At 53.2% G+C, this 141,431-nt stretch overlaps 1 protein-coding gene and 2 pseudogenes across 1 annotated transcript; all 3 read left to right on the top strand.

The window, feature by feature from the left end:
* Positions 1-497: 497 nt before the first annotated feature.
* Positions 498-44,273, top strand: LOC130042697 (vacuolar protein sorting-associated protein 33A-like; annotated as a pseudogene).
* A 9,869-nt stretch (positions 44,274-54,142) lies between these two features.
* On the top strand, positions 54,143-92,586 carry LOC130042698 (CAP-Gly domain-containing linker protein 1-like). Its single transcript, XM_056134851.1, is given in 18 exon segments — positions 54,143-54,227; positions 54,961-55,502; positions 58,997-59,121; positions 62,151-62,373; positions 65,992-66,166; positions 66,169-66,188; positions 66,543-66,646; positions 67,656-67,710; positions 68,110-68,625; positions 68,627-68,812; positions 70,671-70,787; positions 72,647-72,859; positions 77,698-77,824; positions 78,369-78,474; positions 84,710-84,833; positions 85,048-85,198; positions 85,605-85,654; positions 92,380-92,586. Coding segments are annotated over 18 exon segments (3,126 nt in total).
* A 10,634-nt stretch (positions 92,587-103,220) lies between these two features.
* On the top strand, positions 103,221-119,164 carry LOC130042699 (vacuolar protein sorting-associated protein 33A-like; annotated as a pseudogene).
* The last annotated feature ends 22,267 nt before the right edge of the window (positions 119,165-141,431 follow it).

Here is a 141,431-nt window from a genome sequence, read left to right on the forward strand (position 1 = left end):
AGGTAGTACAGTACAAATCATTTCCTCCTAGTTTCTGGCTGCTAATCTGGCATGAATTTTTCACATCACATAGTCTTCGGGTGACCTATCTGCATACTTACCTGAAAAACTGTTTATGAGACCCAGGCTTCCCTTAAACAAGAGGTGCTTGTTTTCATGAGTTGATGAACGTTGGTGGTTTCATGAGAGAACCAACTGCCATTGGCTGAGGATTGTCTTTCTCTTTCCAGTGCCTAAAACGAGCTTGCTTCCAAGGCATTACTTAAATGAAATGAAGAACTGAAGAATAATAATTGATGCAGGACTGGAGCAATAGTACAGCGGGTAGGGCCTTTGCCTTGCATGTAGCCAAGCTGGGTTCAATCTCTGGCATCCCATATGGTCCCCTGAGCACTGCCAGGACTAATTCCTGAGTGCAGAGCCAGGAATAACCCCTGAGCACTGCCAGGTGTGACACCCCCCAAAATAATAATTGGTGCAACAAAATTGCCCCCACCATGGAGGTAACATTTGAACTCAGCTTTTGAAATGAAGACATCCATGAGAAGAGAAGCCCATAAATAACTAATAACCACTCTTAAAAGGCCTCGTCTCCAAACTGAGCTGTGACTGGATAGGAAAGGTATGACTAGATAGTGAAGCTGATAACTAGATAGTAAAGATATCTTTATTTCCTAATTCACATAGGGATAGGTCAAAGATATAAATGGAAGATATTATATAAAAGTATAACCTCAAAGCTGGTGATGTGGCTTAATGGTAAACTATAATATACCTTGCATGCAAAAGATCTGGGTTCAGTTCCTTGCACCAAAATTCATATACCCACATAGACGTGTGTGTGTAGAGTATTGAATGTATTACTGTATTTTTCCCTTATTATAGGTTAAGTTTCAGTTGGTTCTTCACAAAGCAAATGACAAATCATCAGTTGAAATTAACTCTATAAAATACTAAAAGGGAGTGCTTATTAGATGATACATAGAAAATAATTTCCTAGACTTATTTTAATGGTAAAAATTAAATGAAATAGCCATTCTTTGCCTTTAGTAGATAGCAAGTATCCATAAATGTGATAGATACAAGTAAATGTGGTTTGAATGAATAGGGAGTAGTTAAAATCACATTTTTATCAGGTAAATCTATTCACCTTATGTGTATAATCTTAGCAGGAGTTCACCTGACTCTGCCATAATAACAACTGAGAGCTTGAAATAACTGTTCTCTAGATTCTCTACTCTTTGCTGTCCATCCTGTGAGATCTTTCAAAAAGTTTCCACTCAGCTATTTTTGAAAGTCTCAGAACTTTATTGTTTTTCTGGTTCATTACCGCAAGTTTTCAAAGGGTAATCATGGTTCAGTGGTCAGCAGTCAGTGATCATTCCTCTCAGTGCTCAGGGGACCATGCTATATTGGGATGTAACCCAGGCCTCCTGCTTTCAAACCATGTGCTCATATTTAGAGCTGTGTCTCTGCCCTCAACGTTTTAAGTCATTTTTGTGGGGCTGGAGTGGTAGTACACCGGGTAGGGCATTGGCACGCAGCTGACCTGAATTGGATCTCCAACATCCTATATGGTCTCCCGAGAACCACCAAGAGTACCCCTCAGCATTTCCAGATGTGACCCCAAATGTCAAATAAATAAATAAATAATTTATATTATAAATAAACAACAAAGGATCCAGTGGCTTTCAATTTCTTTATCAGACTATTCTTTGAACTCAGAACAAGCCACTCATTGGATGCTTTCGCTGATAGCTCTCTTGAAAATAGGTCAAATTTATGCTCAAGCCAAAATGTGTGCATTCCTTCCAAAACCTGCCCTTTCCTACTCCCATCCAACCATTTGTTCTAGTGAAAATGTATGCACCCCGAAACCTATCTTTTTGAGTGGGTCGAGTAAAAGGACCTTTTAGCAACAGGCCTACAGATAGGAAGATACTGTACCTGTGGCCTAAAAGCAACAACCTTGTCTGCATGTGCACAAGAAGGAGTTTATAGGAAAAGAACAAGGATCAGCCTTGTTCAAGGTGAATGGCTTAACCTCTGCACTATTTCTCTGGCTATTTTAGATTCTCTTGAAGGTAAGGCTGTGGCTTATTTTTCTTTGTACCTTTATTTTTCTTTGTACTTTTGTCCAATATGGAACCTGAAATGTTTTATATATTGATTAAATTTTGGTTGAATATATAAGTTATTATATATTGGATTGAATGATATGGATTGAATATTTATTTAACACAGTTACTGAGCACCTGTCACATCTTAGTGTTGGGGATCCCAGCTCTCTGGCACACTAGAACAAATATATTATTTTATTATTTTTGGTTTGGGGTCATACTTGGCAGTGCTCAGGGGTTACTCGTAGCTCTGTGCTCAGGAAGTACTCCTGGTGTGCTCAGGAGTCTGTACGGGCTGCCAGAGATAGAACCTGGGTCGGTTGCATGAAAGCCAAATGCTCTCCCCACTGTACTATCACTCCAAACCCTTAGAACAAATATGTTAAAGAAAACAACGTATGTTCAAATTTAGTCAAAGATATTCCAATTATTAGCAGATGTACCAACTGATGTTTGTCTGTTAAGGAGATCAGCGGGACGATAGAGTAATGGAATGATGGTGCTGAGTTAGAAAATTCTCACATGGAAGATGTCATTGAAATCAATAATGTTTGAATGGTTAGGAAGATGACAAAAGTGAAAAAACTGTAAACTCGACCTGTTGGTTTGTTATGTAGGTATGCAACCAAGTTAACAGTGCTCTCTATGACAATAAGCTACACATTAGAAGACATGACATGGTGGTTATTTTTATGTTCTGTAGTGGCTCTGAGTTCAGATGAATAAAGTGATTACTTTTATTATTTTTTTAATTTATTTTGTGATTGAACATAATGTTAGACATGGGTTTCCTATAGGTGATGAACCTGAGGTCTGTTCCTTTATGACTGGCTTGTTGAGAGTTTTAGGTTTTTAATTTATTTATTAAATTGCCACGAGATAGTGACAGCTTTAATGTTAGAGCTTCAGTCACACAATGATCGAAAACCAATTCCTACACCAGTGTAGCTTTTCCACCACCAGTGTTGCCAATATGTCTCCCGCCACCCCCACTCCACCACACCCCTGCCTCTATGGCAGGTAGTTTCCTTCTTACTTTCTCTCTCTACTTTGGGATATGATGGTTTACAATACAATTCCTGAGAGGCCATTATGTTTGGTCCTTGGTCAGCTTTTGGCTCACATCGCCTATCCCAAGCGATCCTCCAACCATCACTGACTTGGTGGTCCCTTCTCTATTCCAGCTGCCTTCTCCCAGAGCACTTGAGGCAGGCTTCCAACGACGGACCAATCCTCCTGGCCCTTGTGTGTACTCTCAGTAGCTTGCCAGGCTCTCCGAGAGGGGCAGAGGAATCGAACTCGGGTCGGCCATGTCGGCCATGTGCAAGGCAAATGCCCTACCCGCTGTGCTATTGAGCAAGGCAATAGTGATATTTGTTAATCCTATTTGCAGTGCTGCTTTGTGAATAAAAATCATTTCACCTTATAGATGCCAACATATTAGTTGAGTATTTATCATTGGAGGGAAATAGATTTGCAGGTTCAGAAGTTGTTCTTTACTTACTGAAAGGGGGAAAGCATAAGCATTGAGGAGAAGACCAGCTGGGCCTGAATTATAGCAATATTTCTATCAACGTCTAAGTCCACCATCTTTTTTGTCTGTTTTTTGTTTGGGGCCATAACTGGCTATGCACTCAGGATTCACTGCTGACAGGCTGAGGTGTCCATCAAGGGTGCCAGGGATCAAACCTGGGTGAGCCACATGCAAGCATTTGCCCTACTTGATGTACTATCGCTCCAGCCCCTAAGTCTCCCAGGTTTTGTTTTCTGAATTGTACAAGGGAAAGTTGTGTTGTGGGTAGTTCTGTTCACTGTTGGAATGATAATCTTCCAAACAATGATCAAGTTAGGGCTAGAGCAATAGTATAGCAGGCAGGGAGTTTGCCTCGCACATGGCCAACCCAAGTTCGATCCGCAGCATCTCCTATGGTCCCCTGAGAACCACCAGGAATAATTTCGAGTGCAGAGCCAGGAATAGCTCCTGAGCAGCACCAGGTGTGACCCCAAAAGTAAAAATAATAATAATAACTGAAAAATAATTGTAAAAAACCCCAATGATGAATTTGGGAGTGAGAACTTAGGTTCATTCTTTAAAAAGCACTGAACATTGCTATTTGTCTTGAATTTTGGGTTGAGTTCATTTAATGAACTTGTTTATTATTTTTTAATATGTTTTTTTGGGCAGTCTCCGAAACTCAGGACCTACTCCCAGCCCATTACTTTAGGTTTCAATCCTGGTGATAATCTGAGGGTTGCAGTACTGGGGATTGAATCCAGAGTTACCTCATGCTTGAGCAGAGGAAACCTATACTATGTCTCTCTGACCCTCATTTGTTGTAAAAGTGTTAATACATACATGTAAAATATCTAAATAGTCACCGTACATAGAACACATTCTTTAAATTCTTCTGTTATTGGAAACTGTTACCATTTCTCAATTTATTTTTTCTTTCATCTGGGAAGAACTTCGGGGAGTCTGTAACTGTAAGTTCAGTGTTCTAGACCTCTTGGGTACAGGGTGAACCCAATAATAGTTACCACGTGAAGAGAAATAGCTGTGAAGAGCTGTATTCCTGAGTCCAAGCACAGCCCCATACTACACACTTGATTGATATTATCAGGAGTGTCCCCTGAGCATTGCTTGGGAGGCTTCTCCACCCCCAACCTCTCAATATGTAAAATAACATTCTTACCTTCAAGGAATGATTTTATCATTGGGGTAGTGATGTTTTACACACTTTTCACAATCATGGGTCTGCGCCAGATTATAATTTCTGCAAGTCAAGTGTTAGTTGAATGTGCACTTGGCAGACCTGTGTGAACCTTATGGAAATGGTGGTGCTTGAACTCTTTCCAGGGATTTAGATAAGGAGAGAAAAGATCCTTGAGAGCAATCATGGCCTCCTAAGCCAGGCAACTTCGCTTCACTACCACTGCCATCATCTCCATAAGCACTTCTCAGGACTGAACTGTGTGCCAAGAGCCCTGGCAGTTTACCTTTGGAAATTCATATACGTTTTATAATGACTTAAAAATGTAGGTATTGTTCTTCTCCATCTTGCAGGGGAGGAAACTGAGGTTGGGGTGCATCATCTTACTCACATAGTTAAGAGGAGAAGGAGCTAGAAATGGAGCCCAAAATCTTGACTACAGAGCCATCTCTCTCAAATTCTGGAGTAGCTCTATAGGAGTCAGAGAAGAGCAAGGCTCACGAGTAGCTATAAAGAGATAATGAGATGGGATGGGGTGAGGCTGCCTCTTCCCTCCCACAGCCCAAAGAGACCCCAGTTACCGCCCACAAATGGACCCTGTGGCTACTCAACAAACTGCTTTGGCCATGATACCAGAGACTCAGAAACAAATCTTGGAACCCAGCGGCTTTTGGCAGAAATCCCTCCAGATCTAATTGTTAAGATTTCAGAAATCCAAAATCGTTATTCATGATCAGCAATAGAAAACAAATTGCCTAATGTTGCCTTTTCCGCAGATGTAAGTACAATCCCAAATAATAATGGTGGGTCTGGTGTAGAAATATTGAATGTAATCAAAATAGAGAGAGAGAGAGTAATGAAGAAACCATCTGCCACACAGATAGGGGGAGGATGTGGGCTGGGGGGTATAGTGGGTGGGGGTTATGGTGGTGGTAAATTTGCACTGGTGAAGGGACGGGTGTTTCATCATTGTATGACCGAGACTTAAACCCAAGAGCTTTGTAACTGCTCTCATGATGAGTCAATAAATAACTTTAAAGAGAGAGAGAAATAATGAGATATTAAACAAATATAAAGTTACTGCGTGATTTGATTTTAGGAGTTCTGTCCATTCAGCATAATTGTAACATAAACAACAGAAATTATTCATCTTGGCCAATTGCAGCAGAAATGAATATTGCAAATGGAATGGAAACAAAGGAAGATTTTTTTTCCAAAGGAAGGCTTTTAATCAGATTTTGGAAAAGACAACACAGACCCAAGGATTGAGGAACTAAGAACTCAACAAAGTTTTCTCCAAGGCCTGAATATTAGAGAGGCTGCATTTTAGCTGCTCTCTGTGCGGAGTCCTCCATCATCCTTTGAAGATTCAGATTTCAATCAATCAGCTAAGATTGGCCTCTCTTGGGTCTTATGCCCACTCTTTGCCCAGCAGGCTTTGGAATGGTTAAACAAAGATTTTCATACTAACAAGGTTTCTATACTAATTTAACAAAGGGTCCTATATTAATAAAGGTATATTATAACAAGGGTTTCTATACTAATTTGACCTGTCGTCCCCTTTCAGAAAAAAGAAAAAAATTAATCCATTGCACCCCTGGGAGTACTTGGTAGAGCACGCAGGATCAGGGCCAGTCCAGAATGGCCAGCCAAGCTTCATAGTTTTTCAATTATTTTATTTTATTTTATTAAATCGCCATGAGATAGAGTTACAAGCTTTCATGTTTGCGTTACAATCATACAATGATCAAACACCCAACCCTCCACCAGTGCACATTCCCCACCACCAATCGCCCCAGTACATCCCCCCTTTCCCACCCTCCCCCTGCCTCCATGGCAGACCGTTTCCCCATACTCTCTCTCTACTTTGGGGCATTATGGTTTGCAATACAAATTCTGACAGGTTAGCATGTTTGGTCTTTTATCTACTTTCAGCACACATCTCACATCCCGACCAATCCCTCTAACCATCATTTTCTTAGTGATTCCTTCTCTATTCCAGCTGCCTTCCCCCTCCGTCTCCCCCCACCATGAGGCAGGCTTCCAACTGTGGAGCAATCTTCCTGGCCCTTGTGTCTACTGTCCTTGGGTGTCAGTCTCATGTTATCTTGTTTTATACTCCATAAATGAGTGCAGTCCTTCTATGTCGATACCATTCTTTCTGACTCATTTCACTTAGCATGATACTCTCCATGTCTATCCACTTGTAAGCAAATTTCATGACTTCAACTTCTCCTAACAGCTGCATAGTATTCCATTGTGTAGATGTACCAAAGTTTCTTTAACCAGTTGTCTGTTCTCGGGCATTCAGGTTGTTTCCAGATTTTGGCTATTGTGAACAGTGCTACAATGAACGTATAGGTGCGGATGTCATTACTACTGTGCTTTTTTGCACTCTCGGGATATATTCCCAGAAGTGGTATTGTGGAGTCATACGGAAGCTCAATTTCTAGTTTTTGAAAGAATGTTTGTACTGTTTTCCAGAAAGGCTGGAGCAGTCGGCATTCCCACCAACAGTGAAAGAGCGTCCCTTTTTCCCTACATCCATGCCAGCACTGGTTGCTTTTGCTGTTTAGAATCAAACCTCATCTTATTGCCCACTGTAATTTTCACCAAGTCCAGGAACTTGTTGTATTCTTCTGCCAGTTCATTGGCTTTAGTTACTTCTATTCTACCTATTTGTGAAACTATTCCTTAATTGTCTTTGACCTTCTTATGTATTTAGTTTACATAATCACCTCAAGTTCCATCTGCTTTGTCCCAAATGGCACAAATTCATTAGTTTGCCTTTGAGTATATCTAGCCCAGCTTCTTTATCCAACCACAGTCATTGGGAATTTAGGTGGAAAATGGGAGTGCTGTATGCTGTTCGACTATGAGGGGGTGCTTATAAAGGTCGCACTTTAGTGAATAGTGAGACTGAAAATCCTGGCTGTAAAATATGAAGAGAAAATGATAAGGAATAAGTCTGAGGCAGCAATTTGGAGAAAAATGGTAGTTTCTTTGCAGTTGCTTGCAAGGCTGAGGATTATACTTTTTTTGAAAGAGAAATTGAAATAAATTACAGCTTTCTAAGTATTTCCATCAAAATAGCAATTACTTCTATTGTCTCCAACATCATTTCCAGAAGCTTCACAACGAAATGAGTTAGCACGAAAAGTTAGTACAGAAGTGCAAAAACAGACAGGCTCTCTAGCATTAAATATTTTTCCTGCAATGGGATGATCTTTTTAAATAAGTCTAGGGCCAGGACAATAGCCCAAAGGTCTGGAGCACATATTTTGCATGTGGGAGACCGGGTACGATTCCCAGCACCCCATGTTCCCCTCAAGAACTCCTGGGACTGACTCCCAGAGCATCAAGCTGGTGGTAGCCCCTGAACATCAGGTATAATCCACAAACCAATCCACACAAGAAATAAAAGTACCAGTCCAAAATTGTGGAGTAATAAGGAGGAGGAAGCCTGGTGCATCACCTGGAGTGGCCCTCAAGAAAAGGAACAAACTAACCCTCAGATTCACGCCTCTTTAAAGTGCCCCTCCCCCTCCCCAGGACCCTGAGCTGCAGAAACAACCTTCACCCCTTCACCCCATTGGCTTTGCCGTGGGGCCCCAGGGCATGTGTTTGACACAAATGGGCTTTATTTATTGGAAAAGAGCCTCTGTTTGCAGCAATGGGGGAAGTGCGAGACATTCCTGAGTTTGTTCCCGGCACCTTGGGGTCAGGGAACATGGACCGTGGGGGTGTGAGTACCGATAACCCCGCCCACCGCCCCACGTGGTTTGATGTCTGGCATTGCAATCTACAAATTCATCTGCTCTTGAAACAGCCCCTGCGCTAAAACACTGCCAAGCAAAGCCTTTGGGCAATTGTACTGGAAGAGCAGAGGAGAAGAGAGTCAGCACAAAGGATGCCTAAAATGGGAATAAAAGTCTAATCCTGGGGCAGAACCCATGGCACTGCGGGGAGGGCCCAGCCTTGCCTGAGGCTGACCTGGGCTCAATCCCCGGCGTCCCATGTGGTTCCTAAGCTCTGGCAGGAGTAAGCGCTGAGCACAACTAGGTAGGACCCATAAACAGAAGCAAAAAAAAAATTATAAATCAAACATTATTTAGCAATACAGACTTTTGAACCCAGTGGCAGCAGTAGAATCTGCAGTCATATTACTTCAGTAAGAAGACCGTACGACCAACCAAAAAAGCGACGACCAAAAATTCTGCAGTGACCGGATCTGGAAGGGGAAGAAAATAACCACTTTTCTGTACTCAAATTTTTCTTTCTTTTTTTTTAATGACATGCTAGGGGCTGGAATGATAGCACAACGTACAACGGCTAGGGCGTTTGCACATTCAATCCCCAGCATCCCATATGGTCCCCCATGCACCAGCAGGAGTAATTCCTAAGTGCAGAGCCAGGCGTAACCCCTGAGCTTCGCCGGGTGTGAGCCAAAAAGCCAAAAATAAAATAAAATTAAAAAATGAGTAACGTGCTAGTGTTATTTTAATTAAAAACTACATATTCCCTTGCATGTAAAAACATTGTTGTTGTTGTTTTTCACTTTCATCACTCTATGGGGCTGGAGTGATATCACAGCGGGAAGGCTCTTGCCTTGCTTTTTGTCTGACTCAGGTGTGATTCCCGCACTCCGTATGGTCCCCCGAGCACCGCCAGGAGTGCTCTCTGAGCACAGAGCCAGGAGTAAGCCCCGAACACCGCCAAATTGCCACCAAATAAAAAGAACTATCTTGTTACAGATTCGTTTTCTGCATTTACTGTTACGACTCAGGAGAACAAAAACTTCAACCAGAGTACCAGGAGAAAAAGACATAGTTCCACAGGATGGAAAACATCTTGAACTGAGGTGGAGCAGAGAAGCCCAGAATTTGAACTTGCTGCAGAAATGCAAACGAAAGTCAGAATGAAAAGGACAAATAGGGGAGCTGCAGGATAGCACAGCGGGCAGGGAACTTGCCTTGTTTGAGGCCAACCCAGGGTCCATCTCCGGCATCCCAGGTGGATCCTCCCCCAGCCAGGAGTGATCCTTGAGCACAATGCCAGGAGTAAGCCCCTCACATCACCAGGTGTGGCCCCAAAACAAAAGAAAAGAAAGAGGCAGATGGGCCTAAGCATATCTGAGCTTTGCTCTGAAGTCTGGGGCCGCAGGGAGCACAGGCTTTGCAGGAGGCAGAGTTCCCTCCCTCCACCCAGGCCCCAGCAAGGAGCCAGGAGTATCCCCAAGGCCAGCCCACTGCCAGGCTGCTGAAGATGGAGGACACAAGGAAGGGAAATGCGTTTCCCATGAATTCTACTGTGCTGTAATTCCCTGTGACACAGCGCACCCGCCACCCCACCCCACTGTGAGTTCTGGTTGCGGGGAGACCCCCTCCTCTGTACTGTTGAGTGGCGATTGTCGGGGTCTGTTGCATGTCCATGGTTGCCGCCCATCTCAGCTCCTTCCATCTGCTCATCCTCCCAGCCCCCCAGTGCTGGTCCCAATTGGTCGGTTCATCCCTGGTGCTATTTGCAGGAGACAGCTCCCAAGTTGGGGGCACACAGACACCAGAGTCCCATCCTCCCCTGTGCTCCCCACAGCGCACATCCCCCCAGAATCATGACTGGTGCCCTGGCTTGAGGAGGCAACCATCCATCAGAAGGCGAAGCAGTTTTTTGTTTCATTTTGGTTTTGTTTTTTAAGACACTCGTCTTGGCATGCAACTTAGTGCTGGAGCGGTAGCACAGCGGGGTAGGGCGTTTGCCTTGCACGCGGCCGACCCGGGTTCGATTCCCTGCATCCCATATGGTCTCCTGAGCAGCACCAGGAGTAATTCCTTAGAGCAGAGCCAGGAGTAACCCCTGTGCGTCGCTGGGCGTGACCCCCGGCAAAAAAAAATACATACATTTTAAAAAATAAATGACCGATTTAACCACTTGTCCATTTCCCTCTGCTGTCTCATTGCCTCTGCTCCCTGCCCCCCACCCACACCCCGATGTCCCAGGAATGTTTATGCAGCCATCCATGGAAAGTCACTCTTTCAGGGGCCGGGGAAGTCCTAGAACTGGTATGATCTTGTCTTGTACAAAGCTGAGCTGGGTTCAATCCCTGGCACCCCATGTGGTACCGTGAGCCCAGAGCCAGGGTAAATCCTGAGCATGGCCAGGTGTGCACCCTTCCACCCCGAAGAAAAAAAACTTCCAGTGAATCTAAGGAACAAATGATGACTTTATTTTCTTTGTGCGTGGGAGTAAAAAAATTAAAACGTGGTCTCAAATATTGAACTGTTTCTTCTCCTTATTCATGGCAAGTTGTGTCTGATTTAGAAATCTGAAGACGACTCTATTGTAGCTAATCCCAGGATCTTAATCGCCAGGTAGAGATTGTAAAGGACTCAGATGTAGGTCTGAGTGTGATGGTAGATAAAGAGCTAAAAGGAATTTGCTCTGCTCTCAGGTTGAAAGCCCAGGAAGGGTCTAGGTCCAGTTTCTCTGGGTTCATGCAGAAACTGCTGCCTGCCCCCAAGGGCCTTGGTGGCGTCCAGTCCTGATGGCGGAGGCTCTCTCCATCCTGGGCTCCCACACGGAGGCGCAGAACTGCTGCCTCTGAGCGAGGAAGTTGGTTACACTCTCCCAGCCCCTGGGTTTGCTGCGGGTTTTCCCCAGACTGTTGTTATCTCCAGCTTAGCTGCACGTGATGTGTGCCAAAGGTGTGTCTCTGCACTTTGTGAAAGTCAGCGTTTCTCTTGGGAGCTTGTCTCCAAGTTAGGTTTTCAGACAGGTTCAAAACAGGTCCAGCTGCGGAAGACAGGGCCAGTCCTCCCCTGCTCAGACCACTGCTAAAGCCAGAGCGGACGGGGTGGGGGGGTGGTCCTGTTCTGCATCCCCCACTTCCCTGAAGGCCAAGGACAGATACCAGAACCAGAATGTCAGGCGCGGCCTTTGGTCAGGAGCTCTGCAGGCCGGGAGGCAGTCTCCGCGGTCCTGAGCTCACTGTGGGTGCTGATGTCTGGCTGTCTCCGTGCTCGCTCGCTGCCGTGCTCACCTCACCCTCTCCTTTCCCTCCCACTCCTGCTTCCTTTGCTCTTTGTATGTCTTTGATGGTAAGACTAAAGAAAGTCTATCCACGTTATAATAAATAAATTTCATATATATTTTTTAGTAAACCAAGTCGTTGTATATATATTTTTTGGCTGCCTTCGTCCCTCTGTGTCTTGCATTTGTTTCGCAAAATACTCTCGACAACACACACAACACACATTCACACACACACAAGCACGCACCCTTTAAGATCAAGCCACAGCAAAGAACTTCAGTGCCAATTTAGTTCTCCTGGCTGTATTTGCATTTCTCTTCCTGTTTCTAATATTTGGTTCTTGTTATTTGCATTTTGAAAGGTTGCCCAGTAACACTTTAAGGTGTTTGCATCATGACTGATTTATTTCTTATGTAAGTCGTAAGGGAAGAATCTGGATAGTGTGATCCCTGGGGAAAGTTTTCTGGCCCCGGAGACTCCCTTCCGGCTCTCCTCCCTCTGCTGTTGCTCAGGACACCAACTCTAAAGTGTGTGGCTTTAAAGGGGCCCATGCATTTGTGACCCGGGCATCGGTAAAGAGGCCCGATGTCCTCTAGCCACTTGTGGCTTGCACGGTAGAAGTCAGAGCTGAGAGGAGACCAAGGGAATTAGCCGTGAGGACTGGTCAGCAGGAGCAGCTGCCGGGGTCTGTTTGGCCGTGTCCATGTAGGGGTCGCCACACATGCCCTGTCATGGACAGCCGGCCGGGGGATTGTGCAATGTTCCAGGCTTGTGTCAGGAACACGCCAAGGAAGCTGCCCTCTCCTCCTGCCTCAGAGCTCATGGCTCAGGCAAGTTGGATAGTCCTGACCAAAGAATGGGGATCTGGGACTGGAGCGACATTCCAGTGTGGAGAGCAGTTGCCTTGCACACGGCCAACTGGGTTCGATCCTCGGCATCACATATGGTCCCCCTGAGCACTTCCAGGAGTAATTCCTGAGTGCAGAACCAGGAGGAACCCCTGAGATCTCCCGGTATAACCCCCCTTCCCCCCAAAAAATCAGAATCTGCTCATCTTCCTTAAACCCCCTCACTTTGAATAAACATTCAAAATCAGATTTTCTAAGTGTGTGTTAGATTTAGAGCAAGGAACTCTTAAAATAATCTTATGGTGGCATCAGTTACCAAATAAGTTTGTTTTGCTTTGCGTTGGGGACGCAGTGCTCTGCAGTCATTCCCGCCTCCAGAGACCATGCAGTGCTGGGGACCAACCCAGCTCTCCTGTCTGTGAAGTGTAGACCCCAGCCCAGCCCCCAAACACATGCCGTAGGAAAGTCAAGATTCCTGACCCACGGGGTTGCATCAGAGATTTCCTTTCCTCTAAAACCCTCTTTTTTCCACCTAAACAAGATCCTATTTCCTAGCGAGGTGTTACTCATGTAATAGCTTAACTGCACCACCCTTTCTGGTGTACGTCCAGCCCTTGGGGTTGAATTCAAGAGATCTCTGTTAGTCTCAGATTCTTTTCTTACTACTTAATGATCTGGAGTGTAAGTGTGAGCCACACACTGAGATAAATACACAGTTCTCTTTTCATCTCTGTGAGAATTTCAGTTTGCCGTAAACCCATGAGAATTCTGTAATGTGTGTGCGGATATCTTGGGTCTCACTAACCAGACATACATTCTGCCATTTCTAACGTGGGCCTCAGTCTCCGATTCCTCCTGTCAGTTTTTGGAGGGATCCGACCCTCGGAACATGCTCCTCGTTCACCCACTCACCCGGGGACCAGGGAGACTCAGCTTGTTGCTGTAAGTTATGCCTCCTTCACTGTGTCACCTGCCCGCATCACTGGTGCTATGGCCCAGTGCATGTGATGTAAACATGCATGACCCAGTGCCGCAAGGTGAATGGAGGGAGTGACCATTGGCCCTCCCGACTTCTCCTAGGGCTGCACATTCCCTCCGTCCCCAAGGCACACAGATTTGAACCAGTGAGTAAGACACGAACATCCACAGCTGTCCTGGACCCCAGACTTTAATGAGATTCCCCACTTCACACGCACCTCTGTCTCTCTCCAAATATGCATCCCAGGAGCCACACTTCTGTCCCCTCTCATGTCCTTTCCAGGCTGTGGCATTGCCCAGTCTTGACTGGCCGTCCGTCCCCGCCCTGTGCTCCCCCACACACGTCCTTTTGTGGTGTAAATGCTCTCTCTCTCTCTTTCTCACACATACACACACAGCCACACACACACCCGTTTGGTTGTATCTATTGTGTCTTTGTTCCTTCTCTGTTTTGCCGCCCTCTCTCCCCAGGCCAGGTCCTCCATCTCCTCCTCTGCAAGCCAGCCTTGAGGCGAGGCTGGCCGAGGGTGTGAGGCCACCCACCCTGTATGTCCCGAGCTCTCATCCTCTACCGGAAACCATGTTCATCTTTCTGTTCTGGCCTTTTGCGAATTGCCTTTTTGTTTAAGAGCAACTCACTTTGGTCCTCTCCAGAGTCTGGATGAAAATCATTCTCTGTTGGATTAGTCGGAACAATCTTTGCCCCTGTTCTGGCTCAGAAAGGTTTCAAAAACACATTCTCCGAACTTGCTGAAAGTTACTGAACTGAGTGATACCCAATGGATACTCCCAGCATAAAGCCGCTCTGCAAGACATTCGTATAATTGCTTTGCATGTGTGTGTTTTCATTGTTGTCATTGCTTGGTAATAATTTATTCCAGAAATAGCACTTCAACCTGGGATTAGGTGTTTAAAAGAATTCTTTTTTTTGGGGGGGGGTGGTGCAACAAGTCCTTTTTTTCTTTTTTCTTTCTGTTCTCCATCTCCCAAAGTTATTAACTTGTTTCTTTAAATTCACATGGACACAATGATACGCAGGTTCTGGCATGTATACATAGGCAACCTTTTTCTCCCTCACAGTCAGTAAAATTTCACTAAACTTCTGCAAGCATCAAAGCCTCGGCCCCTCCCCCTGCAACAGTCCTGGGAGCCGTTGAGCCTCGGTTCTAGGGCAGTTGTGCACTGGCCTCTCTCTGGGTTGATTTCTGGCATTTTGAACTCTTTGGTCTTTTAGAGAATCCGAGTTCATAAGAGACCCCGATGAAAAGAAAGCTTCCCTGCAGAAATCCATCAGTACTAGGAGTGCTTTGCTCACGGAGAGCAGAGCTGGAGAAGCTGAGAAATGAGGTCGATCCCCGGCCCCGCCCACTTGGACCCGAGCCACGCCCATCTCTGCCCGGGCCACGCCTCCCTGGGCCGAGCCACGCCCATCTCTCTGAACCACGCCCACATTGGCCTGAGCCACACCCACCCCTAGGGCCGGGGGTGGGATAGTCGGGGCTGGGCGGAACCAAGAGGCGGAACCCCAGACCCGGAAGAGGCACGGGGTCCCCGGCCGCTTCCGGCTTCCGGCGGAGGCGTGACGTCACGACGTTCACGTGACCCGAGCGTCACGTGGCGGCTGGGCTGGGCGGCGCCGAGGCCACACCTGTCCTTCCTGCGGGAAAACCTGGACTCCCTGCGCGATTCCCGGGCGAGTGCGCGGGCAGCGAGGCGAGGGCCGGGGCGGGCGGCGGCGGCTGGAGCCGGGGGCGCCCCCAGTGCAGCCCGAGCGAGGGGGCGTTGCGCTCCCGCCCTGTGGCCGGGCCCGGGGAGGGAAAACGGGGCGACTCGAGTCCGTCTGGCAGGCCGAGCGCAGCCCCGCGTCCAGGCCCTCCCCGCTGTCCCGCGTGCGGGTGTCGCCACCTGCGACCCTGGAGCCACTTTCCCAGCTGCCTGCTCCTCCAGGGTCTCCTTGGCAGTTCACCCGCAGGGTTCATGACCCCAGTCTGACCCCAGGACCCTGCAGACACACTCTTTGTGGAGGACAGTGACTGTGCGTCCGTGGCCAGTCGCGCCCCTTGCCCTGATGCTGTTTTTCTTCAGGCCACGGAATATGAGTGTGTCAGCTGTTGCTCACTGCAAGCTTTGTTTGTCCGGAGTTTGCAAATGACTGTTGTTTGCTGCTGGCCGTTATTGAAATTCCTTTCACTCAAATAACGGGATGCTTCTCCCTCCCGCAGGCAGTAGTTTGGGATTAGTATCTCACAGGACCGTTTGACTTGCTTGCACAGTACTCACTTCTAAAGGTAAAAGGGTTTTGGTTATTATTATTTTTTTTGACACTGTCATTCTGGACTCTAGCAAGAGTAATGTGATGTTCCACTTCTGGAGTAACTGGTGTGCAGAGCTGTCTGGCTTTTAGAATCACTGACGCTGTTATGAGTGGTAAATGTTTTATCTTCTGTGGACCTTTTGTTTATTTATTTGAAGGAAAAAACCTTTTATTTGGTGACTTTTAGGAAGGGGACGAGCAGAGAGAGAGTAACATTTCAAGAGAGACCGTGGGCTTCTCCAAAGGCAGAGAGAGCCCCTACACACATCCCAAGATTAGACAGGAAAGCACAAAAGTCCCCATCTCAAGGAGAGCTGCGGGCACCGCATTGGCTCGGCTACATGGACACACGCAGCTCAGGGGCTCGGGCAGCATAGGAGCCTTCAGTGGACCTTTCAAGGGTGGGTGTACTCCCCCTCTTCTCCTCGATGGAGCGGCATGTCTTCTGATTGTTACGTAATGTGGCTCAAAGTTTTTCAGACACAGGATTGGTTGCTTCAGCCTGAATTTATACACCTGGCTTTGGGGAATCTAAATTTTTATACTAAAGTGGTTTTTTTATTTTACTGGGGGGCTCGTGCCAGGCAGTGCTCAGGCTTTGCACTCAGGATCACTCCTGGCAGTGCTCAGTGGACAGTATGGGGTGCTGGGGATAGAACCCAGGGTCAGCTGAGTGCAAAGCAAGCACCTTACACACTCTACTTTCTCCCTGGCCCCGGGTCTCCTGAGCACTGCCCCAGGGCACCTCCTGGTGGTGATTCTTAGCAGTTCGATGATGCTTGGTGCTGTGGTGGCAGGGATATCCCAGGCCACTCCAGTGGCCTCTCCAGGGATGCACATGGCAATGCTTGAGACCCTTGTGGTGCCAGGGGGCGAAGCTGGCAGTCATGTGTCAGGCATGTACCTTAACCCCTGCACTCTCCGACTCAACACTAAAGTATACTGTGCTTTGGAGTGGGAGTGTTACAACACCTGAGTTTTTGTTGTTGGTCTGTTTTGTTTGGGCCTCCCCTGGCAGTGCCCAGTCTTACCCCTGGCTCTGCACTCACGATTGACTCCTGGTGGTGTTTGGGGACGGTGTGGGAGACCAGCAGTCCAACCCAGGTTGGCTGCCTGCAGTGATGCCCAAGTTTGGGTCGGCTGGTAAGTTTTAGGGGTTCTGTTCACCATTTGTATGTGTGCTTTCCTAGGAACATGAGGTGGAGAAAATGTTCACACTCAAAGGAAACCTCTTGCCAGCAGCCGATGTCAAGAATATCAATTTTTTCGTCAGACCCCGGCTAGAACTGATGGATATAATGGCTGAAAATGTGCTTAGGTATCTCAGAGCTGATGCTGGGTCCATACGGAATCATTCCTCTAGTGGTTTGAGTGCTCATCAGGACACCTTTGCTTGCCAGCGCTTTGGGAAGTGGATCTTTGGACAGATGTGAGAGTGTGTCGGAGGAGAATGGGGGGTCAGGAGCAGGAAACTCTGCAGTCAGCCAAGGATAGATCCTCGGAACCCAGTGCGGTCCCCAAGTCTCCCGGGAGTGACTTCTGAGTGCATAGCCAGGAGTTATCCCTGAGCACCTGCCGGGGTGGCCCAAAAACTATAAATAGAGAATGGGAAACTTTGTGTATTGGGGCTTGGGGAGGCAGGGCAAACCACATAAACCCCCTGTCTCAGGACAGAAGAAAGCTCCGGCCTGTCTCAGTAGAAGGACCCACATTTCTTTATAAAAAGAAAAACAGCTAATGGTTCTTTTTCAAGTACTGAATACCATATGCTCAAACTTCATAAGCAAAGTCAGGAGAAGCTGATTAAAATTTAATGCTGCAGCATCTATGGAGGAAGTGCACCAGCCCAGTCTGCATTACATTTGATCGACGTGGCCCCTAAGGACTTAAAAGCATACGGGGTATTTGAGCAAAATCGGGCACGGTGTGGAGCAACCTTTTATTTTCCTAGAGACATCGCTTGATTAAATAGAAACATTTTTTTTCTGCAAGAAACAGATGTCTGTTGCTATAACCCTGAGAGGTTTTTTTTTTCCTCGTTTTGGGTGACACGTGGAAATGCACAGGGGTTACTCCTGGGTCTGTACTCAGGAATTACCTCCGGTGGTGCTCAAGGGACCATATGGGATGCTGGGACCTAGGAATCCAACCCGGGTCGGCCGAGTGCAAGGCAAACGCCCTACCTGCTGTGCTGTTGCTCCAGCCCCAACCCTGAGAGTTTTCATGTCCCATCAATGGCCCAAGAGAAAGTAACACTGCCCCTTGGCAGAGCACAGGTCAGCGGTTTCCAGAAAAAGCATCAAAATCAAGAGAGCAAGAAAACTAGACTCTTGGGCCGAGTCAGTGGTGGGGGGTAGCTCATAAGCGTCTCTTTAGGGCCCACTGTGTGTCAGGCACAGGTGGGGCCCTGGGGAGCAGTCCTCGCATCGGGGCCTCGGGCTAACACACGGTCCTTCTCTTGCAGTGAAGACAGACGTGGCCCCACAAGAGATTTTCACATCTTGTTTGTGCCTCGGCGTCGCCTGCTGTGTGAGCAGCGGCTGAAGGACCGGGGCGTCCTGGGCTCCTTCATCCACAGGGAGGAGTACAGCCTGGACCTCATTCCCTTCGACGGGGACCTTCTCTCCATGGAGTCGGAGGGAGCCTTCCGAGTAAGTTCAGTGTTTGCCCTTTGAACTTGACGCTCGTTTCTGCCTCGTTTGTGATGGTGACACTGACACTGGCATTTCAGTGATTCCTGGAAGCCTCCAGTTTCTTCCTTTTGGGGAGAGACGGGAGTTGGGCCACACCCAGCAGTGCTCAAGGTTTACTCCTGGTTCTGTGCTCAAGGATCACTCCTGCCCATGCTCGGGGAACATATGCGGTGCCAGGGACAGAACCCAGGTTGGCTGCGTGCAAGACCAGCGCCTTCCCCTGTGCTGTCTCTCGGGCCGCTGCTCCTCTTGCGTATGGAGACCCTCCTGTTTCAACGAATTCGCTTAAAATTGTTAATGCCCTTACTGAATTCTCAAAAATCAATTGTCCTTAAATGTGTTTATTTCTGGTGTTTCTCTGCTGCTGGTCGATGTTTGCCCTTGTGCCTGTCCCACCCTGACTTGACTGCCTGTGGAGGAAGCTTCGAGAGTGGAAGGCAGGGCCGCTCCAGCCAGAAATAGTCAAGTCTGTCACTGCGTTTTTCCAGTTAGCCATTTGTGAGGGATTTTGTTTTCGTGACCGCCTTTCCCCTTGATTGAGTCTTGGCAAGACCTGAAGACTCTAATCTTACATTCTCATTTTCTAGAAATACAATTGCCTACATTTTTCATTCAAACTCTTGAGGTTCTGCAGTGTGACCTCAGGGCTGGGTGCAGGGTGTGCGGGAAATTCTGTTTCTCCCACACGCCCGTCCCAGCCTGTTTCCTACTGGTTATTTTCAGCACATATTTATTTGTTTGCTTTGCTTTGGTTTTTGCTTGGGGCCTCACCTGGTGATGCTCAGGGATTACTCTTGGGGGTCCTCAGGGGTCCATATTTGACTCTTTGATGCCAGGGAAGCACCTTTGCACTGAACTACCTATCTGGCCCCCCGGAGTTTTTCTTTTTTAAATGTTGCCTTTTTCTGAAAAGTGGATTTTTGTTTGCAAATATGATTTTATATGTTTTGTGTAGTATCTTTATGACAGGGAGCACTTCTGAAAAAATTCTCTTTAAAAGTGTCAGCTTGGCTCTTAGGTGCGCCTGGGCCAGAACTCTGGCTCTTTCTTCTGTGGGGTGAGATTTCTCCATGTTTAGTCCCTTAAGAGAATCTGTAGACCCAAAAGCATTGATTTATGTGAGTTTTCAACTGTTGGAGTACACGGAGCTTAGGTTTATCAGGTTGCACCCATCACAGTGCTCCCGAGTCTCTCCCATTACTTTGTCCGTAACCACTTCTATGCTCTCTTCCCCAACCAATTTGTAAGGTCTCATCCTTCTTAGACACTGAAGCTGTACTGTAAGTTAATATTGCCTTTCTCCTCTCCTTATGTCTTTTGAGCAGTTTACTTTAATGCAGTATCCTTTTGTATAGATACAGGAAGACAATTAATTCATATTATGCTTTATAACTTAGAATTTAATTGGCTTTGGATATTATTTGCTCCCGGGCATCTGCTTTCTCAACTTAAGCCTCAGTTGCCCTCACTTCCTATTACCCCAAGGGCAGGGTCCCGAGGAGGGACTGGATGGAACCAGGGCAAGCCGGCAAGTTATGTGCTACCCTGGCATCGCGATGGGCCAGGCCAAGGTGCCACGGTTCTTAACTATAAGTTAAGAGTTTGATCATAGGCAAATGCTGTCATGATCCAAAAGTAACGACGAGACTAGGACCCTGCTGCTAGGAATAGGAAAGATATCTGGCCTGAGCACTGCAGTCTGAGATCGAGATGGCCCTAGGAGAGCAATTCTATAAGCTCACAGTATTTCTTACTGTGTCCATTCAAAATGATTAATATTATGTATGCTTATATGTTGGTTGGACAAGGAGAGGAGAAACAGGTCCTAGAAGCAGTTTTCCTGTGTGTCCTGACTAGCTTGGATGAGACTGAACTTTCTCCCCTTCAGACTGCCTTCAGTAAATGATTTCAGTATATTGAGGCAGTTTCCCTTATCTCACAGGAACCTAGCTGGCCTTAGGTATGCAGATCCCAGGTGCTAAGCCAGGCCTGATCTTTGGGATGTAGATGCCTGGCTCCAGGCAGGCTGATGTAGATTCCAAGCTCTAGGGCCTGGTCTTTGTTGTGCTAATCCAAGTGCTTGTAGCTTGTAAAAGGTGAGGCCAGGATTCCTGAAACAATGTGGATGTAAAGAAACAATGTATGGTTTGCTGCCTCAATGTTCTTTCTGTAACTCCTTTTGATGACATCACTATATTGCGCCCTTTAGAGGTACTGTGATCTATATAAGGGAGATTTAAGGGCTCTCTGGGGGGACATGTGCATCAGAGAACCTGGGAAGATGGGGCTGAGGACAGAAGCTGAGAGAACAAAGGAGCACATGCTTGAGAGATCCTGGGGCCTCCATGACATACATCTCTTCCCTGTAATAAACTGCTGCTAAGACCAACCAGCCTGGTCCCCGTTTCCTTCCTTCACCTGACCAATGCCATCCACCTCCCCGTAGTGGGGAAACAGCCTGAGACCACCGAACATGGGCTGTGGGAGAGATAGACCGCCGGCCCTTTGATTTTTTGTGTGTTTACACATTCAACCAGATGTTTTTCCTATGACATATTATTCACTGTAAATAGGGAAAATTGGGCATGGCTGGAGTTCTGGCAGGCCGAGTGAGACCCCCCCCCAAGTGGGTAACCAGCACCTAGAGTGTGCGACCCTCAGCCTCAGCGAGAAAGGGAGGGAAAGGGAAAAAAAGTACCGGAATGAAGGGGAAGATGCAAGGGGGAAACACATCAGCTTGATAATGTCCTCTAAAAACGGCGTACCAGGGCCAGAGAGATAGTAAGGTGGGTAGGGCACTTGCCTTGCCCCGGCCGACCCGGGTTCATTCCCGGGACCCCATATGGTCCTCCAAGCCTCGTCTGGTGTGACCCCCAGTACTAAGCCAGGGAGTCAGCCTGAAAACGTGCCCAGCCCCAATGCTCCCGGCGCCGCTCATAGAGGCGGGACTGAGTAAAAATGTGTGTATGTAGTATCAGTGGGTGTTAGGGCGCGGATCGTGATCTCCCTTTAACGACAAAGAAACTCCAGAGACTGCAAACAGCAAGCAAGGTTTATTGTAAGACTGGCTAGCCAGGGTCAAGCCGCCTACACAGACACGCAGGTCAGTTAGGTGAGGCAAGACCCCGAACTTCTTCAAAGGGGATCTTATATAGGCCTTCACTGGCCGTTACAGCAAAGCCCGCGCATTTCATAGCCAATAGATTTGTAACGACATATGCTTTCTTAACCAATCCATGTAGAAGTACATCACTCCTTAGCCTATAGATTCAAAGACCAGCATTTACGTACATAGGCATTGTGACTAGTGGGCATCAGGTAACTTGGACATTTGGTTATCACCTTGCTTCCTCTGATTCTCAGCCCTGCATTCCGGAGGTGGATAAGGGAAGAGTTCTTAAGGGAGGTAACGATAAGGAGGGCAGGAAAGGGAGAGTTAAAATTTATAGAGTTTTAACTCTGGAATCTCCCTCAGGGTCCCTAGGGACCTAACATTCCTCCCTTTCTCTACTTCATATTGAGGAATCTTCCTCAGTGGGCTCTTCATACAGAGGAGTAATTTCCTCAGTGGGCAGGGTCCAGTATTGTTACCCAGAATTAGGAGGATTTTCAAGACTCAAACCAATTCTCCCAGGCCTCCCTTTCTCTCCGACGTTGTTCAAGGCCCTCCCCGAGCTTGGCCGTGAAGTCTCAGACCATCCCTGTGTGATCAGTATAGAGTAGCAGCATTTTTCTCCCAACACCACACATAAATCCCCATTCTTCATTGCCTTGGGAGGGGGCCTTCCCTATCTACCTGCCTATATCCTATTGCCCCCCCTGCCCCAGAGATTCCACCACCTTGAATCTTTAAGGGAGAATGGCAGAAGGTCCATCTTCTGGAGCTGCTTCATGCTGACAATGGGGCGCTGGCCCTGCCTACACAAGGGGTGAAATCTCATGCTACCTCAGCTTTTTAGTGGCCCTTAGCAATGAATTGGTTGGGTTCCTGAAGTTATCTGAAAGAAAAGATCAGTTCGATTAGACTGAGGGATATCACTTTGAAATGGTTAGACCCTGGAGGAGTAGAAGTTCCTTTCTGACCCAGTAAGGACAGAGTTCTCTACCCACAGGTTTGGCTGATAGAAAAATGACTTCCTGTGTCCAGATTTTTCTACTGGACACAGAAACACCAAGCCATTCTCTGGCTTTCTCAGTGCAGATTGGAAAAGCTTCTGCCCATACACTGAAGCTATCAATAAGAACCAACAGATATTTATACCTTGAACATATGAGCATTTGATCATTTGCATAAAGCCAAGCTGCGATCCTCCTCTAAGTTCCTTGATGCTGAACAGGTGTTAGGAGAGAAGGATCAAGATTTCCACTAGGTTCATTAATGGCACAGAAAGCACAGTTCTGAGTTACTTCTACCTTACTTGCTATTGAGTCCCTTTAATAATATTCCACTGCATTGGTCCAGGAGTTAGCAACTTTCCTTGTTGGTAAATCATCCATCATCTTCCTTTTGGAAACCTCCAATGTCCGTCGTTCCTCTTCTGCAGAGCATTCTTGCTTAGAGGAAACATTCTCTGGTGTTAATCCCATGATGCAACAAAAATTAAGAGCTGTTAACATCCTTGTTCTCTCAAATGACTGTTCACAGAAAATGAGATGCAATACAGAAAGTATAGAAAGAAAATTCACAGTATTTTAGAACGAGCTATTAATCCATTCTAACTTAACCAGTTTATATGCCCTTTCTTGACACTTTGGCCAATTCACAGACTGGGGGAAATCAATTCTGCACTTTGGGATGAGCTTCACCCTAGTAAAGCTCTGATCGAACTAGTGACAGCATTCATTTCTCTCCACCTTCATTTTAAAACTTTGCAAGATAGCTTAACAAATCTAGCTTGTTCTTTTGCATAAACACAGTAAGATTAGAGAACTCTCCATTTGGGATACCCCATTATTTACTGAGAAGTCCTGGGGATCGGCTAAAGACAGGAGACACACCAATAGTGGCATTAATCTGATTTGGCACGTCAGAGCTACCCAGGCCTGGCCAGAAGATGTCCCACGACGAACTGGATGGCCTCGAGCCTTCGGGCCTCATTTTCCACAGAGATGTCCTGGCAGAAAGGAGTCCATCCCATCCCTTCTTCAGGGCTGGGAGAAATCCTGATTTCCAGGTTTTTCCTTGACGCTGAGAGTAGGCCCAGACTGAGATAGTCATTGCAGAGTCCTGGATTCCTCATTCTCCATAGCAGTGATGATTTCCGGTCTTTCCTTGAGCTGGCCTGCCTGTAGGGTCGCCCTGAGGTTTGTAGGGTACTTGAAACAGTACCCGTTAAATCCCTGCTCCTGTCATTTAGACAGATCCCCTGACTGTTCCCTGAAAGAGGGCTTTGGGGTCCCATAGTTGGTTTTTCCTGTCTGCATGAGGGGTAGACCCTATTACAGAGAGGAAAGACTTATCTGGATTTATGCAAACCAACATAGTGCCATGAAACATCAAAAAACATACTGAAGGTACAAAAGAAGAGAAAAGCAAGCATTTCACTTTACTCACAGAGATGTAATACACCCATTTGCTGTGGGTCCTAGTCAGAGAAGCTAAAATCTGTAGACATAAAGCATACCGTTTAACATGTTTTTCAATCCCACATGGAAAAACTTTAACTTCCCATTAATAAGAGCACTGTACCAGGAGTCCAGTGTACAGTTTAACATGTCTAATTCATTTAACCCCATGTCAAAAACCCTTGATGTCCTGCAACTTTTGAAAAATTCAATTATCTTAAGAGCACTATAACAGGAGTCCAGATAATCCGTCCAGTGTCTTTCCCGTAGATCTTACAAAAAGGTACTAGAACAATTCTGCATGTGATTTAAAGAGTTTCTTACAACAAAACAATTTGATCAGTTCCTTTTCTTTAAAACAACCTCAAACCTTCTACACATTCCTTTACATACATTCTGTAACTTTCATTCATTTAAAATCAACTTCACTTTAACAGAATTCCTTTCCTTTTTTCTCCACTGATGATATCTCCATCCATTATCTTTCTGATTTATGACATACATCTATAGTAGTACAATGTACAATGTGATCTCCCAAATTTAGACACAAGTTACCAACCATCTCACTTAACATGACAAAGTTGTACTCTGCATTGCTATTTCAGAAGCATTAGATCAGTTCTATAGATATTCAAAAAGCCTTTAAAATGCTCACAATTAAAGCTCTTACAAGGTATATTCACTGGGCAAAAGATCACTTTACATTAGAAATTAACCAGGAGACATCTTAAAATTCTGATTTACAGGAAAACACAAATACAAAAAGATTAAAACACTCATAGATTATCATGAAACAGAAAGCATTTCAAATTTAGGTACAAAGTTCTCAGGTCAGGACTAGGTTGATATCTGGAGACAAAGCTTGGCATGAAATAAAATTATCAAAATAATAGCATGCACTTTTAAGCAATAGACAGGCTGATAGTTAGTAAAATTTCCCACATTTTCCATGCAATTCTCCATTCTCAGAAACTATTACAGAAGGCTGACATCTGAGGTGAACCCATTTTATAACTCTTAGTAGTTCTAGAAATTTTAGTTAACCAAGAGTCTCAGAGATCATATAGAGCACTGGTAGGACAAACTTTGCAACCAATTTTATAACTCTAGAAACTCATGTTTAAACTAAACCATTACTTTTTGAACCTGTTTTCATGTGTCATTTTAACTCCTTCTATGTCAAATATTCTAATCCAATCCAGATACAAATATGTGCATTAACATAACAGCAAAAGACCTATAAACAATCAATTTTTATAGAACATGATAAAACTTTCTTTGGCTTAATTTCAATAGTTCTTGTACCTTAATTATTTAAAATCATGAGCTCTCTATACCAGACACTTTTAACAATTCCACAAAAATACAAACATGCTTTCAGACACAGAAAAAGCCCTTTGGATTTTTTTTTTTTTTTTTACCAAACTTTGATATCAGCATAAGAAAATATTTGAATTGCTGTGTGAGCACAAAAAGGATGGCAACAATCTATCTTTCCCACCGCCCGCGTTCGGTAGTTTCCCCCACTCCAGGGAGGTAGATGGAGATGGGCAAGAAAAGGAAGGAAATCTTATGGCCAGGCTGCTTGATCTTAGTTGCAGTTTATTCCAATCCTCTCTCCATTCACTCTCGTACATCTGCAGGCCAGTAATTTTGGCCTCCGAAAAGAAGATATAAAACCAAACTGAAACCTTTCCCAAAGACAAGTATCTGAGCTTTGCATCCCAAAGACTAGCCTGGCTAGAGCTGGGAATCTATGTCCTAAAGATCAGGCCTGGCTAGCACCTGAGATCTGCTCTGTGAGATAAGGGAAGCTGCCTCTTGCAGTATACTGAAATTATTTACTGAAGGCAGTTTGAAAGGGAAAAATGTTTAACCTCATCCAAACTAGTCAGGACATTCTTCTAGGACAGATTCTTAGCAGATCGACTCACAATTTACAATACAAGTTCAGTGTCCTGGAAGGATCTGGTCTTACAAAATAACAGATTCTGACTAGGGTGAAAGCTGATTAACTGGTTGGGGAGGAGAGCATAGAGAAGTGGTTACAGAAAAACAAAGGAATGGAAGTGACTCAGGAGCACTGTGATGGGTGTAACATGATAATCCTTAGCTCCTTGTGTCAAGGGAGAATGGACAGATCCAATTGTTATCCTATAAATTGCCACTGTTTAGGAAAATAAGGAAACTTCATTTTAATGGCTTCTGTACCTCTGTAGTTTGTAAAAGCGGCCTAATTTTTCATTAAAGTTAGCTGAGGCTGATAAGATAAGGTCTTGCTTTCTCTGAACTCTTATTTCACTTAAGTTTCAGGCTCTAGTTCCATAGCTCTTCTAGATAGTACAAGATTCTTAAGTTCAAATGGATTTCAACTGTTAATCACATAATCATTAACGTTCTTCTAATAAGAAATCAAGATTGAGAATTCTGCTTTCTCTGTAGGCTCAAACTTCTGATAAGAAATCTTCGTTTAAACCTTGTCTAGCAAGTTCCAAAAACAACTGCATTCCTTAAATCACTGAGTTGCATATCACTGACTTCTCTAGAATTTCTACTTCTGATTTCAGCCTGGTCCCAACACTCTAGCGTTTCACATAGAGAGACAGATAGACAGACACAGACAGACAGACAGACAAACAAGACAATGAACTGACTAAAACACCACACATACATGTGCACATATCTGTAGTTGATCGATCAATCTGACCCTTCAAAAAAATGGCAGGGAGAAACTGATGGACTGAGAAAGGAAGGGACTGTCCCCAGGGCGAAGAAACCTTATCGCTGATTGGGAACTCTGCTCCCCATTTCCCAGTCTCCCGCTTGTTAAAAATGGGTCAAGAAAGCGCTTTTGTTGATATAAGCCGGCAAAATAAACTATGACAAAGATGTTACCATATTTTGGCCAAGGCTAAATCTGAGGCAGGGAGCTAGTATCATGATCTTGCATTTTCCTGCCTCCTCTGCTTTGATAATCCTATTTCTTTTGTTACCTACGAAGATCTGACTGCAGAATGATCTGGTAATGCAAACTGCCATTCACTGTATATCCTTCCCAATATTCTAACATACTCAGGCCACGTGGTGTTACAGAGGTCAACAAGATATTCCTTATCTAAACTACCTACTTGGAAGCTCTTCTGGTGTTTTAACGAGCAACCCAAAGGAGAATATTTAGGTACTGATGTAGAATTTCCCATATCTCCTAAGTGTCAGCAATAACCTATGAAAGGGAGGGAAAAGAAAAATCTAGGGTAGGATAATTCCTTAGCAAGCTCTCCTCCTAATAGTTTCTAGTGTTGTGGTTCTAGAGAGAGCACGGACACGACCACAACTGCATGCCAGCCCATCAGAAAAATCTCTCTTTAAAGGATGTCTCCTTTAGAGATTTCTGAGTCACCCTAGGAATCCCTGGGTCCTGCCTCCCGAGCGTCCACACAACCATGGCTTGCACATGTGGAGCCATACCTAGAGTGCCATGGGTTTCCAAGAAGCCTATTAAGGGGAGAAGAGAAAAGTTCTGCCTTTCTTAGCTTGCCACATATTCCAATGTTCCCTGCTGACACTTTCTTCCACAAACTTCTTGTCTGTCTTTTTACCTTTTTTTTTTTCTCTGCTTCACTTTGCCTAGGGCTAAACCTGCTGACTGCCTCCATTAGCATTTGAATTGACCTCTAGCTGATTCTGCTGGTTAGAATGCTTAAGAAAGGGATTTCTAACTAGAAATTGATCTGCCTTAGTTTACCAGGATCTTCTCACTAGTGGGCTCTCCTCCCATTCCTCCCATAGTGGACGGTGATGTGAGACAGACAAAGGAGGGGTGCCTCTTTGCAGAGACCATTCAGATGCTTGCCTGGCCGGAGGAGAACTTAGCCTTAGTGGTTCAGCATTGTGACTTGCGACTGGCAACTATGCCAGTGCCACCATTGACCGTATGTTCTCCATGGAATCTCAGGCAGCCCACTCGAGCTCCGTGACTTTAGAGGGACTTTAAGAGTGCCAGGTCGTGGAGCTACAAAATCACGCCCGATAGGAGGACCTATCAGGGTGCTCAGACACACACACATTCACACAGAGGTTATCACATTCCTCCCCCAGTCCCCCTAGAGATTTCCAAGGGAGCATACCTTCACAGCAGATCTTCCACAGATTGCCTCCTTTATCCGAGCCACAAGGTTTGGAGAGAAGGAACCTCCTGGGGGCCAATCCACACCAAAGGAAGGCCATTCTGATGAACAGTAATTGTCAGACTTACCTTTCTTGATCATCAAGCCCAGATTCTGAGCTTTCCTGTGGATCTCAGAGAAGTGATCAAGAATTAAAGCTTTGGGGGTCGATTGATTCTGACCCATATTAAACAATCTCAATAAACAGAACTAAGAGAAGGATAATAAGACAAATACACACACTAAGGACACACGCACAGATCACACTCCTGCACTCGCTCGGACCGGTCCACTCTCTCACACGGGTGCGCACCACACTCACCAGTCACCCTGGGACTCCCGAATATGCCCAAAGGGCGTGCACGTGATTTTCACCTCCGGAGGGTTTAGTTCTTCCAGGTCTTCTCCCGGCGCCGGATTTTCCAGAACAGATGAGGCCTCCAGAACAGACAGACGAGGACCCGAGGAAACCCTATGTCCCCCCAAGTCCTCCCAGTCAGGGTTGGCCACTTCCCTGCCGCGGTCCAGAACAGACGAGGCCTCCAGAACAGACAGACGAGGACCTGAGGAAACCCTATGTCCCCCCAAGTCCTCACAGGGTTAGCTACTTCCCTGCCGCGGTCCAGAAGGGGACACCGTCCCCCCACAGAACAGACGGAATATTCCCCAGAAAATTTTTTTTTTTTTAAGGCCTTTTCAAAACCCGCTCTCTGGGCCCGTTTGCCGTCGGGAGATCTCACTGGGGCCTCCAAATGTTAGGGCGCGGATCGTGATCTCCCTTTAACGACAAAGAAACTCCAGAGACTGCAAACAGCAAGCAAGGTTTATTGTAAGACTGGCTAGCCAGGGTCAAGCCGCCTACACAGACACGCAGGTCAGTTAGGTGAGGCAAGACCCCGAACTTCTTCAAAGGGGATCTTATATAGGCCTTCACTGGCCGTTACAGCAAAGCCCGCGCATTTCATAGCCAATAGATTTGTAACAACATATGCTTTCTTAACCAATCCATGTAGAAGTACATCACTCCTTAGCCTATAGATTCAAAGACCAGCATTTACGTACATAGGCATTGTGACTAGTGGGCATCAGGTAACTTGGACATTTGGTTATCACCTTGCTTCCTCTGATTCTCAGCCCTGCATTCCGGAGGTGGATAAGGGAAGAGTTCTTAAGGGAGGTAACGATAAGGAGGGCAGGAAAGGGAGAGTTAAAATTTATAGAGTTTTAACTCTGGAATCTCCCTCAGGGTCCCTAGGGACCTAACAGTTATCACCTTGCTTCCTCTGATTCTCAGCCCTGCATTCCGGAGGTGGATAAGGGAAGAGTTCTTAAGGGAGGTAACGATAAGGAGGGCAGGAAAGGGAGAGTTAAAATTTATAGAGTTTTAACTCTGGAATCTCCCTCAGGGTCCCTAGGGACCTAACAGTGGGTTTAGCGCTGGGCCCTCGCAAATGGCCCTGGGGGCTGAACGGCCCTGTGAAATCCACTGAGAAGACTAGAACTCGGCTGATAATGCAAAGGTTCACCCCACTCCCAGTTACAGCAGAGCAGAGCATGCAGGGTAGACATGTATTGTTAACGTGTGTGTGTGTGTGTGTGTGTGTGTGTGTGTGAGTGACACATCTGGCGATGCTCAGAGGGTACTCCTGGCACTCTAGTAGCCTGGCATTGGTCACTATCGCTCTGGCCTCTGTTGTTAGCACTGTAGCACTGTCCTCCCATTGTTCATCGATTTGCTGGAACGGGCACCAGTAACGTCTCTATTCTGAGACTTGTTGTTACTGTTTTTGGCACATCGAATATGCCACAGGGAGCTTACCAGGCTCTGCCATGCGGGCAGGATACTCTCGGTAGCTTGCCGGGCTTTCCGAGAAGGACGGAGGAATCTAACCCGGGTAGGCCATGTGCAAGGCAAACGCCCTACCCGCTGTGCCATCAGCCCCTGTGGTTAACTTCAAAAAAAATTTTTTTAATACGGAATTATGGGTGGTGGGGATATAGCTTAGAGGGCTAGAGCCCCAGCATCACCTGGGGAGCCCCGGGTTCAGGACAGGAGGGACCCACACACCACCAGATATGGCCCTCGGGGCTTTTAAAGAGGAATTACAAGGGCTGGAGCAATATACATTGGGAGGGCATTTGCCTTGAACGCAGCTGACCCAGGTTCAATCCCCGGCATCCCATATGGCCCCCAAAGCACCACCAGAATAATTCCTGAGTGCAGAGCCAGGGGTATCCCCTGAGCCTCGCCGGGTGGGAGTTGTTTGAGGTGTCTCTGTAGTAATAAACCATTTTTTAAAATGAATGTTTTGTTTTTGTGCTCGGGGCTGGGCAGGGCCGGGCAGGAGCCGGCTTAGCTGTCTGCAGGCAGACACAGTTCCCACTCTGAACAGTCTCCTGGGCCCCTGAGCAGTTCGAAAGAGGCCCCCTAATGCTTCCCTTCCACTGAATCTTCCTCTCTGCTCTGCTCCAATGCGGAGTTTCTGGTCCTTTTCTGAGGACTCTTTGGACATCCCAACCAGGGTGTTCTGGACTGAAGTGTGAGGCTGCACCCCAGACTTGGCAGAGACATCCTATGGGACCTTTGGGGATACTGTTCTCACTCTGGGCCAGGCTCTCTGGGAGGTCTCCCTCTGCACCCCGCCCCCAGTCTGCACCCCTCGTCCTCACGCCTTTGGGGTGCACTCCCGCAGGCCGCTGCCTTAGACAGGGTCAAAGATTCCACGATGAGGGGCTGGAGCAAGAGCACAGCGGGTAGGGCGTTTGCCTTGCATGCGGCCGACCCGGGTTCGATTTCCAGCATCCCATATGGTCCCCCGAGCACCACTAGGAGTAGTCCCTGAGTGCATGAGCCAGGAGTAACCCCTGTGCATTGCCAGGTGTGACCCAAAAAGAAAAAAATAAAGAGAGTCCCGCGATGGGCACCAGCAGTGCCGCCCCATCAGGTGGAGTGCAGGTGAAGCGCGTTGCGTGGTTTCCCTCCTCTGCTCTCTGCACTTGCTGGATGAAGGGATTGAGGAGCAGGAGTGATCTTGAGGCCCCGCTGAGGACCGTGTGTGCTCTGTCAGCCCTGCTGAACCGCCCGGCTGGGGGCGCGTGCGTGCTCTTCCCTCTTTCTGGGCCAAAGATGTTTCTTTTTGTCTCTGTGTTAAATGGACCTTGTGGCCCTTCTCCGAGACCATGGCTGCCCTGCTCCTGTCCCCTGTGACACTCGCTGCTGTATGTGGGAGAGGCTGCCTGCCCTTCTGCAAGCCCAGCGTGTTGTGCTGTGTGGTCACGCGGGCATGCAGAGGCCAGCCTTGCCTCGCCCGCCCAGCGATGCTCGCCCCCAGTAGAGGCGCTGCCTTGGGGCCTCGGTGCTGACTCGCAGAGCCTGTGCCCACGCGCCCGGCCCTCTCCCACAGGAGTGCTACCTGGACAGCGACCAGACGAGACTGTACCACGCAGCCAAGGGCCTGATGACGCTGCAGGCCCTGTACGGGACCATCCCCCAGATCTTCGGCAAGGGCGAGTGTGCCAGGGTGAGCCAGGGCGGGGAGGGGGCCTCTCTCCTGCGGGTGGGGATTGGGGCTCCACCTCGCAGTGCTCTTGGCTCTGTGCTCGGGCCACCAAACGGAGGCTGTCTGCGTGCAAGGCGTGACCCCTGGCCCCTCTGCTGTCTCCCAGCCCTCTTTCCTTTTCTCTTTTCTGTTCTTTATCTTTTTTTTCCATCCCTACTCTCCCTCCCTCTCTCGCACTCTCCCTCCTCCCACCCTCTCCATACCCAGCAGTGCTCGGGGCTCACTCCTGGCAGGGTTTGAGGGATCGTATGTGGTGCCAGGAATTGAACCTCGGTCAGCCACCTGCAAGGCAAGCATCCTACCCACCATACTGTCTCAGGCCTGTCTTGTTTTATTTTATTGTTCGATTTTTTTCCGTCTTATTTTTAAATTTTGGATTGCCGGGCTCTTTTTAGCTTCATTTTAAAATCCGCCCATTGCTAAAAAGGCTCTGCCTGGTTCTGTACTTTGTTTCCAGCAAGTGGCCAATATGATGATCAGGATGAAGAGAGAGTTTACAGGAAGCCAGAATTCCATATTTCCTGTTTTTGATAACCTCTTGTTGCTTGATCGAAATGTGGATTTATTAACGCCCCTTGCGACTCAGCTGACATACGAGGGACTCATCGATGAAATTTATGGCATCCAGAACAGTAAGTGAAGTGACATCAGTTACTAATAGGTTAGCTGAGTAAAATCAATCTCAAAAGTGTCTGTTTTCGAAGGTGCGGCCTTCGTGTGTAAGTCAGAATACTTGAAAATGTCAGGCACTGACTTTCAGCCCAAGGTTAAAGTGAGCTCGAGCCAGGACACCATCGGGGAAACCGAGGCAGGCCTTGTGAAGAGGTCCATGCGGTGTGCAGCCCCGCTGCTCAGGCCGTCCAGGGAGGCGTGAGGAATAGAGCGTTTCTGAGGGGTGCCTGGGTCCGAGGTCAGGGGGGTTTGGCCCCGGATGTTAGATTCTGTAGCACTTCAGATCTGAGTGGGGGCCAGGAAAGCTCACGGGGCTAGTGCCAGGCGCACAGCCAGCGCTCGGTTCCATCTGCGCTCCTGCCTTGTCCGGTGAGCACTGAGCCAGGAGTAGCTCCTGCTGGGATACAGTCCGAGAAGTTTCCCACAGTCTGATTCGTGTCTTTTCTTCAGAACAGGGAGCCCCAGGCCGCAAGAGGGGTAACTCCGGCGCCTTCAGGAGTGGCCCTGGCCGGGAACAGCCCTGGGGATGGAGCCCCGGTCTGAAAGGACGGGGATGCAGCTAACTGCATGGGGTCTCTCTGGGGACACAGAGCCCTGCAGCTGCTGAGTGCTGGCCGAGTCCGGACAGTGCTGTCTGTCCAGTGTGCCAAGCTGGTTATCGCAGAGTGAATTGCGATGGCGTGTGTGTGTGTGTGTGTTCATGTGTGTTAGTGTGTATGTCACTGCAGTGGTGAATGCATGGCTCAGTGACAGCGGCCACGGAAGCAGAACAGGACCACACGTGGAGGCATTTCCACATAACAAAGTGTTTCCCTGCTCTTTAATAATTATGGAGGTGTTTCCGTTTTGTTTTTTACCAGTTGTTCCGAAGGATAACTTCTTAAGTTGTTTCCTTCTGTGGGGACACTCGTAAGCAGTGCCCAAGGGACTGTGGGGCTGATCTCGGTGATTTTCTGCTCTGTGGGGCCAGTCCGTGGCCCTGGGGCCACCGGGGCTGTGCCTGGCAGCGGCTGGGGGGTGATGCCACACACACAGCCCCTCCCCAGATTCCTGCTCCGAGCTGTCACTGGCACAGGAGCACCCCGGCGAGGGGTCCCCACCTCCTGGTGCTTCTGCAAGTCTCTTGGGGGATCTGGCAGAGGTGCTGGGGTTGGGGGTGCGGAGGTGTGAGAGATGGGGCTCGAGGGGTGCCTCCGGGAGGAAGGAGTTTCGGAAACTCACAGTCTCTTCACATCACACACTTCCTGCTGATCAAACATTTAATTAAGGGAGAGGGCTGGAGTGATAGCACAGCGGGTAGGGCGTTTGCCTTGCACGCGGCTCAGCCCGGGTTCTATTCCCAGTATCCCATATGGTCCCCTGAGCACCGCCAGGAGTAATTCCTGAGTGCAGAGCCAGGAGTAATTCCTGTGCATCGCTGGGTGTAACCCCCCCCCCCCACCAAAAGAAACCGTTAAGAGAAATCTGAAAAACAAGGGGAAATTGGGCTTCCCCATAACCCCCCAGCTCTGTGCCCGTGGCTGGACCGAGGGCGATGGCAGGCCCGTGCAGGAGCTGCGTGCCGGCTGCCTGGGCCAGCGGCTGCCCCTCAGCTTTGAGCTGGAATGCGAGGTCTTGCCGACCTCGTGTATCTCAGCATGTGCTCAGGCCCCGGGTCCCACGGCCACCGTGGCGTGCTGTCTCCAGACGCTGGCGCCCGGGCTGTTCGGAGCGGCTTAGGATTTGGAAAGCATCCGAGAAGTGTTTTTCTTCCGTCGGTCCCGTTCTCTCCCCACATTTTCCAGTGCAGGAGTTCTTGTTGTTGCTTTATGATTCTCAGCACCCACCCCACAGTGCTCAGGGCCCACACGGGGCAGTGCTCAGAGGAAGACAGCTGGACTTGAGCGTGAGCTGCCCCCGATGACCCGTCTCTCTGGACCCACAGCAGGGGAGCTGATGGTGTGTAGACACGTCGGGATTTGTGTTGAAACTGGAGGAGATGTTTTTTTAAAAGGAACCAACTTGGAGCTAGAGGCAGTGCAGCAATTAGGGTGAGTTTGGTCCCCAGGACTGCATGTGGTTCCCCCAGTCACTGCCAAGAATAAGCCCAGAGCACAGAGCCAGGAATAAGCCTTGAGCACTGACAGGTGTGGCCCAAATATCAGAGAAAGGAAAAAGAAAGGAAAGAAGCCTTCGGAGCTGTCTCCCGCCGTCATGCACACTTCCATGCTGAGGTGATTCCTGGGATCTTGTTTTTCTTTTTCTTTTTCGGAGAGTATCTTGCCCGCACGGCAAAGCCTGGCAAGCTACCCGTGACATGTTCGATATGCCAAACACAGTAACAAGTCTCAAAATGGAGACGTTACTGGGCCCGCTTGAGCAAAATCGATGAACAATGGGAGGACAGTGACAGGGGTCACACTCGGCAATGCACAGGGTTTACTCCTGGCGCTGCACTCAGGAGTTACTCCTGGCGGTGCTCAGGGGGCCATATGGGATGCTGGGACTCGAACCAGGGTCTGCCCAGTGCAAGGCAAACACCCTCCCTGCTGTGCTATCACTCCAGCCCCATCCTGGGCTCCTCTTGGCTTGTTGAGATGTCGGTGTAGACTGCATGCACTTGCACACGCCAGCAGGACAGGCATTGGGCCGCCCTGGGGCATGTTTCCTCGGGTGGCCCCATCCTGAGTTCGGTTCGGGCTGGCAGTGGCAGAAGGCGGCCCACGGGCCAGGCCAGGGAAGCCGTGCGTGAAAAGCGTGAGCGTCCTGCACTTGTGCGCAGCTAGTGACTCAAAGCCCAGTGCTCTCCCCTGAAAGGAAGTCTCTGGAGTCTCACTTGGGGTGTCCCCTCCCGTGCAGGTCATGTAAAGCTGCCGCCCGAGAAATTCGCCCCGAAGAGGCAGGGTGACGGGCAGGACCTGCCCACAGAGGCCAAGAAGCTGCCGCTGAACTCAGCCGAGGAGCTCTACGCCAAAATCCGAGACCGCAACTTCAACTCCGTGGGCGCCGTGCTCAGCAAGAAGGCCAAGGTCATCTCGGCCACCTTTGAGGTGACTGGGGCCTGGGGCCAGGTGGCAGGCGGGCTGCGGGCGCCTGGGGAAAGGTGGTGCCAGGCCCTTTCCTGGTATCAGGTCCTTTGCCAGTCACCGTCCGCACTCCCTGTCCCTCCCTCCTTCCTCCCAGCCGCTGGCGGTGGCGGCATCTCCACTAGCTCCTGCATCTAGGGAATCCGGGATCAGCCCGAACAGGCTGGGACGGCGGGTGATACTGAGAGCACAGTCCCCGGCCCCCAGCTTCCTTAGCACCTCGCGCCCTCCTGCTGCTCTTTATTCCGGGTTCAGCTCACTTTTGAAACCTGAATCAGTAAAATGATAGAAGCTGAATTTTTTAACTCTGGGGAAGTTTTTAAAAATCACTTTTTCCCTTGAAGGACGGATTTCCTGATTTCATCTTTTTTAGGAGTTATCTCCACTATGTCAGTATTTGTATTTCTTTGGGGTTTTTTGTTGTTGTTGTTGTTGTTTTTTAGGGGAGGCACACCCAGAGGTGCTCAGGGTAACTCCTGGCTCTGCGCTCAGGGATCACTTCTGGTGGGCTGAGGCAACCCCATGGGATGCTGGGGATCGAAACCAGTCTGGCCGCATACAAGGCAAGCACCTCGCCACTATTCTGTCACTCTGACCCCATGGTTGTTGTATTTCTGAAGTTGCTTTTGTCTCACTTGGGTTTTGTTCCTCAATTTTTTTATTTCCTCACCGTGACTTATAAAGCTATGGATAAGAAGTGTCGGGCATTCACTGTGCCAGCTCCGAGCTCGCCGTGGTGTCCAGTTCCCTCCTTTCCCGCTGCCAGTGCTCAGGGCTGGCTCCTGGCAGGCCTCGGGGTTCTGTGGGGAGGCCGGGGACTGAGCAAGCGCCTCCCCCACTGTATAGCTTGGACCCAGGAAACGTTTTACACTTGATTTGCTGTTGTTGAGGTCTCAGGCTATACGAGCGTTAGCTTTTGTGGCTTCAAGGCAGTTTGCTGAGCTCCACATCCCTGGCAGGGACCATGCATTGTCAGGTGTGGCCTGCGTGGGCCCTGGGCTCCCTCCCTGTCCACATGGTCTCCCAGTGCTGCAGGAAGTGGCTGTTGGAGTCCCTGGACCCACCAACCTGCCTTTTCTATTTTCGTGTGGCTGTGGGATCTGGTTATAGCCTAATTCGTTTTGTGTCCGTTTCTCACACTAAAAATTAATTTGGGGGAGCCGGAGGGATAGCACAACGGGCCAGGCGCTTACCTTGCATGCAGCTGACCTGGGTTCACTCCCCAGCATTCCATGTGGTCCCGGTGCAGGCCAGGAGTGATCCTTGAGCTCCAGGCCAGGAGGAAGCCCGGGGCACTGCCTTGCACGTGATTCAAACGTGCCCTGGGCAACCCAAAGACCTAAACTCTTAGAAATGCACTCTTGGCAGCCAGGGCTGGGGCTGAGGCACAGTGTGTGTGTGTGTGTGTGTGTGTGTGTGTGTGTGTGTGGCCTTGGGTACCTTCCCAGCACTGCTGTGGCTGTGACTGGGGCACGCCGTGTGTGTGTGTGTGTGTGTGTGTGTGTGTGTGTGTGTGTGTGTGTGCGGTACCTTCCCAGCACTGCTGTGGCTGTGACTGGGGCACGCCCTGTGTGTGTGTGTGTGTGTGTGTGTGTGTGTGTGTGTGCGCGAGGCCCTGAGTGCTGTCCCCAGTTCTGTCGTGACCTTCTCCCCTCCCTCAGGAAATGCACAACGCCAAGACGGCGGGCGAGATCAAGCAGTTCGTCTCCCAGCTACCCCACATGCAGGCGGCCCGGGGCTCCCTGGCCAACCACACCTCCATCGCCGAGCTCATCCAGGACATGACGAGTGAGTGCCCTGTCCCGGGCTCAGGCTCAGGGTGTGTCACTGGCTCCCTGCTACTTCTGGGGGCCCCGGCTACTGTTTCACTTGTGCATTGTTCCCTGTGCTAGCCGCTGGGTCCTCGCAGAGATGTTCCGAGTGTGACTGTTGGGTTCTGCGGGGTCAGGTGGTGCAGCAGGGCTCTCCCAGGCTCCGGGTGGCGCCAGCACTGCTTCGCCAGACCTGGCACTACTTGCTGAGGTTGGTTTCAGTCGGATGTTGCAAGGAGCTGGAGTTGGAGCGGTACTGCAGTGCCTGGCACACAGCCGGCCCGGGTTGGATCCCGGAGTCCCATATGGTCTCCGAAGCCTGCCAGGAGTGATCCCTGAGCACCACCGGGGGTGGCCCCCAAACGAACCAAAGTAAAATGCCCTTGGGAAATTGCTTTAATTAGTGTGAAGGGGGAGCTGCTAGGGCCCAGGCCCCGGGGCTCTGTGTCTAGGCGCACCTCGGGGCACAGGCTGTCAGCCTCACTGTTCTGGAAGGTGCCTTCCCGGTGATGACTTAAACTTGGTGCTTGCTTGCTACTTTGCATGCCTCTGGGAGAAATGAGCATTTCTCCCACTTCTGAAATGCTCGTGCGTTAATTATGTTTCAGCGTCTGAAGATTTCTTTGATCAGTTAACCGTGGAGCAGGAGTTTATGTCCGGAATAGACACTGATAAGGTACGTGAACAATAAAACCGTTTTAGCCGATAGTTAACCAGATTGGCAAACAGAACTCGAGGTAGGAAAGGAATCGCTTTGATTTCCGTGTCTGGCCTAAATACCTGCCAGGGCAGAGCAAAATGTGCGGAAAGAGATTCTGCCAAGGGATAGGTTTCTGTTGACCGGGGGTGGTGTGTGTGTGTGTGTGTGTGTGTGTGTGTGTGTGTGTGTGTGTTCCATTGCGTGTGTGTGTGCATGTGTTCCATTGCTGTTCGCTGTCCTCAGAGAAACAAGACCCAGCCCTGAAGCCCAAGACTATTGAAGCCCATCACGGATAATATAAGAGCGTGGGTTATATGATCGCTTTTCCTGTCTGCCCGTCAATAAATCCCGCATTCTCACTTGCAGCAAGCAAGCGCCCAAATTCCCCACAGTCCCTGCTACTTTACTGATGCTGCTGAGGTGTCGCTGACAAGTGGGACAGTTGCACCCGCCCGCAGCCCCTGGAGCTTAGGTTGTCCAGGGAGTGTGGGCAGGAGCGTGAGCCAGTCTCCAGCCTCTCCTTGATTGGGCCTCTCAGGGGCCCGGGAACTCCCAGGCCTGCAGGCCCAGACCCGGCGCTCACGCACAAACCTGCCATGACTCTAGGTCAACAGTTATATCGAGGACTGCATCGCCCAGAAGCATCCGCTCATCAAGGTGCTCAGGCTCATTTGCCTGCAGTCGGTGTGCAACAGTGGGGTCAAGCAGAAGGTTCTGGATTATTACAAAAGAGAAATTCTCCAGGTCAGTGTTTCTAAGTGACTCATTTGCCAAGGGAGAAACTTTTTAAAAAGGCAGTTGGCCTTGCACGTGGCCCTCCTAGGCTTGATCCCCGGCACCCATGTGAGTCCCCTGGGCCCCACCAGCACTTATCCCTGAGCACAGGAAGTGGGGGGGCAAAAGCAAACAAAACAAAGGAGACATCTGGAAAATAGCACGGCAGGAGGTGTGGTTGGCCTCCTTTTCTTACTCAGTTATTTGAGTACACTGTCATCTATCTTCCTTACCTTGGGCCCATGCATTCTGGCTTTAAAGTGAAAATGTGGGGTCCAAAGAGCTCGAAAGGGGCTGCAGCAATAGCACAGTGGGTAGGGCGTTTGCCTTGCACGCAGCCGACCCTGGTTCGATTCCCAGCATCCCATATGGTTTCCCGAGCACCTCCAGGAGTGATTCCTGAGTGCAAAGCCAGGAGTAACCCCTGAGCATCGCCGGGTGTGACCCGAAAAGAAAAAAAAACAAAAACAAACCAAGAGCTAGAAAGGGGTAAGGCACTTGTCTTCCATGCTGCCAGGTATGACTCAAAAACTGTAGTATCAAAATGAGAGTGAAAATGTTCGCTCCCTCTTCGGAAGTGGGAGATCTAGCAGGCTCCCCAACTTCTCTTGCAGACATACGGCTACGAGCACATCCTGACGTTACAGAACCTGGAGAAGGCCGGGCTGCTGCGGCCCCAGCAGGGGGGCAGGAACAGCTACCCCACCATCCGGAAGACCCTGCGCCTCTGGATGGACGATGTGAATGAGCAGGTGAGCCGAATCTTCGAGCACACGCAGTCACATGCACGCCACCTAATAGGCGAGCCGAGCCTTCACGCACATGCACGTGCGCCAACATACACACAGACACGTACATAGACACACACACACATTTCCCCAGTGGTGTGGCATCCTGCTGGTGGGAAGGCGCTGCCCTTGCAGAAGCCAGGACTGAGTGGGGCTTGTTGGGGGACACTTTTTGAAGATGGGGGCTGGGGATGGGAAGCGGGGGCCCTTGTCCACTTAGGCCTCAGGGCGGGGGAGGCTGGTCTGGGCTCAAGGAAGCCTCTGGTCAGCGAAAAGGCCAGCCTCAAGTAAGAGGATTGGGGACCAACACAACTGACTCACCGTGGGCAGTTGGGGCTGCTGGACTCAGAGTCACTGTGAGAGAGGGGGGGTTTCAGACTGGGGGTCACTGTGATGCTAGGGGCTGTCACTCTCACCCTTGGGAGATTTGGGCGTGGCTGTGCCCTGGGGCCTCGGCCCCTGGAAGAATGCCTGAGAGTAGCTTGGCTGGGCTTAGAGCTCTCCACATTCCCTCCCCGCAGTGGGCCAAGTTTCCATAGGAGAAGTTTCTCACCAAATCGATGAACAGTTTTTCTTCTGTGGGGGTCGGATGCAATCTTTCCCGGGCAGATCGTTGAATGTTCAGACCCAGCGGTGCTGGGGTTTGGCCACGCCCCTGCCCTCTGCATGGGCTGCCGGGCACTGGTACCTTCCAGCACACAGGGGCACCAAGCAGCTTTCTGAGATTGGTTTGAGACAGAAGGACTCAGGGCCAGGAGAGGTGAGGGCAGAGCCATGCGTCAGCTCTGCACCACCAGGTCTGATGCATAAAGCTGTAGGGGTGGGGGTGGGGGGGGAGAGAGAGGAGAGAAGAGAGAGATTGGGAATTGGGTAGAGGGTGGAGATGGCAGGGCTCAGCGGGGTAGGCTGGAGCACACTGTGTTCCTCCCCAAAGTCAAATCCAGGACGGCAGCGTGGAGGACATTTGCCTTTAATGCGGTCAACCCAGGTTGTGATCCCTGAGTGCAGCACCAGGAGGGAGCCCTGAGCACCACAGGGTATGGCCTCCACCAAAAAAAAAGATCCCATGGCCCATTAGGCAGAGAGGAGTTGGTTGACTCCAGGTGTCCCTCTCGAATCCTCCACAGAACCCGACGGACATCTCGGCTATGCCCCCCTCAGCATGCGGCTGGCCCAGCTGCTCTCCCGGCCTGGTTGGCGCAGAATCGAGGAAGTTCTGCACGTTCTCCCGGGCCCCCACTTCGAGGAGCGCAGCCGCTGCCCACGGGCCTGCAGAAGAAACGTAGGTTTGTGAGTGATTTTGTTTTCGTGACCCGCCTTTCCCCTTGATTGAGTCTTGGCAAGACCTGAAGCCTCTAATCTTACATTCTCATTTTCTAGAAATACAATTGCCTACATTTTTCATTCAAACTCTTGAGATTCTGCAGTGTGACCTCAGGGCTGGGTGCAGGGTGTGCGGGAAATTCTGTTTCTCCCACACGCCCGTCCCAGCCTGTTTCCTACTGGTTATTTTCAGCACATGTTTATTTCTTTGCTTTGCTTTGGTTTTTGCTTGGGGCCTCACCTGGTGATGCTCAGGGATTACTCTTGGGGGTCCTCAGGGGTCCATATTTGACTCTTTGATATCAGGGAAGCACCTTCGCACTGAACTGTCTATCTGGCCCCCCGGAGTTTTTCTTTTTTAAATGTTGTATTCTTCTAAAAGGTGGTTTTTTGTTTGCAAATATGATTTTATATGTTTTCTTTACTATCTTTATGTCAGGGAGCACTTCTGAAATATTTCTCTTTCAAAGTGTCAGCTTGGCTCTTAGGGGTGCCCGGGCCAGAACTCTGGCTCTTTCTTCTGTGCGGTGAGGTTTCTCCATGCTTAGTCCCTTAAGACAATCTCTGGACCCAAAAGCATTGATTTATGTGAGTTTTCAACCAGATGCTTTTCCTATGACGTACTTTTCACTGGAAATAGGGAAAAGTGGGCATGGCTGGAGCTCTGGCAGGCCGAGTGGAAACCTCCCCCCCCCCAAAGTGGGTAACCACCACCTAGAGTGTGCGACCCTCAGCCTCAGCGAGAAAGGGAGGGAAAGGGAAAATAAATACCGGAATGAAGGGGAAGATGCAAGGGGGAAACACATCAGCTTGATAATGTCCTCTAAAAACGGCGTACCAGGGCCAGAGAGATAGTAAGGTGGGTAGGGCACTTGCCTTGCCCCTGGCAGACCCGGGTTCGTTCCCTGGCACCCCATATGGTCCTCCAAGCCCCACCTGGTGTGACCCCCAGTGCCAAGCCAGGGAGTCAGCTTGAACCCGTGCATGGCCCCAGCGCTCCTGGTGCCTGTCTGCGCCCTCTGCCATTGGAAGCTTGTGCAGGTGTGTTTGAGACGCGATCGCATTTCCCTGCGTTCTTGGGCGTGTGAGTTGATTTGTGGTACTGGTACTGCTGGTCTCAAGACTTGACCTTTCGAGAACGCAGGTGCATCACCAGATTTCCAGGCCCCCTTTCCCTCAGCATGTTGGTCTCAGCAGCACCTTAAGAGAAAGAACCTGGGGCTCGCTTGGTTTCTGGGCTGCTGTCACCCAGCTCCCCGTGGGTTTGCTCACGTCTCTGGGCTTCGGCCTGTGGAATCCAGAACTTTCCTGGGCTCCCCCGATGGTCTCTCCCCACCCGAGTCTTGGAGCAGGGAAGGGCTTGCATGCCCTTGTGTGGTGACAGGACAAGGGCCTGCCCGACCCTGTGTGGTGACAGGACTTGGGGTTCACCTTCCACGCGAGTCATTGCATGTCTGGGAGCGGCCTCTCTGCTCCTTCTGTTCCCAGTCAGCAGTGCGGAAGCTTTGAGGAAGCGGCTTGGTCACCCCAGCTGAGGGTAGGGGCTGTCTCGGTCACACCCAGGGTCGTTCCTGGCCCTGTGCGGGCGGGGTGGGGCCATCCCAACAGGCAGACCCAACACAGGTCGGAACCAAGGGCCCCACATCCCCCCGTGGATGCTGCATTCACGTCTTCTCCCCGCCCTGAGCCACGATGGCCCCCAAGTCAGCATCCCGGCGGGGGTAGCCACGGCTCTGCTCACCTGAGCTGCTCGCAGTGGCCCTCACTCCGGGTATTCTGCTCGAGGGACCCCAGAACTTGGGCACCCTGGCGTGTGCCATGTGAGCAGTTAGATTGGGCTCAAGGCGCTGGGGGGCTCCCAAAGCACCACCAGAATAATTCCTGAGTGCAGAGCCTATCCCTGGAGCCTCGCCGGGTGGGAGTTGTTAGAGGTGTCTCTGTAGTAATACGCCGTTTTTAAGCATGAATGTTTTGTTTGGGTGCTCAGGGCTGGGCAGGGCCGGGCAGGAGCCGGCTTAGCTGTCCGCAGGCAGACACAGTTCCCGCTCTGAACAGTCACCTGGGCCCCTGAGCAGTTCGAAAGAGGCCCCCTAATGCTTTCCTTCCCCTGCATCATCCTCTGTGGTCTGCTCCAATGCAGAGTTTCTGGTTCTTTTCTGAGGACTCTTTGGACATCCTGACCAGGGTGGCTTAGACTCAAGTGTGAGGCTGCACCCCAGACCTGGCGGAGCCATCCTCCGGGGTCTTTGGGGATGTTATGCTCACTCTGGGCCAGGCTCTCTGGGAGGTCTCCCTCTGCACCCCGCCCCCAGTCTGCACACCTCCACGGTGTTATCTTTTTATTGTTAATTTTTGCACCCGGAGAGGCACGGGGGTTACTCCTGGCTGTGCACTCAGGATTTACTCCTGGCGGTGCTCAGGGGACCATATGGGATGCCGGGATTTGAACCCAGGTTGGCTGCATGCAAGGCAAATGCCCTCCCCGCTGCACTATCGTTCCAGCCCCGACACTAGAAGCTTCGACCTGGGGATCCTTGTTCCTTCAGGTCTTTTGCATGGAAGGGCGGGTGTGAGTCAGTACTCAGCGGCTGTGAGCGTTGGGGGGATTCCATGTCATGTGGGGTGTCCGTGAGTTTTCCGAGGCATGTGGGGTATCCCCTGGCGGGTTCTGCAGGGCAGCTGGGGCTGGGACCCGGGTTAGGCCAGAGACGACCGGCCTCACCTCCGGTCACCTTCTCTCAGTCCTGTTTGCCGGCTTGCTCTTCTCTTCGAGCTCTTGCTAACTCTGATTTTTCCCCCTGACACATAAAAATTTCCTCTATCTGGATATTTTGAAGTTGAATGCCAGCGTGAGGCGGGTGACGGGGCTCACTGATGACAGTGAATAGATGCCGTTTGCATATGTCCTGTGCCTTCAGGCTGTATATAGTCTTGAACTGTGTCTGCAGCTCCTGAAATTTTGTTTGGAACGGAAGACTGATTTTTATGTAACTTACTGATAGAATGTCGTGCGGTGCTGCCCGAGGGGTAAGGGGTCCTCGGAGTCCTAAGGGGGGAAAATGACCCAAATTGAGGTGCTTCCTGTGTGCCAGTGTCCCATCACGCCACACCTCCCAGGGCTGGTGTTTCCCTGTCCAGAAGACGCTCGACAGACGTGAGCCAGAGCTCTAGCAGGGAGGAAGCATTTGTGCTGCGGGATGAAACAGAACTGCCTTCGGAACCCCCAGCTTTGAGTCCAGCTGACATTTTCAAGAAATACAAAACAGACTTTTTTTCCCCCATTTTTAGTACCAGAGCAGATAATCCCCTAAGGTTATTTGCTTCCCTGAGAGATACTTAGCTTACCCTTTCAAGGTTCATTTAGAGCAGATCTTGGCGGTAGATCAGAGTTGGGTGCTAACCGAGTTCAGAGTGTTTGCCTATTTGCGGCCTTCTTTGTCTCTTAAGAGGAGCCGTAGTTACAGGCCTCCAGAGAAAACAAAACACAAGCACCCGCTTCCTCCAGGCTTGGTTCCCCTGTTCTCAACCCCTGGCCACTTGTCTATGCATCATCCCCAGATCAGGCGGGGGACAGAGGCAGAGAGGTTCTGAGCAGCCTCTGCATGGTGCTCACCGAGCAGTGCTCCCCATCTTTGTGGCTTCTGTTGAGGTTCTGAAGTGAGTCATCAGGTTCTAGTGACAAATGTCTCATGTATGGCGTGACACAAAGATGGAGTTTGTGCCATCAGTCCCCGGGGTGGGAGGAGGGAGCGTCGGGTTTTGGGGGTCAGTGGCAGGAGGATGTGACCCATAGCATGTCGGCTTTATCTCGGGTGGGGGAAAATGGATCGTTCGGGGAGGAGTGTGCTTGGAGTACAGATTTGCCGTGTTTTTCTGGATTTCTCTCTCTCTTTTTTTTTATTTAGGAGTACTGCTATTTATCCAGCCGCAGATTAGCTGATTGAATTGTGCATGAACTCCACCTAACTTTTTTTTTCATTTTTTATGATTTTATTTATTGAATCACCATGAGAGCAGTTACAAAGCTTTCAGGTCTAAGTCTCGGTCATACAATGAAACACCCGTACCTTCACCAGTGCCCATTCTCCACCAACAACAACCCCAATATATCCCCATCCCACACCCTCCCCCTACGTGTGGGGCAGATGATTTCCAAATTATTCTCTCTCGACTTTGATCACATTCAATATTTTGACACCAGACCCACCATTATTGTTTGAGATTTTACCTCAACACTCCGATCTGCTGAAAAGGCAACAGTAGAGAGTTTGTTTTCTATTGCTGGTTATGAATAACCTATGATGTTGTGTGGCTGCAGTAGTGGCCGCGCGATTTTGAAATTCCAAATTTGAACACTTCAATCTGGAGGGATTTGTGCCCAAACCTGCTGGGTTCCGAGATTTGCTCCTGAGTCTCTGGCATCCTGGTCATTAAGCAGCTTGATCAGGAGTCAGAGAGGCCGTTCATGGACGATGACTTGGGGTCTCGTTGGGACGGGGAGGACAGGACTGGCTCCACCCCCATCCTGTGAGGCCCAACAAGTTTTGTCACTGAGGGCCCAAGCCTGACTGTCCAGTGACCTCTGGAGGATGGCGGCCACCTGGCCGCCAGGGGGAAGAGGCCAAGGCATGAACCCATGGGCCCAGCACTGCAGGGACCAGACGCCTTTCTGCCAAAAGCCACTGGGTTTCGAGATTTGTTTCTGAGTCTCTGCGATCATGGCCATTAAGCAGTTCAATCAGGAACCAGAGAGGCCATGCCTCCAAAGATACAGCTGAGCCGGAGGTGGCTTGTGGGTGTGTCTCCCACATACCTAACTTTTGGCCGTTTACATTCTTGGTAAACTTTGCCCAAGTTTTTGGGGTCTGGCCAAAGGCACAGCAGCAATTTTGGGGTATCTGGAGTCTGAAGGTGCCATCAGGCTGCTGATGCACTCGCCTCACAAGTAGTGTTTTTCGTTTGTTTGTTTGTTTGCTTTTAATGTAGGAGTACTGCTATTTATTCAGCCACCGATTAGCTGATTGAATTGGGCTTGAACTCCACCTTACTTTTTTTTGTTTTTCATAATTTTATTTATTTATTATTTTTCTTCTTATATTTATTTATTGAATCACTGTGGGAAAAGTTACAAAGCTTTCAGATTTAAGTCTCGGTCATGCAATGATCAAACTCCTTTCCCTTCACCCTTCACCAGTGCTCATTTTCACCACCAAGAATCCCAATATACCCCACCTCCCACCCACCCAATGCCTGTGAGGTAGATGATTTCTCCTTAACTCTCCTCTACATTGATTACATTCATTATTTCAACAAAAGATGCACCATGATTGTTTAGAATTTACCCCCCAACAATCAGAATGGCTGAAAAGGCATTGTGAAATACGTTGTTTTCTATATAAAGTTTGGAGTTCCGGGGCTGGAGAGATAGCACAGCGGGTAGGGCGTTGTGCCTTTCACGTGGCCAACCCGGGTTCGAGTCCCAGCATCCATATGGTCCCCTGAGCACCGCCAGGAGTAAGTCCTGAGTGCAGAGCCAGGAGTAACCCCTGTGAGTGCAGAGCCAGGAATAACCCTTGTGCATCGCCAGGTGTGACCTAAAAAGTCAAAAAAAAAAAAGTTTGGTGTTCCTCCCCTCCAAACACAGGTGTGAGGTGCTGCGTTTTGCTGAGCAAGCAGAAGGACAGCAGAGAGCTCGGGCCCAGTGGTTGATGCAGATTGCTGGGCCGGGCCGTCGAGCAAGGGAAATTTGGGGGTCTCTGGGACCCGTCCTCGGGCCCAGTGCTCTCCGGGGCCCCTAGCTTGGTCATGTCCTACGAGTTGGGGGCGAGCCTGGCCTTTGTGCTTGCGTTGCGTTTGGACGGACAGGTGGGGTGTTCAGGGCCCAGCTGCTGACACCTGATCCCGCCCTGGCCAGGTGGGAGGACGGAGATTGGCGGCTGGCCCCAGAGATGCCCAAGGTAACCAGTCAAGGAGATAACCAGAGTCAGTCCCAGTCGAGTTGGGTGATAGGCTGAGATAACGCACCGAGCCGCTGAGGCATCTCAGGCCGGCCTGGCCTGGCGGGGGGCGGGAGCGAGTGGGCGCCAACCTCGGCGTTTCTGTGGCTCGGAGCTTCCGGGCCCTTCCGCTTGCTCTGCTGTTTTGTTTTTGGGTCACACCTGGACATGCTCCGGGGTCACTCCTGGCTCTGCACTCAGGACTTACTCCTCGAGGTGCTCTGGGGTCCCTATGGGATGCCGGGATTGAACCCGGGTCAGTTGTGTGCAAGGCAAATGCCCTCCCCGCTGTACTAGAGTTCTGGCCCCATGGCCCAAAACTTAAAGAAAAATCCTTGCTGGGGTTGCCCTGTCCCTGGCGCCCTGTCAGCCTCGTGGGTCTGCACACGGCTTCTGCGACTACCTCGAGTGGCCAGTGACAAGGGGCGCCCGCCTGGCCTCCTGCTCCCCAGGGCTGCTCTCTACCCGGTGCTCCCGGCCCTGCAGCCCTCAACTCCTGCCCTGTGTTTCCTCCTCTTTTCTGTGGTGTCCACCTCCTCTCTCGGTGGCCCTCCCCCTGGGGTCACCCCCCTTCCTGCGTGGTGCTGGGACAGCAGAGCTGCCGGGTGTGTGCCGGCTTTGTGCCAGGTGCACGTGTGACCCCGGGGGCTTGGACTCAGGACCTCATGCTTGTGAGGCAGTGCTCAAAACCCCCTCTCGGACATTCCTCCCCTCCAAGCTGAAGGAATGGACTTGACCCACGTTCAGGCTCACACCTCTGCTTCCTGCCGAATCACTGCCGGCCTCTAGCAGGCCAGGACCCGTGTGCCACGCCTGTGTGAAGCAGGGACGTTCTGGGGCGTGAGCTTGCTAGCGTCTTTGTCATGGACAAACGTGGTCCCATCACAGGATTTAGGGTCACGGTCCAAACACAGGAGCATGGGGGTGAGGGGGTCGGGGCTTGTTCAAGCCGGAGACTCTACTGGGCTCACACACGGCACTGAGTGCTCAAGTCTCAGGGAGACAGTGAGGCTCAAACACATTTTCTTTTTTTTCTTTTTTTTTTATAGTTTATTTCTTTATTGAATCACTGTGGGAAAAGTTACAGAGCTTTCAGGTTTAGGTCTCAGTCGTGTGAATATCAAACACATTTCCCTTTACCAATACTTATTTTTAACCGCGAACCCCAATAGAACCCCACCTCCCACCCCTCCCAATTCCTGTGAGGCAGATGAGTTCTAGTTAACACTCTGTCTACTTTGACTCGATTCATTGTTTCGATAAAAGATGCACCATTATTATTTAGAGTTTACAACGCCCCCCCCAAATCAGACATGCTGAAAAAGCGTTGTGAAATGATTTGCTTTCTACAGCTGGGTTTGGATATCTGCTATTTTACTTATTAACCCTGGAAGTATTTCTATTAAAAGTTAGATAATTAAGAGATTGGTTTCTGTGCTCTGGAGTCGTGGCCGTGCCAGAGAGCCGCTCGTGGGGGGCAACTGGCGACCTCGGTAGGGCATGAAGGACGGGCCGGAACGCCCCCTTCCCGTGAGGTTTTTGCTGCTCCCGACCCCCGGCTCAAACCTGCTGTCCACCAGGCTCCCGTGCGGCCGCCACCTTTCTTTCCAGAGAGGAGAGGGCGAAGGGGGCAACACCCTTTCCCCTCCGGTCAGTTATGATGGCGCGGTTTAACACATAGTCCATTTGCTTTTCTGCTCCAAGCTGCTGGTTCTCTGTGTTAAGTCCTTGTGCTTCTGGGACCGTGGCCGTACCGGAGAGCCGCTCGGTAGGGTGTGAAGCTCAAACACATTTTCTTTAGCACTGTTTTTTTCTTTTTTTTTTACTTTTTGGGTCACACTCAGGGATGCTCAGGAATTACTCCTGGCAGTGCTCAGGACTGGTGATCGAATCTTGGTCATCCGAGAGCAAGGCAAACCCCTCCCCACTGTGCTCTCACTTCAGCCCCTCCTTTTGCATCTTTTTGTGTTTTTTCAGAATTGATTGACTTTCTCGTAGCGTTTGATGGCCCTGACGTTCTCTGTAGAGTCCGTTGTTGCACACTGTGTTTCGTGGGCACCTTGGCATCAAGACTTGGCGCTTGCCTGGTGCATGGCTCACCCCATAGGTCCCCTGAGCACCGGCAGGAGTGACTCCCGAGTGCAGACCCAGGAGTAACCCTGAGCACTGCCGGGTGTCCCAAAAAACAAAAGGAAAGAAAGAAAATAGGTATCCTTTCCCGGAAGGGTAGCCCAGGGCCAAGGAGCCTGCCTTGCCTGTGGCTGACCCCACCCCACCCTGTACGTCACCCCCCCCCAGGTCCTGCCAGGATGAACCCCCATGACTGGATCAGAGTCGGCCCTGAGCACCGCCAGGTGTCCCGTCCAGGTGTCCCGTCCTGAGCCCCCAGGTTAGGTCACTCCGACCTCCCCATCTCCCCACCACTCCCCCGGTCCTGCTCACTCATCCTCGAGGGGACCCGCACTCATTCAGCTTGTGCTCCCATCCGAGCAGGCCAGGCCATACTCCTCCACCCCCCACCCCTCCCCGTCCCTGTGAGGCAGATGAATTCTAGTTAACACTCTATCTGCTTTGACTCGATTCATTGTTTCAATAAAAGATTCACCACTATTATTTAGAGTTTACCCCCCCCCCCCCAAATCAGACATGCTGAAAAAGCATTGTGAAGTGATTTGCTTTCTACAGCTGGGTTCAAGAATTAAATGTTGGTTTTGGATTTCTGATATTTTACCTATTGACCCTGGAAGTATTTCTACTGAAAGCCAGATAGTTAAGAAATTGGTTTCTGTGTTCTGGAGTCGTGGCCGTGCTGGAGAGCCGCTCGCGGGGGGCAACCGGTGGCCTCGGTAGGGCGTGAAGGGCGGAGCGAAACGCCCCCTTTCCCATGAGGTTTTAGTCGCCCCCACACTCCCGGCTCATACCTGCTGTCCACAAGGCTCCCATGTGGCCGCCATCTTTCTTTCCAGAGAGGAGAGGGCGAATGGGGCAACACCCTTTCCCCTCCGGCAGACTTGATGGGCTGGATCAACGCATAGTCCGTTCACTTTTCTGCTCCAAGCTGCTGGGTTCTGCATTAAGTCCTTGTGCTTCTGGGGCCATGGCCGTGCTGGAGAGCCACTCGTGGGGGGCAACTGGTGACCTCGGTAGGGCGTGAAGGACGGACTGGAACGCCCCCCTTCCCATGAGGTTTTAGTCGCCCCCACACCCCCGGCTCATACCTGCTGTCCACAAGGCTCCCATATGGCCGCCATCTTTCTTTCCAGAGGGAGGAGGGCGGAAGGGAGCAACACCCTTTCCCCTCTGGGCAGAAATGATTGCCTGGATTAACGCATAGTCCTTTCACTTTTCTGCTCCAAGCTGCTGGGTTCTGCATTAAGCCCTTGTGCTTCTGGGGCTGTGGCCGTGCTGGAGAGCCGCTCGTGGTGGGCAACTGGTGACCTCGGTAGGGCGTGAAGGACGGACAGGAACGCCCCCCTTCCCATGAGGTTTTAGTCGCCCCCACACCCCCGGCTCATACCTGCTGTCCACAAGGCTCCCATTCGGCAGCCATCCTTCTTTCCAGAGAAGAGAGGGCGTATGGGGCAACACCCTTTCCCCTCCGGCAGACTTGATGGCCTGGATTAACACATAGTCCTTTCACTTTTCTGCTCTAAGCTGCTGGGTTCTGCATTAAGTCCTTGTGTTTCTGGGGCTGTGGCCGTGCTCCAAACTTAACTCTGACTTTCAGGGAGAAAGATTCGCGCTGTTTTTTTCTTTTTTTTTGGCTTTTTGGGTCGCACTCAGTGATGCTCAGGAATTACTCCTGGCAGTGCTCAGGACTGGTGATCGAATCTTGGTCAGCTGAGAGCAAGGCAAACCCCTCCCCACTGTGCTCTCACTTCAGCCCCTCCTTTTGCATCTTTTTGTGTTTTTTCAGAATTGATTGACTTCCTCGTAGCGTTTGCTGGCCCTGACGTTCTCTGTAGAGTCCCTTGTTGCACACTGTGTTTCGTGGGCACCTTGGCATCAAGACTTGGCGCTTGCCTGGTGCATGGCTCACCCCATAGGTCCCCTGAGCACCGGCAGGAGTGACTCCCGAGTGCAGACCCAGGAGTAACCCTGAGCACTGCCGGGTGTCCCAAAAGACAAAAGGAAAGAAAGAAAATAGGTATCCTTGCCCAGAAGGGTAGCCCAGGACCAAGGAGCCTGCCTTGCCTGTGGCTGACCCCACCCCACCCTGTACGTCCCCCCCATCCCCCCCCGCCAGGTCCTGCCAGGATGAGCCCCGATGACTGCATCAGAGTCGGCCCTCAGCCCCTAGGTTAGGTCACTCCGCCCTCCCCTCCTCCCCACCACTCCCCCGTTCCTGCTCACTCATCCTCGAGGGGACCCGCACTCATTCAGCTTGTGCTCCCAATCAGAGCAGGCCAGGCCATTCGCCTCTGTACAGCTCTCAGGCCTTAGTGGGCTGGGCCACTCCCTGGCCACACGGTGCGGCAGGTGTTGCTCACAGCACTGGGGTCACAGAGAGCAGGGCTGTCAGGGTCGGGCTCAGGGCCTCTGCCCTGTCGCTCTGCCCCTCGCCCCCCCCCCCGCCCACAGATGTTATGGCCCGGCTCCTGAGGAGGGCCCTGGGCACGGTCACTGGGTCCAGGTCCCACTCGGGGGACGCCGAATGACCTCAGTTGGAGATCTATAACTGCCAAACATTTGTCAAACGTTTTCTGAAACCACTTTCTCAGGGCCCAGGGGTCCAGAACTGGGCCCCGCAGGAACCAGAGGCACATTGGCCAGCTAGTGCTGGCGTCTGCAGGGCAGCCCTCCGGAGCCTCAGCCGGACCCTGGCGTCACGAAGGGTGGCGCCTGCCCCTTTAAGAAGGGCCCATGATGCCCTCCTCCTTGCTGAATTCTCATTCTACCTTGGAACGTTCTAGACTCCAAGTGCCATTTTCAGTCTCTGCAGGAGACTGGCACGAGCCTGTTTGTCAGAGCTCAGTTCTCTAAGCTGCGAGTGCAGTGTGACACAGGTGAATCTGAGTTTCTGGGTTTTTTGCCCGCGTGCGGGCGGCTTTTTTCTCTAACAGTTCTTTAGTGTATGATAGTTTTTAATCTGTAGTTCGTTTAAGTTTTTTTAGTAGTTATATATATATTTTGGGGGGGTGGGGTGGGGGTTGGGTGGGGTGGGGTGGGGTGGCCATACCTGGCTGTGCCCAGGGGTCACCCTGGCCGGCTAACGTCCCTGTGCTGACGGAGATCGAGCCCAGGACAACTGGATAGAAGGCAAGTGCCCTCCCCACTGTCCTGCCTCTCTGCCCCCTCCGGACTTTTCTATTAAATATAGAATGACTCTGAAGTTAGTGGGCCCTCATGGGGGCTGATGAGAAGCAGAGGAGAAGATGTCACTCCCCCGGGACTGGTTGGAGCGCTGGCACTGATGAGCGTGACGAGCCCTGCCAGCCCCACGACGCCCACTAGGCCTTCCCGGGGTCTCGGGCCGGAGTGAGGGGTTGCCCTTTTCAGGGAAAGGGAGTCGATCCTCGACCTCCTCAGGCCCCCGGGCCTTTGTCCTTCTCGCAGAAAAGCATTTCAGGAGATGAGCATGAAGCAGGAACATTTTATTTGGAGGCTTTTAGGAAGGGGAAATGAGGGAGGGAGTAACAGGCTCGAGAGTGCGGCTTCTCCAGAGGCGCAGAAAGCCACTGAACACGTTAGGTTGCCTGGTTGCGTTCGGTTCGAAAGTCCACACCTCAGGAGGGGAGAAGCCCGTGACATGACCGACCTCGTAGGCAAGAGCAGTCCCTGGGCTCGGGCACACATGAGCGCCCTCCCTTGGTTCAAGGGGGCTAATCTCGGGTTTTCCCCAGGCTGCCCCTGGTGGGAGTTTCTAGCTACCTAGAGTCCGTTGCTAGGGTGGTTGCCAAGGGGGTAGGGTTGAGTGGTCCAAGGTCCTCTTAGAAATTCCTTTCCTGGCCTTTGTTCCTATTCCCTCGGGTGGATCAAGCCTGCTCTGGGCCTCCTAATGTGGGTTAATTTTGACCAGACCTTGGGTCCCGTGCCCTCAGGTGGTCTTTTGGTGGCCATGAAGCTTTTGTTGACTTCCTCGGAGTTCCATTGCCATGGCGACGCTTCCCCCATCCACATGTCTGCCTCAGTTCTGTGGGTTAAGAAATGGAGTTAATACTGGCTTGTGGTTATCAAACTTGGGCAGCGTCACAGGGAACGAAGGAAACACCAAAACCTCCTTCGCTCCCCTTTGGCGCAATTCTTTTTTCTTTCTGGGTCACACCTGGTGATGCACAGGATTTACTACTGGGTCTGCACTCGGGAATCAGTCCTGGCAGTGCTCAGGGGACCATATGGGATGCTGGGAATCGAACCTGGGTCGGCCGCGTGCAAGGCAAACGCCCTACCACTGTGCTATCGCTCTCCAGCCCCCCTTTGGCGCAGTCTTGCTGGGCCCTTTTCCCTGGCAGTTCTCAGCCCATAGAAAAAAGTGTGTGTGTTGCTTGCCTTAGCTTCTGTGTATAACCACGTGCCTCTCTCACACACACATACGCACACACGCACACACAAGACCAGCGATCACTGCTGAGTCGCCTCCCGGCTAGTCATTGTCTGGACGGGAAGGTGGTCAGTGACACTCACAGTGCACAGGGACGATTTCTGGCTCCTGAATGTGTTTGGGGGTGGGTGTGATGCCAGGGAGGGCGTGAGGGTCAGCTGCCCGCAGGGCAAGTACCTGTCCCCTCTGCCCTCTGGCCCCGAATCTGCAATTGTTTGCTTGTCTGTTTGGGATTGCGTTTTTGTGCAGGAATGACACTTGGTGGGCTCAGGGGGCTGTGCGGGAGGCTGGGAGTCGCACTCGGGGTGGCGAGTGTCAGACTGGCAGCTCTCTGGGCTCCGGAAGCTGCTGTGGTCGCTCCCCTGAGACAGACTCTCTCCTCTGCTCTTCAGAGATTTATCCCTGAGAACGAGTGTGCCTCAGAAGGCCCCACAGTGGGCTCGACGGTCAGGGCCCGGTAGTGGCCGCGGCAGCGTCTGACCACCTGACCATGAGTCTGCTGAGGCCCAGCGGGCTAAAGGCCCCCACTAAGATCCTCAAGCATGGGAGCTGGGCCCTGAAGGCGCCCTCGGCCGGTAAGTGCGCTCAGCCCGGGCCAGGGGAGACTCATTCCCACCCGGGAACCCCCTCCCGAGTCCTCGCCCGGGAAGGGCTCCCTGAGCTGTAGGCACGTTCGCGGCTCTGGGGACAGCTCTCACACACGAGTGTCACATTCTGTGACTTTAGTGTCACGGCAACTGGTGTCAGCTGAGGCGACCAACACGCTCCCTCCTAACTGCTAGCCCCCTCGCCCGGGCTTGGGGACAGGCTGAGGGAGGTGGACTCACCTGGACTAAAGGGCCTCATTGCCGGCCGTAGCCACAGGACAGTGGGGAGGGCAACCGGGACCCCATGGGACTCTCCAGCCTCAACCTCACATGAGTGACCCTGAGCGCAGAGCCAGAAATAGGCCCTGCGGACTGGCTGGGGTGCTCCCCCCCTAAAAGAAAAAGAAGATGGGCCAGTGGACACAGCAGAAATAAGACACTGGGTTGGAGCTTTCGCCTGGCTTGGTCCCTAGCATCACGGGATGTGTCCAAAGATTTCCCCTCAGCTGCCCAAATATGACTGTGGCCTGGGAAGCTGCAGTAGGTAGGCACGTCCCCTTCACGGCGGGCCCGGCCAGGCTTCGCCAAAAGCAGCCCCCGGCATTGGCTGGGAGAAGCCCCAAGCACTGCTGGGTGTCCCTCCCCCCCACCACACTTTAACTGGACCTGGACAGGCCCTTCCTGACCCTTCTGACCCTTCTGACCCTTTCTGCTGTTCCAGCGGCTGCTCCCGTTGAGAAGTCCGTGCCTGGGGAGAAAACCCCCAGCGCCCCCTCCTCGGAGACGCAGGAGGAGTTTGTGGACGACTTCCAGGTCGGGGAACGAGTCTGGGTGAAGGGGAACACGCCTGGATTCATCCAGTTCCTCGGGGAGACCCAGTTTGCCCCTGGTCAGTGGGCCGGGATCGTCTTGGACGAGCCCATCGGCAAGAACGACGGCTCGGTGGCGGGTGTGCGCTACTTCCAGTGCGAGCCGCTGAAGGGCATCTTCACCCGGCCGTCCAAGCTGAGCAGGAGCTTGCAGGCCGACGATGAGACCAACGGCCTGCAGCCAGCGCCTGCTGCCCGGGTCACACCGCCCCTGTCGGCCTCCCCGGCCCCTGCCGCCGCCCCGAAGGCGCCCCAGCCCTCCACAAAGGAGGCACCGGCCACCCCTCACATCAGCAACCTGACCAGGACGGCCAGCGAGTCCATCTCCAACCTCTCGGAGGCTGGCTCCCTCAAGAACGGGGAGCAGGAGCTGAAGCTCGGGGACCGGGTGCTGGTGAGTGCCGAGGGCAGCGGTCGCGGGTGGGTGTCCATTCACCTGTCTGGTCCATCAGGTTTTGCAGACTCGCGGTTTGGGTGGAAGGACGAGCAGCCGGGACGCCTGGTCCTGCAGTTTCCAGCGTGATGGATGCATGCGGGGATGCTGCCAGTTTTACCAGTTTAGCCAAAACAGGATGGAGGGGTCATGCCTTGGGTAGGCCGCGTGCTTTGCATGCCTCTGACCCGGGGTTTACGTCTTGGTCCCATGTACAGTCTCCCAAGCACATCCCGGAGTGATCCCTGAGCACCAAGCCAGAAGTAAGCCCTGAGCACTCAGACTGTGACTCAGAAAACAAACCAACGAACAAATTTGGAAATCGGTTCCATTTCTCTGGTTTGTGATGTTTGTGTTTGGGGCGTCACAGGGCTCACCCCGAGCCGCTCGGGCCATTCCGTGCCCGGCTGTGCGCAAGCCCTGAGCCGTCTCTCCAAACGTGTGTGGTTTGGTGTTTGGGCCACACCTGGCCGTGCTCAGGGCTTCCTCCTGGTGGTGAACTCAGGGATCACTCCTGGTAGGGCTCAGTGGACCATCTGGGGTGTCGGGGATGGACCCTGAGTAGGCCACGGGTCGGGACCCGTCTCCCGAACATTCTCAAGAGTATGTTTTGCTGTCTTGGTTGCTCGATCTTCAGACTCAGCACCTGCTCTTGGGTTTCTCTGAGCAGCAACTGGAAGGTGGGGGCGAGGGGGCACCCCCATGAGATGAGTTTCTGGTGGGGGTCACCAGGTCCCTGCACGTGGCATCCTCAGTCCACCCCAAGCCCATTCCTCTGCGCAGGTCCCCAAAGCAGAGGCGCTTGGCTGTAGACAACTGTTCTCCCCCAGCAGAAGCACTCAGTAACGCTTTCAGAACCCGTGGGAAGCGGCCGGGAAAAGTCCCCTCGGGGACGTCTGAGGCGGGCGGCTCTGGACAGACTGGGGGCTGGCCCGGAGCCAGTGGCTTCCCGGGGACCACAGGGATGGCCACCGCCAGGCCAGTGTCCGAGCTGTGGAGGCCGGAGAGGAGAGCAGTGAGGTGACCCGCCTGCAGGCGCAGGGTGGCCCTCGGAGAGTCCTGGAGGGTCACGGTCGGGGTTCGGGGATGGCCAAAGAGTAACACGGGGAGGGAATTGGAGCTGGAGGAGACTCACGGTTTAAAGACTGGGGGGCTGGAGCAGGAGTACAGCAGAGAGGGCGTTTGCCTTGCACTCAGCAAACCTGGGTTCCCCGGTATCCCATAGGGTCCCCCAAGCATCGTAGGAATGATTCCTGAGTGCAGAGCCAGAAGTCACCTCTGAGCATCGCCAGGTGTGAGCCAAAGACCCAAAGAAGAAAAAAGACTTTTTTTTTAACTTGCTTTCACAACCGTCCACACCCGGACACAGGGACACCAGTGTCGTTGGAACAAGGGAGCGGGGACACTGCCACTGGCTCTGCGGTGAATAACTCTGATCAGTTATTCATTTATTGGTGGTGGTGCTCAGGACTGAGTCCTGGCCCTGTGCTCAGGGACCACATCCGGGCAGGTGTGTGCAAGGCCAACGCCCTGCCCGCTGTGCTGTTCCATCGCTCCATACCTCAGCTAGAGCACGCCTTTCAAAAAAAAGTTTTTGAGGGTTTTTTGGGGGACCACAACCAGCATAATGGCTGTTTTCTGAAAGAAGAAGGGGGAAAAAGAAAATCCAAACACTTTCTTTGGTCTTTTTCCTAATTCAAGGAAGGTTTGCTTGGCGCTCCACGGCCTAACGGAGCCGTGGTCAGGAGGCCGTGGCGAGTGGGGGCTGGCCTCGGGGCACTGAGGCGAAGCTCCCGTGCAGGGCTGGCGCCCTCCCGGCTCTCCAAAGGGCCTCCTGCCCTTTGCCCAATTCTTCCCTGCGCACAGGAAGTCCAGGTTCTGCGCCAGCTGGCCCCGATGTTTACGGGACTGACCTCCGAGGAGCCCTTCGAAGGCTCTGACATGGCTGTTCCAGGCTTAGGCCTGTGGAAGACGGTCCCCTGCCCCTGGCACTCCCTGTCACTGGCAGTGGACAGTGGACATGCTTGTGCTACTTTGGTTCTCTCTGGAGACTCAGGGACCCTCAGTGGGGTCACTGGAAATGCCCAGCTCTGACCTCAAGTCCCGTCTGTGCTCGCAAGTAGGCAGGGGTCGCAGAGCGGGACAGTCAGTTGCTCTGGTCAGTCTTATGGTGTCTCAGAGCGGGAGGTCACTCTGTCCGTCCTGTGGCGTCTCAGAGTCCAACCGTGAAGAGCTTCTCCGGGCTGATGTGCGGTGGTTCTCCTGACCTTGGGAGATCACTTCCCTTCTCTCCAGCTGAGCTCTGACAGAATGTTCTGGAGACAGGCTTGCAGCAGTTTTGGGCAGATGATATTTCCAGGATATGACGCCAGGGTCTTGAGAGAATTGACTGGCTTCCAGTTGTCCTGTTAGAGGAGGCTGTTTCCGGGTCGGGGACGGCATGTTTTGTGCCAAATTCTTCGCCGATGACCAGCTGTGAGACAGGAACTTTGCAGCCTCTTCTCAGCCCAGGGCCGCCACCCCAGCCACCTGTCTCTTGTTCTTTTATTCCTTGTCACACTCACAGTGCCCAGGGCCCACGCCTGGCCACGGAGGCTGTGCCAGGGCCTTTGCAGATGGCACTTCAGGACTCGCAGAGACAGTCCTGGGTGACGCTGCTACCCCTCGTGCTGCGAGTGACCCCTGAGCACGTGAACCCAGTCCTACCCCAGACCCGAAAAAAGAAAACTGCGCTCTCGGGCATTATTAGTTGAGGTCTCTCTCTCTCTCTCTCTCTCTCTCTCTCTCTCTCTCTCTCTCTCTCTCTCTCTCTCCTTTCTGTTTTGACTTTTTGGTTTTGGGGTCACTCAGGCTTTGCACTCAGGAATCAGTCTTGGCGGGCTAGGCGGACCATCTTGGGTGCTGAGGATTGAACCCAGGGTGGCCGCACACAAAGCAAGTGCCCTTCCCCCAGTGCTCCAGCTCTATTTGTCAGCATTCCCGTCAGTGTCCAACGCTGTGATTCTGCTTTGCTCTGCGTCCCAGGGGCCAAGCGTGAAGCCAAGGCATAGTGAAGGAGAACTGGAAAATGGAAGTCCGCTAAGATATGAGAACAGTCATTTTTCTTTAGCTGGTTTCTGGCTTAATTGTTCTCCAGCATTGGGGTTGCCACGGCTCCGCTCCCACACCTGCGGGGCAGCGACCCCCTCGCCACACCAGGTGGCTGGCCTGGGTCAGAGATTCCTGGGGGTATGGTCAGCCAGGCCACCGGTGTCAGCGAGTGGGTGTGAACGCCGCTGCCTTGCATGGACACTGAGCAGCAGCGTCTGCTCACGCTGTAGGGGTTGCGGGGGGAAGTGGCACCTTCACCTTTGAGGTTTCTTAAGGAAATCCCTACTCTGAAGCCAGAATGTTCCTTTGCGGGGGTGGGGGCACTGTGCACAGTCCAGGGTGCCTGACCCGCGTCCCTCCGGCAGGTGGGAGGCGTGGAGGCCGGTGTGGTGCGCTTCCTCGGGGAGATGGACTTCGCCAAGGGGGATTGGTGTGGCGTGGAGCTGGACAAGCCGCTGGGCAAGAACGATGGCGCCGTGGCCGGAACGAGGTGGGTCCTCCTGCCCCCCCACACACACAGCCTGGGGCAATGCACGGTGCCCGGGAGGCGCTGAGGGGACTGCAGGCCACTTCACTTGCTTCTTAGGCGGGGCCACTTCCGGTGTCACTGGGGACCCTGCAGGGATGTGGGGACAGCCTGGGGCTCCCACATGCAGCTGTGCTCGGCCCGCAGGAACCCCCCGGGCCTGCTGTCGCCCTTCAGATTCTGGGGAGGCTGCTTGGAATCGCCCTTGGTTTGCGCGGTGCGGGTGGGAGGCGTGCGAGGGAGTGTGCGTGTGAACGTATGAATATGTGTGTGCTTCGGAGTGTGGATATGTATGTATGAGGGTGTGTGTATGTGAGCGTGTGAGTGTGGGGCTGTGAGAGTGTTGGTGAGGGCATGAGCATGTGAGTGTTGGTGGGGGTGTGAGCATGTTTGTGAGGGAATGAGAGCATGTCATTGTTGGTTTGAGAGCGTGCAAGTGTTGGTTGGGGTGTGCGTGTGTGTGACTGTGGGGCTGTGGGAGTGTGGGAGTGTTGGTTGGGGTGTGAGTGTGAGTGTATTTTTGTTGGGGTGTGAGTGTGGGGCTGAGGAAATGTGGGAGTATTTGTTGGGGTGTGGATATATATGTATGAGGGGTGTGTATATGAGTGTGTGACTGTGGGAGTGTGAGTGTGAGTGTGTTTTTTAGGGGGTGTGTTTGTGAGTGTGGGACATTGGGAGTGTGGGAGTGTTGGTTGGGGTGTGAGTGTGTGTGAGTGTGGGACTGTGGAAATGTGGGAGTGTTTGTTGTGGTGTGTGTGTTTGTTGGGGTGGGAGTGTGAGAGTTTCGGAGTGTTGGTTGGGGTGTGAGTGTGAGTGTGTTTTTTAGGGGGTGTGTTTGTGAGTGTGGGACATTGGGAATGTGGGAGTGTTGGTTGGGGTGTGAGTGTGTGTGAGTGTGGGACTGTGGAAATGTGGGAGTGTTTGTTGTGGTGTGTAGTGTTTGTTGGGTGTGAGTGTGAGAGTGTGGGAATGTTGGTTGGGTTGTGAGTGTGTGTGCTTCTTGGGGTGAGTGTGGGAGTGTTTGTTGGGGAGTGAGTGTGAGTGACTGGGGCTGTGGACATGTGGGAGTGTTTTTTGGGGTGTGAGTGTGTGTTTGTTTGGTGTGGGAGTGTGAGAGTTTGGGAGTGTTGGTTGGGGGCTGAGTGTGTACTTGTTGGGGTGTGAGTGTGTGAGAGTGTTGGTTGGGGTGTAAGTGTGAGTGTGTGTTGGTTGGGGTGTGAGTGTTTGGGAGTTTTGGTTGGGGGTGTGAGTGTGTGTGTTTGTTGGGTGAGAGTGTGTGTGAGTGTGGGGCTGTGGGAGGGTATGATGTTTGTTGGGGAGTGAGTATGTGTGAGTGTGGGGCTGTAGAAATGTGGGAGTGTTTGTTGTGGTGTGTGTGTTTGTTGGAGTGGGAGTGTGAGAGTGTGGGAATGTTGGTTGGGTTGTGAGTGTGTGTGTTTCTTGGGGTGAGTGTGGGAGTGTTTGTTGGGATGTGAGTGTGTGTTTGTTGGGGTGTGAGTGTGTGTTTGTTGGGGTTTGAGTGTGTGGGAGTGTTGGTTGGAGTATGAGTGTGAGTTTGTGTTGGTTGGGGTGTGAGTGTGTGTTTGTTGGGTGAGAGTGTGGGGGGGGCTGTGTGAGGGTATGATGTTTGTTGGGGAGTGAGTGTGTGTGAGTGTGATGCTGTGGAAATGTGGGAGTGTTGGTTGGGGTGTGAGTGTGTTTGTTGGGGTGAGTGGGAGTGTGAGAGTGTGGGAGTGTTGGTTGGGGTGTGCGTGTGTGTGACTGTGGGGCTGTGGGAGTGTGGGAGTGTTGGTTGGGGTGTGAGTGTGAGTGTATTTTTGTTGGGGTGTGAGTGTGGGGCTGAGGGAATGTGGGAGTATTTGTTGGGGTGTGGATATGTATGTATGAGGGGTGTGTATATGAGTGTGTGACTGTGGGAGTGTGGGAGTGTTGGTTGGGGTGTGAGTGTGAGTGTGTGTTTTAGGGGGTGTGTTTGTGAGTGTGGGACATTGGGAATGTGGGAGTGTTGGTTGGGGTGTGAGTGTGTGTGAGTGTGGGACTGTGGAAATGTGGGAGTGTTTGTTGTGGTGTGTGTGTTTGTTGGGGTGGGAGAGTGAGAGTGTGGGAATGTTGGTTGGGTTGTGAGTGTGTGTGCTTCTTGGGGTGAGTGTGGGAGTGTTTGTTGGGGAGTGAGTGTGAGTGACTGGGGCTGTGGACATGTGGGAGTGTTTTTTGGGGTGTGAGTGTGTTTTTTGGGGTGGGAGTGTGAGAGTTTGGGAGTGTTGGTTGGGGGCTGAGTGTGTACTTGTTGGGGTGTGAGTGTGTGAGAGTGTTGGTTGGGGTGTAAGTGTGAGTGTGTGTTGGTTGGGGTGTGAGTGTTTGGGAGTTTTGGTTGGGGGTGTGAGTGTGTGTGTTTGTTGGGGAGTGAGTATGTGTGAGTGTGGGGCTGTAGAAATGTGGGAGTGTTTGTTGTGGTGTGTGTGTTTGTTGGGGTGGGAGTGTGAGAGTGTGGGAATGTTGGTTGGGTTGTGAGTGTGTGTGTTTCTTGGGGTGAGTGTGGGAGTGTTTGTTGGGATGTGAGTGTGTGTTTGTTGGGGTGTGAGTGTGTGTTTGTTGGGGTGTGAGTGTGTGGGAGTGTTGGTTGGAGTATGAGTGTGAGTTTGTGTTGGTTGGGGTGTGAGTGTGTGTTTGTTGGGTGAGAGTGTGGGGGGGGCTGTGTGAGGGTATGATGTTTGTTGGGGAGTGAGTGTGTGTGAGTGTGGTGCTGTGGAAATGTGGGAGTGTTGGTTGGGGTGTGAGTGTGTTTGTTGGGGTGAGTGGGAGTGTGAGAGTGTGGGACTGCTGGTTGGGGTGTGAGAGTGTGGGACTGTTGGTTGGGCTGTGAGAGTGTGGGAGTGTTTGTTGGGGTGTGAGTGTGTGGGAGTGTGAGGCTGTGGGACTCAGTGGACGCCTCGGTCGGCGCCTGTCTCTCTTGCCAAAGGGGTCTTTTGTCCCCCCCCTCCTCGTTGTCGCAGGTACTTCCAGTGTCAGCCCAAGTATGGCTTGTTTGTTCGCATTCACAAAGTCACCAAGATCGGCTTCCCCTCCACGACGCTGGCCAAGGCCAAGGCGGCCCCCGTGAGGCGTGTGATGGCCACCACCCCCGCCAGCCTGAAGCGCCGCCCGTCGGCCTCCTCGCTCAGCTCTGTGAGCTCCGTGGCCTCATCCGTGAGCAGCAGGCCCAGCCACACGGAACTAGTAAGCAGCCCCCCTCCCCCGCCCTGTGCGATGCTCAGGCCCCCATGGACTCCCAAGGCCCCAGGGACGAGAGGCGGAGCAGGACCGGGTGGGCTGAGCAGCTCCGGGGGGGCAGGCGAGTGGCTTCCCAGCCACCACCGGTGACAGGAGCAGGGATGGGCCTTTCCTCGGGTGCTCAGGGCTCAGGCCGCCTTAGGGATGAAGTGGGGGAGCTGAAGGGGGCGTCGGAGGGTCAGAGCGGGACCCAGAGACTCTGGGGAATGCTTGGCGCTTGGCGTTGCTTGTTTGCTCTCTCCGTCCCTCCCTGCTCCCTCCTGTCCCTCTGCACCCCTGTCGACATGCAGAGGGGCCTCGACTTCTGTCCATTGCGGGGCCGCAAGTCAAAGCTGGGGCCTCGTGGCTTCTCCCCTCACGTCTCTCTGAGTCCTAAACACTAAAGTGTGTCCGAATATGCAAGGGTGTCCTGAGATATTGTCCACAGGGAAACGGGCCCACGATGGAGATGTGTCCCGGGGGCCTGGCTTTGCTGGGGGCTGCACTTCCTGCCGCCCCCTCTGCTCCCTGCATTGACCCTCGATGCGGAAGAGGAGGGAGTGAGTGTGTGTGCAACGGAAGATACAAAACAGACGACACGGGAACGGGAGCCAGGAGGCCGCGCGCCGTGGGCACAGGCCTGGGGCCAGTCCTGTCTTGCTCGACCACCACCAGGTTTCCCTGCCCTGCCTCCATCCTCACGTCCGACTCCTCCTTCCCCTCGACTCGCCATTCAGGAGGGGAGCAGACTCAGAAGCCCCTCTCCTTCCCTCGCGAGCCAGCCCATTTGTGGAATTTGGTTTTGTTTTTCTGCTTGACTGTGGGCCACACCCTGCAGTGGTTCAAGGGGCCGTTTGCAGTGCTGGGGTTGAGCCGGGCCTCCCACCTCCGAGCAAGAGCCCCACGCCTGAGCCGTATCTCCAGCCTCCCCCCGCTGTCTTGTTTTGTTCTGTTCTGGGGTCACACCTGGCAGAGCCCAGGGCTTTCTCCCGCCTCTGTGCTCGGGATTATTCCTGGCGGCCTCCGGGATTGAGCCTGGGCAGCGCTGGGGCTTCGCTCTCCAGCCCTTTGGCCCCTGCCTTGCATATCTTTACGCAGGGCGGAGCTCACTCCTACACTGCACATCACCGTTAGCACATATGACAGGAATATAGAATCATTCTGTGTGACTTCATGGAAGTATACCTCGACAATGTAATTCCATACATGCACACACAACCGTTCACACACTCACAGCCACTCATACATGTACACGTAGTGCATACCGTATATACACAGGCTTATGGGTGTGTACACACAGGCACGTACCTGCATAGACACAATGCGCGTGTGCACACAGGTGTGTGTAGACATGCCCAGAGGAACGTACGTGCATGCATACATACATGCACACAGGTCCGGGCGTGCCCTGTGGGAGCCTCCCGGTTCGCTTGTTGGCTGAGTTGCTCTCTGAGGTACCAGGCTCCCACAGAGGGTCTGGCCTTGCTGGCATGGAGCCTGGGGCCTCACACACCACGCGCAGGGCAGAGGCTTTGGCATCAACATCCTGAGTTCAGCTTGTGGCCCCGACCTTGCCCAGCCCCTCAGCACCGCCTCCCCCCATACCAGGGGTGCTGCTTTCTCCCTGCTTCGGCGCCTGAACTCACAGTCTCGTTCGTCTCCACGGTTGGCTGAAAGAAGCCGTTCGCTCCCGGGCTGGTTTCCTCAGGGAGCTGTCTCGGGCCCAGGAAGCGCGTGCGTGCCCCACCACTCAGGCCAGGAGGCTCAGGGAACACCGCCGCCCGCCTTTCCTAGTTTTTATTTTTGCTCTTTGGTACTGAGGGGCTCACCTGGCAGTGCTCAGGGACTCCAGGCGTGGTGCTTGGGGGCTGCTCCTGGTGGAGGGGGTTTGAGCCCAGGTCTTGTTGGAGACCCCCAAGGCTGTCAAGCTCTTCCCAGCCACCCTTTGAAATCAGAGTTGAGTGCACTTCCCGGCAGCACTGCACATGGCTGGGCCCGAGAGTTCGTGTGCTCCTAGAAATTTTATTTATTTATTATTTGGTTTTGGGGCCACACTCAGGGGTGCTCAGGGCTTATTCCTGGCTCTCTGCAGGGGGGTGGTGTCACTCCTGACGTTGCTGGATCTTGAACCTCTGAAAGTACCTTCCCCCACCCCCCCTACCCCACAATAGACTCTTTGGCCCTGGGGAGAGCATTTAGTAAGTAAAGCAAGTAAAGGCCCTCCCGTTGATCGTCGATTTGCTCTAGTGGCCCCAGTAACGTCTCCATTGGAAACTTTATTGTTACTGTGTCTGGCATATCGAATACTCTCGGTAGCTTGCCGGGCTTTTAATCTGACCAATATACTTTAAGTGTATTGGGAAGTCACGGCCAGATCCTTACGCAGAGGCAAGGATGAGCCGCTCCCCGGACAGAACCAGGTAGCTCGAGAGCTCCCAGCAGGCAAAGCAGCAGTGGACAGCCTGGGCCCTGCTGGGCCCGTCAGTCAGCAGGCAATTGGCAGCAGCTCAGATGACGCAGGGAAGCGGCAAGAGCAGGGCGATGGGTCAGGCGTGGCCGGGCAGAAGGAGCGGACGTCCTCGGCCACCCCCGCCCCAGCCCCCGCCACCGTGTGCCTGAAGAATGAAGACCACGTCCCGCTGTGTCCCCGCCTGCAGGGGCCGTTGTGCCGCAAGGAAACTGGGTCTGCAGAGCGACCATGAGCGACCACGAGCCCAGGACAGAACGGACAGGACCCCCGGTCCCCGCGGCCCTCCAGCCCACTCCCCTCCCCTCCTCGCTGTCTTTGCCTCTTCTCTCCTTCCCTTTGTGCTTGGTCTTCCCCTGAGCTGCCCTTGCGGTCCTGCTCGCTGGGCGTGAGCCCTCACACATGCTCACCCACCACTTGTTCCTTTTTTTCCTGGATTTTGGGCCACACCCCAGCAATGCTCAGGACTTCCTCCGGGCTCTGCACTCAGGACTCACTCCTGGTGGGCTCGGGACCCTATGGGGTGGGTACCTGGGATCCAGCTGGGGCAGCGGCGTGCAAGGCCAGCGCCTTCCCCGCAACTTTACCATTCTAGCCTCTCATCCCCCACTTTCAAAGGCAGATGGCACAGGGGTCTTTTATGGGGTCACACCTAGTGACCCTCAGGGGCACGAGGCCATTCCCAGAGACAAGAGTCTCTGGTTAGTGCTATTCAGGCCTGGGGCGGGTGCTGGGGAGAGCGAGGTGAGCTGGAAGGAAGAGGAAGAGAGAAGGGCCAGGCTGCCCTGGGAGACCCAGACGGACCTGCAAGGCTGAAGATGCTGGAGCCGGCCTCAAGCTCAAGCCAAGGGCTCAGCCTTAAGGAAGCTCAAGCCAGAGTGGGCTGTGGAGGGGGCTGCCTCCGGCTCTCCAGAAGAGTCTCTGGATTCCCACGAAGCCCGTCAGTGGAGCTCAGGTCCTGTCCAAGGATCTTCGGGAAGGTTTCAAGACGCTTCTGCTAAGAGTCGCTGGCCCATATGCACGGATGCAGCGCTGCTCCATCTGCTTTGCTGAGGATAGCCGTGTGCATGCCCGCGTCCGCCACCCCCACCCCCTTCACGTCTCTTTTTCCTTTGCAGTTGCCAGAAACCTCCTCTCGCTATGCCTGCAAGATCTCCAGCACCACCGCCCTCCAAGAGGCACTGAAGGAGAAGCAGCAGCACATTCAGCAGCTGCTGGCCCAGCGGGACCTGGAGAGGGTGGAAGTGGCCAAGGCCCCGAGCCATGTGGGGGTGATAGAGCAGGAGCTGGCCCTGGCCGGGACGGGCACGACCAGGTGACGTCTGTGCAGACGACAGTGCCAGGGCCAAGAGACGCTTGCGGCAAATGCTGGGCGCGACCTTGGTGCAGGCAGTGCAGGGAGAGGCCGTGGGTCCCCGTCTGCCGTCGTTGCGGTGGCATCCGGCGCGTGGTTTGATCACATGCCCCTTATCCTCACCCCGTGGGGGTTCCGGGAGCGCCAAGTTGTCCCCGCTGGTGCTTTCGTGGTGTGGTTCCCTTCCGGCCTTCCAGAAACGCTGCAGCTTATGTGGGAGACGCGTTCAGTGTGCCGCGGTGGCAGGTGGCGGTGCCAGCCCACAGAGGGCTGTCGGGGGCGGGCGAGGACACTCACGCACAGTTGCCTCCACAGCACGTCCTGGAGCTAGGGGCCAAGATGGACAAGCAGCGGGCCATGCTGGAAGCGAGCGACCGGGAGAAGGTGGAGCTGCTGAACCAGCTGGAGGAGGAGAACAGGTGAGGCCGTGCCCCAAGCTGGGGAACTGCCTCGGGCGGGGCGCGCCGGCCTTCCGGGGCTGTGAGAACCAGAAACCACCGGGTGCCCAGTCCTGAGCGTGGCCTCATGGGGAGGAATGGGGGGAGCTCACTGGAGCCCAGGCACCCCCGGCCCTCACTGCTGTGTCCACGTGGCCTGGTGTTCCGGAGACATGTGCTGGGTGGCTGGGAACTGTCGTATCCCAGTGGGGCCCTGTGGGAGTCCCTAGGGTTAATCCTGGGCGGGAGGAAACCCGCAGCACCCATGGGGCACGGCAGCAGACAGGCAGGGCTCAGGCCAGGCTGCAGACAGACGGACACGGGGTGCCGGCCAAGACGGTCTTCTCAGATGGGCTCCCGGCAGTGTGGTGCCCAGGGGCACTGCCAGTACCCGGCTCAGCTCCTCAGCTGCACATGCCGAACACTCCAACGTCCCCTGGGAGCCCCTCCTGCCCCCCCAGCCCCGAGTCGTTTGCTGCTTCTCCCCCAGGGGCTCCGTTGTTGTCCCGATGTGGGGACAGGAGCTGGCTGACAGGAACTAGTATGCGCCCCGGGTCAGTCTTTAATGACCTCTGTTAGCTGCGAGGCAGAAAAGGCTGATATGACACTGCGCCTGGCGTTGGCTCGAAAGAGCTTCCTCCTGTAGCCTGCGGGTCCCACCCAGTGCTCGCAGCCGAGGGGACTCGCTGACTTTCTCTTTTTTCTTTTTGGGTCAACCCAGCGATGCTCTGGGGTTATTCCTGCCTCGGCAATCAGGAATTACTCCTGGCATTGCCCAAGGGACCATAATGGGATGCTGGGAATTGAACCCGGGTCGGCCACGTGCAAGACAAACGCCCTGCCCGCTGTACTCTCTCTCTCTGGCCCTCGCTGACTCTCTCAGCCCTCCTGTGTGTGGAGCCGGGGGCTGGGTCGGGCACGCATCTACAGGGTGGTGGCCCTCATGGGGGGCAGCAGTGACGCCCCTCACAACTCTCCCTCTCCCCCACAGGAAAGTGGAGGACCTCCAGTTCCGAGTCGAAGAGGAGTCCATCACCAAAGGCGACCTGGAGGTAAAGCCCGGGCAGGTCCCAGAGACTTGCAGGGTGCAGGCAAGGATGCGGGGTGGCCTGGCAGACCCCGCCAGGACCACTTCTGCTGGAGACTCCGAATCAGACAGGGATACCAGGGGTCATGCACCTGGCAGGGCCCGGCTGAGGCACCTCTGCTCCTTGGGGCTGGAGGCTGCTGTTGATGAGCGTTTTTCTCTCGTTCTGACAGTTGGGTCTACGCCTTTGCCTCAGCTTTGATTTTCAGTCGAGCAGCACAAATCAAATCCTTTAGAACCCCAGTTTTTTGAAGGTATTCCTTAAAACAAGAAGAAGCAAACAGTTTGCAAAAGAATAATTTCTGTTTCTGCTTCTTTTCCTTCCTGTTTTAAGCTCATGGAAATTTTGTTTTCCCACCAGAAGGAGGTGAAGGCCCTGCAGGCGGCCTCCGAGAAGCTCGCCAAGGAGAACGAGGGGCTGAGAACCAAGCTGGACCATGCCAACAAGGAGAACGCGGACGTGATCGCCCTGTGGAAGTCCAAGCTGGAGACGGCCATCGCCCCGCACCAACAGGCCATGGGCGAGCCGAAGGCGGCCGTGAGCCGGGGCGTGGGCGCCGAGGCGGCCGAGCTGGCCGAGCTCAAGATGCAGATGGAGAGGCTGCAGTTCGAGTACCAGCAGGAGGTGGAGAACCTGAAGGCCCAGCTGGCGGCTGAGCGTGTAGCCCACGCCTCTGAGCTGCAGACGCTCAGGTCGCGGCTGGTCAGGATGGCCCAGGAGCAGAAGAACAGCCTGGAGGCCGCGCGGGCCAAGCTCGACCAGAGCAAGGACCAGCACCTAGTGGAGATGGAGGACGCCCTGAACAAGCTGCAGGAGGCGGAGACGAAGGTAAAGCACCTGGACGGGTTGCGGGCCATGTGTAGTCAGCAAGCCCCAGGCGCTGGCCAACGCCACGGCACAGCTGGAGGCCACCCAGCAGAAGCTCTTGCAGTTCGATGGGCTCTGGAAGGCCAGTTCCGAAGGTAAATTGGGAATGGAGAAGCTCAGGCAGCAGCTCCAGGTGGCTGAGCGGCAGATTCAGGAGTTAGAGAATGCAAAGCAGGCCGAGAGTGGCAGGTTGGTACCCGGGCGCCCTCGCCCACTTCCACGCTCGGTCCCTGCATGCTGTGTCTCTGTGTACTTGCCGCCGTGTTCCGGCTTGGTGCTGACAGGTCTCCCGGTCACGTCCCGTGCGGTTCCCTCTGATGGGACTGAGAACGTGTCGGCATGATTCTGGGGCGGTCATTGGTCCCCAGCACCCGGATGCCATGCTAGCCTAGGCCCTGGCTAATCGGGCCCATCTGGGGTCTTTCTGAAACAGAGAACTCTTCACAAGGCCAGTGAGAAAACAAGATAGGAGCCCCCAAAGCAAACCTCGGCCCCCCCGCCTTGGGCCCCCTGCGTACTCGCCGAGTCCGCCCAGAAACTTGGGCTCGAGGCTGGCCGCAGGGGTTTTTCCCTGACCTTGCTGACCACCTGCTCGTGTGACTGCTTTGCTGTCCTCTCCCCGAGGTGCCTCAGTTTCCAGCTGGTGCTCAATGCCTCTGAACCTCTGAGCTCCCTCAGGGCTGGTGACGTGGCCCATCTTGGTATTTCTCATTGCCGACCCCTCCCTGCCTGCAGCACAAGCCCCAGCCCAGCCCTGCAGAGATTTCATCCCTTTCAGCCTCTAAGGGGTGCTTGGGCCAAGTCCGCCTTCCAGCATGGCCTCCTGCTGGCCACGGGCATGGACTCTCATGGTAGCCCTGACCCTGGGGAAGGACAAGACAGTGAGATCTGGACCAAGCCGAGGAAGCTGCAGTTCTCCCCAAGGGGCCCCGAGAAATGCCCTTTTCCTCCTATAGGATTGTGGTGGCAGAGACGCGCCCTCCCAGCCGCCCCCCTCCCACCCCCCTGGCGCTGTGCGCGTTGTTGGAGAAACTTCTCTGTTGGCCAAGTTGGAAGGGCTGTGGGATTTGTAGACAGGACTGACAGACATAACAGAAGGACCCAGAGACCCCCGGGAGTTCCTCTCAGGACTCAGGACTCCTTAGCTGGCATTCCAGAAACAAACGGAATCAATTCCTAGGACACAGCAGGGGATAGTTGACCCACTTGTTCGCATCAAGATGTAACAAACGTCAAGTTCTGGTGACTGCTGTCTAGTGGATTAGAGGTTCTTCAATTTAAATTTCATATTGAAACACCTCAGACTTTTAAAGTCACAGACAAGAAACTACAAGAAAGTAAATCTTGGGGGCCAGAGTGATAGTACAGTGGGAAGGGCATTTGCCTTGCACATGGCCTACGTGAGTTCGATCTCCAGGATCCCATAGGGTCACTGTCATTGTCACTGTCCTCCCGTTGTTCATCGATTAGCTCGAGCGGGCCAAAAAAAAAAAAAAAAGATAACCTGTTCTTCCCTCCTTCCCCTCCCTTTCCCTTTCTTCCCTGTTTCGTCCCTCCCTCCTTCGTATCCTTAGCCTCCCTCCTCCCTTGCTTACGTCCTTCTTCCTCGCCAAGCCATGCTCTCGGCTCTGGGGTCCTCCCGCCCAGCAGTAGTGGGTCTTTTCAGCTTGTGGACCGATCTCAGGCTCGCCCAGTGGTGCTGCAGTTCCAACTCGGGCCTGGTGTGTACTCCAGCCCTTTGTGCCGTCTCCCCGCCCCTGGAAAGTCAATCTTTCTCATAGGCTTTCTTATTTTCTGGTCGTTCCAAATTTAGGTCTAGAAAACGCCTCTGTTTGAGCCGTTTTCAGTAACCACTAGACAGTCATCACCAGAACTGATGGCGCCAAGGCCTTGGCTTTCAGAGCTTCAGGCAATCACGCTCACCTCACGCCTCTGTTCTTTGGGGTTGTGTTGGGTCATGGGCTTCTCATACGTGTTTTCTGTTTTGTTTTCCCCTTCCTGTTTCTGTTCGTCCCCTTGGTCCATTCACTCCATCCTTGTGACTCTGGTAGGCCGATAGCCTGGCCAAGGAGCTGCAGGGGAAGGAGCTAGCGCTTCGTAGTCTTCAGGAGAACTTGAACGAAGCCGGCCGAGTGAAGGAGGCTTTGGAGAAAGATCTTCGGAGTTTGGTGAGTACCAGGGGAGTCGGACGCTGATCTTCACCTTGCTGAGGGAAAAGCGAAGCCTCCTCAGGCGAGCTCGGCCCTATCGCCTCTGAGGCTCACGAGCGTGTCAGCTAGAAAGCCCCAGGGGCTGCGTGAGCCCCCATTGGGGCAGCAAAGGTAGGTGCGCTGCTCTGTCCCCTCTGTGCCCTCCGCCTCTGCCTGATCAGTGAGTGGCCAGCGATGCTCCCGGAGTGCTGGGCTCCTTCTTCCCCTCAGCAGCGCCTCAGGCACCTCTCCCGTGCCCCCTGCTCCCTCGGCTCTGTCTCCCCTGCCAGCCGGGAGCACTGGGGGCTCACAGCAAGGGGAGGGGGTGAGAGACATGTGCTGGTAAGGCCGGTTTTCTGGAACCTTCCAGACACCTTCCTGCACTGGATCAAAGTGTGTTTTCTGGTTTTCTTTTTAGGATGTGTGTGTGTGTGTGTGTGTGTGTGTGTGTGTGTGTGTGTGTGTGTGTGTTTGTGTCTTGGGCTTTTTAGTATTCAGCTGTGCTGAGACCTTCACCTGGTGGCCCTCAGGGGACCACGTGGAATGCTGGGTATTGAACCTGGGTTGGGCACATACAAAGCAAAACACCTAAAGTATCTGGTTGTTTTTGTTTTTGTTTTCTTTTTTGGCTTTTTGGGTCACACCTGGTGATGCTCAGAGGTTACTCCTAGCTCTGCACTCAGGAATTTCTCCTGGCGGAGCTTGGGGGACTACATGGGATTCCGGGGATTGAACCTGGGTCAGCCACGTGCAAGGTAAACGCCCTCCCCACTGTCCCATCACTCCGGCGCTGGACCTTGATGAACTGGGCCTTTCCATTGAGACAGTACTGACGGGGTCCCGTCAGGACCCGAAACTGAGCCCTGAAGGAGCCATTCAGAACCCTGCGGGAGGTTTCCAAGGGAATCGTCCTTGCCGGGGCAGCATGGGCCCAGCACACGCAGCATCACATTCTATCTGTGTGTGGTCGAGAACATGTGTACACACGTGTGTCCACAGCCATGCACACACCCCAGTATACACACATGGGCTTCTGTCATGTGCAGACTCATACGTGTCCATGGACATGCAAGCAAATACATACATACTTGCACAACTCACTCATGTTTGCCAGGCAGATACACACTGGGCATTGATAGCTGAGTTTGGGGTGGATTATTTTTGTTTTCTGGGTTTTTTTGTTCTTGTTGTAGTTCTTGTTGTTTTTTGTCTTTTTGGGTCACAGCTGGGGACATTCAGGGGTCACTCCTGGCTCTGCACTCAGGAATTGCTACTGATGGTGCATCCCCTATGGGATGCTGGGGATCAAAGGCGGGTCAGCCTTGTGCAAGACAAACACCCTCCCCGCTGGGCTATCGCTCTGGCCCTGGGATATATATATATATTTGGTGGGGGGGGACTAGTGGCATGCCTGTCAGTCCTTGGAGGCGACTCCTGGCTTTGTGCTCAGGATATTCCTGTTAGTGCCGGGATTCAGACCGGGGCCAAGTGGCGTTACTCAGTGCTTTCTCTCTCCCAGCCCCCAGATGATCACCATGTTTATTGGGGCTCCCCCCAAACTCGGTGGTACTCCTGGCTCAGGGTCTAACCGTCTGGCTGTTCTCGGGCACCTGGACCCTGTGCCAGCCCTTCAGCCCCAATATCTATGTTCTAAGTGCAAGTTCATTTTCATGAACATTGTGTGTGTGTGCTGTTGAGCAGAGCAGAGTCGCCATGTGTGTGCAGGTATGTTTGTTTGTGTGCGTTGTGTGTGTGTGTGTGCGCGCGCGCATGTGTGCGCGTGTGTGCTGGGGGCAGGCAGGGGGCCTGTGGCTGATGATGGCCCTCGGCTCCCGCAGGGGGAGAAGGTGGACGTGAGCCGCAGCCAGTCCCAGGCTCTGCAGGCCGAGCACGCCAAGTCCACCACGGAGAGCCAGGCGCAGCACGAGGAGGCGCTGCAGACCCTGCAGAAGCTGCTGCTGCAGGCGGAGAAGCTGCAGGCGGTGCAGGCGGAGAACAGGAGCCTGCTGCGGGAGGTGGCCGAGCTGAAGACGCAAGCCGACGAGGCCAAGGTGTGTGGGCGCAGGGCCGCCGTCTCGGGGTCGGGCTCTGTTGGGGGCCTCGGCCTGCAGCCTCAGACACTTCCTCCGCCAGTGGGCGCCTGTGAGAGCCGGAAGGGTGTTGCTCCCGGGGCGCCCGGCAGAGCACATAGAAGCCCAGGGACCCCAGCTTGGGTTGTCCGTTTTGTTTTTAGCTTGCTCAGTAAGTTCAGGCCTTCGTGTTTTCACTTGATTGCTCAAAGGCATTTTTTAGTGTATCAGAGAAATGTTAAGGTTCGAAGCTCAGTGGGGAGAAATAGAGCGGCTAGAACTAGTGCAGTGAGAGGGCACTTGCTGTGCACGTGACCCACCGGGGGATCCCCAGCATCCCCCAGGGTCCCCCAAGCACCCAGGAGGAAGCCGTGACCTCTGCCGGGTGTGAACCCCAAAACAAGAAGGAAAATAATGTATACACACATATATGTGTGTACATACATAACATGTACATATGTGTACATCTTTATATCCATATAATAAGTGTATTTTAATTCATATGTACATATTTTGATACATTTTTAGTTTTCCACGCTTGGTCCCATGTATAGTTTATACATATATGTGCTTGTATGTATATGTGTGTGTATACATATCTATAAGCCAGTGGATAGAAAACGGAACCGAGCTTACATCAGAGGAAACCAGGGCTGCTGAGTGGCGGCCATGGCCCGCGTGTGTGTTGGTGCCCGGCCTCTTTCCACCACGCACCAGAGCCAGGGCTACGTCTCCTCTCTGGACCACCTGCACGGCCCAGTTCTGTGGCCAGCAGCCTCGTGTGCATGCTCAGGTCAGCCACATTCCGGTAACCTGACCGTCAGCGGTCAGCTGCCCAGCGCACGCCAGTAGCCTGCTGCGGCTCATGGCTGCGGAGCTGGACAGAGAAGATAGCCCTTGCTGCAGAAAGTTCTGGAAAGTACATGGCGGTTAAACTATGGTGTGCATTGAGACTCAGAAACGAAGACGCACAACCCGTTGCTGACGGGCAGGGAGAGCAGGTGAGGGAGACCCTGGCCCGTGTGCGGCCACTCCTCCTGGAGCCCCTGGGCCCCTCCCAAATTACTGCAAACACTGCCTCCCATTGTTCATCGATTTGCTCGAGCGGGCCCACTAATGTCTCCATTTTGAGACTTGTTGTTACTGTGTTTGGCAAGCAAAACCTGTTGGCTTCAGTCTCCAAAGCTGGTGGATTAGTCTGGATTTTCTATAAAGTGTAAAACTTTTGGGACTAAGTCCATTTCCTGCCTCTGTTTGTCCCTGTGAAAATCGTTTGGCAAGTAGTGGTTGCTTTTCCCTTCCCCTCCTGCACAAAGTTCCAAAACAAAATACTTTTTGTAGTTCTTTGAATTGTACTGAAAACTAGTTTTTTAATGCATCCCTTCTATGACAGAGTGATGGATTTTATAATAGAAGAATTGAAGTGGGGGGAAAAAAATCTTATGCCCCAATGTCAAGATCCAACTGTCCAAACTTCCGGGGAGCTGTCAGGAATAATTTCAGATGGCATTTCAAAAATAAAATTGGCTGCTAGTAGAATGGGTAGGGTGCAGCCTTGTACTCGGCCAACCCAGGGTTGATCCCCAGCATCCCGTATGGTCCTCCGGCCCTGCCAGCAGTGATCCCTGAGCACAGAACACTGAGCGAGACCCGAACATCACCAGGTGTGGGGCCCCCATCCACAAAATAGGCAGGTAGTTATGTTGACCCTAAGAAGCTAACTGTGTTAGAGCCTCTCCATCCTGCATGTGTGTGTGCGTGTGTGTGTGAGTGCGTGCGGGCGCGTATACACGCGTGTGCAGGTAAGACTACTCTGCCATTTTCATTTCTGGTGTTTAGGCCACATTAAGTGCTTGGCTTGCTTGTGCCTGCTTGATCTCATTCTTGTTTCCATTCTTCCCCGCTTTTGTTTCTGTAGTCATTAACTTACCCAATAACATCAGAGGAAATTGAGCTGATGTCGAAGGATCGCAGGGCCCTGAGCTCAGAGAATCAATTGCTGGCGAAGGAGAAGCTCTCTCTGAAGTCAGGGAGAGGGTCGTTGCTACTGAAGCAAACAGAAGCCGAGGCCGAAAACTCTTCGCTGCGGGAAGAGCAGAGGAAGCTCTGGCTGTTGAGCCAAGCGATTCAATTAGAAAAAGAGAAGGTCATCGAGGCCAGGCGGGCCGCAGAGAAGCTCTGGCAGGAGGAGCGGCTCCGCCAAGAAGCCCTCGAGGCGGAGAAAGAGAAAGTGCTGGAATTGGGCAGGGCGGTGCAGGAGGAGCTCCAGAGGGTGCGCACAGAGAACGACGCACTACAGGTCGCCAAGGTGGGGCTGCAGGCCCTGGTGGAGGAGCTGCAGATGAGCAAGAGCGGCCTGGTGGCCGAGTGTAAGAAGGGCCTGGAGGAGAGGGGCCAGCTGGAGGAGCATGTCAAGACGCTGGTTCTGGAGAAATTCAACATTAATACTTTTGGATTTTCTTATCACAAAAAAATTAAATGAAGGACCTCAACCATCAGACGTTTATCATCCAGTTTGAATCTATTTTTGTTCACTTGAATGTCTTCTAGTTCTGTCAAAAGTGATAAATAATGTACCATCCAGGCTACATGTATAATAAGAACTTCTATAATTATATGTATGATTTTGATGTATTTTCCTCTGGAGATTCTCAACTGTCTGACAAGTGAAAGATCTGTATCAATTGAAATTTTTAGTAATAACCATTATTGAATTTGTTTCACAAACTATGTAAAGCAGTATTAAAACTTGAGCGAACAAGTGTCCTATATCTACTTTAATAAAATTATTTCTTTTTTTCCAGTGATAACTGATTATTTTTAGGTTTATTTAGAAAAGATTTTTGGCTAGCAATGAAGAACTATAGAGTCAAATGAGTCAAACAGTTTCTACAATGGAATTCTGATACACCAATTTCTTTTTGTTTCTTTATGTTTGTGCCACCCCTGGTGATGTCTTAGGGCTTATTTATGGCTCTGCACTCAGGAATCATTCCTGGCAGTGCTTGGGCAAACTATAGGGAATGTCAGGGATTGAAGCCAGATTGGCCACCTGCAAAGCAAATGCCCTACCAGCTGCACTATTGCTCTGGACCTGTAAACCATTTTCTTAAAAGTGTTTATCTTGGGCTAAAGAGATAGTGCAGTGAGTAGGGTACTTGCATGTGGCCGATCTGGGTTTAATCGCAGGAATCCCATCCAGTCATCTGTGCCCTGGCAGGAGCAATCTCTAAGTGCAGAGGCAGGAGTAAACCCTAAGAAGCACTGGGTTGGGAGTATGGTGCCGCCAGCAGGTCAGTCTGTACCTGTGAGTCGAGTGCATCAGCAGCCTGATGGCGCCTTCAGACGTCCAGGTACCCCCAAATTGCTGCCGTGCGATTGGCCAGACCCCAAAAGGTTGGGGCAGAGTTGACCAAGAAAGTAAACAGGAAAAAGTTAGGTATGTGGGAGATACACCCACACCACCTCCAGTTCAGCTATATAATTAGAGGCATGGCCTCTCTGGTCCCTGATCGAGCTGTTTAACGGCCATGATCTCAGAGACTCAGAAACAAATCTCGAAACTCAGCAACTTTTGGCAGAAATGCATCCAGCTCGCACAATAGGTTACTGTTGCCGGGCCACCCCAGGGGGGAAAGGGTGCTGTCACTCCGCCTGCTCCCCCTTGGGGGCTCAGTGGCCACCATCCGCCAGAGGTCATTGGACAGTCAGGTTTGGGCCCACAGTGATGAGACATGTGGGGCCTCATGGGATGGGGGTGGAGCCAGCCTTTGCCTCCCCGTCTCAATGTGACCCCAAGTCGCCGCCCATGAACGGCCTCTCTGGCTCCTGATTAAGGTGCTTAATGACTATGATCCCAGAGACTCAGACACAAATCTCGGAATCCAGTGGCTTTTGGCAGAAATGCATCTGAACCCTGCAGTAGGTTACTGTCGCTGGGCCATTCCAGGGAGGAAAGGGTGCTGTCCCTCCACCTGCTCCCCCTTGGTGGCTCGGTGGCCGCCATCCTCCAGAAGCCATTGGACAGCCATTGGCTGTGGGATTTGTAGACAGGACTGACAGACATAACAGAAGGACCCAGAGACCCCCGGGAGTTCCTCTCAGGACTCAGGACTCCTTAGCTGGCATTCCAGAAACAAACGGAATCAATTCCTAGGACACAGCAGGGGATAGTTGACCCACTTGTTCGCATCAAGATGTAACAAACGTCAAGTTCTGGTGACTGCTGTCTAGTGGATTAGAGGTTCTTCAATTTAAATTTCATATTGAAACCCCTCAAACTTTTAAAGTCACAGACAAGAAACTACAAGAAAGTAAATCTTGGGTGCCAGAGTGATAGTACAGTGGGAAGGGCATTTGCCTTGCACACGGCCTACGTGAGTTCGATCTCCAGGATCCCATAGGGTCACTGTCATTGTCACTGTCCTCCCGTTGTTCATCGATTAGCTCGAGCGGGCCAAAAAAAAAAAAAAGATAACCTTTTCTTCCCTCCCTCGCCTCCCTTTCCCTTTCTTCCCTGTTTCCACCCTCCCTCCTTCCTATCCTTAGCCTCCCTCCTCCCTTGCTTACGTCCTTCTTCCTCGCCAAGCCATGGTCTGGGCTCTGGGGTCCTCCCGCCCAGCAGTAGTGGGTCTTTTCAGCTTGTGAACCGATCTCAGGCTCACCCAGCAAGTCCCCACAGGGTGAGCGGCGCTCAGCGGGGCCCGGAACCACTGTGGCTGGTTTGTGTGGCGTTTCGCGCTGTGCTCTGCCACTGAGGCCAACCCCTCCCTGCCCTCCCCCCCCCCCCCTGCGTGACTCAACGAGGTTTCTCCCTCCAGGCTGTGCAGACAGCGGAAGATGCCAAGCAGTTCATGCAGCAAAGGACCCAAGAGAAGACAGAGACCCTGGCCTCCCTGCAGGACGCCAGGAACACCAATGTGAAGTTGCAGAGTGAAGTGGTTGATGGTGGTGACCAGGGCTGTGTAGGCCCGGCCTCAGCCTTGAGAGAAACCATATCCTGGGCCAGAGCGATAGCACAGCGGGGAGGGCGTTTGACTCACACACGGCAGACCCAGGTTCAATCCCCGGCATCCCATATGATCCCCTGAGCACCGCCAGGTGTAATTCCTTGAGTGCAGAGCTAGGAGGAATCCCTGTGCATTGCTGGGTGTGACCCAAAAAGAAAAGAAAGAAAAACCATATCCTTAGTCACTCAGCGAATACACTCAGGGCTTGGGAGGAGCATTCTTCATTCCGAGTCCTCTTTGTCTCTGTCAGGAGCCTCTAGTGTCCGTTCTTTTTCGGTCTTTTACGCCACCACCAACAGTGCTCAGGGTCTGCTTCCTACAGACGGGGCTTCCTGCACGGGTGCGCTGCAGGACGCCCCTGAGCCGCGTGTCTCCGGCCCTTTGCTATTCAAACTTGCGTCTTCACGTCTGATTTGTGTCCCCATCCATGCCACTGGAAAACAGAAGCATTTGACCAGGTTTCTTTTCTCTTGGTCTCGAAGTCGGATCCCTTAAAGAAAACAACTTGAAGAATGTGGAAGAGCTGAAGAAATCGAAAGAGCGTCTGACTGTAGAGAATCAAGAGATGGAAGAATTCAAGAAAGAAATGTAAGTTTATGTCCTATGAGAGAAATTGCTTAATTAAATCACTTCAGTTTGGACCGGAGCCATAGTCCAGCCGGTAGGGCGTTTGCCTTGCAAGTGGCTGACCCAGGTTCAATCCCTGGCATCCCATGTGGTCCCCCGAGCACCCCCAGGATGGATTCCTGATTGCAGAGCCAGGAGTAACCCCTGAGCATCGCTGGGTGTGACCCAAAAAAGAGAAAAAAACACTTTATTTTAGGCAGCAAAAGTGAAAGCAATTGCTGGGTTTTGTTTGTTTTTTTTTGGGGGGGACACACCCAGTAGTGCTCAGGGACCATTCCTGGCCGGCTCGGGAACCATAGGGGGTGCCAGGGATCCAACGCACGTTTGCAGCCTGCAAGGCAAGCACCCTGCCTGCCCTACTGCCACTCCAGCTCCAACGCTGGTTTTTAAAAATATATATGGGAGGTTCGTAAAGTGGAATGGACAGTTCCCATCCCCCCACACCTGTGGGGGCGCTGGCAGCCTTCCCCGTGGGCGTTCAGGAGCAGAGCTCCATGCGAAGTAGAGACACGAATGTGGCTGAGGGGATGACTGGTGGCCTTGGGGACCCAAAGATCCTTCTGGAACTGCAAGTGGATCGGGAGTCACTGTGTGGCTCCCACGGGAGACTGAGCAGTCTCCCCAAAGCAGGCACCGCCTGCAACCAGGTTTGCTGGTGACCATTTGCTAAGTGAAAGCTGCTCATTTGTCAGGAGATGGAGATAGGGAGAGAGAAAGGGAGGGAGGGAGATTTTTCATCCATAATTAAAATTAAATCTCCCAGCTCCTAAATGACTAATTAGCTCAGGCCTGAAATACCTCCCCCCCATCACTAAATAAATAGCTCTGAAACATGCCTCATTTAATCATTGAGAGCATTTTGATGTGGATTTGACCCCCTAAATCTTCATGGGGTCACCCTAGTGTGCAAAGTATGGGGGATGGGAATTAACAAATCAAGAGAACTGAAAGGGGCCGAACGAACGCCACCACCCATTAGACTCTGCAGGTTAAAAATAGTTGTGTTCAGGCATGACAGATGGATCCAGCCCTCGGTGACTGGATCGGCACACAGTCAGCGTGACAGCTCGCATGGGGTTCAGCCAACACAGTCTCACCGTCACCGCAACCTTTTATGGCATAAACCAGAAACGCAACCCTCATATGAAGTATTTGTAACATCCTTGTAAGAACAGTAGTTTGGGAGGAGTGGGGCCAAGACACACTACAGTGAGTAAGGCACTTGCCTTGCGTGCGGCCACCCTGGGTCTGACCCCTAGCACAGCTGTGTGTATGCCACGCCCACCCCTAATAGTTTGAGATGTGTATTTTGAAATAACCAATAATGGGAGGCTGTTTGAATTTATTTACACTGTTCACATTGGATCTGCGTGCATTGGCCTTGCAGGGTCTCTCTTTTAAATCATTGTTTTATTTTACTTTTTTTGGGGGGGGGGGGTGGCTACACTTGGCTGTGCTCAGGGCTTACTCCTGGCTCTGCGCTCAGGTTTCACTCCTGGTGGGGTTGCGGGGGGGGTCCTCTCTGGTGCCAGGGATGGAACCCAGGTCTGCTGTGTGCAAGGCCAACACCCTCCCCGCTGTGCTCTGGCCCAGGCTCCTGGAGGTACTTTTCCCGACTCCACCCTGGCACCCACCTGCTGGGGAGTGAGCTGACCGCCTTTCCTTCAGGCGTTTCACCTGAGTCAGGTGCAGTCTGGCCAGTTGGCAGACAGTGGCAAATAGGACAGTTTATTTTTGCCGAAGGAAAAAAAATTCTCCTGGGGTGCAGAATATCCCCATTTTCAGCATGGAGCGTTCCTGAGCTCCACAGACCCAGACAGGCCCAGCGCCAGCCCCCGCCACGGCCCCTCTCGAGCAGTAGGAATGCTCTCCAGGCGGGGTGCACGAGTGAAGGGTGTCACTCACTTAAAAAGGCGTCACGCTGTGGGCCGTGTGGGACGCAGCGGCCCAACCCCGCCTGCTGATATGATGGATGCTATCAGGCATGTGACCGCATCGGTTTCTGCTGGCCAGGCTGCCTATTTCCATGGTAACGCTGGCTGCGCTGTCCTTGCAGAGAAATCTACTCGGTTGCTTAAGGATGGTTTTAACCTAGGCCGCAAAGCTAGGAGGCCAGGGCTACCGTCTCCCTTCTTCTTTTTAAGTTAAGAAATACTCAAATTTGGGGCTGGAGCGATAGTACAGTACAGGGGAAAGTGTGTGCCATGCATGCGGCCAACCCGGGTTCCATACTTGCACCCCACATGGTCCCCCAAGCATCACGGCGAGTGACCCCTGAGTGCAGAGCCAGGAGGAGGAAGCCTGGTGCATCACCTGGAGTGGCCCTCAAGAAAAAGAACAAACTAACCCTCAGATTCACTCCTCTTTAAAGTGCCTCACCCCGTATCCAGGACCCTGAGCTGCAGAAACAACCTTCACCCCTTCACCCCATTGGCTTTGCCGTGGGGCCCCAGGACATTTGTTTGACACAAATGGGCTTTATTTATTGGAAAAGAGCCTCTGTTTGCAGCAATGGGGGAAGTGCGAGACATTCCTGAGTTAGTTCCCGGCACCTTGGGGTCAGGGAACATGGACCGTGGGGGTGTGAGTACCGATAACCCCGCCCACCGCCCCACGTGGTTTGATGTCTGGCATTGCAATCTACAAATTCATCTGCTCTTGAAACAGCCCCTGCGCTAAAACACTGCCAAGCAAAGCCTTTGGACAATTGTGCTGGAAGAGCAGAGGAGAGGAGAGTCAGCACAAAGGATGCCTAGGACGGGAATAAAAGTCTAAACGTGGGGCAGAACCCATGGCACTGCGGGGAGGGCCCAGCCTTGCCTGAGGCTGACCTGGGCTCAATCCCCGGCGTCCCATGTGGTCCCTAAGCACTGGCAGGAGTAAGCCCTGAGCACAACTAGGTAGGACCCATAAACAGAAGCAAAAAAATTTATAAGTCAAACATTATTTAGCAATACAGACTTTTGAACCCAGAGGCAGCAGTAGAATCTGCAGTCTTATTACTTCAGTAAGAAGACCGTACGACCAACCAAAAAAGCGACGACCAAAAATTCTGCAGTGACCAGATCTGGAAGGGGAAGAAAATAACCACTTTTCTGTCACAAATTTTTCTTTCTTTTTTTTTTAATGACATGCTAGGGGCTGGAATGATACTACAACGTACAACGGCTAGGGCGTTTGCATATTCAATCCCCAGCATCCCATATGGTCCCCCATGCACCAGCAGGAGTAATTCCTGAGTGCAGAGCCAGGCGTAACCCCTGAGCTTCGCCGGGTGTGACCCAAAAAGCCAAAATAAAATAAAATAAAAAAATGAGTAACGTGCTAGTGTTATTTTAATTAAAAACTACATATTCCCTTGCATGTAAAAACATTGTTGTTGCTGTTTTTCACTTTCATCACTCTATGGGGCTGGAGTGATATCACAGCGGGAAGGCTCTTGCCTTGCTTTTTGTCTGACTCGGGTGTGATTCCCGCACTCCGTATGGTCCCCCGAGCACCGCCAGGAGTGCTCTCTGAGCACAGAGCCAGGAGTAAGCCCCGAACACCGCCAAATGTGCCACCAAACAAAAAGAACTATCTTGTTACAGATTCGTTTTCTGCATTTACTGATATGACTCAGGAGAACAAAAACTTCAACCAGAGTACCAGGAGAAAAAGACATCGTTCCACAGGATGGAAAACATCTTGAACTGAGGTGGAGCAGAGAAGCCCAGAATTTGAACTTCTGCAGAAATGCAAACGAAAGTCAGAATGAAAAGGACAAATAGGGGAGCTGCAGGATAGCACAGCGGGCAGGGAACTTGCCTTGTTGGAGGCCAACCCAGGGTCCATCTCCGGCATCCCAGGTGGATCCTCCCCCAGCCAGGAGTGATCCTTGAGCACAATGCCAGGAGTAAGCCCCTCACATCACCAGGTGTGGCCCCAAAACAAAAGAAAAGAAAGAGGCAGATGGGCCTAAGCATATCTGAGCTTTGCTCTGAAGTCTGGGGCCGCAGGGAGCACAGGCTTTGCAGGAGGCAGAGTTCCCTCCCTCCACCCAGCCCCCAGCAAGGAGCCAGGAATATCCCCAAGGCCAGCCCACTGCCAGGCTGCTGAAGATGGAGGACACAAGGAAGGGAAATGCGTTTCCCATGAAATCTACTGTGCTGTAATTCCCTGTGACACAGCGCACCCGCCACCCCACCCCACTGTGAGTTCTGGTTGCAGGGAGACCCCCTCCTCTGTACTGTTGAGTGGCGATTGTCGGGGTTTGCTGCGCATCCATGGTTGCCGTCTGTCTCAGCTCCTTCCATCTGCTCATCCTCCCAGCCCCCCAGTGCTGGTCCCAAATGGTCGGTTCATCCCTGGTGCTATTTGCAGGAGACAGCTCCCAAGTTGGGGGCACACAGACACCAGAGTCCCATCCTCCCCTGCGCTCCCCACAGCGCACATCCCCCCAGAATCATGACTGGTGCCCTGGATTGAGGAGGCAACCGTCCGTCAGAAGGCGAAGCAGTTTTTTGTTTCATTTTGGTTTTGTTTTTTAAGACACTCGTCTTGACATGCAACTTAGTGCTGGAGCGGTAGCACAGCGGGGTAGGGCGTTTGCTTTGCACGCGGCCGACCCGGGTTCGATTCCCAACATCCCATATGGTCTCCTGAGCAACACCAGGAGTAATTCCTGAGTGCAGAGCCAGGAGTAACCCCTGTGCATCGCTGGGCGTGACCCCCGGTTAAAATAAATACATAAATAAATTTTAAAAAATAAATGGCCCAGTTAACCACTTGTCCATTTCCCTCTGCTGCCTCATCACCTCTGTTCCCCTTGCCCCCCTATGTCCCAGGAATGTTTATGCAGCCATCCATGGAAAGTCACTCCTTCAGGGGCCGCGGAAGTCGTAGAACTGGTACTATCTTGTCTTGTACACAGCTGAGCTGGGTTCAATCCCTGGCACCCCATGTGGTACCCTGAGCCCAGAGCCAGGGTAAACCCTGAACATGGCCAGGTGTACACACATCCATCCCAAAGAAAAAAAAGTTCAGTGAATCAAAGGAACAAATGATGACTTTATTTTTTTTTTGTGGGAGTAAAAAATTTTAAAACTATTAAAAAATTTTAAAACAAATATTGAACTGATTTGAACCAGCGAGTCTGACACTAACATCCACAGCTGTCCTGGACCCCAGACTTTAATGAGATCCCCCACTTCACACGCACCTCTGTCTCTCTCCAAATATGCGTCCCAGGAGCCACACTTCTGTCCCTTCTCATGTCCTTTCCAGACTGTGGCATTGCCCAGTCTTGACTGGCTGTCCGTCCCCGCCCTGTGCTCCCCCACACACGTCCTTTTGTGGTGTAAATGCTCACACACACACACATAGCCACACACGCACCCGTTGGGTTGTATCTGTTGTGTCTTCGCTCCTTCCCTGTCTTGCCGCCCTCTCTCCCCAGGCCAGGTCCTCCATCTCCTCTGCCAGCCAGCCCGGAGGAGAGTCTGGCCGAGGGTGTGAGGCCACATGCTCCGTGTGCCCCGAGCTCTCATCCTCTACCGGAAACCCTTGTTCACCTTTCTGTTCTGGCCTTTTGCGAATTGCCTTTTTGTTTAAGAGCAACTCACTTTGGTCCTCTCCAGAGTCAGGATGAAAATCATCCTCTGTTGGATTAGTCGTAACAATCTTTGCCCCGTTCTGGCTCAGAAAGGTTTCAAAAACACATTCTCCAAACTTGCTGAAAGTTGCTGAAATGAGTGAGAACCAATGGATACTCCCAGCATAAAGCCGCTCTGCATGACATTCATATAATTGCTTTGTATGTGTGTGTGTTTTAATTGTTGTCATAGCTTGGTAATAATTTATTCAAGATATCGCACTTCAACCTGGGATTAGCTGTTTAAAAGAATTCTTTTGGGGGGTTGGGGGTGCAACCAGTCCTTCTTTTCTTTTTTCTTTGTGTTCTCCATCTCCCAAAGTTATTAACTTGTTTCTTTAAATTCACATGGACACAGTGATATGCAGGTTCTGGCATGTACACATAGGCAAACTTTTTCTCCCTCACATTAAGTAAAATTTCACTAAAATTTTGCACACGTAAAAGCCTGGGCCCCTCCCCCCACAATAGTCCTAGGAGCCGTTGAGCGTCCATTCTAGGGCAGTTGTGCACTGGCCTCTCTCTGGGTTGATTTCTGGCATTTTGAACACTTTGGTCTTTTAGAGAATCCGAGTTCATAAGAGACTCCGATGAAGAGAAAGCTTCCCTGCAGAAATTCATCAGTATTATCCGTGCTTTGCTCAGGGAGAGGGACGCAGAGCTGGAGAAGCTGAGAAATGGGTGTCGAGTCCCGGCCCCGCCCACGTGGACCCGAGCCACGCCCATCTCCGCCCGGGCCACGCCTACATGGGGCCGAGCCACGCCCATCTCTCTGAACCACGCCCACATTGGCCTGAGCCATGCCCACTCCGGCTTGAGCCACTCCCATATCGGCCCAGGCCACACCCACATGGGGTCACAGCCTCGGCCACGTGGGCCTAAGCCACACCCCTGTGTTGCAGGTCTCCTTGCTCAGGGGAGAAAATGCCTCTGCCAAGTCCTTGCATTCAGTTGTTTAGTCCCTGGAATCTGACAAGGTGAAGCTGGAGCTCAAGGTCAAAATCTTGGAGCTTCAACTCAAAGAGAACAAAAGGCAGCTCCAGAGCTGGGCAGGTAAAATGCTACCGCTGAGGGGTGCCTGCTCTCCGCCCTCCCCCACACCTCCGGGGGCACCAGCCCCCTGCCCCGCTGCCCCTCCCCCAGCTGGCTGCACAGGAGGGTGAACTTGGGCACCTGCCTGGAGCATGGGCTCGCGGTAGCGTCCCTGGGTCCGCAACACTGGCGCCAAAATAAGAGCCCAAAACAAGGCGAAAAGGCACTTTGGGGATGGGGGTTAGTTTGGTTTGGGGGTCACACCTTGCGGTGCTCAGAATTTACTGCTGGCTCTGCTCAGGGATCACCCTGCTCAGGGGACATTCAGGGGACCAGAGATCTAACCCCCTACCTCCTGAACTGTTGCTGCCCCAAAAAGGCACATTTTCAAAGACCTACACTCACTCTTTTTGTTTTCAACTGAAAGGTAATTCTGATTCTCAAGCAGATGAGGACGAAAGGGCCCAGGAGAATCAGGTAATATTTCTTTGCTGTGTTGCTTCCATGTTATGTTTTATTTTGGTTGTTAGTTTGGGGACCACACCCCGTGGTGCTCAGGGCTTACCCCAGGCTCTACACTCCGGAATAACTCCTGGTAAGGCTTGGGGAACCATGTGGGGTGCCGGGGATCCAACCCAGGTCAGTGGGGTACAAAGCAAATACCTATACTATTTTTCTGGCCCTTGTTGGGTTTTGTTGTTGTTGTTTTTGTTGTTTCAAAGGGTTGTTCACATTATTTGATTCCATTCAATATTTCAACACCAATCCCACCACTATTACACCGTCTCACCACACTTATTTCAAATTTCCCCACCACCATTCAAGCCTGCCTGCCAGAGGCAGATGCTAGATCATTTATTTTCTATTGCCTATTATGAATATCATGAGAGGTCTTCTGGAATTCTAAAATTGTAAATGGTTAGGGTCCAGAGACATCTCTGTAGGGAGCTAATCTATTTTGAGGTTCCTTTGGGCGGCTCAGGATCAAGGCTGTTGATGGCCTGAGATGGTGCCTGGAGGCAGATCAGGGGCGTGACAGCCAGGACCCCAAGTGGGCAGTGAGAGGGTGGCCCTTGTGTTTTCATGACGCTTCACTTTTGACTAAGACATTCAGCATTTAAAACATGAGCCAGTCCAGGCCTCCTTGGGAACCAGCGCCCCGGGATGGGCCCGAAGAATAGCCCCACGGGGCTGCCGAGTTAAGGGCCGGGGCGCAGCCCCCTCCCCGCGCCTCGGGGCAGGGGGGGCGCGGGGGCTCCCGCTCCATCTGCTCATTCCCACGCGCCCTCCCGGGCCTGCGAGTGACCCCCGCGTGCCTGGGGCGAGCGGGCGTGGGCGGGCGAGCCCCCCAGCTTCAGCCCCGAGGAGGGGTGGGGGGTGGCCGGCGGCGCCCATGAGTCACGCCTCATGCCGAGGTGGAGGGTGTCCGGGGACTTCTCCGGGCCGGGCAGGGGCACAGGAGGGCCCCGGAGGCTGCTTGCCCCCGCCCCGACTTTTCCTGATTTCAGGACACTTGGCCCTCGCCCTCCAGCTCCCAGGTGGAGCTCCGAGTTCCAAACCTTGGCGCCCCGAGAGGGAGCCACCCCCCACTGCTCTGCAAGGGGAACTTTGACCCAGTGGCTGCCGGGGTGGGGAGTGGGGGCTTTGGACCCTCCTGGAGAAATTGCAGAAAGCCCAGATCCCCGCAACACCGCCCTCCCCACCCCTGCCACCCCCCTTCGCTCCCCACCCGCAGTCCCTGCTCCGAGAAGACCAGAAAGGATTTTTCTGGGTTCTTGTCGGGAAACCAGCGGTCCCTCTTGGTGCCCGCTCGCGGGGCCTCGCGGGGGCTCAGCGTGGCCCTTTGTGCAAGTGCAGGCGGGGCAGCGCGAGGACGCGCAGGGCTGACCTGTGCCGCGCGCGGGGACAGAGCTCAGCCCTGAGGGAGCCCGCGAGCTCGGCGGGCCACGTGCTGAGTGTCGCTAGCGCCGCCTGGTGCCCGGCCTGCTGCAACATTGTTTCCCTTTGGCCGGCTCGCTCCCCGTCCGCGTGCAGGCGCGCCTCCGTGCAGAGCCCTGCCCGGGTCGCCGAGGGCGCAGAGGGTGTGCCCCCCTCTCTCGGGCTCTTTCAGACTGTTTTCCTTTCTCCCGCAGTTTGGTGTTTTTTTGTTGTTTTGTTTTCTTGTTTTGTTTTTCTTCGGCTTTTGTCGCCTCTCCCCTTGCCCACCCCACTCTTCTCATCTCTCTCTCTTTGTATTGCTGACGGGGGCACACCTGGAGCGCAGGTACTGCTCCTGGCTCCGCTCACTACGGACCCCTGGCGGTGATGGGGGGAACTACTGCGGTGCCGGGGTGGAACCTGCCTCCCCCGCCCCATGCAAACCCCAGGGGGCCGACCCTCCCAGCCCTCACTTATTTCCTTGAAGTTCCTTTCATTGGATCACCATGAGATGCACCATTGCAAAGCTGTTCAAGATCCGGTTTCAGTCACGCCATGTTCCCGCCCCTATCCCTCCACCAGCGTATGTTTCCCACCGAGTTCCCTCCCGCCACCCCTCCACCCTGCCTTAGAGGCAGGCACCTTTCTTCTTTCTCTCTCCTTTGGGACGTGATGGTTTGCAATTCGGGCACAGAGAGGTCATCGTGTTCTGTTCCTTACGGGACTTTCAGCACTCAGATCTTACCCAGTGATCGTTTCTTCCTGTCACTGTCCTTATGATCCCTTCTCTCTCCCAACTGCCTTCTCCCCAGCGCTTGGGGCAGGCCTCCAACCACGGACCAACCAATAAATTGTTGTTTCTTATGGAGACATTGAGTCCTTGTAAGATGTTGTGATAGGTTCAGCCTCCTGTGTTTGTTTTGTTAACCGAGATTGGTTCCTTCTCCAATCTGGTGTGCTACTACTGGTTTATCAGTGTTTTAGAGTTTGAGATGTCAGAAAGTTAAGTCTTTTTGTCGGGAAGGTACTACTGGAGTTGATGTTTTGTCTGGGTGGCAGCTTTGGAGTGTGGATGTCCAAAAGCTGCTGGGGCTTCTGGAAGTACAAGGACATGGGGGAGGGGGGAGGTAGCCCATCCCAACTCTGAAAAAGCCTGGAGATTTCAGTCACGAATCCTGTATACCTGAGTTTGCATCCATTTAATTTCTCCACGGGGTCCATCCCGAGAAGATGGAGTCTTGCCCATGGGGGCCGTGGCAGCAATTTCGGACCGTGGGAGCGCGTGGCTGTGGGGGGCTGTTTGGGCAGGCACTGCTCAGCCCTCATTTCTTTTCTCTTAATGACCTACACGAGTATTTCTGAAGTTGTGGCTTTTATAGCGAACAAGCTTTGTCTCTGTTCAGGGTGAAGTATGAACTAATGCAGTCCCTCTGATATTTTATCCTGTTTTTCCATGTCCTCAGTTTAGGCTCTGATTTGGCAAAAATGCCATCACTCTTGGTAATAAGCCTCCTGTCTGTGTCCCCACCGCTGCTGCCGTGGCACCAGGAGAAAAATCAGCTGCCTGAGGCCCGGATTCCGTGGGCTTGTGTGTTTGCTGTGTCTGAGAACATCTTGTGCCTGGAACCGGAGTCGCGTCCCAGGCCAGCCGCGGTGCCCGTGGTGAGCTCTGCCAGAGGCCTCGTTTCAGCAGTGTGACACTTCTGGGTGTGAGCGAAGGCCCATGCCGGAGTCAGCGTGTGCTTTGCGGTTCTCTGTCTCCTGAGTGGTTTCGAGGGAAAAGGGACTTTTTCCAGTGTGTCCTATTACTGCTTTGTGATGGTATAACTCCTCCCCTCCCCGTTGCCTCCCACCGTGTCTCCGTGTGAGTCCAGCTGGCATCACCATCATCAGCCTCGAAGCCAGAACACGTAACTGCCTGATTGCGTGCTCCCAGGTGCAGCTTGGACTTGGAGGTCCAGAGGTTCATCCTGCCCGCGCGAAGCGTTTGTCTGTGGATGACAATGCAAACATGGGGGCCCGATAACTAGGAGAGCAGCTGGTAGGGCACTCGCCTTGCCTGAGGCTGATGGGGCTTTGATCCCTGGCCTGGCATAGGGTCCTGAGGGCCTCCAGGAGTGACCCCTGAGTGCAGTCAGGAACAAGTTTTGAGCACAGCCTGGTGAGGCCTAGAAAAAAAAAGAAGAAAGAAGGAAACTGTTCCACCGACATGGGGTTCAAGTTTACTCTTTGGGGTTCTGAGGCCACTGGAGCCGTTCCCCACATGAGTCTACCACTTGAGCCCATCTCTCGACTGCACTTTTGCTTTTCATAGTTAAAAGAGTTGAATTGTGAATCTACTTTGCCCTCACCACCCAAAGTAAGAATTTTGACCGGAAGAATGACTTTGTGCTCCTGAGTCTGTTTTATACTAAAGGGCTTGAGTTCTGTTTCTCGGCACGGTTATTGGTACGAACTTCACCATCTTTTGATGTCTCTGGGGTGTAGGGCCGGGATGGAACCCAGCGCCCCCCCCCAACACACATACAAAACACACGGAGGCACCTGATATGTTGGGCTCCATCGCCAACCCACACTTTGCCACTTCTGAACCCTCCTGAGGTGTGTGAAAGTCTCAGAACGGAGTGAAGACGAGGGTCAGAGCAAGTCAACGTCGGGCTGAAGGCGAAGGCAGTGTGTCCGAGTGTCTGAGGATCCAGTTTCGGGTCAGAGGTTGCTGATTTCAGGCCTGTCCTTTCTCACCGTTAGAGCGGGTGTAAAGGGGTGATGGAAGAGCCCGTTTGGCAGGTCGGCTGGGTGGCATCGAGACATCGGGCCTGGTCTTGACAGAGACTCTCCAGACTTGGTCCCCGGGCCTCTGAGCACGGCCACCCCCCAATCCCTCGCAAAATAAAACGCAAATCAGACAGATTGTTTTTTTATTTGAACATTAAATATTGACCAGTATCTCAGCATCTTCTTTTCCTCTTTAAAATGCATTTATGGGGGCTGGAGTGATAGCACAGCGGGTAGGGCTTTTGCCTTGCACACAGCCGACCCGAGTTCGATTCCCAACATCGCATATGGTTCCCTGAGCACCACCAGGAGTAATTCCTGAGTGCAGAGCCAGGAGTAATCCCTGTGCATCGCCAGGTCTGACCCAAAAAGCAATAAATAAATAAATAAATAAAATGCATTTATGTTTAAGTTTATGCATTTAGGAATAAAATGGGGGCTTTTTTTGTTTGTTTGCTCATAGGAGTTTTCGTTGCAATGAGTATTAAATAGATTCACCTCATTCTTTTTCTTTTTAAAGTTTTATTAGTGAAACACCATGAGGTACGATTGTGGACTTACAAGTTTTTGTGCTTGGATTTTAGTTATACAATGATCAAGTACCCATCCCTCCACCAGTGCCCATTCTCCGTCACTAATGATCCCAGTAACCCTCCCACCCCCCAACCCCCCTCACCTCATCCCCCCATCCCATCTCTGTGGTAGGACATTCCCCTTTGTTCTCTCTCTCCTTTTGGATGTTGTGGTTTGCAAAAGAGGAATTGAGTTCACCACCGTGTTCAGTCTATAGTCTACTTTCAGCATGCATCTCACAACCCAAGTGGATCCTCCAAACACCCAATTCACTTCATTCCTGAATCCTCGCCCTTTTGGTCTGGGATACTGGACTTAAGGATGAGGTGTGTCCTTCCAGCGTCTGCTTCTGAAACCTTGGGCATTTCGTGCACATTCCATGCATCTGTGTATTTCTGGAGGGAAGATTCTTGGTTTCACAGTTTCAGAAGAAAAGCTATTTGGACATTCCCAATAAAATTATTTCTGCTCAAAAAAAAAAAAACCATTAGCCAGTGTGTTAAGTCTATGTATATTATATAATCTCACTCTGAACTGTCCTTCTCCAGTACCCCCCAGACAAGTAAACAGTTATTTCATCATTTTTTTATTTTTCCATATAAGCAGATGTATAAGTTTATAAGCATATGTAAGCCAAGCCTAAATGTTTTCTTTTTGACTTAAATATTTTCATTTTACACGAAATGGTCTGAGCTTAGCTCTCTTAATAGCTGCTTACTATTCTATTCTATGGATTGCTGTAGTTTCATCAAATTTGAAATTAATCTAGGATAAACCCCTAGAAACAGAATTGCTCCACCTAAAACTTCCTTTATATTTGGCTACTTGACTTCATTTCTCCTGTGCTGAATGGAGGGTCCATCTCAGCTTCTGTCCCAGACACCCAGCGGCTCCTGGGACTTAGCTCTGCCCAGAGGGGGCGGCGAGCCCGGAGCTGCCCGGGGTGTCTCACTGTCCTCGGCATGAGGAGCCCAGCAAGCCTTGTTTTCTCTCTCCTTTAATCACCCGCTGGCCTTGTTTTCTCTCTCCTTTGCCACTGCTTCTGCTTTTGCTTCCTGCTGCGCCAACACTTTCCTCCTAATCAGCAAATGCTTTGTTGTCTTCCTCACTTGTGAGTGTGTGTGCATGTGTGAACATGTATGTGTGCTCACGCAAGCACTGGGGAGCATGTCTGTGTGTGTGTCCGGGTGTGTCCACGTGTAAGCGTGTCTGGCTTTCCCCTCTAGATTTGAATCCCTGCTCTGGCCTTTTCCTCTTCCTGAACGGTAGCTCCCAACAGGACCGTGTCTCGGAGGGAAGTGGGAATCGTTTCTTGGCTCCAGTGTGGGAGGGCCTGGGCCCTCTCAGAGACTCGTCGTCAGAACTTGTCCTGAGGGAGAAAAAGAATCAGTCTGTTTTTCTGGTTTTCTTTTTACTTTTTTGGGGGCCACACCTGGCGATACTCCGGGCTTCCTCCTGGCTCTGCACTCAGGAATCACTCCTGGCTGCTCTCCGCTGGCCCCTGTGGGATGCCAGGGATCAAACCTGGGTTGGCTGCGTGCGAGGCAAGCACCTTTCCCGCTGTGCTATCACTCAAACCCAAACCTGACATTTTTTAAATGAAACATGAATGTTTGTGCCATGTTTGCTTTTGTGTCATGCTTGCTTTTGTAAAGTGGGATTTTTCCCCCCCCGTGGATTTTAAAGAAGTGAGTCTGTCTTTGTAGGACAGGGAAGGTCCTCTTGACTCCCTGCTCTGAGAGGAACCGAGGGGGCCCAGCATGTCCTCCTGGGGTCTTCCCTGGGGTACCCGGGAGCTTGCGCTCAGGAAGGGAGAGGGGAGCTCTGGCTGCCTCAAACCCTGGGGCGGGGACTGGAAGCGGGGCCCAGCCTCCTCTGTGGCGGGCTCCGATGGCTCCCGCAGATGGCTCACCGTCTCACGCTCTCCTTTAACACAGATCGATTTCCTGAATTCCGTGATTGTGGACCTCCAAAGAAAGAATCGGGACCTCAAGATGAAAGTGGAGATGATATCCGAGGTGGCTCTCGACGGGAACTGGGACGACCTCAACAATTATGACAACAGTTTCGGCCCGGCCACACCATTCTCTGCACTGTGCAGAAATCTCCAGCTGTTGATGCATGAGATAACAAGCTACTTGTGAAACACCTAAAATAACCAATTTACTGTCTTTACAGTTTTCTTTTTTTCACCGTGCTTTTAGATGAATGTATGATGAGAAATTCAACATTAATACTTTTGGATTTTCTTATCACAAAAAAATTAAATGAAGGACCTCAACCATCAGAAGTTTATCATCCAGTTTGAATCTATTTATCTTCATTTGAATGTTTTCTAGTTCTGTAAAAAGTGATAAATAATGTACCATCCAGGCGACATGTATAATAAGAACTTCTATAATTGTATATATGCTTTTGATGTATTTTCCTCTGGAGATTATCAGGTGTCTCACCAGTCAAAGATCTGTAAACTATTGAAATTTTTAGTAGTAAACATGATTGAAATTGTTTCACAAACTATGTAAAGCAGTATTAAAATTTGAGCAGACAGGTGTTCTATATCTACATTAATAACATTATTTCCTTTTTGCCAGTGATAACTGATTATGCTCAGGTTCATTTATAAAAGATTTTTGGCTAGCAATCAAGAAATATGGAGTCAAATGAGTCAAATAGTTTCTACAATGGAATTCTGATACACCAATTTCTTTTTGTTTCTTTATGTTTGTGCCACACCTGGTGATGTCTTAGGGCTTATTCATGGCTCTGCACTCAGGAATCACTCCTGACAGTGCTCGGGCAGACTATATGGAATGTCAGGGATTGAAGCCAGATTGGCCAAAGCAAATGCCCTACCAGCTGCACTATTGCTCTGGACCTGTAAACCATTTTCTTAAAAGTGTTTATCTTGGGCTAAAGAGATAGTGCAGTGAGTAGGGATAGTGCAGTGAGTAGGGATAGTGCAGTAAGGATAGTGCAGTGAGTAGGAGCCAGGCCCCAAAAACTTGGGGCAGAGTTGACCAAGAAAGTAAACAGGCAAAAGTTAGGTATGTGGGAGATACACCCACGAACCACCTCCAGTTCAGCTATATAATTGGAGACATGGCCTCTCTGGTTCCTGATTGAACTCCTTAACGGCCATGATCCCAGAGAATCAGAAACAAATCTTGAAACCCAACGGCTTTTGGCAGAAATGTGTCCAGTCCCTGCAGTAAGTTAGAGGCGCTGGGCCACCCCAGGTGGGAATAGATTTTGTGCCTTGGCCTGTTCTCCCTGGAAGCCCGCTGGCCGCCATCCTCCAGAGGCCACTGGACAGTCAGGTTTGGGCCCACAGTTACGAGACACGTAAGGCCTCACGGGATGGGGGTGGAGCTGGCCCTTTCCTCCCCAACAAGACCCCAAGTCATCACCCACAAACGGCCTCTCTGGCTTCTGATCAAGCTCTTTAACGGCCATGATCCCAGAGACTCAGACACAAATCTCGGAATCCAGTGGCTTTTGGCAGAAATGCATCCAGACCCTGCAGTAGGTTACTGTCGCTGGGCCATTTCAGGGAGGAAAGGGTGCTGTCCCTCCACCTGCTCCCCCTTGGTGGCTCGGTGGCCACCATCCTCCAGAAGTCATTGGACAGTAAGGTTTGAGCCCTCAGTGATGAGACATGTGGGGCCTCACGGGATGGGGGTGGGACCAGCCCTTCCCTCCCCATCCCAGCAAGACCCCTAGTCACCGCCCACTAACGGCCCTCTGGCTCCCGATCAATCTGCTTACCGGCCATGATCCCACAGACTCAGGAACAAATCTTGGAACCCAGCAGGTTTTGGCAAGAAATCCCTCCAGATTTAATTGTTAAAATTTTGGAATTTCAAAATTGCGCAGCCACTACTACAACCACGCGGCATCATATGTTATTTACAACCAGGAATAGAAAACAAATTGTCTACTGTTGCCTTTTCAGGAGATCTGAGTTTTGGGGTAAAATCCCAAATAATAATAGTGGATCCAGTGTCAAAATATTGAATGTAATCAAAGTAGAGAGAGAGTAATGTGGAAATCATCTCCTCCACAGGTAAGTGGAGGGTGTGGGATGGGGGTATACTAGGGGTTTTGGTGGTGGAGAATGGTCACTGGTGAAGGTACGCATGTTTCATTGTATGACCAAGACTTAAACCCAAAAGCTTTGTAACTGCTATCATGGTGATTCAATAAATAAAATTATAAAAAATGAAAAAAATAAACCACTGGTGAGGTTTAAAGGTAAAAAAACCCTACACAGGGTGCTGGAGAGATAGCACAGCGGGTAGGACATTTGCCTTGCACGCAGCGGACCCGGGTTCAATTCCCAGCATCCCACATGGTCCCCTGAGCACCGCCAGGAATAACTCTCGAGTGCAGAGACAGGAGTAACCCCTGTGCATCGACAGGTGTGACCCAAAAAGCAAAAGAAAAACCCAAAACAAAATCTTTATTGTATTATTGCAAAGCTTCCTAACCAACGTAGCCTAAAATGAATACCTTCAGTGATTCTCCGTAGCTATTTCACAAGAAGAAATTAAAGGGACACCATGCAGTGCAAGCAGCATCAATCCATAAAATCTGGGAAAGAAACTGGAAGTTGCTATATTTTTAACCCAAAATGAACAGATCCAAAGATGTTGATAAGCACCAACTCCTGTACGTTTGACGCACGTGTCCTCAGGTTGATTTTTCTGGAGAAAGAGCTTGAACAAGACCGTCACCTTTAGCCTACATAATCCCAATAGCAGTCCTAGACTTTAGAATCTATGGTAGGGAATTCAAACGGTCTATACATGAATCGTGGTTACTTGGCAGGATATCCAAATATTACATCGTACTGTGTATATTCTGTAATACTACGTTGTAAGTCAGTAAACTGTAGATTGGAGAGAGAGCCCTGGGGCAAGGCTGATGCCTAGCAAGCAGCAAACCCAGATTCTTTTCCCTGGCACTTCCTATGGTCCCCAGCATCCCCTCCAGGAGTGATGCCTGAGCAGAGCTCGGAGGAGCCTCAGCACTGCTGGATATGGTTCCCGAGTCCCTTCACAAATATAAGTAAGCACCCATTTTGTGGAACATAGTATATATGGTCACGGTCCTCCCGCTGTTCATCGATTTGCTTGAGCGGGCCCAGTAACGCCTCCATCGTGAGACTTGTTACTGTGTTTGGCATATTGAATACGTCATGGGTAGCTTGCCAGGCTTTGCCATGCGGGCGAGATACCCTCAGCAGCTTGCCGGGCTCTCTGAGAGGGGCGGGGCGTGCAAAGCAAAACCCCTACCCGCTGTGCTATTGCTCCAGCCCATAATATACACCAGGATCAGGATCAGGATCATCCTGTTGTCCGTCGATTTCCTTGAGCAGGCACCAGTAACGTCTCCTTCTTCCTAGCCCTGAGATTTTAAAAGAGCCATTTCAATGCTCTTTTAGGATTAGGGAATGAGCCCCGTCATGGTTACTGGTAGTTGGCATATTGAGTACGACACGGGAAGTTTGCCAGACTCTGCCATGTGGGCAGGATACTTTTGGTTAGCCTGCCGGGTTCTCCAAAGTAAGAACGCGATAATAAGATGTCATTATTCCGGGAGCTGTGTTTTATAGTCTCTGGATTTTGGCCGTCGATGGGACCAACCTGGCGCTGGCGGCAGCTGGTGTGTGTGGCGTTTACCTACTGGAAGATGGGGAAGGGGTCTGGGTGGAGAAGGCCCAGTCCCGATCTGAGTAGGCTTGGAGACCTCAGCCCCGGGACCCGCATGCCTGGGTTCCTCTGCCAGTTCTTTCATGCATGAGGCCCGTCCGGACGTGTGGAGAGTGGGCCCAGCATGGCTGTGGCTGGCTCCAGAGGTCCTCAGCTGCTATGGCTCTGCTCGGGGCGGGGCGGGGGGGGGAGAGAAACTCAAGGGGCCCCGGTGAGGAGAGCCAGGCGCGGGGGCAGGAGACTCTGCTCAGACAAGAGCTGGATCATCAAGATCAGGCCAGGGCCACCCTGCCAGCGAGAAGCGCGCCCTCCCGTGGCAAATTTGGAGAACTGCAACTCAGACAGGAGCTGGATAATTAAAAGCAGGCCAGGGCCACCCCCCCCCCCCCCAGCAAGAAGGGCGCCCTCCCGTGGCAGTTCGGCAGAACTGCAGCTTAGACAAGAGCTGGATCAAATCAAGATCTGGCCAGATCACCCCCGCCGGCGAGAAGCGCGCCCTCCTGTGGCAGCTTGGGAGAACTGCAGCTTAGTCAAAGGCCGGGGAGTCAAGATCTGGCCAGCCACCCCTGCCTTTGCCCCCAGGTGACCCTTTCTGCCTTGTTTCATCCAGCCCCCCGTGATCTCTTTCTCACCCCCTCACATTTCTCTAACTTTCTTTCAATAAAAACATTTTACTGAAGAATTTTATTGAAAATCTTTTTTCGATAAAAAGACATCAGAATCCTTGCATTACATTGTCGACGTTGCCAGTATCATGGCCATGTTTACCATACAGCCACCAAATTTCACCAAATTTGCCACGTCACCAAGCCCACCAAATTCGTGCCACAGCAAACCAAAACGGAAACGCCCCCCCAAAAAAGCAGTGGCAAATGTTACCAAATTCACCATACCAACACCAGATTCACCATGTGTGTGCCACAGTGTACCAAATTCACCAGATCTGTGTCAAAGCCAACCAAAATCGGAAATATAAAACAGCAGTGCCAAACCTCACCAAATTTTACCACCGTGTGCCAAATTCACCAGATTTGTGCCACATTCAACCAAAACACAAAGAGCAAAATAGTGGTGCCAAACATCACCGAATTTTCCATAACATCACCAAACTTGCCAGATTTGTGCCACAGCCAATCAAAACAGAAATAGCAAAAAATAGCGATGCCAAACTTCACTGAATGTACCAGTTCACCAAATTAACCAGAATTGTGCCACAGCCAACCAAAACAAATACAAAAAACAGCAGAGACAAGCGTCACCAAATTTGCCATAGCATCACCAAAGTCACCGGATTTGTGCCACAGCCAACCAAAACCAAACTACCCCAAAAGCACTAGTGCCAAAGTCACCAAATTTGCCATAGCATTGCCAAATTCACCAAATTTGTGCTACAGTCAAACAAAACGGAAATACCCCCATAATAGCCACGCCAAAAGTCACTAAACTTGCCATATCATCACCAAATTCACCATATCGTCACCAAGAGTCATCGAACTTGTGCATGACTTCATTTTATGCCCGACATCATGATTACCACCACCACCAAAATGACCATGACCAGCCTCAGACCATGATCACCAGATCACCAGCATAATCTGATCGGCAGAGCGTCCCGCCAGTTCTGTCCGCATCACCATGTCACCGTCATCACCGCAACTGCATCCCCAACAATGCTGCCATTTTCACCACCAAAGCATCATCACCACAGCACCATGCGACAGCTATTCCTGCCACCATCACCACCTCCACAATCTTTGGCATTGCCATTGCTGCCTCAATAACCGTCACCATTGTCGTTCCACCAGCTCAGCCTATCCCAGTGCCCCCCATGAGTGTGACTGATGTGCTGGGGGGGTGCCTCCCTCCATGAGTTCCGCTGTGCCGAGATGGATGCCTGTGTGTCTGGGACGTCTCTGCCCCCTGCCAGGCATGGGCACTCTGAGCTGAGGGGTGCGGGCGAAGGTCCGTTTTCTTGCTCTCGGGGGCCTGTAAATGTGGCAGCTGCAGGGAGCCATTTTCTCTGATGATCACTGATGACAGTCCGGTGCTTGCTGGGCTCCAGAACTCTGGGAAGAGAGAGACACACACAGCGAGAGATCACTCACAGGCATTTTGCTGACAGCTGCGTCCCCTGAGCAAAAATGATAATAATATACATATATACATATATATGAGATTGATATCCAAGGCTAGGAAAATGGGGCCAAGAGGACTGGTCAATGGTTGGAAGCTCCCACAAGCATCGGGGACAGAGGGTAGTTAGGATAGAGTAGGGACCAGTCTGGCAATAATGCTTGGAAATGGTTGGAAATCACTTTGGACGGGAACTGGGTGTTGAAAGTAGGTAAAGAGATACACATAATAACCTTTCCATATCTGTATTGTAAACCGAAAGGCGTGTGTCAGAGAGAGGGGGAGAGAGAAAAGAGGGAGAGAGGGGTAGAGAGAGAGCACTGCAGAAAGGAGGAGGGAGAGAGAGGTGCCTTGCCTGTCTGGGGGAGTAGGGAGACCGGGAAGATTCGTGGTGAGCAATGTACACTGGTGAAGGGACAGGTGTTGGGACGTGATATGACTGAAATCCAATCATGATCAACTCTGTATTTCACTAGGATTGAAAAAATTCACAAAGAAAATAACATTTTAAAAAAGACAAAACAAATCTAAGTCAATCGTGAAATTTTGAGCGAGCAGCAGTGCAGTGGGCTGGTGAGCGGTGCTAGCAGAGCCTCACCTGGCAGCTGAGATGGAGTCAGCTCCCACGCTCCAGAAGCTTCCGAAGCTTGGCGCCCTCTCCCTGGCCCAAACTGAGCCTTACTCATCAGCGTTCCTTTGGGGGCTGCAGGGGCTGACGCATATGAAGCATATCCCTCCTGCAAGGCAAATGCCTTAATCCCTGTGCTATTGTAAGGCCAGAGATGGAAATGTAAGGGCCGCCCGGGCTAATAGTCATGAAAGAGTTAAGTGGTAGGAAAGAGTTCACCAGAGAACTGTAAAAGCTGTGAAACTAGAGCTGCAAAAGCTGGCTCAAAAGAGTCATAAGGTAGCTCCCACCTACACCCTGCTATGACCTTGTGGCTGGGCCGGATATGGGGACATGTGCTCAGATGTTCCGAAGAAGTTCATCTTGTCAAGTGTCGTGCTGTTCTTGGTAAAGCTGCAGATTGCTGTACTGTCAGATTCCTTTGTTTACTCTTGGTTATAAAATCCCACTGTACTTTGGCTCGGGGCTCTCTGCCTCTGTCCTGTTTTCGGGACATGTAGTGAGCCCCAGCATGCTTGGACAATAAACCCTGTGCGTGTTGCATGAGAAAGTCTCTTGGAGTCTCCTTCACGGGCGGCGAGCGTCTCGACCCTAACATTTGGAGGTCCCACCGAGATCTGCTCTGCTGCCCCGGCCGTCTCCAACGGGCTCTTCTCGGGGTAAGTAAGGCGCCCCGAAACTGGGAATCGCCATCACGTAAGGCCATCGCGTAAGGCCAGGTCCTGACTGGCATGGTGACTGTCGGTGCGAGGCGTGAGCCTTCTCGGACTGTGGCTGACAGTCGTGTCAGGGAGCCACAGGTCACGCCCCCAGGGGCGCCCTGGTGGTGTGATAAAGGAACTTGGGAATGCCTGGATGTCTCCTAGGAGGCGGGTGCTGCGACTTTGTTGCCAGCAAAGTCAGGGAGGCTGCTAATGGTTTAGTTTCAACATGAGTTTCTAGAGTTATAAAATGGGTTCATCTCAGATGTCAGCTTGCTGTAATAGTTTCTGAGAATGGAGAATTTCATGGGAAATTTCACTAACTATATTGTGAGTCAGCATGTCCAGTGCTTGAAAGTACATGCTACTATTTTGATAACTTTATTCCATGCAAAGCCTTGTCACCAGCCCGGATCTCCAGAGAGCTTTGTACACAAGTGTGAAATCCTTAATGTTGCATGATAATTTTAGGAGTGTTTTCATCTTTTTCCTGGAAATCAAATTTTTAAGACGTCTTCTGCTTAACTTCCAATGTCCAGTGATCTTTTGCCCAGTGAATACACCTTGTAAGAGCTTTAATTGTGAGCATTTTTAAGACTTTTTGAGTCGCTCAAGAACTGATCTAATGCTTTTGAAATAGCACTGCAGAGTACAGTTTTGTTATGTTAAGTGAGATTATTGGTAGCTGTGTCCAAACTTGGGAGATCGTGTTGAACTAAGATCAGTAAAATAAGAGTTCAAACTTGTGGGATGACAGGAATATAGATGTATGTCTTAAGTCAGAAAGATAAATGATGGAGATATTGTCAGCGGGAAAAAGGAAAGGGATCCTGTTAAAGTGAAGATGGTTTTTTACAGGACGGAATGAATGTTAAGGAATGTGCAGAAGGTTAGAGGTTGTCAAACTGTATTGTTATAAGAAAATTTGAATTACACCCGCGGAATTGTTCTAGTGAATTTTTGGTAAGCTCTATGGAAAAGATATTGGACAGATTGGCTAGACTCCTGGTACAGTGCTCTTAGAAAATGGAAGTCAAGGTTTAAACATGATGTCAAATTGTATCCTTTATCGCTACAGATTTGAGCTTCTTTTGACTAGGACCCACAGCAAATGGGTGGATTGCACCTCACCGTGAGTAAGGTGAAATGCTTGCTCTTCTCTTCTTTTATACCTTCAGTATGTTCTTTAATGCTCCATGGGACTATGTTGGTTTGTATGAATCTAGGTAAGTCTTTCCTCTCTGTAATAGGAGTGATCCTTGAGCGCACCGCCAGGAGTAAGCCCCTCACATCACCAGGTGTGGCCCGAAAAGAAAAGAAAGGAAAAGAAAAGAAAAGAAAAGAAAAGAAAAGAAAGAGGCAGATGGGCCTAAGCATATCTGAGCTTTGCTCTGAAGTCTGGGGCCGCAGGGAGCACAGGCTTTGCAGGAGGCAGAGTTCCCTCCCTCCACCCAGCCCCCAGCAAGGAGCCAGGAGTATCCCCAAGGCCAGCCCACTGCCAGGCTGCCGAAGATGGAGGACACAAGGAAGGGAAATGCGTTTCCCATGAAATGTACTGTGCTGTAATTCCCTGTGACACAGCGCACCCACCACCCCACCCCCACTGTCAGTTCTGGTTGTGGGGAGACCCCCCCTCTGTACTCTTGAGTGGCGATTGTCGGGGTCTGCTGCGCGTCCACGGTTGCTGCCCGTCTCAACTCCTTCAATCCGCTCATCCTCCCAGCCCCCCAGAGCTGGTCCCAAATGGTCCCAAATGGTCGGTTCATCCCTGGTGCTATTTGCAGGAGACAGCTCCCAAGTTGGGGGCACACAGACACCAGAGTCTTGTACACAGCCGAGCTGGGTTCAATCCCTGGCACCCCATGTGGTACCGTGAGCCCAGAGCCAGGGTAAATCCTGAGCATGGCCAGGTGTGCACACTTCCACCCTGAAGAAAAAAAACTTTCAGTGAATCTAAGGAATAAATGATGACTTTATTTTCTTTGTGTGTGCGAGTAAAAAAATTTGAAACGTGATCTCAAATATTAACTGTTTCTTCTCCTTATTCATGGCAAGTTGTGTCTGATTTAGAAATCTGAAGACGACTCTATTGTAGCTAATCCCAGGATCTTAATCGCCAGGTAGAGATTGTAAAGGATCCAGGTGTAGGTCTGAGTGTGATGGTAGATAAAGTGCTAAAAGGAATTTGCTCTGCTCTCAGGTTGAAAGCCTGGGAAGGGTCTAGGTCCAGATTCCCTGGGTTCATGCAGAAACCGCTGCCTGCCCCCAAGGGCCTTGGTGGCGTGCAGTGCTGATGGCGGAGGCTGTCTCCATCCTGGGCTCCCACACGGAGGCGCAGAACTGCTGCCTCTGAGCGAGGAAGTCGGCTACACTCACCCAGCCCCTGGGTTTGCTGCGGGTTTTCCCCAGACTGTTGTTATCTCCAGCTTAGCTGCACGCAATGTGTGCCAAAGGTGTGTCTCTGCACTTTGTGAAAGTCAGCGTTTCTCTCGGGAGCTTGTCTCCAAGTTAGGTTTTCAGACAGGCTCAAAACAGGTCCAGCTGCGGAAGGCAGGACCAGTCCTGCCCTGCTCAGACCACTGCTAAAGCCAGAGCGGACGCAGGGGGCGGGGGACTCCTGTTCTGCGTCCCCCACTTCCCTGACAGCCAAGGACAGATACCAGAACCAGAATGTCAGGAATGGCCTTTGGTCAGGAACTCTGCGGGGCCGGGAGGCAGTCTCCACGGTCCTGATCTCACTGTGGGTGCTGATGTCTGGCTGTCTCCGCGCTCACACGCTGCCGTGCTCACCTCACCCTCTCTTTTCCCTCCCACTCCTGCTTCCTTTGCTCTCTTTGTGTGTCTTTGATGGTAAGACTAAAGAAAGTCTATCCACGTTATAATAAATAAATTTCATATATATTTTTTAGTAAACCAAGTTGTTGTATATATATATTTTTTGGCTGCCTTCATCCGTCTGTGTCTTGCTTTTGTTTCGTAAAATACTCTCGACAACAAACACAACACTCACACACGCACACGCACGCACCCTTTTAGATCAAGCCACAGCAAAGAACTTCAGTGCCAATTTAGTTCTCCTGGATGTATTTGCATTTCTCTTCCTGTTTCTAATATTTGGTTCTTGTTATTTGCATTTTGAAAGGTTGCCCAGTAACACTTTAAGGTGTTTGCATCATGACTGATTTATTTCTTATGTAAGTCGTATGGAAAGAATCTAAATAGTGTGATCCCTTGGGAAAGGTTTCTGGCCCCGGAGACCTCCCTTCCGGCTCTCCTCCCTCTGCTGTTGCTCAGGACACCAACTCTAAAGCGTGTGGCTTTAAAGGGGCCCATGTATTTGTGACCCGGGCATCGGTAAAGAGGCCCGATGTCCTCTAGCCACTTGTGGCTGCACGGTAGAAGTCAGAGCTGAGAGGAGACCAAAGGAATTAGCCGTGAGGACTGGTCAGCAGGAGCAGCTGCCGGGGTGTGTTTGGCCGTGTCCATGTAGGGGTCGCCACACATGCCCTGTCATGGACAGCCGGCCGGGGGATTGTGCAATGTTCCAGGCTTGTGTCAGGAACACGCCAAGGAAGCTGCCCTCTCCTCCTGCCTCAGAGCTCATGGCTCAGGCAAGTTGGATTGTCCTGACCGAAGAATGGGGCTCTGGCACTGGAGCGACATTCCAGCGTGGAGAGCATTTGCCTTGCACACGGCCAACTGGGTTCGATCCTCGTCATCACATATGGTCCCCCTGAGCACTGCCAGGAGTAATTCCTGAGTGCAGAACCAGGAAGAACCCCTGAGATCTCCCGGTATAACCCCCCTTCCCCCAAAAAAATCAGAATCTGCTCATCTTCCTTAAACCCCTTCACTTTGAATAAACATTCAAAATCAGATTTTCTAAGTGTGTGTTAGATTTAGAGCAAGGAACTCTTAAAATAATCTTATGGTGGCATCAGTTACCAAATAAGTTTGTTTTGCTTTGCTTTGGGGACGCAGATGCTCTGCAGTCATTCCCGCCTCCAGAGACCATGCAGTGCTGGGGACCAACCCAGCTCTCCTGTCTGTGAAGTGTAGACCCCAGTCCAGCCCCCAAACACATGCCATAGGAAAGTCAAGATTCCTGACCCACGGGGTTGCATCAGAGATTTCCTTTCCTCTAAAACCCTCTTATTTCCTCCTAAACAAGATCCTATTTCCTAGCGAGGTGTTACTCATGTAATAGCTTAACTGCACTGAAGTCCACCCTTTCTGGTGTACGTCCAGCCCTTGGGGTTGAATTCAAGAGATCTCTGTTAGTCTCAGATTCTTTTCTTACTACTTAATGATCTGGAGTGTAAGTGTGAGCCACACACTGAGATAAATACACACTTTTCTTTTCATCTCTGTGAGAATTTCAGTTTGCCGTAAACCCATGAGAATTCTGTAATGTGTGTGCAGATATCTTGGATCTCACTAACCAGACGTACATTCTGCCATTTCTAACGTGGGCCTCAGTCTCCGATTCCTCCTGTCAGTTTTTGGAGGGATCCGACCCTCGGAACATGCTCCTCGTTCACCCACTCACCCGGGGACCAGGGAGACTCAGCTTGTTGCTGTAAGTTATGCCTCCTTCACTGTGTCACCTGCCTGCATCACTGGTGCTATGGCCCAGTGCATGTGATCTAAACATGCATGACCCAGTGCCGCAAGGTGGATGGAGGGAGTTCCCATTGGCCCTCCCGACTTCTCCCAGGGCTGCACATTCCTTCCGTCCCCAAGGCACACAGATTTGAACCAGTTAGTAGGACATGAACATCCACAGCTGTCCTGGACCCCAGACTTTAATGAGATCCCCCACTTCACACGCACCTCTGTCTCTCTCCAAATATGCATCCCAGGAGCCACACTTCTGTCCCCTCTCATGTCTTTTCCAGGCTGTGGCATTGCCCAGTCTTGACTGGCCATCCGTCCCCGCCCTGTGCTCCCCCACACACGTCCTTTTGTGGTGTAAATGCTCTCTCTCTCACACACACACTCACACACAGTCACACACACACCCGTTGGGTTGTATCTATTGTGTCTTTGCTCCTTCTCTGTCTTGCCACCCTCTCTCCCCAGGCCAGGTCCTCCATCTCCGCCTCTGCAAGCCAGCCTTGAGGCGAGTCTGGCCGAGGGTTTAAGAGCAACTCACTTTGGTCCTCTCCAGAGTCTGGATGAAAATCATTCTCTGTTGGATTAGTCTGAACAATCTTTGCCCCTGTTCTGGCTCAGAAAGGTTTCAAAAACACGTTCTCCGAACTTGCTGAAAGTTACTGAAATGAGTGAGAACCAATGGATACTCCCAACATAAAGCCGCTCTGCAAGACATTCGTATAATTGCTTTGCATGTGTGTGTGATTTAATTGTTGTCATAGCTTGGTAATAATTTATTCAAGAAATAGCACTTCAACCTGGGATTACCTGTTCAAAAGAATTCTTTTTGGGGGAGTGGGGTGTGGGTGCAACAAGTCCTTTTTTTTCTCTTTCTGTTCTCCATCTCCCAAAGTTATTAACTTGTTTCTTTAAATTCAAATGGAAAGAATGATACGCAGGTTCTGGCATGTACACATAGTCAAACTTTTTCTCCCTCATAGTCAGTAAAATTTCACTAAACTTCTGCAAGCATCAAAGCCTCGGCCCCTACCCCTGCAACAGTCCTGGGAGCCGTTGAGCTTACGTTCTAGGGCAGTTGTGCACTGGCCTCTCTCTGGCTTGATTTCTGGCATTTTGAACTCTTTGGTCTTTTAGAGAATCCGTGTTCATAAGAGACCCCGATAAAGAGAAAGCTTCCCTGCAGAAATCCATCAGTATTACCAGTGCCTTGCTCACGGAGAGGGACACAGAGCTGGAGAAGCTGAGAAATGAGGTGGAGCCCCGGCCCCGCCCACGTGGACCCGAGCCACGCCCATATCCGCCCAGGCCACGCCTACCTGGGGCCGAGCCACGCCCATCTCTCTGAACCACGCCCACATTGGCCTGAGCCACGCCCACCCCTAGGGCCTGGGGTGGGTTAGTCGGGGCTGGGCGGAACCAAGAGGCGGAACCCCGGACTGGAAAGAGGCAAGGGGTCCCAGGCCGCTTCCGGCTTCCGGCGGAGGCGTGACGTCACGATGTTCACGTGACCCACGCATCACGTGGCGGCGGGGCTGGGCGGCGCCGGGGCCACACCTGTCCTCCGCGCGGGAGACCCTGGACTCCCTGCGAGATTCCCGGGCGAGTGCGCGGGCAGCGAGGGGAGGGCCCCGGGGCGGGCGGCGGCCTCTGGAGCCGGGGGCGCCCCCAGTGCAGCCCGAGCGAGGGGGCGTTGCGCTCCCGCCCTGCGGCCCGGCCCTGGGAGGGAAACGGGGCGACTCGAGTCCTGGGAGGGAAAACGGGGCGACTCGAGTCCGTCTGGCAGGCCGAGCGCAGCCCCGCGTCCAGGCCCTCCCCGCTGTCCCGCGACAGGACAGGGGCCTGCCCGGCCCTGTGTGGTGACAGGACTCGGGGTTCACCTTCCATGCGAGTCATTGCATGTCTGGGAGAGGCCTCTCTGCTCCTTCTGTTCCCAGTCAGCAGTGCGGAAGCGTTGAGGAAGCGGCTTGGTCACCCCAGATGAGGGTAGGGGCTGTCTCGGTCACACCCAGGGTCGCTCCTGGCCCTGCGCAGGCGGGGTGGGGCCATCCCAACAGACAGACCCGAGACAGCTCGGAACCAAGGGCCCCACATCCCCCCGTGGATGCTGCATTCACATCTTCTCTCGCGCCCTGAGCCAGGACGGCCCCCGAGCCGGCATCCCGGCGGGGGTAGCCACGGCTCTGCTCACCTGAGCTGCTCGCAGTGGCCCTCACTCCGGGTATTCTGCTCGAGGGACCCCAGAACATGGGCACTCTGGCGTGTGTCATGTGAGCACTCAGATTGGGTTCGGCGCGCTGAGGGCGTCACCCAGCCCGATGGAGTTTGCCAAGGGCCCCGGAGCCCTCACCAAGCCTCTCTGAGGCTTCCTTGTGTGAATATGAGGGACCTTCCAGCCCTCACAGGACGGAGTCTGCTGCTCGGGTCCGACCCCCCCCACACACACACGGAGCCCCCCGCAGTCAGCTTCATGGAGTAGAGGATGCCAGGGGTCGGGATCTGTGTGCAGGGACGGGCTCGTCCGTCTGTCTGTTCACTGTCCCTCTACGAGACAGTCGGCAGCTGAGAGGAAATGCCTGGCGTGACCAGACCTGCGGGGGCTCCCTCAGGGGCTTTGCAGACTCCGGCCCTCAGCTTCCTGTGTTGACTCACGGTTCTGCTGAGCCATATGGTCCCCAAAGCACCACCAGAATAATTCCTGAGTGCAGAGCCGGGGTATCCCCTGAGCCTCGCCAGGTGGGAGTTGTTTGAGGTGTCTCTGTAGTAATAAACCATTTTTTAAAATGAATGTTTTGTTTGGGTGCTCAGGGCTGGGCAGGGCTGGGCAGGAACCGGCTTTGCTGTCCGCAGGCAGACACAGTTCCAGCTCTGAACAGTCTCCTGGGCCTCTGAGCAGTTTGAAAGATGCCCCCTAATGCTTTGCTTCCCCTGAATCTTCCTCTCTGCTCTGCTCCAATGAGGAATTTCTGGTCCTTTTCTGAGGACTCTTTGGACATCCCGACCAGGATGTTTTGGACTGAAGTGTCCCAGACTTGGAACCCCAGACTTGACAGAGACATCCTACAGGACCTTTGGCGATACTGTGCTCACTCTGGGCCAGGCTCTCTGGGAGGTCTCCCTCTGCACCCCGCCCCCAGTCTGCACCCCTCGTCCTCATGCCTTTGGGGTGCACGCCTGTTGGCCGCTTCCTTAGAAAGGGTCAAAGATTCCACGATGAGGGGCTGGAGCAATAGCACAGCGGGTGGGGCGTTTGCCTTGCATGTGGCCAACCCAGGTTCGATTCCCAGCATCCCATAGGGTCCCCTGAGCACCACTAGGAGTAGTCCCTGAGTGCATGAGCCAGGAGTAACCCCTGTGCATTGCCGGGTGTGACCCAAAAAGGAAAAAAATAAAGAGAGTCCCGCGATGGGCACCAGCAGTGCCGCCACATCAGGTGGAGTGCAGGTGAATCACGTTGCGTGGTTTCCCTCCTCTGCTCTCTGCACTTGCTGGATGAAAGGATTGAGGCACAGGAGTGATCTTGAGGCCCCGCTGGGGACCGTGTGTGCTCTGTCAGCCCTGCTGAACCGCCCGGCTGGGGGCGCGTGCGTGCTCTTCCCTCTTTCTGGGCCAAAGATGTTTCTTTTTGTCTGTGTGTTAAATGGACCTTGTGGCTCTTCTCCGAGACCGTGTCCTCCTGTCCCCTGTGACACTCGCTGCTGTATGTGGGAGAGGCTGCCTGCCCTTCTGCAAGCCCAGCGTGTTCTGCTGTGTGGTTACGTGGGCATGCAGAGGCCAGCCTTTCCTCGCCTGCCCAGCGATGCTCGCCCCCAGTACAGGCGCTGTCTTGGGGCCTCGGTGCTGACTCGCAGAGCCTGTGCCCACGCGCCCGGCCCTCTCCCACAGGAGTGCTACCTGGACAGCGACCAGACGAGCCTGTACCACGCGGCCAAGGACCTGATGACGCTTCAGGCCCTGTACGGGACCATCCCCCAGATCTTCGGGAAGGCCGAGTGCGCCAGGGTGTGCCGGGGCGGGGAGGGGGGCCTCTCTCCTGCGGGTGGAGATTGGGGCTCCACCTCGCAGTGCTCTTGGCTCTGTGCTAGGGCCAGCAAACTGAGGCTGTCTGCGTGCAAGGCGTGACCCCTGGTCCCTTTGCTGTCTCCCAGCCCTCTTTCCTTTTCTCTTTTCTGTTCTTTATCTTTTCTTTTCCATCCCTACTCTCCCTCCCTCTCTCGCACTCTCCCTCCTCCCACCCTCTCCATACCCAGCAGTGCTCGGGGCTCACTCCTGGCAGGGTTTGAGGGATCGTACGTGGTGCCAGGAATTGAACCTGGGTCAGCCACCTGCAAGGCAAGCATCCTACCCACCATACTGTCTCAGGCCCGTCTTGTTTTATTTTATTGTTCGATTTTTTCCGTCTTATTTTTAAATTTTGGATTGCCGGGCTCTTTTTAGCTTCATTTAAAAATCCGCCCATTGCTAAAAAGGCTCTGCCTGGTTCTGTACTTTGTTTCCAGCAAGTGGCCAATATGATGATCAGGATGAAGAGAGACTTTATAGGAAGCCAGAATTCAGTATTTCCTGTTTTTGATAACCTCTTGTTGCTTGATCGAAATGTGGATTTATTAACGCCCCTTGCGACTCAGCTGACATACGAGGGACTCATCGATGAAATTTATGGCATCCAGAACAGTAAGTGAAGTGACATCAGTTACTAATAGGTTAGCTGAGTAAAATCAATCTCAAAAGTGTCTGTTTTCGAAGGTGCGGCCTTTGTGTGTAAGTCAGAATATTTGAAAATGTCAGGCACTGACTTTCAGCCCAAGGTTAAAGCGAGCTCGAGCCAGGACACCATCGGGGAAACCGAGGCGAAGGCCTTGTGCAGAGGGCCATGCGGTGTGCAGCCCCGCTGCTTGGGGCCGCCCAGGGAGGCGTGAAGAATAGAGTGTTTCTGAGGGGTGCCTGGGTCCAAGGTCAGGGGGGTTTGGCCCCGGATGTTAGATTCTGTAGCATTTCAGATCTGAGAGGGGGCTAGGAAAGCTCACGGGGCTAGTGCCAGGCGCACAGCCAGCGCTCAGTTCCATCCACACTCCTGCCTCGTCCAGTGAGCACTGAGCCGGGAGTAGCTCCTGCTGGGATACAGTCTGAGAAGTTTCCCACAGTCTGATTTGTGTCTTTTCTTCAGAACAGGGAGCCCTAGGCCTCAAGAGGGGTAATTCCGGCGCCTTCAGGAGTGGCCCTGGTTGTGGGCTGGGGAAACAGCCCTGGGGATGGAGCCCCAGTCTGGAAGGACGGGGATGCAGCTAACTGCATGGGGTCTCTCTGGGGACACAGAGCCCTGCAGCCGCTGAGTGCTGGTCGAGTCCGGACAGTGCTGTCTGTCCAGTGTGCCAAGCTTGTTATTGCAGAGTGGATTGCGATGGCTTGTGTGTGTGTGTGTGTGTGTGTTTCTGCAGTGGTGAATGTGTGGCTCAGTGATGGCGGCCACGGAAGCAGAGCAGGACCACATGTGGAGGCATTTCCACACAACAACCCGTTTTCCTGCTCTTTAATGATTATGAAGGTGTTTCCGGTTTGTTTTTTACCAGTTGTTCCGAAGGATAACCTCTTAAGTTGTTTCCTTTTGTGGGGACAGTCGTAAGCAGTGCCCAAGGGGCCGTGGGGCTGATCTCGGTGATTTTCTGCTCTGTGGGGCCAGTCTGTGGCCCTGGAGCCACCAGGGCTGTGCCTGACAGCAGCTGGGGGTGATGCCACACACACAGCCCCTCCCCAGACTCCTGCTCCGAGCTGTCCTGGCACGGGAGCACCCTGTGTGAGGGGTCCCCACCTCCTGGTGCTTCTGCAAGTCTCGGGGGATCTGGCAGAGGTGCTGGGGTTGGGGGTGCGGAGGTGTGAGAGATGGGACTCGTGGGGTGCCTCCGGGAGGAAGGAGTTTCGGGAACTCACAGTCTCTTCACATCACACACTTCCTGCTGATCAAACATTTAATTAAGGGAGAGGGCTGGAGTGATAGCAGAGCGGGTAGGGCATTTGCCTTGCACGCGGCTCAGCCCGGGTTCGATTCCCAGCATCCCATATGGTCCCCTGAGCACCGCCAGGAGTAATTCCTGAGTGCAGAGCCAGGAGTAATTCCAATGCATCGCTGGGTGTAACCCCCCCAAAAGAAACCGTTAAGAGAAATCTGAAAAACAAGGGGAAATTGGGCTTCCCCATAACCCCCCAGCTCTGCGCCCGTGGCTGGACCGAGGGCGATGGCAGGCCCGTGCAGGAGCTGCGTGCAGGCTGCCTGGGCCAGCGGCTGCCCCTCAGCTTTGAGCTGGAATGCGAGGTCTTGCCGACCTCGTGTATCTCAGCATGTGCTCAGGCCCCGGGTCCCGCGGCCACCGTGGCGTGCTGTCTCCAGACGCTGGCGCCCGGGCTGTTCGGAGGGGCTTAGGATTTGGAAAGCACCGAGAAGTATTTTCCTTCCGTCGGTCTCTTTCTCTCCCCACATTCTCCGATGCAGGAGTTCTTGTTGCTTTATGATTCTCAGCTCCACCCCACAGTGCTCAGGGCCCACACGGGGCAGTGCTCAGAGGAACAGACAGCTGGACTTGAGCGTGTGCTGCCCCCGATGACCCGTCTCTCTGGACCCACAGCAGTGGAGCTGATTGTGTGTAGACACGTCGGGATTTGTGTTGAAACCGGAGATGTTTTTTTGAAAGGAACCAATTTGGAGCTAGAGGCAGAGCAGCAGTTAGGGTGAGTTTGGTCCCCAGGACCACATATGGTTCCCCCAGACACTGCCAAGAATAAGCCCAGAGCACAGAGCCAGGAATAAGCCTTGAGCACTGACAGGTGTGGCCCAAAAATCAGAGAAAGGAAAAAGAAAGGAAAGAAGCCGTCGGAGCTGTCTCCCGCCCTCATGCACACTTCCATGCTGAGGTGATTCCTGGGATCTTCTTTTTCTTTTTCTTTTTCTTTTTTGAAGAGTATCTTGCCCGCACGGCAAAGCCTGGCAAGCTACCCGTGACGTGTTCGATATGCCAAACACAGTAACAAGTCTCAAAATGGAGACGTTACTGGGCCTGCTTGAGCAAAATCTATGAACAATGGAAGGACAGTGACAGGGGTCACACTCGGCAATGCACAGGGGTTACTCCTGGTGCTGCTCTCAGGAGTTACTCCTGGCGGTGCTCAGGGGGCCATATGGGATGCTGGGAATCGAACCAGGGTCTGCCCGGTGCAAGGCAAACACCCTCCCTGCTGTGCTATCACTCCAGCCCCATCCTGGGCTCCTCTTGGCTTGTTGAGATGTCGGTGTAGACTGCATGCACATGCACGCGCCAGCAGGACAAACAGTGGGCCGCACTGGGGCATGTTTCCTCGGGTGGCCCCATCCTGAGTTCGGTTTGGGCTGGCAGTGGCAGGAGGCGGCCCACGGGCCAGGCCAGGGAAGCCGTGCGTGAAAAGTGTGAGCGTCCTCCGCTCGTGCACAGCTAGTGACTCAAAGCCCAGTGCTCTCCCCTGACAGGAAGTCTCTGGAGTCTCACTTGGGGTGTCCCCTCCCGTGCAGGTCATGTAAAGTTGCCGCCCGAGAAATTCGCCCCGAAGAGGCAGGGTGACGGGCAGGACCTGCCCACAGAGGCCAAGAAGCTGCCGCTGAACTCAGCCGAGGAGCTCCACGCCGAGATCCGAGACTGCAACTTCAACGCCGTGGGCGCCGTGCTCAGCAAGAAGGCCAAGGTCATCACGGCCGCCTTTGAGGTGACTGGGGCCTGGGGCCAGGCGGCAGGCGGGCTGCGGGCGCCTGGGGAAAGGTGGTGCCAGGCCCTCTCCTGGTGTCAGGTCCTTTGCCAGTCACCGTCCGCACTCCCTGTCCCTCCCTCCTTCCTCCCAGCCGCTGGCGGTGGTGGCATCTCCGCTAGCTCCTGCATCTAGGGAATCCGGGATCAGCCCGAGCAGGCTGGGAGGGTGGGTGATACTGAGAGCACAGTCCCCGGCCCCCAGCTTCCTTAGCACCTCGCGCCCTCCTGCTGCTCTTTATTCTGGGTTCAGGTCACTTTTGAAACCTGAATCAGTAAAATGATAGAAGCTGAATTTTTTAACTCTGGGGAAGTTTTTAAAAATCACTTTTTCCCTTGAAGGATGGATTTCCTGATTTCATCTTTTTTAGGAGTTATCTCTACTGTATCAGTATTTGTATTTCTTTGGGTTTTTTTTTTTTTTTGAGGGGAGGCACACCCAGAGGTGCACAGGGCTAAATCCTGGCTCTGCGCTCAGGGATCACTTCTGGTGGGCTGAGGCAACCCCATGGGATGCTGGGGATCGAACCCAGGCTGGCCGCATGCAAGGCAAGCACCTCGCCACTGTTCTGTCACTCTGACCCCATGGTTGTTGTATTTCTGAAGTTGCTTTTGTTCACTTGGGTTTTGTTCCTCAAATTTTTATTTCCTCACCGTGACTTATAAAGCTATGGATAAGAAGTGTCGGGCATTCACTGTGCCAGCTCCGAGCTCGCCGTGGTGTCCACTTCCCTCCCTTCCCGCTGCCAGTGCTCAGGGCTGGCTCCTGGCAGGCCTCGGGGTTCTGTGGGGAGGCCGGGCACTGAGCAAGCGCCTCCCCCACTGTATAGCTTGGACCCAGGAAACGTTTTACACTTAATTTGCTATTGTTGAGGTCTCAGGCTATACGAGCGTTAGCTTTTGTGGCTTCAAGGCAGTTTGCTGAGCTCCACATCCCTGGCAGGGACCATGCAGTGTCAGGTGTGGCCTGCGTGGGCCCTGGGCTCCCTCCCTGTCCACATGGTCTCCCAGTGCTGCAGGATGTGGCTGTCGCAGTCCCTGGACCCACCAATCTGCCTTTTCTATTTTCCTGTGGCTGTGGGATCTGGTTATAGCCTAATTCGTTTTGTGTCCGTTTCTCACACTAAAAATTAATTTGGGGGAGCCGGAGGGATAGCACAACGGGCCAGGCGCTTACCTTGCATGCAGCTGACCTGGGTTCACTCCCCAGCATTCCATGTGGTCCCGGTGCAGGCCAGGAGTGATCCTTGAGCTCCAGGCCAGGAGGAAGCCCGGGGCACTGCCTTGCACGTGATTCAAACATGCCCTGGGCAACCCAAAGACCCAAACTCTTAAAAATGCACTCTTGGCAGCCAGGGCTGGGGCTGAGGCACATTGTGTGTGTGTGTGTGTGTGTGTGTGTGCGTGTGTGTGTATGTATGCGAGGCCCTGAGTGCGCGAGGCCCTGAGTGCTGTCCCCAGTACTGTCGTGACCTTCTCCCCTCCCTCAGGAAAGGCACAACGCCAAGACGGTGGGCGAGATCAAGCAGTTCGTCTCCCAGCTACCCCACATGCAGGCGGCGTGGGGCTCCCTGGCCAACCACACCTCCATCGCCGAGCGCATCCAGGATGTGACGAGTGAGTGCCCTGTCCCGGGCTCAGGCTCAGGGTGTGTCACTGGCTCCCTGCTACTTCTGGGGGCCCCGGCTACTGTTTCACTTGTGCATTGTTCCCTGTGCCAGCCGCTGTGTCCTCGCAGAAATGTTCCGAGTGTGACTGTTGGGTTCTGCGGGGTCAGGTGGTGCAGCAGGGCTCTCCCAGGCTCTGGGTGGCGCCAGCACTGCTTCGCCAGACCTGGCACTACTTGCTGAGTTGGTTTCAGTCGGATGTTGCAAGGAGCTGGAGTAGGAGCGGTACTGCAGTGCCTGGCACACAGCCGGCCCGGGTTGGATCCCGGAGTCCCATATGGTGTCCGAAGCCTGCCAGGAGTGATCCCTGAGCACCACCGGGGGTGGCCCCCAAACGAACCAAAGTAAAATGCCCTTGGAAATTGCTTTAATTAGTGTGAAGGGGAGCTGCTAGGGCCCACGCCCCGGGGCTCTGTGTCTAGGCGCACCTCGGGGCACAGGCCGTCAGCCTCACTGTTTTGGAAGGTGCCTTTCCCGGTGATGACTTAAACTTGGTGCTTGCTTGCTACTTTGCATGCCTCCGGGAGAAATGAGCATTTATCCCACTTCTGAGATGCTCGTGTGTGAATTATGTTTCAGCGTCTGAAGACTTCTTTGATCAGTTAACCGTGGAGCAGGAGTTGATGTCTGGAATAGACACCGATAAGGTACGTGAACACTAAAACCGTTTTAGCCGATAGTTAACCGGATTGGCAAACAGAACTCGAGGTAGCAAAGGAATCGCTTTGATTCCCGTGTCTGGCCTAAATATCTGTCAGGGCAGTGCAAAATGTGCGGAAAGAGATTCTGCCAAGGGATAGGTTTCTGTTGACCGGGGGTGGTGTGTGTGTGTGTGTGTGTGTTCCATTGTGTGTGTGTTCGTGCATATGTGTGTGTGTTCCATTGTGTGTGTGTGTGCATGTGTTCCATTGCTGTTTGCTGTCCTCAGAGAAACAAGACCCAGCCCTGAAGCCCAAGACTATTGAAGCCCATCACAGATAATTTAAGAGCGTGGGTTGTATGATCCCTTTTTCTGTCTGCCTGTCAATAAATCCTGCATTGTCACTTGCAGCAAGCAAGCGCCCAAATTCCCCACAGTCCCTGCTACTTTACTGATGCGGCTCAGGTGTCGCTGACAAGTGGGACATTTGCACCCACCCGCAGCCCCTGGAGCTTAGGTTGTCCAGGGAGTGTAGGCAGGAGCGTGAGTCAATCTCCAGCCTCTCCTTGATCGGGCCTCTGAGGGGCCCAGGAACGCCCAGGCCTGCAGGCCCAGACCCGGCGCTCACGCACAAACCTGCCATGACTCTACGTCAACAGTTATATCGAGGACTGCATCTCCCAGAAGCATCCACTCATCAAGGTGCTCAGGCTCATTTGCCTGCAGTCGGTGTGCAACAGTGGGCTCAAGCAGAAGGTTCTGGATTATTACAAAAAAGAGAAATTCTCCAGGTCAGTGTTTCTAAGTGACTCATTTGCCAAGGGAGAAATTTTTTTAAAAGGCCCTTGGTCTTGCACGTGGCCCACCTAGGCTCGATCCCCGGCACCCATATGGGTCCCCTGAGCCCCACCAGCACTGATCCCTGAGCACAGGAAGTGCGGGGGCAAAAGCAAACAAAACAAAGGAGACATCTGGAAAATAGCACGTCAGGAGGTGTGTTTGGCCTCCTTTTCCTACTCAGTTATTTCAGTACACTGTCATCTATCTTCCTTACCTTGGGCCCATGCATTCTGGCTTTAAAGTGAAAATGTGGGGTCCAAAGAGCTCGAAAGGGGCTGCAGCAATAGCACAGCGGGTAGGGCGTTTGCCTTGCACGCAGCCGATCCTGGTTCGATTCCCAGCATCCCATATGGTTTCCCGAGCACCGCCAGGAGTGATTCCTGAGCGCAAAGCCAGGAGTAACCCCTGAGCTTCGCCGGGTGTGACCCGAAAAGAAAAAAAAACAAAAACCAAGAGCTAGAAAGGGGTAAGGCACTTGTCTTGCATGCTGCCGGGTATGACTCAAGAACAAAAGTATCAGAATGAGAGTGAAAATGTTCGCTCCCTCTTCGGAAGTGGGAGATCTAGCAGGCTCCCCAACTTCTCTTGCAGACATATGGCTACGAGCACATCCTGACGTTACAGAACCTGGAGAAGGCCGGGCTGCTGCGGCCCCAGCAGGGGGCAGGAACAGCTACCCCACCTTCCGGAAGACCCTGCGCCTCTGGATGGACGATGTGAATGAGCAGGTGAGCCAAGTCTTCGAGCACACGCAGTCACATGCACGCCATCTAATAGGCGAGCCGAGCCTTCACGCACATGCACGCGCGCCAACATACACACACAGACACGTACATAGACACACACACATTTCCCCAGTGGTGTGGCATTCTGCTGGTGGGAAGGCGCTGCCCTTGCAGAAGCCAGGACTGAGTGGGGCTTGTTGGGGGACACTTTTTGAAGATGGGGGCTGGGGGTGGGAAGAGGGGGCCCTTGTCCACTTAGGCTTCAGGGCGGGGGAGGCTGGTCAGGACTCAAGGAAGCCTCTGGTCAGCGAAAAGGCCAGCCTCAAGTAAGAGGATTGGGGACCAACACAACTGACTCACCGTGGGCAGTTGGGGCTGCTGGACTCAGAGTCACTGAGAGAGAGGGGGGTTTCAGACTGGGGGTCACTGTGATGCTGGGTGCTGTCACTCTCACCCTTGGGAGATTTGGGCGTGGCTGTGCCCTGGGGCCTCGCCCCCGGAAGAATGCCTGAGAGTAGCTTGGCTGGGCTTAGAGCTCTCCACATTCCGTCCCCCCAGTGGGCCAAGTTTCCATAGGAGAAGTTTCTCACCAAATCGATGAACAGTTTTTCTTCTGTGGGGGTCGGATGGAATCTTTCCCGGGCAGACAGTTCAATGTTCAGACCCAGAGGTGCTGGGGTTTGGCCACGCCCCTGCCCTCTGCACGGGCTGCCGGGCACTGGCACCTTCCAGCACACAGGGGCACCAAGCAGCTTTCTGAGATTGGTTTGAGACAGAAGGACTCAGGGCCAGGAGAGGTGAGGGCAGAGCCATGTGTCAGCTCTGCACCACCAGGTCTGATGCATAAAGCTGTAGGGGCGGGGGTGTGGGGGAGAGAGAAGGAGAGAATAGAGAGATTGGGAATTGGGTAGAGGGTGGAGATGGCAGGGCTCAGCGGGGTAGGCTGGAGCACACTGTGTTCCTCCCCAAAGTCAAATCCAGGACGGCAGCGTGGAGGACATTTGCCTTTAATGCGGCCAACCCAGGTTGTGATCCCTGAGTGCAGCACCAGGAGGGAGCCCTGAGCACCGCAGGGTATGGCCTCCGCCAGAGAAAAAAAAAAGATCCCATGGCCCATTAGGCAGAGAGGAGTTGGTTGACTCCAGGTGTCCCTCTCGAATCCTCCGCAGAACCCCACGGACATCTCGGCTATGCCCCCCTCAGCATGCGGCTGGCCCAGCTGCTCTCCCGGCCTGGTTGGCGCAGAATCGAGGAAGTTCTGCGCATTCTCCCGGGCCCCCACTTCGAGGAGCGCAGCCGCTGCCCACGGGCCTGCAGAAGAAACAGGTTTGTGAGGGATTTTGTTTTCGTGACCCGCCTTTCCCCTTGATTGAGTCTTGGCAAGACCTGAAGACTCTAATCTTACATTCTCATTTTCTAGAAATACAATTGCCTACATTTTTCATTCAAACTCTTGAGGTTCTGCAGTGTGACCTCAGGGCTGGGTGCAGGGTGTGCGGGAAATTCTGTTTCTCCCACACGCCCGTCCCAGCCTGTTTCCTACTGGTTATTTTCAGCACATATTTATTTGTTTGCTTTGCTTTGGTTTTTGCTTGGGGTCTCACCTGGTGATGCTCAGGAATTACTCTAGGGGGTTCTCAGGGGTCCATATTTGACTCTTTGATGCCAGGGAAGCACCTTTGCACTGAACTATATATCTGGCCCCCCGGAGTTTTTCTTTTTTAAATGTTGTCTTTTTCTGAAAGATGGATTTTTGTTTGCAAATATGATTTTATATGTTTTGTTTACTATCTTTATGACAGTGAGCACTTCTGAAATATTTCTCTTTCAAAGTGTCAGCTTGGCTCTTAGGGGCGCCCGGGCCAGAACTCTGGCTCTTTCTTCTGTGCGGTGAGGTTTCTCCATGCTTAGTCCCTTAAGACAATCTCTGGACCCAAAAGCATTGATTTATGTGAGATTTCAACCAGATGCTTTTCCTATGACGTGTTCTTAGCTGTAAATAGGGAAAATTGGGCATGGCTGGAGTTCTGGCAGGCCGAGTGAGAACACCCCCCCCCCGCCCCCAAGTGGGTAACCACCACCTAGAGTGTGCGACCCTCAGCCTCAGCGAGAAAGGGAGGGAAAGGGAAAATAAATACCGAAATGAAGGGGAAGATGCAAGGGGGAAACACATCAGCTTGATAATGTCCTCTAAAAACGGCATACCAGGGCCAGAGAGATAGTAAGGTGGGTAGGGCACTTGCCTTGCCCCTGGCAGACCCGGGTTCGTTCCCTGGCACTCCATATGGTCCTCCAAGCCCCGCCTGGTGTTACCCCCAGTGCCAAGCCAGGGAGTCAACTTGAACCCGTGCACGACCCCAGCGCCCCCGGTGCCTGCCTGCGCCCTCTGCACCCTCTGCCATTGGAAGCTTGTGCAGGTGTGTTTGAGACGCAATCTCATTTCCCTGCGTTCTTGGCCATGTGAGTTGATTTGTGGTACTGGTACTGCTGGTCTCAGGACTTGACCTTTTGAGAACGCAGGTGCATCACCAGATTTCCGGGCACCCTTTCCCCTCAGCATGTTGGTCTCAGCAGCACCTTAAGAGAAAGAACCTGGGGCTCGCTTGTGTTCTGGGATGCTGTCACCCAGCTACCCATGGGTTTGCTCACGTCCCTGGGCTTCGGCCTGTGGAATCCAGAACTTTCCTGGGATCCCCCGATGGTCTCTCCCCACCCCAGTCTTGGAGCAGGGAAGGGCTTGCATGCCCTTGTGTGGTGACAGGACAGGGGCCTGCCCGGCCCTTTGTGGTGACAGGACTCGGGGTTCACCTTCCATGCGAGTCATTGCATGTCTGGGAGAGGCTTCTCTGCTCCTTCTGTTCCCAGTCAGCAGTGCGGAAGCGTTGAGGAAGCGGCTTGGTCACCCCAGCTGAGGGTAGGGGCTGTCTCGGTCACACCCAGGGTCGCTCCTGGCCCTGTGCGGGCGGGGTGGGTCCATCCCAACAGACAGACCTGAGACAGGTCGGAACCAAGGGCCCCACATCCCCCCGTGGATGCTGCATTCACATCTTCTCTCCCGCCCTGAGCCACGATGGCCCCCGAGCCCGCATCCCGGTGGGGGAAGCCACGGCTCTGCTCACCTGAGCTGCTTGCAGTGGCCCTCACTCCAGGTATTCTGCTCAAGGGACCCCAGAACATGGGCACTCTGGCGTGTGTCATGTGAGCAGTCAGATTGGGCTCAAGGCGCTGGGGGGCTCGCCCCGCCTGGTGGAGTTTGCCAAGGGCCCAGGCGCCCTCACCAAGGTCCGTCTCTGAGGCTTCCTCGTGTTAATATGAGGGACCTTCCAGCCCTCACAGAACGGAGTCTGCTGTTCGTGTCCGATCCCCCGCCCACACACACACACACACACACACACACACACACACACACACGGAGCCCTAGGGGCTTATAAAGAGGAATTACAAGGGCTGGAGCAATATACATTGGGAGGGCATTTGCCTTGCACGAGGCTGACCCAGGTTCAATCCCCGGCATCCCATGTGGTCCCCAAAGCACCACCAGAATAATTCCTGAGTGCAGAGCCTATCCCTTGAGCCTCGCCGGGTGGGAGTTGTTAGAGGTGTCTCTGTAGTAATACGCCGTTTTTAAACATGAATGTTTTGTTTGGGTGCTCGGGGCTGGGCAGGGCCGGGCAGGAGCCGACTTAGCTGTCCGCAGGCAGACACAGTTTCCGCTCTGAACAGTCACCTGGGCCCCTGAGCAGTTCGAAAGAGGCCCCCTAATGCTTTCCTTCCCCTGCATCATCCTCTGTGGTCTGCTCCAATGCAGAGTTTCCGGTTCTTTTCTGAGGACTCTTTGGACATCCTGACCATGGTGGCTTAGACTCAAGTGTGAGGCTGCACCCCAGACCTGGCGGAGCCATCCTACGGGGTCTTTGGGGATGTTATGCTCACTCTGGGCCAGGCTCTCTGGGAGGTCTCCCTCTGCACCCCGCCCCCAGTCTGCACACCTCCACGGTGTTATCTTTTTATTGTTAATTTTTTCACCCGGAGAGGCACGGGGGTTATTCCTGGCTGTGCACTCAGGATTTACTCCTGCCGGTGCTCAGGGGACCATATGGGATGCCGGGATTTGAACCCAGGTTGGCTGCATGCAAGGCAAATGCCCTCCCCGCTGCACTATCGTTCCAGCCCCGACACTAGAAGCTTCGACCTGGGGATCCTTGTTCCTTCAGCTCTTTTGCATGGAAGGGCGGGTGTGAGTCAGACCTGAGCGGCTGTGAGCGTTGGGGGGATTCCATGGCATGTGGGGTGTCCGTGAGTTTTCCGAGGCATGTGGGGTGTCCCCTGGCAGGTTCTGCAGGGCAGCTGGGACTGGGACCCAGGTTAGGCCAGAGACCGGCCTCACCTCCAGTCACCTTCTCTCAGTCCTGTTTGCCGGCTTGCTCTTCTCTTCGAGCTCTTGCTAACTCTGATTTTTCCCCCTGACACATAAAAATTTCCTCTATCTGGATATTTTGAAGTTAAATGCCAGCGTGAGGCGGGTGACGGGGCTCGCTGATGACAGTGAATAGATGCCGTTTGCATATGTCCTGTGCCTTCAGGCTGTATATAGTCTTGAACTGTGTCTGCAGCTTGTGAAATTTTGTTTGGAACGGAAGACTGATTTTTATGTAACTTCCTGATAGAATGTCGTGCGGTGCTGCCCGAGGGGTAAGGGGTCCTCGGAGTCCTAAGGGGGGAAAATGACCCAAATTGAGGTGGTTCCTGTGTGCCAGTGTCCCATCACGCCACTCCTTCCCAGGGCTGGTGTTTCCCTGTCCAGAAGACGCTGGACATACGTGAGCCAGAGCTCTAGCACGGAGGAAGCATTTGTGCTGTGGGATGAAATAGAACTGCCTTCGGAACCCCCAGCTTTGAGTCAAGCTGACATTTTCAAGAAATACAAACTAGACTTTTTTTTCCCCATTTTTAATACCAGTGCGGGCCCAGTAATGTCTCCATTGGAGACTTTATTGTTACTGTGTCTGGCATATCGAATACGTCACGGGGAGCTTGCCAGGCTCTGCTGTGCCCTGAGAGATATTTAGCTTACCCTTTCAAGGTTCATTTAGAGAAGATCTTGGCGTTAAATCAGAGTTGGGTGCTAACCGAGTTCAGAGTGTTTGCTTATTTGCGGCCTTCTTTGTCTCTTAAGAGGAGCCGTAGTTAGAGGCCTCCAGAGAAAACAAAACACAAGCACCCGCTTCCTCCAGGCTTGGTTCCTCTGTTCTCAACCCCTGGCCACTTGTCTATGCATCGTCCCCAGAGCAGGCAGGGGACAGAGGCAGAGAGGGTCTGAGCAGCCCCTGCATGGTGCTCCCTGAGCAGTGCTCCCCATCTTTGTGGCTTCTGTTGAGGTTCTGAAGTGAGTCATCAGGTTCTAGTGACAAATGTCTCATGTACGGCGTGACACAAACATGGAGTTTGTGCCATCAGTCGCCGAGGTGGGAGGAGGGAGCGTCGGGTTTTGGGGGTCAGTGGCAGGAGGATGTGACCCATAGCGTGTCAGCTTTATATAGGGTGGGGGAAAATGGATCGTTTGGGGAGGAGTGTGCTTGGGGTACAGACTTGCCGCGTTTTTCTGGATTTCTCTCTCTCTCTTTTTTTATTTAGGAGTACTGCTATATATTCAGCCACTGATTAGCTGATTGAATTCTGCATGAACTCCACCTTACTTCTTTTTTCATTTTTTATGATTTTATTTATTGAATCGCCATGAGAGCAGTTACAAAGCTTTCAGGTCTAAGTCTTGGTCATACAATGAAACACCCGTACCTTCACCAGTGCCCATTCTCCACCAACAACAACCCCAGTATATCCCCATCCCACACCCTCCCCCTACGTGTGGGGCAGATGATTTCCAAATTATTTTCTCTCGACTTTGATCACATTCGATATTTTGACACCAGACCCACCTTTATTGTTTGATATTTTACCCCAACACTCAGATCTGCTGAAAAGGCAACAGTAGACAGTTTGTTTTCTATTGCTGGTTATGAATAACCTATGATGTTGTGTGGCTGCAGTAGTGGCCGCGCGACATTGAACTTCCAAATTTGAACACTTCAATGTGGAGGGATTTCTGCCCAAACCTGCTGGGTTCCGAGATTTGCTCCTGAGTCTCTGGCATCATGGTAATTAAGCAGCTTGATCAGGAGTCAGAGAGGCCGTTCATGGACGATGACTTGGGGTCTCGTTGGGACGGGGAGGACAGGACTGGCTCCACCCCCATCCTGTGAGGCCCAACAAGTTTTGTCACTGAGGGCCCAAGCCTGACTGTCCAGTGACCTCTGGAGGATGGCGGCCACCTGGCCGCCAGGGGGAACAGGCCAAGGCATGAAACCATGGGCCCAGCACTGCAGGGACCAGACGCCTTTCTGCGAAAAGCCCCTGGGTTTCGAGATTTGTTTCTGAGTCTGTGGGATCATGGCCATTGAGCAGTTCAATCAGGAACCAGAGAGGCCATCCTCCAAGGATACAGCTGAGCCGGAGGTGGCTTGTGGGTGTGTTTCCCACATACCTAACTTTTGGCTGTTTACTTCCTTGGTAAACTTTGCCCAAGTTTTTGGGGTCTGGCCAAAGGCACAGCAGCAATTTTGGGGTATCTGGAGTCTGAAGGTGCCATCAGGCTGCTGATGCACTCGCCTCACAAGTAGTGTTTTTCGTTTGTGTGTTTATTTGTTTTTAATGTAGGAGTAGTGCTCTTTATTCAGCCACTGATTAGCTGATTGAATTGGGCTTGAACTCCACCTTACTTTTTTTGGTTTTCATAATTTTATTTATTTTTTTTTCTTCTTCTATTTATTTATTGAATCACCGTGGGAAAAGTTACAAAGCTTTCAGATTTAAGTCTCGGTCATGCAATGATCAAACACCTTTCCCTTCACCCTTCACCAGTGCTCACATTTTTCACCACCAAGAACCCCACTATACCCCAGCTCCCACCCACCCAATGCCTGTGAGGCAGATGATTTCTACTTAACTCTTCTCTACTTTGATTACATTCATTGTTTCGACAAAAATGCACCTTGATTGTTTAGAATTTACCCCCCAACAATCAGAATGGCTGAAAAGGCATTGTGAAATACGTTGTTTTCTATATAAAGTTTGGAGTTCCGGGGCTGGAGAGATAGCACAGCGGGTAGGGCGTTTGCCTTTGACGTGACCAACTCGCTTCCAGTCCCAGCATCCATATGGTCCCCTGAGCAATGCAGGAGTAACTCCTGAGTGCAGAGCCAGGAGTAACTCCTGAGTGCAGAGCCAGGAATAACCCTTGTGCATCACCAGTTGTGACCCAAAAAGCCAAAAAAAAAAGTTTGGTGTTCCTCCCCTCCAAACACAGGTGTGAGGTGCTGCGTTTCGCTGAGCAAGCAGAAGGAAAGCAGAGAGCTCGGGCCCAGTGGTTGATGCAAATTGCTGGGCCAGGCCGTCGAGCAAGGGAAATTTGGGGATCTCTGGGACCCGTCCTCGGGCCCAGTGCTCTCTGGGGCCCCTAGCTTGGTCATGTCCTACGAGTTGGGGGCGAGCCTGGCCTTTGTGCTTGCATTGCATTTGGACAGGCAGGTGGGGTGTTCAGGGCCCAGCTGCTGACACCTGATCCAGCCCTGGCCAGGTGGGAGGACGGAGATTGGCAGCTAGCCCCGGATGCCCAAGGTAACCAGTCAAGGAGATAACTAGAGTCAATCCCAGTCGAGTTGGGTGATAGGCTGAGATAACGCACCGAGCCACTGAGGCAGATCCTGTCTGGAGACGCTCGGGCACCTTGATCCCAGGCCGGCCTGGCCTGGCGGGGGGCGGGGGAGAGTGGGCGCCAACCTCGGCGTTTCCGTGGCTCGGAGCTTCCGGGCCCTTCAGCTTGCTCTGCTGTTGTTTTGTTTTTGGGTCACACCTGGACATGTTCCGGGGTCACTCCTGGCTCTGCACTCAGGACTTACTCCTGGAGGTGCTGTGCGGTCCCTATGGGATGCCGGGATTGAACCCGGGTCAGTTGTGTGCAAGGCAAACGCCTTCCCTGCTGTACTAGAGTTCTGGCCCCATGGCCCAAAACTTAAAGAAAAATCCTTGCTGGGGTTGCCCTGTCCCTGGCACCCTGTCAGCCTCGTGGGTCTGCACACGGCTTGTGTGACTGCCTCGAGTGGCCAGTAACAAGGGGCGCCCGCCTGGCCTCCTGCTCCCCAGGGCTGCTCTCTGCCCAGTATTCCTGGCCCTGCAGCCTTCAACTCCTACCCTGTGTTCCCTCCTCCTTTCTGTGGTGTTCCCCTCCTCTCTCAGTGGCCCACCCCCTGGGGTCACCCCCCTTCCTGCGTGGTGCTGGGACAGCAGAGCTGCCGGGTTTGTGCCGGCTTTGTGCCAGGTGCACGTGTTACCACGGGGGCTTGGACTCAGGACCTCATGCTTGTGAGGCAGTGCTCAAAACCCCCTCTCGGACATCCCTCCCCTTCAAGCTGAAGGAACGGTCTTGACCCACGTTCAGGCTCACACCTCTGCTTCCTGCCGAATCACTGCCGGCCTCTAGCAGGCCAGGACCCGTGTGCCATGCCTGTGTGAAGCAGGGACGTTCTGGGGCGTGAGCCTGCTAGCGTCTTTGTCATGGACACACGTGATCCCATGACAGGATTTAGGGTCACGGTCGAAACACAGGAGCATGGGGGTGAGGGGGGTCAGGGCTTGTTCAGGCCGGAGACTCTACTGGGCTCACACATGGCACTGAGTGCTCAAGTCTCCGGGAGACAGTGAGGCTCAAACACATTTTCTTTTTTTTTTTAATATAATTTATTTATTTATTTACTGAATCACTGTGGGAAAAGTTACAGAGCTTTCAGGTTTAGGTCTCAGTCATGTAAATATCAAACACATTTCCCTTTACCAATACTTATTTTTAACCGCGAACCCCAATAGAACCCCACCTCCCACCCCTCCCAATTCCTGTGAGGCAGATGAGTTCTAGTTAACACTCTGTCTACTTTGACTAGATTCATTGTTTCAATAAAAGATGCACCATTATTGTTTAGAGTTTACGACCCCCCCCCCAAATCAGACATGCTCAAAAAGCATTGTGAAATGATTTGATTTTCTTTCTACAGCTGGGTTTGGATTTCTGCTCTTTTACTTATTAACCCTGGAAATATTTCTATTAAAAGTTAGATAATTAAGAGATTGGTTTCTGTGCTCTGGAGTCGTGGCCGTGCCAGAGAGCCGCTCGTGGGGGGCAACTGGCGACCTCGGTAGGGCATGAAGGACGGGCCGGAACGCCCCCTTCCCGTGAGGTTTTTGCTGCTCCCGACCCCCGGCTCAAACCTGCTGTCCACCAGGCTCCTGTGCGGCCGCCACCTTTCTTTCCAGAGAGGAGAGGGCGAAGGGGGCAACATCCTTTCCCCTCCGGGCAGGCATGATGGCGCGGTTTAACACATAGTCCATTCGCTTTTCTGCTCCAAGCGGCTGGTTCTCTGTGCTAAGTCCTTGTGCTTCTGGGGCCGTGGCCGTGCCGGAGAGCCGCTCGTGGGGGGCAACTGGCGACCTCGGTAAGGCGTGAAGCTCAAACACATTTTCTTTCACGCTGTTTTTTCTTTTTTTTTTTTGGCTTTTTGGGTCGCACTCAGTGATGCTCAGGAATTACTCCTGGCAGTGCTCAGGACTGGTGATCGAACCTTGGTCAGCCGTGAGCAAGGCAAACCCCTCCCCACTGTGCTCTCACTTCAGCCCCTCCTTTTGCATCTTTTTGTGTTTTTTCAGAATTGATTGACTTCCTCGTAGCCTTTGCTGTCCCTGACGTTCTCTGTAGAGTCCCTTGTTGCACACTGTGTTTCGTGGGCACCTTGGCATCAAGACTTGGCGCTTGCCTGGTGCATGGCTCACCCCATAGGTCCCCTGAGCACCGCCAGGAGTGATTCCCGAGTGCAGACCCAGGAGTAACCCTGAGCACTGCCGGGTGTCCCAAAAAACAAAAGGAAAGAAAGAAAATAGGTATCCTTGCCCGGAAGGGTAGCCCAGGGCCAAGGAGCCTGCCTTGCCTGCGGCTGACCCCACACCACCCTGTACGTAACCCCTCCTCCCCCACCCAGGTCCTGCGAGGATGAGCCCCGATGACTGAATCAGAGTCGGCCCTGAGCACCGCCAGGCGTCCTGTCCAGGTGTCCTGTCCTGAGCCCCCAGGTTAGGTCACTCCACCCTCCCCACCTCCCCACCACTCCCCCGTTCCTGCTCACTCATCCTCGAGGGGACCCGCACTCATTCAGCTTGTGCTCCCATCCGAGCAGGCCAGGCCATACTCCTCTGTACAGCTCTCAGGCCTTAGTGGGCTGGGCCACGCCCTGGCCACGGTGCAGCAGGTGTTGCTCACAGCACTGGGGTCACAGAGAGCAGGGCTGTCTGGGTTGGGCTCAGGGCCTCTGCCCTGTCGCTCTGCCCCTCCGCCCCCCCCACCCCGCCCACAGATTTTATGGCCCGGCTCCTGAGGAGGGCCCTGGGCACGGTCACTGGGTCCAGGTCCCACTCAGAGGACGCCGAATGACCTCAGTTGGAGATCTGTAACTGACAAACATTTGTCAAACGTTTTCTGAAACCACTTTCTCAGGGCCCAGGAGTCCAGAACTGGGCCCCACAGGGACCAGAGGCACATTGGCCAGCTAGTGCTGGCGTCTGCAGGGCAGCCCTCCGGAGCCTCAGCCGGACCCTGGCGTCATGAAGGGTGGCGTCTGCCCCTTTAAGAAGGGCCCATGATGCCCTCCTCCTTGCTGAATTCTTGTTCTACCTCGGAACATTCTAGACTCCAACTGCCATTTTCAGTCTCTGCAGGAGACTGGAACGAGCCTGTTTGGCAGAGCTCAGTTCTTTAAGCTGCGAGTGCAGTGTGACACAGGTGAATCTGAGTCTCTGGGCTTTTTTCCCGCGTGCAGGCGGCTTTTTTCTCTAACAGTTCTTTAGTGTATGATAGTTTTTAATCTGTAGTTCGTTTAAGTTTTTTTAGTAGTTATATATATATTTTGGGGGACTGGGTGGGGGTGGGGTGGGGTGGGGTGGCCATACCTGGCTGTGCCCAGGGGTCACCCTGGCCGGCTAACGTCCCTGTGCTGACGGAGATCGAGCCCAGGACAACTGGATAGAAGGGAAGTGCCCTCCCCACTGTCCTGCCTCTATGCCCCCTGCGGACTTTTCTATTCAATGTGGAATGACTCTGAAGTCAGTGGGCCCTCATGAGGGGCTGATGAGAAGCAGAGGAGAAGATGTCACTCCCCCGGGACTGGCTGGAGCGCTGGCACTGATGAGCGCGATGAGCCCTGCCAGCCCCACAATGCCCACTAGGCCTTCCCGGGGTCTCGGGCCGGAGTGAGGGGTTGCCCTTTTCAGGGAAAGGGAGTCAATCCTCAACCTCCTCAGGCCCCCGGGCCTTTGTCCTTCTTGCAGAAAAGCATTTCAGGAGATGAGCATGAAACAGAAACATTTTATTTGGAGGGTTTTAGGAAGGGGAAATGAGGGAGGGAGTAACACGCTCGAGAGAGAGTGCGGCTTCTCCAGAGGCGCAGAAAGCCACTGAACACGTTAGGTTGCCTGGTTGCATTCGGTCCGAAAGACCACACCTCAGAGGGGAGAAGCCTGTGACATGACCGACCTCGTAGGCAAGAGCAGTCCCTGGGCTCGGGCACACATGAGCGCCCTCCCTTGGTTCAAGGTGGCTAATCTCGGGTTTTCCCCAGGCTGCCCTGGTGGGAGTTTCTAGCTACCTAGAGTCCGTTGCTAGAGTGGTTGCCAAGGGGGTAGAGTTGAGTGGTCCAAGGTCCTCTTAGAAATTCCTTTCCTGGCCTTTGTTCCTATTCTCTCGTGGGGTCCAGCCTGCTCTGGGCCTCCTAATGTGGGTTAATTTTGACCAGACCTTGGGTCCCGTGCCCTCAGGTGGTCTTTTGGTGGCCATGAAGCTATTGTTGACTTCCTCGGAGTTCCATTGCCATGGCGACGCTTCCCCCATCCACATGTGTGCCTCAGTTCTGTGGGTGAAGAAATGGAGTTAATACTGGCTTGTGCTTATCAAACTTGGGCAGCATCACAAGGAACGAAGGAAACGCCAAAACCTCCTTCGCTCCCCTTTGGCACAATTCTTTTTTCCTTTTTGGGTCACACATGGTGATGCACAGGGTTTACTCCTGGGTCTGCACTCGGAAATCAGTCCTGGCAGTGCTCAGGGGACCATATGAGATGCTGGGAATCGAACCTGGGTCGGCCGCGTGCAAGGCAAACGCCCTACCACTGTGCTATCGCTCTCCAGCCCCCCTTTGGCGCAGTCTTGCTGGGCCCTTTTCCCTGGCAGTTCTCAGCCCATAGTAAAAAGTGTGCCTGTTGCTTGCCTTAGCTTCTGTGTGTAACCCCGGGCCTCTCACACACACACATATGCACACGCGCACACACAAGACCAGCGATCACTGCTGAGTCACCTCCCGGCTAGTCAGTGTCTGGACAGGGAGGTGGTCAGTGACATTCGCAGTGCTCAGGGACGATTTCTGGCTCCTGAATGTGTTTGGGGGTGGGTGTGATGCCAGGGAGGGCGTGAGGGTCAGCTGCCCGCAGGGCAAGTACCTGTCCCCTCTACACTCTGGCCCCGAATCTGCAGTTGTTTGTTTGTCTGTTTGGGATTGAGTTTTTGGCAGGAGTGACACTTGGTGGGCTCAGGGGGCTGTGCGGGAAGCTGGGAGTCGCACTCGGGGTGGCGAGTGTCAGACTGGCAGCTCTCTGGGCTCCGGAAGCTGCTGTGGTCGCTCCCCTGAGACAGACTCTCTCCTCTGCTCTTCAGAGATTTATCCCTGAGAACGAGTGTGCCTCAGAAGGCCCCACAGTGGGCTCGACGGTCAGGGCCCGGTAGTGGCCGCGGCAGCGTCTGACCACCTGACCATGAGTCTGCTGAGGCCCAGCGGGCTGAAGGCCCCCACCAAGATCCTCAAGCATGGGAGCTGGGCCCTGAAGGCGCCCTCGGCCAGTAAGTGCGCTCAGCCCGGGCCAGGGGAGACTCATTCCCACCCGGAAACCCCCTCCCGAATCCTCGCCCGGGAAGGGCTCCCTGAGCTGTAGGCACGTTCATGGCTCTGGGGACAGCTCTCACACACGAGTGTCACGTTCTGTGACTTTAGTGTCACGGCAACAGGTGTCAGCTGAGGTGACCAAAACGCTCCCTCCTAACTGCTAGCCCCCTCGCCGGGCTTGGGGACAGGCTGAGGGAGGTGGACTCACCTGGACTAAAGGGCCTCATTGCTGGCCGTAGCCACAGGACAGTGGGGAGGGCAACCGGCACCCCATGTGACTCTCCAGCCTCAAACTCACCATGAGTGACCCTGAGCGCAGAGCCAGAAATAGGCCCTGAGGACTGCCTGGGGTGCTCCCCCCCTGAAAGAAAAAGAAGATGGGCCAGTGGACACAGCAGAAATAAGACACTGGGTTGGAACTTTCGCCTGGCTTGCTCCGTAGCATCACGGGGTGTGTCCAAACATTTCCCCTCAGCTGCCCAGATTTGACTGCGGCCTGGGATGCTGCAGTAGGTAGGCACGTCCCCTTCACAGCGGGCCCAGCCAGGCTTCACCACAAGCAGCCCCGGCATTGACTGGGAGTAGCCCCAAGCACTGCTGGGTGTGGCCCCCCCCAACCACACTTTAACTGGACCTGGACAGACTCTTCCTGACCCTTCTGACCCTTCTGACCCTTTCTGCTGTTCCAGCGGCTGCTCCCATTGAGGAGTCCGTGCCGGGGGAGAAAACCCCCAGCGCCCCCTCCTCGGAGACGCAGGAGGAGTTTGTGGACGACTTCCAGGTGGGGGAACGAGTCTGGGTGAAGGGGAACAAGCCTGGATTCATCCAGTTACTCGGGGAGACCCAGTTTGCCCCTGGTCAGTGGGCCGGGATCGTCTTGGACGAGCCCATCGGCAAGAACGACGGCTCGGTGGCGGGTTTGCGCTACTTCCAGTGCGAGCCGCTGAAGGGCATCTTCATCCGGCCGTCCAAGCTGAGCAGGAGCTGGCAGGCTGACGATGAGACCAACGGCCTGCAGCCAGCGCCTGCTGCCCGGGCCACACTGCCCCTGTCGGCCTCCCCGGCCCCTGCCGCCACCCCGAAGGCACCCCAGCCCTCCGCGAAGGAGGCACCGGCCACCCTTCACATCAGCAACCTGACGAGGACAGCCAGCGAGTCCATCTCCAACCTCTCGGAGGCTGGCTCCCTCAAGAACGGGGAGCTGGAGCTGAAGCTCGGGGACCGGGTGCTGGTGAGTGCCGAGGGCAGCGGTCGCGGGTGGGTGTCCATTCGCCTGTCTGGTCCAGCAGCTTTTGCAGACTCGCGGTTTGGGTGGAAGCACGAGCAGCCGGGACGCCTGGTCCTGCAGTTTCCAGCGTGATGGATGCGTGCGGGGATGCTGCCAGTTTTACCAGTTTAGCCAAAACAGGGTGGAGGGGTCATGCCGTGGGGAGGCCGCATGCTTTGCACACCTCTGACCCGGGGTTTAAGTCTTGGTCCCATGTACAGTCTCCCAAGCACATCCCGGAGTGATCCCTGAGCACCAAGCCAGAAGTAAGCCCTGAGCACTCTGACTGTGACTCAAATAACAATCCAATGAACAAATTTGGAAATCGGTTCCATTCTCTGGTTTGTGATGTTTGTGTTTGGGGAATCACAGGGCTCACTCCGAACAGCTCCGGGCCATTCCATGCCTGGCTGTGCGCAAGCCCTGAGCCATCTCTTCAGACGTGTGTGGTTTGGTGTTTGGGCCACACCTGACCGTGCTCAGGGCTTCCTCCTGGTGCTGAACTCAGGGATCTGGTAGGGCTCAGGGGACCATCTGGGGTGTCGGGGATAGACCCTGGGTAGGCCACTGGTAGGGACCCGTCTCCGGAACATTCTCAAGATTATGTTTTGCTGTCTTGGTTGCTCGATCTTCAGACTCAGCACCTGCTCTTGTGTTTCTCTGAGCAGCTCCTGGAAGGCCTTCGGTGGGGGCGGGGGGTACCCCCGTGAGATGAGTTTCTGGTGGGGGTCACCAGGTCCCTGCACATGGCATCCTCAGTCCACCCCAAGCCCTTTTCCTCTGCACAGGTCCCCAAAGCAGAGGCGCTTGACTGTAGACAACTGTTCTCCCCCAGCAGAAGCACTCAATAATGCTTTCAGAACCCGTGGGAAGCGGCCGGGAAAAGTCCCCTTGGGGACGTCTGAGGTGGGCGGCTCTGACCAGACAGACTGGGGGCTGGCCCGGAGCCAGTGGCTTCCCGGGGACCACAGGGATGGCCATCGCCAGACCGGTGTCAGAGCTGTGGAGGCCGGAGAGGAGAGCTGTGAGGAGATCTGCCTGTAGGCGCAGGGTGGCCCTCGGAGGGTCCTGGAGGGTCACGGTCAGGGTTCAGGGATGGCCAAAGAGTAACACGGGGAGGGAATTGGAGCTGTAGGAGACACACGGTTTAAAGACTGTTTGGGGGGCTGGAGCAGTAGTACAGCGGAGAGGGCGTTTGCCTTGCACTCAGCAAACCTGGGTTCCCCGGTATCCCATAGGGTCCCCCAAGCATCGCAGGAATGATTCCTGAATGCAGAGCCAGGAGTCACCCCTGAGCATCGCCAGGTGTGACCCAAAGACCCAAAAAAGAAAAAAGACTTTTTTTTTAACTTGCATTCACAACCGTCCACACCCGGACACAGGGACACCAGTGTTGTTGGAACAAGGGAGCGGGGACACCGCCACTGGCTTTGCGGTGAATAATTCTGATCAGTTAATTATTTATTGGTGGTGGTGCTCAGGGCTGAGTCCTGGCCCTGTGCTCAGGGACCACATCTGGGCAGGTGTGTGCAAGGCCAACGCCCTGCCCTCTGTGCTGTTCCATCGCTCCATACCTCAGCTAGAGCACGCCTTTCAAAAAAAAGTTTTTGAGGGTTTTTTTGGGGGACCACAACCAGCATAAGAGCTGTTTTCTGAAAGAAGAAGGGGGAAAAAAGAAAACCCAAACACTTTATTTGGTCTTTTTCCTAATTCAAGGAAGGTTTGCTTGGCGCTCCACGGCCTAACGCAGCCGTGGTCAGGAGGCCGTGGCGAGTGGGGGCTGGCCTCTGGGCACTGAGGCAAAGCTCCCGTGCAGGGCTGGCGCCCTCCCGGCTCTCCAAAGGGCCTCCTGCCCTTTGCCCCATTCTTCCCTGCGCACAGGAAGTCCAGGTTCTGCGCCAGCTGGCCCCGATGTTTACGTGACTGACCTCGGAGGAGCCCTTCGAAGGCTCTGACGTGGCTGTTCCAGCCTCCAGGCCTGTGGAAGACGGTCCCCTGCCCCCGGCACTCCCTGTCACTGGCAGTGGACAGGTTGCCTCCATGCTTGTGCTACTTTGGTTCTCTCTGGAGGCTCAGGGACCCTCATTGGGGTCACTGGAAATGCCCAGCTCTGACTTCAAGTCCCGTCTGTGCTCGCAAGTAGGCAGGGGTCGCAGAGCGGGACAGTCAGTCGCTCTGGTCAGTCTTATGGTGTCTCAGAGCGGGAGGTCACTCTGTCCGTCCTGTGGCGTCTCAGAGTCCAACCGTGAAGAGTTTCTCCAGGCTGATGTGCGGTGGTTCTCCTGAACTTGAGAGATCACTTCCCTTCTCTCCAGCTGAGCTCTGACAGAATGTTCTGGAAACAGGCTTGCAGCAGTTTTCGGCAGATTTTTCCAGGATATAATGTGAGGGTCTTGAGAGACTTGACTGGCTTCCAGCTGTGCTGTTCCAGGAGGCTGTTTCCGGGTCAGGGATGGCATGTTCTGTGCCGATGACCAGCTGTGAGACAGGAACTTTGCAGCCTCTTCTCACCCCAGGGCCGCCACCCCAGCCACCTCTCTCTTGCTGTTTTATTCCTTGTCACACTCACAGTGCCCAGGGCCCACGTCTGGCATTGGGGGTTGTGCCAGGGTCTTTGCAGATGGCACTTCAGGACTCACAGAGACAGTCCTGGGTGACGCTGCTACCCCTCGTGCTGCGAGTGACCCCCGAGCACGTGAACCCAGTCCTACCCCAGACCCGAAAAAAGAAAACCACGCTCTCGGGCATTATTAGTTGAGGTTCCCCTCTTTCTCTCTCTCTCTCTCTCTCTCTCTCTCTCTCTCTCTCTCTCCCCTTTCTGTTTTGACTTTTTGGTTTTGGGGCCACTCCTGGCAGTTCTTATGGGTCACTCAGGTTTTGCACTGAGGAATCACTCTTGGCGGGCTAGGGGGACCATCTATTTTCTCTGTTTTGCTCTGCATCCCGGGGGCGAAGCATCAAGCCAAGGCATAGTTAAGGAGAATTGGAAAATCGAACTCCGCTAAGATATGAGAACAGTCATTTTCCTTTAGTTGGTTTCTGGCTTAATTGTTCTCCAGCGGTGGGGTTGCCAGGGCTCCGCTCCCACACCCGCGGGGCAGGGACCCCCTCGCCACACCAGGTGGCTGGCCTGGGTCAGACATTCCCAGGGGTGTGGTCAGCCAGGCCACCAGTGACAGTGAGTAGGTGTGAACCCCGCTGCCTTGCATGGACACTTAGCAGCAGCGTCTGCTCACGCTGTAGGGGTTGCGGGGGGAAGTGGCACCTTGACCTTTGGGGTTTCTTAAGGAAATCCCTACTGTGAAGCCAGAATGTTCCTTCTCAGGGGTGAGGGCACTGTGCGCAGTCCAGGGTGCCTGACCCGCGTCCCTCTGGCAGGTGGGAGGCGTGAAGGCCGGTGTGGTGCGCTTCCTCGGGGAGACAGACTTCGCTAAGGGGGATTGGTGTGGCGTGGAGCTGGACAAGCCACTGGGCAAGAACGATGGCGCCGTGGCCGGAACGAGGTGGGTCCTCCTGCCCCCCCCCCCCCCCCGCAGACAGCCTGGAGCAATGCACGGTGCCCGGGAGGCGCTGAGGCGACTGCAGGCCACTTCACTTGGTTCTTAGGCGGGGCCACTTCCGGTGGCACTCGGGGACCCTGCAGGGATGTGGGGACAGCCTGGGGCTCCCACATGCAGCTGTGCTGGCCCGCAGGAACCCCCCGGGCCTGCTGTCGCCCTTCAGATGCCGGGGAGGCTGCTTGGAATCGCCCTTGGTTTGCGCGGTGGGGGTGGGAGGCGTGCGAGGGAGTGTGTGTGTGAATGTATGAATGTGTGTGCTTCGGAGTTTGGGTATGTATGTATGAGGGTGTGTGTATGTGAGCGTGTGAGTGTGGGGCTGTGAATGTTGGTGAGGGCATGAGCATGTGAGTGTTGGTGGGGGTGTGAGCATGTTTGTGAGGGAATGAGAGCGTGTCATTGTTGGTTTGAAAGCGTGCAAGTGTTGGTTGGGTGTGCGTGTGTGTGACTGTGGGGCTGTGGGAGTGTGGGAGTGTTTGTTGGGGTTTGAGTGTAAGTGTGTTTTTGTTGGGGTGTGAGTGTGAGTGTGGGACGTTGGGAGTGTGGGAGTATTGGTTGGGGTGTGAGTGTGTGGGAGTGTGGGATTATCGGTTGGGGTGTGAGTGTGTGTGTTAGTTGGGGTGTGAGTGTGTGAGTGTGGGGATGTGGGAGTGTGGGAGTGTTGGTTGGGGTGTGAGTGTGTGGGAGTGTGGGAATATCGATTGGGGTGTGAGTGTGTGTGTTAGTTGGGGTGTGAGTGTGTGAGTGTGGGGCTGTGGGAGGGTATGAGTGCTTGTTGGGGAGTGAGTGTGTGTGAGTTTGGGGCTGTGGAAATGTGGGTGTGTTTGTTGTGCTCTGAGTGTGTGTATGTTGGGGTGGGAGTGTGAGAGTGTGGGAGTGTTGGTTGGGGTGTGAGTGTGTGTGTTTCTTGGGGTGAGTGTGGGAGTGTTTATTGGGTGAGAGTGTTTGGGAGTGTTGGTTGGGGTGTAAGTGTGTGTTAGTTGGGGTTTGAGTATGTGTGAGTGTGGGGCTGTGGGAGGGTATGAGTGTTTGTTGGGGAGTGAGTGTGTGTGAGTGTGGGGCTCTGGAAATGTGGGAGTGTTTGTTGGGGTGTGAGTGTGTGTATTTGTTGGGGTGGAAGTGTGAGAGTGTGGGAGTATTGGTTGCGATGTCAGTGTGTGTGTTTCTTGGGGTGAGTCTGGGAGTGTTTGTTGGGGTGTGAGTGTGTGTTGGTTGGGTTGTGAGTGTGTGGGAGTGTTGGTTGTGTGTGAATGGGTGTTTCTAGGGGAGTGAGTGTGTGCGAGTGTGGGGCTGTGAGCATGTGGGAGTGTTTGTTGGGGTGTGAGTGTGTGTGTGTGTTGGGGTTTGAGTTTGTGGGAGTGTGGGAGTGTTGGTTTGGGTGTGAATGTGAGTGTTTGTTTTGGTGGAAGTGTGAGAGTGTGGGAGTGTTGATTGCGATGTGAGTGTGTGTGTTTCTTCGGGTGAGTCTGGGAGTGTTTGTTGGGGAGTGAGTGTATGTGAGTGTGGGGCTGTGGAAGTGTGGGAGTGTTGGTTGGGGTGTGAGTGTTTGTTGGGGTGAGTGGGAGTGTGAGAGTGTGGGAGTGTTTGTTGGGGTGTGAGTGTGTGTGAGTGTGGGGCTGTGGAAATGTGGGAGTCTTGGTTGGGGTGTGAGTGTGAGTGTGTGTTGGTTGGCATGAGTGTGTGGGAGTGTTGGTTGGGGTGTGTGAGTGTGTGTGTTTGTTGGGGAGTGAGTGTGTGTGAGTGTGGGGCTGTGGAAATGTGGGAGTGTTGGTTGGGGTGTGAGTGTGTTTGTTGGGGTGAGTGGGAGTATGAGAGTGTGGGAGTGTTGGTTGGGGTGTGAGAGTGTGGGAGTGTTTGTTGGGGTGGGAGTGTGGGGCTGTGGAAGCGTGTTAGTCTGTGGGGGTGTGAGACTGTGGGACTCAGTGGACTCCGCGGTCGGCGCCTGTCTCTCTTGCCAAAGGTGTCTTTTGTCCCTCCCCTCCTCGTTGTCCGCAGGTACTTCCAGTGTCAGCCCAAGTGTGGCTTGTTTGTTCGCATTCACAAAGTCACCAAGATCGGCTTCCCCTCCACGACACCGGCCAAGGCCAAGGCGGCCCCCGTGAGGCGTGTGATGGCCACCACCCCCGCCAGCCTGAAGCGCCGCCCGTCGGCCTCCTCGCTCAGCTCCGTGAGCTCCGTGGCCACATCCATGAGCAGCAGGCCCAGCCACACGGGACTAGTAAGCAGCCCCCTCCCCGCCCTGTGCGATGCTCAGGCCCCCACAGACTCCCAGGCCCCAGGGGCGAGAGGCGGAACAGGACCGGGTGGGCTGAGCAGCTCCGGGGGGCAGACAAGTGACTTCCCAGCCACCACCGGTGACAGGAGCAGGGATGGGCCTTTCCTCAGGTGCTCAGGGCTCAGGCCGCCTTAGGGATGAAGTGGGGGAGCTGAAGGGGGCGTCGGAGGGTCAGAGCGGGAACCAGAGACTCTGGGGAACGCTTGGCGCTTGGCGTTGCCTGTTTGCTCTCTCCGTCCCTCCCTGCTCCCTCCTGTCCCTCTGCACCCCTGTCCACATGCAGAGGGGCCTGGACTTCTGTCCATTGCGGGGCTGCAAGTCAAAGCTGGGGCCTCGTGGCTTCTCCCCTCACGTCTCTCTGAGTCATAAACACTAAAGTGGGTCAGAATATGCAAGGGTGTCCTGAGATATTGTCCACAGGGAAACAGGCCCACGATGGAGACGTGTCCCGGGGGGCTGGCTTTGCTGGGGGCTGCGCTTCCTGCCGCCCCCTCTGCTCCGTGCATTGACCCTCGATGCGGAAGAGGAGGGAGTGAGTGTGTGTGCAACGGAAGATACAAAACAGATGACACGGGATCGGGAGCCAGGAGGCCGCGCGCCGTGGGCACAGGCCTGGGGCCAGTCCTGTCTTGCTTGACCACCACCAGGTTCCCCTGGCCTGCCTCCATCCTCACGTCTGACTCCTCCTTCCCCTCACCTCGCCATTTAGGAGGGGAGCAGACTCAGAAGCCCCTCTCCTTCCCTCGCAAGCCAGCCCGTTTGTGGAATTCGGTTTTCTTTTTCTGCTTGACTGTGGGCCACACCCTGCAGTGCTTCAAGGGGCCGTTTGCAGTGCTGGGGTTGAGCCGGGGCCTCCCACCACCAAGCAAGAGCCCCACACCTGAGCCGTATCTCCAGCCTCCCCCCGCTGTCTTGTTTTGTTCTGTTCTGGGGTCACACCTGGCAGAGCCCAGGGCTTTCTCCCGCCTCTGTGCTCGGGATTATTCCTGGCGGGCCTCCGGGATTGAGCCTGGGCAGCGCTGGGGCTTCGCTCTCCAGCCCTTTGGCCCCTGCCTTGCATATCTTTACTCAGGGTGGAGCTCACTACTAAACTGCACATCACCGTTAGCACATATGACAGGAATATAGAATGAGTCTGTGTGACTTCATGGAAGTATACCTCGACAACATAATTCCATACGTGCACACACAAGCGATCGCACACACACAGCCACTCATACATGTACACGTAGTGCATACCGTATATACACAGGCTGATGGGTATATACACACAGGCACATACATGCATAAACACAACACGCACATGTACACAGGTGTGTGTAGACATGCCCACAGCAACGTACGTGCACGCATACATACATGCACACAGGTCCGTGCTTGCCCTGTGGGAGCCTCCCGGTTCGTGTGTTGGCTGAGTTGCTCTTCTGAGGTACCAGGCTCCCACAGAGGGTCTGGCCTTGCTGGCATGGAGCCTGGGGCCTCACACACCACGCGCAGAGCAGAGGCTTTGGCATCAACATCCAGAGTTCAGTTCGTGGCCCCGACCTTGCCCAGCCCCTCAGCGCCTGCCTCCCCTCATGCCAGGGGTGCTGCTTTCTCCCTGCTCCGGCGCCTGAACCTCACAGTCTCGTTCATTCCCATGGTTGCCTGAAAGAAGCTGTTCGCTCCCATGCTGGTTTCCTCAGGGAGCTGTCTCGGGCCCAGGAAGCGTGTGGGTCCGGCCTGCCCCACCCGCTCAGGCCAGGAGGCTCAGGGAACACCGCCGCCCGCCTTTCCTAGTTTTTATTTTTGCTCTTTGGTTTTGGGGCCCACCTGGCAGTGCTCAGGGACTCCAGGCGTGGTGCTTGGGGGCTGCTCCCAGTGGAGGGGGTTTGAGCCCAGGTATTGGTGGAGACCCCCAAGGCTGTCAAGCTCTTCCCAACCACCACTTGAAATCAGAGTTGACTGCAGTTCCTGGCAGCACTGCACATGGCTGGGCCCGAGAGCTCGTGTGCTCCTAGAAATTTTATTTATTTATTATTTGGTTTTGGGGCCACACTCAGGGGTGCTCAGGGCTTATTCCTTGCTCTCTGCTCTTGGGGTCACTCCTGACGGTGCTGGATCTTGAACCTCTGCAAGCACCTTCCCCCTCCCCCCAAAAAAACCCAAACTCTTTGGCCCTGGGGAGAGCATTTAATCTGACCAATATACTTTAAGTGTATTGGGGAGTCACGGCCAGATCCTTACGCAGAGGCAAGGATGAGCCCACTCCCAGGACAGAACCAGGTAGCCCGAGTGCTCGCAGCAGGCAAAGCAGCAGTGGACAGCCTGGGCCCTGCTGGGCTCGTTGGTCAGGAGGCGTTTGGCAGCAGCTCAGATGATGCGGGGAAGCGGCAAGAGACCCTGCGCTGGACCACAGCAGGGCGATGGAACAGGGATGGCCGGGCAGAGGAGCGGACGTCCTCGGCCACCCCCGCCTCAGCCCCTGCCACCTTGTGCTCGAAGAATGAAGACCAGGTCCCACCTTGTCCCCTCCTGCAGGGGCCGTTGTACCGAGCGGGATCTGGGTCTGCAGAGCCACCATGAGCCCAGGACAGAATGGACAGGACCCCCGGTCCCCGCGGCCCTCCAGCCCACTCCCCTCCCCTCCTCACTGTCTTTGCCTCTTCTCTCCTTCCCTTCGTGCTTGGTCTTCCCCTGAGCTGCCCTTGCTGTCCTGCTCGCTGGGCGTGAGCCCTCACACATGCTCACCCACCACTGGTTCCTTTGTTTCCTGGATTTTGGGCCACACCCCAGCAATGCTCAGGACTTCCTCCGGGCTCTGCACTCAGGACTCACTCCTGGTGGGCTCGGGACCCTATGGGGTGGGTACCTGGGATCCAGCTGGGGCAGCGGCGTGCAAGGCCAGCGCCTTCCCCGCAACTTTACCATTCTAGCCTCTCATCCCCCACTTTCGAAGGCAGATGGCACAGGGGTCTTTTATGGGGTCACACCCAGTGACCCTCAGGGGCACGGGGCCATTCCCAGAGACAAGAGTCTCTGGTTACTGCTGTTCAGGCCTGGGGCGGGTGCTGGGGAGAGCGAGGTGAGCTGGAAGGAAGAGGAAGAGAGAAGGGCCAGGCTGCCCTGGGAGACCCAGACGGACGTGCAAGGCTGAAGATGCTGGAGGCGGCCTCAAGCTCAAGCCAAGGGCTCAGCCTTAAGGAAGCTCAGGCCAGAGCGGGCTGTGGAGGGGGCTGCCTCTGGCTCTGCAGAACAGTCTCTGGATTCCCACGAGGCCCGAGGTCAGTGGAGCCCAGGTCCCGTCCAAGGATCTTCGGGAAGGTTTCAAGATGCTTCTGCTGAGAGTCGCTGGCCCAAATGCAAGGATGCAGCGCTGCTCCATGTGCTTTGCCGAGGATCACCGCGTGCATGCCCGCGTCCACCGCCCCCACCCCCTTCACGTCTCTTTTTCCTTTGCAGTTGCCGGAAACTTCCTCTCGCTATGCCTGCAAGATCTCCAGCACAACCGCCCTCCAGGAGGCGCTGAAGGAGAAGCAGCAGCACATTGAGCAGCTGCTGGCCAAGCGAGACCTGGAGCGGGTGGAGGTGGCCAAGGCCACGAGACATGTGGGGGAGATAGAGCAGGAGCTGGCCCTGGCTGGGACGGGCACGACCAGGTGACGTCTGTGCAGACGGCAGTGCCGGGTCCGAGAGACGCCTGCGGCAGAGGCCGGGCACGAGCTTGGTGCAGGCGGTGCAGAGAGAGGCCGTGGGTCCCCGTCTGCCGTCGTTGCGGTGGCGTCCGCCAAGTGGTTTGATCGCATGCACCTTCTGCTCGCCCCGTGGGGGTTCAGGGAGCGCCGAGTTGTCCCCGCCGGTGCTTTCGTGCTGTGTTTCCCTTCCCGCCTTCCAGAAATGCTGCATCTTAGGTGGGAGACGCGTTCAGCATGCCGCGGTGGCAGGTGGCGGTGCCAGCCCACAGAGGGCTGTCGGGGGCGGGTGAGGACACTCACGCGCAGTTGCCTCCACAGCACGTCCTGGAGCTGGAGGCCAAGATGGACGAGCTGCGGGCCATGCTGGAAGCGAGCGACTGGGAGAAGGTGGAGCTGCTGAACCAGCTGGAGGAGGAGAAGAGGTGAGGCCGTGCCAGGAGCTGGGGGGGCTGCCTCGGGTGGGGTGCTCCTGGCCTTCCAGGGCTGTGAGAACCACAAACCAGCGGGTGCCCAGTCCTGAGAGTGGCCTCATGGGGGGGGGACGGGGGGTAGCTCACTGGAGCCCAGCCACCCCCGGCCCTCCCTGCTGTGTCCACGTGGCCTGGTGTTCAGGAGACCTGTGCTGGGTGGCCGGGAACTGTCGTATCCCAGTGGGGCCCTGTGGGAGTCCCTGGGGTTAAGTCCTGGGCGGGAGGAAACCTGCAGCACCCATGGGGCACGGCAGGAGACAGGCAGGGCTCAGGCCAGGCTGCAGACAGACGGACATGGGGTGCCGGCCAAGACCGTCTTCTCAGATGGGCTCCTGGCAGTGTGGTGCCCAGGGGCACTGCCAGTGCCCGGCTCAGCCCCTCAGCTCCACATGCTGAACTCACCACGTCCCCTGGGAGCCCCTCCTACCCCCCCGCCCTGGCCCCGAGTCATTTGCTGCTTCTCCCCCAGGGGCTCAGTTGTTGTCCCGATGCGGGGACAGGCGCTGGCTGGGAGGGACTGGCATGCGCACCTGGTCAGTCTCTAACCACCTCTGTTAGCTGCGAGGCAGAAAAGGCTGATATGGCACTGCGCCTGGCCTTGGCTCGACAGAGCTTCCTCCTGTAGCCTGCGGGTACCACCCAGTGCTCACAGCCGAGGGGACTCGCTGACTTTCCTTTTTTTCTTTTTGGGTCAACCCAGTGATGCTCAGGGGTTACTCCTGCCTCGGCACTCAGGAATTACTCCTGGCATTGCTCAGGTCCGAATTGAACCCGGGTCGGCCACGTGCAAGACAAATGCCCTGCCCGCTGTACTCTCGCTCTGGCCCTCGCTGACTCTCTCAGCCCTCCTGTGTGTGGAGGCGGGGGCTGGGTCAGGCGCGCATCTACAGGATGGTGGCCCTCATGGGGGGCAGCAGTGACGCCCCTCACAACTCTCCCTCTCCCCTACAGGAAAGTGGAAGACCTCCAGTTCCGAGTCGAAGAGGAGTCCATCACCAAAGGCGACCTGGAGGTAAAGCCCGGGCAGGTCAAGAGGCTTGCAGGGTGCAGGCAAGGATGCGGGGTGGCCTGGCCGACCCCGCCGGGACCACTTCTGCTGGAGACTCCAAATCAGACAGGGATACCTGGTGTCATGCACCTGGCAGGGCCCGGCGGAGGCACCTCTGCTCCTTGGGGCCGGAGGCTACTGTTGATGAGCGTTTTTCTCTCGTTCTGACAGTTGGGTCTACGCCTTTGCCTCAGCTTTGATTTTCAGTCGAGCAGCACAAATCAAATCCTTTAGAACCCCAG

This window comes from Sorex fumeus, unplaced genomic scaffold (genome assembly GCF_029834395.1).
Source record: "Sorex fumeus unplaced genomic scaffold, SorFum_2.1 ptg000108l, whole genome shotgun sequence".
Lineage (NCBI taxonomy): Eukaryota > Metazoa > Chordata > Mammalia > Eulipotyphla > Soricidae > Sorex > Sorex fumeus.